The 144,179-nt window shown below is 40.4% G+C and overlaps 1 protein-coding gene across 3 annotated transcripts; it reads right to left on the reverse strand.

The window, feature by feature from the left end:
• Positions 1–25,841: 25,841 nt before the first annotated feature.
• Positions 25,842–97,138, reverse strand: LOC126213391 (putative zinc finger protein 66). 3 transcript variants are annotated; one of them, XM_049941096.1, is made up of 8 exons: positions 97,048–97,138; positions 94,939–95,027; positions 86,185–86,247; positions 77,152–77,244; positions 76,156–76,248; positions 49,957–49,994; positions 28,021–28,989; positions 25,842–27,264 (listed from the first exon to the last, which is right to left on the reverse strand). In XM_049941096.1, exons 2-8 carry the CDS (start codon positions 95,008–95,010, stop codon positions 26,955–26,957), a joined length of 1,638 nt encoding a protein of 545 aa, XP_049797053.1. In that variant the 5' UTR covers positions 95,011–95,027; positions 97,048–97,138; the 3' UTR covers positions 25,842–26,954. The 3 variants fall into 3 exon arrangements, with proteins under 3 accessions (XP_049797053.1, XP_049797051.1, XP_049797052.1); XM_049941094.1 differs by having other exon boundaries at positions 27,769–28,989; XM_049941095.1 differs by lacking the exon at positions 77,152–77,244 and having other exon boundaries at positions 27,769–28,989.
• Between the last annotated feature and the right edge of the window lie 47,041 nt (positions 97,139–144,179).

Consider the following 144,179-nt stretch of genomic DNA (forward strand, 5'->3'; position numbering starts at 1 on the left):
TCAGCATCACCCGACTTAATTTGACTACATTCCATTATCCTCGTTTTGCTTTTGTTGATGTTCATCTTATATCCTCCTTTCAAGACATTGTCCATTCCGTTCAACTGCTCTTCCAAGTCCTTTGCTGTCTCTGACAGAATTACAATGTCATCGGCGAACCTCAAAGTTTTTACTTCTTCTCCATGAATTTTAATACCTACTCCAAATTTTTCTTTTGTTTCCTTTACTGCTTGCTCAATATACAGATTGAATAACATCGGGGAGAGGCTACAACCCTGTCTCACTCCTTTCCCAACCACTGCTTCCCTTTCATGCCCCTCGACTCTTATAACTGCCATCTGGTTTCTGTACAAATTGTAAATAGCCTTTTGCTCCCTGTATTTTACCCCTGCCACCTTCAGAATTTGAAAGAGAGTATTCCAGTCAACATTGTCAAAAGCTTTCTCTAAGTCTACAAATGCCAGAAACGTAGGTTTGCCTTTTCTTAATCTTTCTTCCAAGATAAGTCGTAAGGTCAGTATTGCCTCACGTGTTCCAACATTTCTACGGAATCCAAACTGATCTTCTCCGAGGTCGGCTTCTACCAGTTTTTCCATTCGTCTGTAAAGAATTCGCGTTAGTATTTTGCAGCTGTGACTTATTAAACTGATAGTTCGGTAATTTTCACATCTGTCAACACCTGCTTTCTTTGGGATTGGAATTATTATATTCTTCTTGAAGTCTGAGGGTATTTCGCCTGTCTCATACATCGTGCTCACCAGATGGTAGAGTTTTGTCATGACTGGCTCTCCCGAGGCCATCAGTAGTTCTAGTGGAATGTTGTCTACTCCCGGGGCCTTGTTTCGACTCAGGTCTTTCAGTGCTCTGTCAAACTCTTCACGCAGTATCTTATCTCCCATTTCGTCTTCATCTACATCCTCTTCCATTTCCATAATATTGACCTCAAGTACATCTCCCTTGTATAAACCTTCTATATACTCCTTCCACCTTTCTGCCTTCCCTTCTTTGCTTAGAACTGGGTTTCCATCAGAGCTCTTGATATTCATACATGTGGTTCTCTTCTCTCCAAAGGTCTCTTTAATTTTCCTGTAGGCAGTATCTATCTTACCCCTAGTGAGACAAGCCTCTACATCCTTACATTTGTCCGCTAGCCATCCCTGCTTAGCCATTTTGCACTTCCTGTCGATTTCATTTTTGAGACGTTTGTATTCCTTTTTGCCTGCTTCATTTACTGCATTTTTATATTTTCTCCTTTCATCAATTAAATTCAATATTTCTTCTGTTACCCAAGGATTTCTATTAACCCTCGTCTTTTTACCTACTTGATCGTCTGCTGCCTTCACCACTTCATCCCTCAGAGCTACCCATTCTTCTTCTACTGTATTTCTTTCCCCCAGTCCTGTCAATTGTTCCCTTATGCTCTCCCTGAAACTCTCTACAACCTCTGGTTCTTTCAGTTTATCCAGGTCCCATCTCCTTAAATTCCCACCTTTTTGCAGTTTCTTCAGTTTCAATCTGCAGTTCATAACCAATAGATTGTGGTCAGAATCCACATCTGCCCCAGGAAATGTCTTACAATTTAAAACCTGGTTCCTAAATCTCTGTCTTACCATTATATAATCTATCTGAAACCTGTCAGTATCTCCAGGCTTCTTCCATGTATACAGCCTCCTTTCATGATTCTTGAACCAAGTGTTAGCTATGATTAAGTTATGCTCTGTGCAAAATTCTACAAGGCGGCTTCCTCTTTCATTCCTTCCCCCCAATCCATATTCACCTACTATGTTTCCTTCTCTCCCTTTTCCTACTGACGAATTCCAGTCACCCATGACTATTAAATTTTCGTCTCCCTTCACTACCTGAATAATTTCTTTTATCTCGTCATACATTTCATCTATTTCTTCATCATCTGCAGAGCTAGTTGGCATATAAACTTGTACTACTGTAGTAGGCATGGGCTTTGTGTCTATCTTGGCCACAATAATGCGTTCACTATGCTGTTTGTAGTAGCTAACCCGCACTCCTATTTTTTTATTCATTATTAAACCTACTCCTGCATTACCCCTATTTGATTTTGTATTTATAACCCTGTAATCACCTGACCAAAAGTCTTGTTCCTCCTGCCACCGAACTTCACTAATTCCCACTATATCTAACTTTAACCTATCCATTTCCCTTTTCAAATTTTCTAACCTACCTGCCCGATTAAGTGATCTGACATTCCACGCTCCGATCCGTAGAACGCCAGTTTTCTTTCTCCTGATAACGACGTCCTCTTGAGTAGTCCCCGCCCGGAGATCCGAATGGGGGACTATTTTACCTCCGGAATATTTTACCCAAGAGGAAGCCATCATCATTTAATCATACAGTAGAGCTGCATGTCCTCGGGAAAAATTACGGCTGTAGTTTCCCCTTGCTTTCAGCCATTCGCAGTACCAGCACAGCAAGGCCGTTTTGCTTAATGTTACAAGGCCAGATCAGTCAATCATCCAGACTGTTGCCCCTGCAACTACTGAAAAGGCTGCTGCCCCTCTTCAGGAACCACATGTTTGTCTGGCCTCTCAACAGATACCCCTCCGTTGTGGTTGCACCTACGGTACGGCTATCTGTATCGCTGAGGCACGCAAGCCTCCCCACCAACGGCAAGGTCCATGGTTCATGGGGGGGAAAAATACTCTATAAAAATAGAAAATTATACACTATAATCAAATAGTTATTTTACCAGTTAGTCACTTCACATTATATCTTATACACATATAAGGTACCCCGTTCACTTTATGTCATCTAGGTATCATCTTCTTAAACAGTACCATCATTTTATATCTTCTTCTAGAATGTTATTCTGTTAGTTTTACCTCATGCTTAGAAGTCACTGTTTACTGTAACTTCTTAAATTAGTCATAACCGTGCAGTCACAATCGGTCACTTAAATACTAATATGATAGGATAGTTTAAGAGGTTATAAATAGATTACAGAATTGTCGAAGATTTGAAGGGAATTCAGTGTAGGAAAACTTATTGTGGAAGTAGCACTGCACCCAACTCAGGAACTGACGGTTGTCACTCCGCCCATTAACACAGAATGTTAACGTCCCTGGGGAATACACCAATTTATATCTTTAACAATATATTTTCCTTTTCCATCTCCAGTTGTATGATTCACTAAAAATAAGGTTTTTGGGTGGATTACCCATTGTACTCGGTAAGGTCCCACATACTTTTGAAAAAATTTATGCGTTTCTTTCTTCAAGGTAGAGCTCTGAAGATGTTGTTTTACTAAGACTAGATCATGTACCTTATATTGAGGTTCTATGACCTTCTAGTTATGTTTGCTTACTCGTTGTTGCACTCTCTTAATTAAGTTCTTAGCAACTATCATTTTATTCAGTTGGCCATCAGTAGTAGGTTGTTCGGACCACGTAAATATTTAATAAGTGATTCACCTATAAAGAGTTTACCTATTACTTCTAATAGTGTTAGATCAGTTGATAAATACGTCAGCTGAACAAATTAATATACTTACCTGTCAGAAGTTAGTGTTACAGGAATAGTGTGAAGAATTGGTGCAAAGGGATTAAACTGAGCACAAAGCCTGTCGGACAGCTGCAAGTTTTTCAGGAACCCCTACAGCTAGTTCTGCAGCATCTGTAGGAATCATTCCAAACAGCTCTTCTGCCATCTCTTTTATACCTACATTTTTGGGAAAGCCGAATGGAGGTGTTACCACTTTCTTACAGAATGTTCGCGATCCGGGCATTTTTGGACTTGGCTGAATGGAATTTTACTAAACACAGTTAGGTTAAAGTTGTCAGATGACACATGTAAGTACGTTTAATATGTTGATGCATTATAAAATGCAATACAATCTGAAGCAATTCAGTTCAATTCAATTCAGTTTATTACTACGATTCTTAGAACTGTTTTCTGGAAACTCGAAGCAGGTCGTACATATTGGTTAATAATGGTGACATACAATGTTTCATACTATATATGTAGTAGTAAATCATGTTAACAGCAACCAACGGTAATATTAAAGTAGAACTGAAACAGAATATTTGAAAAATAAGAATTAATTTTAAAAAAAAACGTAAAATAAGGGAAATTAATTCAGCATCTTAAGAACCTCAGGTTTGCCAACTATCTACAGCTACTCCTACTTTTAAACCTATTGTTGATACACTATTGTACGTCACCCACATTGGTATGTGCATGCTTTGACAATCCTAAAGTCAATGTATACCTGTGTGGGTGGTCACTTAATTACATGTGTATGTGCCTATTATTATCTATAACTGAGAAAATGCTTTTGTGAACTGTTGACATTATTTTGATACTCAGAGCGTCCACTTGATCTTGTAGACTGAAAGTTAAACAGTTGCCTTTTGGATATCTAATGTGAAATCACTGACTTTAGACCTAAAATTTTGGTCACTTGCAATTGTTTGCAGAGTGCAGTCTAATTGTCTGCAATCTCTCTCTACCTGGAAAAGGGGACATCTGAGAATGACATGATCACCATAATCTTCCCCTCCACATTCACAGATTCGTGTGTTACTTCAACCCACATGGTGCAGATGTTTTAGATATGGAGTGTGCCCTCGACCTCGTGCACCATACCTCGTCGCGAAATTTGAATCTGTTCCTGATGCTTGACAACATGCGTTAAACACTCCTTGCAGTGCTCCTAGCGTCCCAATCAGACTGCTATTCATCTAACTTCCAGGCTCATAAATGTCTTTCATCACTAATATGCATTTCTGTGATCTCATACACATGATCATATAGCTCACACTCTAACCAAAACAGCGCTGCCCTGTAACATACCACGATAGGTCATCAGGCATATCCCGACTATCACCAATTAACCCTCTACAGGTGTAGTGCGAAAGTCACAGTGAGCTGCAGAAGTATGCTCCACAGAATTCGTCACCGTATTGTTTTGTTGCTGACTAGTCTAAGATGTTGTGTCAAGATGCTGGCAGTGAAGTCCATAATGGTGTCGAAATTAGCTTCGTGATATGACCACACCACACGAAATGCTAGTTTATAGTCAGCACACGCAATATTATGCATAATTTTGGCCGCTTTCTGAGTAACAAATTTATAGTGTTCTAGACAGTTTTTCTCGACTAGAAGAAAGCCTAAATATCTCCTAGCAGAGCTGCATTTTGCAGGTATTCTGTCAAGCCTCAGGGAAGGATTCCTACTAAGAGAAAACCTTCCCTTCAGATGTATGTATGTGGTTTTTTTATGAACAGCTGTAGTCAGTTTGTTACTCTTGCACCAACGCTGCATCTCAGCCAGCCCATCGCTCGCCTTTGCCTTAAGTCTCGCCCTGGGGTCTGCAGACACACCTACTAGGATGTCACCTGCGTATGTGACAACACCTTCAATAGCATTTGCCCCAGATGTAACAGGGTTCAATACTAAGATCCCAAACTAGTGGACCACTTATGTAACTTTAAGGACAGTCCTTGGTAATCTTTTTAATTACCTTTCTCTGAAGCCCTGGCATACGATTTAGCAGAGCACTATTCCGACAAATAAGAAGTCAGCTACTACAGAGACCTTTTATCCACGTTAAGGCACAAGCTGAATGAAGATTTTGTTGATCAAATACGAGCTGTGTCAGGTGGAACGTATGTGTTATGGTGGGATGTCACATGTAATGACGTGTTAATTGAGGTACCTAGAGCCAGAACAATTGACGTCTTCATTCGTGAAATAGATCTGCAGATATGTAGTGAAGTAAAGGTGGCTTCACATATTCACTGCATGAGGCAGTAAGACTGACACATTTTTGCAAGAAGGCTGCAAGGTTCATCTCTACTCTGTCGCAAAGCAATAAGCTGCGCCACGTTTTTGTAAACGATACGAATTCCAAACGCTGATACGTAACTAGGGGATCAGGCCCCACCATCCATCTTCCACGTAACGTGGGTAATGTATCCAGACCAAGACAGAAGTGTAAATGAGGTGACTTACATAATTTTAGAGGTCAATATCAGAGGAAGAGCTGCCAAAGTGTCAGTAGATACAGAGGCTCAAATTAGAGCATTATTTGTTTGTCTTAATGATAAGAGTGCACTTAAATCGTTGCGCAGTAACACTAGTGGATTAAGAGAAGAAGTAATACTGCCCGCAGGAAAATGTTTTGTAAACCTGCAGGTGGATGGCAAGAATTATGGCTTGCTAGGTAAGTTGGGAGAACACGCAGAAGGGATTTCAGTGTCATTCTACAGAAGGATATCCTACATCAGTACTGGGTGGTGGTAGATTATGGGACGCATATTGTTAGATTCAGTGAGGCAACTATTTCGGCGAAATTCGCGACCCTCAATCGCTAGCAATTTGTGGAATGAGGCCTCTTCCACAACCTACAACAGAACCACATGCATGGGCATTTGAAACTTACACAACTGGTAACAATCAGCGGTGGCTCAGGACAGACTTCACAATCCAAATGTTGCCTAGATTAGACTTTCTCGTTGATACACTCGGTCTAAACAATGTTCTCTGCAGGTTGTTGATTCGTGTGAGAAGAAGTGCAAATAAAATAGAGACACTGGTACAGAAGTTTTGTGCTCCGGTATTTATTAATGATTTTCGGTAAGGAGATATAGAGACTACACCTGGAACAATACTTGCTAGTGCTAAGGAAGTTGCAGAGGAAGAATTTCAGTGTGAAAATAAGTGTAAGAGCAAAAAGCAGCTGACAGTAGGAGAATTTGCACAGTAGCGATATTGCTTAAAAATCAGGCCTATGAGAAGTTTGCACATTTGCCAGTGTAAGTGAAATCTTTTGTACTCGGTATTAAAGGAATATGCTTGGTTGTTCGAGTAACAGCAGTATAGGTCAGTCACTGACGTTGTACAACACGAAATTCAAACTTAAGACATTAGGCCAGTTGCTTAGAAACTGGACAGGCTCAGAACTGGACAGATTCCTATTTTATCTACAATCTGTTGTTCAGGATGTTACACAACAGCTGGCTGCAGGGATAAATCATTCCTCTGTGAACCGCTGCTTGGTCCCTATCTTTGTGGTACCGAAATAGGCAATCAGTAGAGAGAAAGCCTATCGCCTATGCATTAACGTACAAGCAGTAAACAGTGTAACTGCCACTGATACCTACCCTCTACCCCATATCGATGAAACATCGGACAGTTTGGGAAACTGTACGTATTTTACTACCTTTTACATGTATACTACTTATCACCAAATTCTGATTGCACCAGAATACCTAAAAAACCGCATTTGTGGTTCCATGTGGGTTGTTTGAGTTTTTACACATGTCTTTCAGCCTTAGAAATGCGCCTGTCACTTTCCAAAGATTCGATGACTTGTTAATAAGATGATTGAAGCCTGCAACATCTTTTGTGTATTTGGATGACATGATATTTTCAAGGAGTACTGAGGAATATTTGGTGAGACTGAGGTACGTTTTATCAAGGTTACAGCATATACATTTGAATTTAAAAGTTGTTTTTCTGCACAATCAAAGATTAAGTACCTGGGACATATTATCAGTTCAGATGAGGTTAAGACAGATCCACAGCTAACCAAAGCAGTTGAGACTCTTCCAGGCCCACTAACGCTAAGGAAATGCAACTTTTCTTGCCTCCACTAATTACTATCGTCTTTAGTAAAGGATTTTGCAATGACAGCCAAACGATTAACTATGTTGTTAAAGTAAGGTGCAGTGCTTGAGCGGACAGAAGGATATGAATAGGCTATGAGGAAACTTAAATATGATTTGACAGGTTCACATTATTAATATACTGATTCTGAAAAGCCTTTTATCCTTTGAACAGACACCTCGAATATGCTATAAGTGCTGTTCTTTGTCAGGAATAATTGCTAGCACTTAAATTCGGAGTCAACTATTGCAGATGTTATTTCTACAGAAGAAAATTCGCTGTGGTCTCTGATTATACTGCTCTTTTGTAGAGGCGCAGTTTAAATGACCCCAGTAGTCATTTGACTCGTTGGGCATTAAAACTATCAAAACAGGATTATGACACATGCCACAAACCAGGCTGTTCACACATGAATGCTGATGCACTGAGCCATAAGGTCAAAATGATTCATACTGACATTGTTTTAATAGAAAAATTGAGAGATGTACAATGTCACTGGTACAATTCTCTCCCACATTTTGTCACAGTTGATTATATTGTATGCCACATAAATCCCCCTGAGCAACAGAGTCATAATTGCAGAAAGAGTTGCAAGAATGTATAATAGCTCAGTATTATGACAGTTTGAAGGTGTGTCATAAAGGACAAAAAGCCATGAATGCCAGAATAGACACCCAGTATTGATGAGAAGGTAGACAGACTGATGTTCAGAAGTATATACAAAACTACAAGCCTTGTGGTCAGAGGTCAGTCCCGCCATGGACTTAAATTGCCTTGCAAACACTTATAGACGCTACAGACATTACAAACCCATTTCAGAATGTTGCCTTAGACATTGTCAGACCGTTCCCACAGACCACACAGATTTATTAATATATCCTATCTACCACTGATCTAGATATCTAATTCTAGTACAAGTTGCAGGTATGACAACAGTAATGAGTGCCTTTGTCAATACTTAAGTTTTATCATTCGGAAGCCCTGATGATATTTTGACTGAACAGAGGACTAATTTCATGTACACTCTGTTTCTACAAGTTTATAAATTACTACGAACCCAAAAATAGAGAAACACTCCATATCATCCAAAAGCTAATAGCCAGCTCCAATGTGTTCATCAAACAGCAGTTCGGATTTTGTCTTACTACATAAACCACTCAATGACTGGGACAGGTAGGTCGCCTATGTAAATTCTGCATAAAATAGTCATATACATGAACCAACTACGTATACATCCTATGAGGAAGTATATGGACGGCCTATGAGCTCCCCATTTGAACATGATAAACTCCCATCTATCGTGTATCTGGCAGAAGTTGTCACCTAAAGGCTACCTGGAAGCAGATAAAGCAAAATAAATATAAGCTACCCAGAAACAAGATGAACGAAGTAACAAAGGGGCTGTGCTTTCTCAGTGTAAACTTGAGTAGCTACTTTTGATTTGTAACCCCATGATTAAGAAAGAAAAGACTAAGAAATTCATGTCTCAATACGAAATTCCTTATTCCATTACACGAGTGACTTCTGTTTCTGCAGATATTCATTTTCTAACCATACAGTGGTAGTACATTCTGACTGGTTACAGCTGTACCATGGTCAAGCTCTGCCACCCTCTGAGGTGTCACTTAGTTCAGCTCAAAATTATTTATGACAAGGCACATGTACTATCATGCAGAAATGAAGGAAAAAAGGACAAGTTGCTGTCAGCTCATCCTCTGTATGCCTTGAGAAATTAGCACCCATATGCCTCGAGGTCATGGGATTGAGGTATCGTTTGTTCGAACGGGTTTTATGTGGTATTTTATTCTGTGTAGGAGTGATTTCACTATAGGAAAAAATTTATTTTATTGATGCTGTTGTGAGTAATAATTCTGTCATTCAGTCAGTCATGTTGACTGGCTACTGCAAACGAATTGTGCTAGACTGTAGAACCAGTCTCCAGTTGAGGCTAGTTGGCCAGTTTTCTTTTGCAGTTTTTTTATGCAAGATGCTGCAAAAATTGCTTTCTAAAATACGAGTGTGCCTTGCTGTATTTTAAGTTACTGTATATTAACAGGAAAGTATGTAAATGATTAAAGTGTGACCAGAAGTAATTGCTTATACAGTGGACAAGAGTTTATAGAGATCAGTTGTTTTATAATAATAAAGTAGCAGTAAAAGAGAATGTGAGGGGCTACTATTCAACATCATCCGGAGATTACTATGTTAGCCAGTAAAGCTGTAAACCTTCCTATGAGTGAGAACCATACTGTGGTGATACATGAAATAACTGTTAGTTTTGCATTATGTGCAATAAAGACTTTATGTCATGTGAAATGGACTTTTTACGAAAGCATTTACACTATTGAAAACGAGGTTTACTCAGTACTACATTGTTATAAGATGAGAATTACAGTTTTGAGGTAGAACAATGTTTTACTTAACCAACTCATAAGCAGCATTGAAGTGAAATAGATAATTGGACACGTTAGGTAACGAAGTCTCTTTCCAGTAGCTGATATTGATCGAATGGTTTCTTTACAGCAATACATATTTTTCTTTTGCCGAGTTTCGTACGAAAAACACATACAACAACTTTTCACTTATTATCAGATGTCATGCTATTTCCACCTTACTATCAAAATTTACTTTAGAATTCACAGTCCTATTGTCCACAATAGGCAAGTAAACTTCTTAATTTAATACATGAAGAGACAAGAGATAAGTGCATTCATTTATTTAACAGTTAAGAACCAAATCTGCAACAACCAGGCGACCTCTGTATCAAGTGCTTCGAGTTAACACTAAAGACTAATTCATGCAATGAGTAACCTACAGAGATCATGCAGATTTTAGGCGAGTGTGTCACCTACAGAGATCATGTACTTGACACACTCGCCTAAAATCTGCAAACCACAGCTATGAAATTACCCAAGACTCTCGCAGTATACACTAGTGGGAAGTTATAATGTACACTGCTGGCCACCGTAAATGCAACACCCTGAAGGAAGCATCCGAATCAAGTGAAATTTACACCATGGGTTTGCAGCGATGAGATATGCAACTGATTAGAATTTCAGCGCAGACGCACATCACGCGCGCCTGTGGCGCCACCTCATAGCGCCATTTAAGGCTTGGCGATTTCGACGAGTGTACGTTCGGCACGTGTGTTTACCTTGTGGTTGTTTCACAAGACGATCACTTATGCCTCGTAGACAACAGCGAACATCGTTTGATCAAGTATCCGAGTTCGACAGAGGAAGGATAGTGGCTTACCGAGATTGTGGATTATCATACAGAGAAATCGCTAGTCGTGTTGGACGAAACCAAACAACTGTAATGCCGATATGTGACCGTTGGATGCAGGAGGGTACGACGGACCGACGTGGTCGATCGCATTCACCTCGGTGCACCACTGCACGTGCTGATAGGCAAATTATGCGCATGGCAGTGACGGATCACTCAGTGACATCCCGAACCATAGCACAGCACATTGCGTCTGTAACGCATCATCCAGTGTCTGCGCGTACCATTCGACGCCGTTTATAGCAGAGTGGTCTGTCCGCAAGACGTCCATTGCTTCGTCTACCATTGACGCAGAACCACAGACGTCTCCGTCGTCAATGGTGTGATGACAGACGGATGTGGATGGCAGAATGGAATGACGTTATCCTTACTGACGAGGCACACTTCTGTCTGCAGCACCACGATGGTCGGATTCGAGTGTGGAGACACCGTGGAGGGAGGATGCTGGACAGCTGCATTATGCACCGCCACACTGGTCTTGCACCGGGTATGATGGTATGGGGCAGTATTGGATATTACTCTCGCACGCCTCTAGTACGCATTGCCGGTACTTTAAATAGCCGGCGCTACATATCCGAGGTGCTGGGGCCAGTTGTCCTTCCTTACCTTCAGGGCTCGGCCACAGCCATATTTCAACAGGATAATGCGCGACCACACGTGGCACGCATTGTCCAAAGGTTCTTCGTCAATAACCAGATTGAATTGCTTCCGTGGCCGGCTCGCTCTCCGGATCTTTCGCTGATAGAAAACATGTGGTCCATGGTTGCTCAACGAGTGACCCAGATTACATCCCCAGCTGCCACACCAGATGATCTTTGGCAACGTATGGAAGTTGCTTGGGCTGCTGTACCCCAAGAACACATCCAACGTCTCTTTGACTCAATGCCGAGACGTGTGGCAACGGTGATCTCCAACAATGGCGGCTACTCTGGCTACTGATTCTGGCAGGAACCACATGTCACAGACGTCTGTAAACGTAATCAGTTGATACTTGGTCAACATGTTATCTACAAAAAAAATTTTGTTGTGCTACCTCTTGTCTTTCTTGGTGTTGCATTCACGGTGGCCAGCAGTGTATAAGACAGTATTATCTCGAAGTTATGTCAGCGTTTTGTAAACAAAGAATAACTCACACTGCAAGATATTACTAGCAGTCAGGCCAACACATGCATATAGAGTAGCATAAGTTACTGTTTGGCAGGACTTTTGCACATCAGATGATCTATATTCTTTGTATGTGAAAGATAACACAACAAAAATAAGTCCTAGCCTCCGTAATTTGTGGTAGAATGTATAGTACCTCATGTGGATTGATCTGGTGAAACAAGCTATTTATGGTTACGAATTTTGCCATATGCCATTATAGAAAATGTATTACGCCTTCAAAAAACTATGCTTTTCTCGATTCTCCACCTAATTTAAAATAGACTTCAGACGTGAAATCCTGAACATCACAGGTATGTGCATTGTCAGAAGACACTGCTACATGTCGAGACCATAGATCCAGCATGACAAAAATATAGGGTATCAAAGGTAGGTCAGGAGAACGAAAGCATAGATAAGTTGAATTATATACTACTTCTGTATCACAAATGACTTAACTTTATTACCAAACAATGTACCTGAAAGGCACTAAAGGCACAGAAGGTGTCAAATGTAGTTTCAGAGCAATGGTTTGTGAAAGGTAATGTGTAATTATGCCCCATTCTATATGAAGTTAAGAGACAAACAATTTTCAAACAACAGTAGCATCTTCACTGTCATATGGATGAATAAGAATTACTTACAGTTCTGCAAAGAAGGGTAAATGCATTGATTGCTGTAATTACACAGTGATGGACTAACTGCTTTTGTCACTGTGACAGTTACTCTGAAAGCATGTCATTCAAAATGGTTCAAATGGCTCTGAGCACTATGTGAGTATCTGACGTCGTCATTCCCCTAGAACTTACAACTACTTAAACCTAACTAACCTAAGGACATCACACACAGCTATGCCCAATGCAGGATTCGAACCTCCGACCATAGCAGTCGTGCGGTTCCGTACTGAGATGCCTAGAACCGCTCGACCACAGCGGCCGGCTGTTCTACATTACTCGTCGCCATTGTGCAAAAGCGGACCACAGATATTATCTACATCCTCCATGGAATAAAATGTGGCATTCAGCAGTACAAAATCACATCTATCAAGCAATTCTGGCTGATGTACCTGGCACCACACCAATTTCAGCCTTGCTTACTCCTTCAATAAGAAATATGAATAATGAAGTCTTTTTCCGATGTGGCCGCCACCAATGTTATCAGTTACACTCATACCCTAATTAAATACTCACTAACCCACAATTTTGTGCATCTGTCCCTCTGGTGATGTGTTTTACCTGCCAGTTAGGCTCTGCTATTTTGATGACCTGAATGCAAACTCATCTGATGACTACCATTCCATTTATGGGAAGATTTAGAATGCTTCATGCAATCTATTCAACTGCTCTGTGCTTCTTCATCTGTCACTAACCAAAAGAGCAGAGGATATGCATACATTACTGATACAGGTTGCTTTTGTGACCCTTTCATATCCACTGATACGTACCACATTATGCATTCACATGTAGTACACTATAAGTAACTATACAATTGGACACACCCCAGCGCCTTACACACCTACAAAGTTAGTATACTACTTGTCAGCACTGCATCACTGAGAAAAACTTTAAATGCTTCGACTCTTTTAACTCATTTACTTACCTCACTTATCTACAGGCGTTTCTGCTCAGTTCACATTCCTTTACTATATTTAGCTTTGACATAGTTTTATAGCAGCAGAATAAAATTCTATGGCTTCATGACACAAATCGTGTATGGCAGCAGCACACTCTTTTCGATTCCCATCACTCATAAGTTCATTACACCTTGATAGGCTGATGAGATGACGAAAAAGTTTGATTCATCTAGAAATAATGTCCTGCCATTCCTTTTACTTCCCTTTATGATTAAGTTGCAGTAACTGTAGTGCATGATGTCACCTCTTTTCCTGTTAATGTATTTCTGTTTTCCAGTTCATATTGTCATCATGTTCTGAGATCTGTTTTTATCACCTAATTTAATTAGGATGGTCCCCCAACAGTCACAAGGCTACAGTCATAGCCATCATGAGTTTGGACACTTGATCATGATTCCCTTCCTAGTTCACCTCCCATTCTCATTACACCACCCGTCATATTTTAATTCATTACAATTATAAATGTAACCAATACCCTCAATTTCAATTTCGTTACAGATAATTGAAGCTGGTTTGGCCATTTTCCTAACAGCTAAGCCCTCTATTCTTTCCCATAGTTCACCAAGGAAGTTATCACTTCTGGGTATGTCTACTGGCTCCCATTTTGACATTCTAGTCCTAAATCTAACATCTCCATATTCATTCCAGTTTACATAATGGACACTTCCAAAATGTGATTTCATTCTCATTAATTTTCAAAAAAGTGGTCATAGAAACCCACATTTATTTTCCCAACAAAGTATAGAATTAGCACAACTACAGTAAATCATACACATTAGCCAACTGTTGACGTAATTCTGCAATATTCCAGGCTATAACGTCTTCTGTTCTTTCTAAAAGCACGCCAAAAACAACTGGCTGTGAATTCAGTCCCCTCAACATTCAGCCCTACTCACTATAAATCATCAGTATTTTTTCGAAAGAATAGTAATCTTTTAATCAATTGCAAAGTTTCAAGACAACTAGCACCTTTGAACACACTATAAATACTGCTGATCAATCATCTTGATTGCGAAGCCATCGAACCTTGGTACCCTGTTGGTATTGTCTCTACATGAGTGCTATCTCTTCCAGACAATGTGTCCTACCATCTCTGTCTTTTCACACTGATTTAATTCTCCTTCACTGCATTACAAACACTGTTCATCCCGTGAAAAAACAGTCACAGTACCACTCCGCAATGCTATGCAAGTTTGGTTTAATGGAAGTGCAGCTGTGTCGAAAACAAATTTGGTACCCCTGATCAGACTGATGATGATCGCTGTGATAAAGCTCCCCAGCGAGCTTCGTTCTTTGTTACGCAGTATCATGAAATCCTATTATCCCGGCATGTGCAGCTCAATCACATTGAAGACAACTTTTGGTTACCAACTGACAAATCCGTAATTTAGCCGCTGTGCTAATACTGAAATACTAAGAACTTTAAAATGCGATCCAGCGTAACTTAATAACTGTACACAGGGAACTGTGCAACCTGACTGCTACTTTGGAAGTGACCAAAGCCTTACAGATTTTGTTGTATAACACCCACGCAACAGTTGCATGTTAACACTGTGCACACTACCATTCAGCCAAGACTGCAACAGAGCCTTAGCCCCAACTTCGTGCCAGCTGAAACCTTCCAGCAAACCATAACTACTAATTCATTTCATGCATCAGTACACATGCAAATGATCTACTCCATGTAGGAATCAACCTTGCTGTATTATTGCACTGCTGCTATTGTACAACTGTCATGATCTACAGGTGTTTTAAATGCGCAGATATCCCTGCCCATAAATAGCACCAGTCGCAAATTTGAGTGTTATCACCTCTTTTGATGTTGCCTGTGTAGCTGCCTATGAACACAATGTCTGGCAAATTGGCATCCTGATTGTTTGCAAGGGTTGTCCATCACACTGCCATGTAGTTCGAGTTTCAACTGTGTAATCACACCAATTATTACAAGCGACCTACCTTATTACTCTGCACTAGTGACGTGCATTGTGAAATTGCATTGCTTTTAGAGGAAACCAAATAATTCCCTTGCTCTCACATTGTTGTTGCAATGCACAAATCTTTATTTATGTCCACTGGGAACAGATTATTGTATTTGGTAGCAGTTCTCTGCTGTGACCATGCATTTACACTCCAGATTTACCGAGTTTCTCTATTGGTAGACTTTTAGTCAACGTTCTTATTATGATGTATCACACCCACCATTAGGTTATCTGCTCATTTAACTTACACACACAACAGCTTTGAACTTTTTACGCTAATTTGCCTGAAACACCTTTTGTGGTGGCACCCAACCGACAGCCTGCCTACACTACAAAAAAAAAAAAAAAAAATCAAAGGTTCGCCTTCTGCAAGCCACTGATGAATACTAGCTTGGGAAAATTGCAAGTTGCCATTGACCACGGCATTTCACACATCACTGATCGGAGTAAGCTGGAATACCTACATAGAGTGCCAGGCACCACACTTGCTAGGTGGTAGGTTTAAATCGGCCGCGGTCCATTAGTACATGTCGGACTAGCGTGTCGCCACCGGCAGTGATCGCAGACCGAGCGCCACCACACGGCAGGTCTCGAGAGACGGACTAGCACTCGCCCCAGTTGTACGGACGACGTAGCTAGCGATGCACACTGACGAAGCCTCGCTCATTTGCAGAGCAACAGTTAGAATAGCCTTCAGCTAAGTCAATGGCTACGACCTAGCAAGGCGCCATTAGTAACATTGCATGTATCTAAAGAGTCTCACTTGTATCGCCACAATTTCCAGATGTACCACAAGGATGGATTAAAGTTAAGTATTCAAAAAGCTACGTACTTTTCTTTATAGCATTCATTATGTATCCTGTTTCAGACCTCACGCCATCCTGCTTTAGCTTAGCGCGTGCCTTTCGGCTTCCTCTCATTGTGTCTAGGCTGTCTTGTCTAGACACAACATATTATATCTCCGGATTTATTTACTTGTATTCAATAATTCATCTATGGTATAGAAAAAGTTGTCAAGGAGTTATGATTTCAATTTGTTTTTGAAACTGTTACTGCTCTCTGTCAGATATTTTATTTCATCTGGTAATTTATCAAAAAGTTTTATAGCAGCATATTTTACCCCTTTCTGTGCCAAAGATAGGTTAAGTAAAGGATAGTGTAGGTCTTTCTTTTTTCTGGTATTGTAATCATGAATGTCGCTGTTGATTTTAAACTGGTCCATGTTGTCGAGAATAAAATTTCATTACTGAGTAAATGTACTGTGAAGCAGTGTAAGAATTCCTAACCTTTTAAACACTTCCCTGCAAGATGCGCAATTATTAACCCCACGCATTATTCTAACTACTTTCTTTTGAGCAGTGAATACCTTTTGCCTAAGTGTTGAGTTCCCCAAAATTTTATTTCGTACGACATCAGAGGTGAAGTATGCAAAGTATGTTGGCTTACTAATTTCTACATCCTCAAAATTGGCAATTATTCTGATTGCAAAAAAGTGCTGAACCTAATCGCTTTCGGAGATCCAAAACATGAATTTTCCAATTAAGATTCTCATCTATATGTACACCCAAAAACTTAATATGCTCTACCCTGGCTACAGACTTCTTTTGATATTTTATGTTTATTGAAGAAATTATACTTGTTGCAGCAGACAATTGGATGTACTGTGTATTTTCAAAGTTCAGAAGTAGCCCATTCGCAGAAAACCAATTAATAATTTTTCCAAAGACCTTATTTGTGTCATTTTCTATTGGACATTCCTTCACTGGATTAATAATTATGTTTGTATCATCAGCAGTGTCAGTTCAGCATCTTGTTTCACATAAGAAGGGAGGTCATTCACATATATCAAGACCAGGAGGGGACCCCATTATCAAACCTTGTGGAACACCTAATGTAATTTCACTCCAGTTAGATGAAGTGGCAAACTCCTTCGGATCACTAGAAGCATACAAAGAGACTTTTTTCTTCCTGTTCTCCTGTTCTGTAGTTATGACTTAATTTCTCTAACATAATGTCATGATTCACACAATCAAGTCACAGAATATTCCTACTGGTGAGATTTTACTATTTAGATATTTAAGGAACAGCATTTCTGAAATCCTAACTGTGATTTACTAAGTATCCCATTACTGTTGAGATGGCTAACCACTCTTGAGTACATTACTTTCTCAAAGATTTTTGAAAATGCTGTAAGGAAGAATACTGGTCGGTAATTATTGACATCTGTGGTTTCCCCCTTTTAGTAGAGCGGCCTGACAATCGCATATTTTAACATGCCTGGAAAAATACCCTGAGTCGGTGATGCATTACATATGTGACTCAAAACATCAGCTGTAATTGCTCCAAATTGTTTTAATAACTTGTTAGAGATGTCGTCTACTCCAACAGAACATCTATTTTTCAAAGATTTAATAATTTTCCTTATTTCACAAGAGGTTGTTAGATGAAACTTAATCTGACTAAAATTATTCAAAACTGACTCTTCCATGTGCTGCCTGGCTTCTTCTTTTGAACTATTCTCACTAATTTTTTCTCCTACGCTTAAGAAGTGATTGTTAAATACATTGGCTACCTGTGTACTGTTGATTAAGATGGTCTCATTCTCTTTAACAGTAATACTACCTACCCCGGTGGTTACTTTTGCTTTCTCCCTTGTAACAACATTCCATATTGATTTTATTTTATAGCTAGAGTTGTTAATTTCTTCTCTAACATATATATTTCTTGATTTCCTTACATTTTTTCTCAGTGTGTTACAATAATTTTTATGGTGTAAATCTACTTTTGGATCTTTACTAGTTCCTGCTGTCTCATACAGTTTTCTTTTTCTTTCTGAAGACACATTAATACCTGCAATAATTCAAGGTTTCTCTGAAAAGTTTGTGGTGTTACATTGAGCAATTTTCTTTGGAAAACAATGTTCAAAAAGGGATATAAATTTATCAGGAAATATGCTCCCTTTATCATTAGCATTTGGCTCATTATATACATCTTCCAAGTTTACATTTCCTAAGCTTTCTTTGAGGTGATCTATAGATACACTTTTACTTAATGGTTTCTGAAGTGTACACCTCTACATCTACATGACTACTCTGCAATTCACATTTAAGTGCTTGGCAGAGGGTTCATCGAACCACAATCATACTATCTCTCTACCATTCCACTCTCAAACAATGTGCGGGAAAAACGAACACCTAAAACTTTCTGTTCAAGCTCCAATTTCTCTTATTTTATTTTGATGATCATTCCTACCTATGTAGGTTGGGCTCAACAAAATATTTTCGCATTCGGAAGAGAAAGTTGGTGACTGAAATTTCGTAAATAGATCTCGCCGCGACGAAAAACGTCTTTGCTTTAATGACTTCCATCCCAACTCGCGTATCATATCTGCCACACTCTCTCCCCTATTATGTGATAATACAAAACTAACTGCCCTTTTTTGCACCCTTTCGATGTCCTCTGTCAATCCCACTTGGTAAGGATCCCACACCGCGCAGCAATATTCTAGCAGAGGACAAAAGAGTGTAGTGTAAGCTGTCTCTTTAGTGCACTTGTTGCATCTTCTACGTGTCCTGCCAATGAAACGCAACCTCTGGCTCGCCTTCCCCACAATATTATCTATGTGGTCTTTCCAACTTAAGTTGTTCGTGATTTTGACACCCAGGTACTTAGTTGAATTGACAGCCTTGCGAATTGTACTATTTATCGAGTAATCGAATTCCAACGGATTTCTTTTGGAACTCATGTTATGTTTTATAAGTTAATCAATTGTGCATCATGGTCAGATAATCCATTTACCACAGTGAAAGCATGTGTTTGTTCTATATCCTCTTTTATTTATTTATTTATTTATTATCATCCCAATGATCACATTTGTGATATAGGATTTGTCAGGATACATTTTAACAACTATATAATATCTTTACAAAATTTGTATCTGTGCTGAATTCATATTAATCTATCTTATGTTTAATACAATATACAACTAATAAGTGTTTTTATAACATAATTTATTATGCACTGATGTAATTTCATTTGTCACATTAACTTAAACATATATTTTATACAGTTGCGCAGAGATATTCGCTTCTGCTGTAATAGCATTTGTCAAGCATGTGGTTCTTTAGAACAGTTTTAAATTTATCCTCATTTTTCAGCTCTTTGATATGTTTTGGTAGTGCATTAAAAAGTTTGATTCCTTGATTACATACATGTTTCTGGCTTCGGGTCCTTGTTACAGCTTGTATGTGGAGATCTTTACATTGCCGTGTATCGTAATTATGGAAGTCTGTATTGGTTTTCATTTTGTCCTGATTTCTTTTGATCACCAACAGACATTTCAGAATGTATAATGATGGAATTGTTAAAATTTTCAATGCTTTATAAAGGGGCTTACAATGTGTTTGAGGTGGGCTGTGGGTCATTATCCAAATAGCACGTTTTTGTAATTTGAAAATCTCATTTAGACGACAATTTGTTTTTCCCCAGAAAACTATCCCATTGGATGGAATGGACTGAAAATAGCCAAAATATACTAATCTGGTACAGTCATTACTACACTCTTGAAATTATTCTAAGCACAAAACATGCTGAATTTAGTTTTAGTGCTAAGTTCACCACATGGTCCTTCCAATTAATCTTCTCATCAATGTGCATACCCAGGAATTTTGCACACTGTACTCTTTCAAGTTGTTCGCCCTCTATGGTGGGATTTAGGTCGTCCTGTTCACTTATTTTTCCATATTGCACATTAAACTAGTATCATCAGCAAATAACATGATTCTAGCTTTTCTCTCTGACACCTGAATATCATTAATGTAAATGAGGAACAGCAAGGGGCCTAATACACTTCCTTGGGATACTCCTACTGTGACCTCCCTCGGATCTGACCTTAGTTTAATTTTTTGATTAATATTTAGTGCTGTAATTTCAACCACCTGCATCCTCTTTTCCAGATAAGACTCAAACCACTTTTTTACCGGTCCTCTGATACCTATAGCTTCAAGCTTTTTCAAAAGTATACTGTGGTCAACAGTGTCAAAGGCTTTTGACAAATCTAGATTTATCCCAACTACACTATTCCCCTCCTCCAATTTAGTGATTATTTCTTTTGTGTATTCTAGTACAGCTGTTTCGGTACTTCTCCAAGCTTGAAATCCATGCTGATTACCGTTTATCAGGTTGTGCATATTAAGATAATGTGTGACTCTATATTTCATTAGTATTTCTAAAACTTTAGAGAAAGTTGAGAGGAGTGAGACAGGTTTGTAGTTTTCTATTTTAAGTTTATCACCCTTTTTTAACAGGGGAATGACTTTAGAAATTTTCAGTTTTTGTGGAAACACACCCTCAGCCATTGACAAGTTTGCTATGTGCGCTAATGGTTTCGCTATCTGATTAGCTGTTTTCTTTACTAATATTATTGGCACCTCATCTACTCCAGCTGACATCTAGGACTTCAGACTTTTAATCACTTTTAAAACTCTTGCTGTACAAATACATTATCTATTAGAGTACTATGTCCTGAGCTATACGTGTAGGGAAAGTGATCAGTGCTTCTAAGTTATATGTTGTTAACTACACTTCTAGTTCAATTTTCCTATCAGAATCGCTTACAAAGTTAACACTGAAATCACCACAGATTAGTAACTTCTTCTTTTTGTACGACAGACAGCATAATGGGGAGTCAAACTTTTTTATGAATAGCTCCCAATCTCCTAATGGAGACCTGTACACTGTTGCTAGCATCAACACAACATTATCGAACGGAAGTTCACATGCACAAACCTCAAAGTGCTGCTCAACACAAAATTTGCTTACTTCAACAGTTCTGTATTTATACCCTTGTTTTATGAAAATGGCAACTCTTCCTTTATCCATACTATATCTACAAGTGTAAGATGCTAAATTATACCCATTTATACTGACATTTTCCGTCCCCAAAGTTACATGGTGCTCAGACAAAGTATATCAATCTCATTCTTATTTTTGAGATCATCTAAACACATTATCAGCTCATCTACTTTTTTTTATTCCTCTGATATTTTGGTGAAGTAAGTTGATACCACCCTTCGCTTTATCCCTATTTGCTGTGCATGAAGTTTCTTCTCTTCTATTTTCCTTGGTTGTTGTCTGCCTGGAAATTGGCTTTAACCTAAAAAAAACTGTCTGCCTAGTCCCAATAACCACAGGGATCGCCTCCTTGTGTGACTGTGGCCCCCCTTACAGTATCTGCTAATAGAGAAGCTAACTTATCTTCCCCCTTCCTAATAAGGTGCAGGCCATCTGTAGTGTAACCCCACCTACCAATAACATCAACTGGAACAACAGTCATGTGAGACTGCCAGTGCCTGGCGCATCCCATTCAGTTTAGTTTTAACACTCCATACACAGGGCTGATCATGGCACTGAAAGATCTCCAAAAACCCAACATTCGTGTGCCCAGTTTCTGCTCCTATTTTATCCAGGTCACTCCTAATATTACATCTTTGATTCATAGCCAGGCTGTTTACTGCTCCCCCAACTATAATTACCTGACCTTCCTTCTCAAAGTCCTTGCACAGCTGACCTAAGTTTTCTGTCATCTCGCTAAGGCTAGCACTTGGTTTCACAAAACTTGTGACCTGGTACTCTGTCCCTAATTTCTCCTGAAGCTGTTGGCCCACACCCCTCCCATGACTGCTACCGATAAGCAGAATTTTTCTTTTCCTATTCTGGTTTGATCCCGACCTGTCTTTTTTCCTTTAAGCTAATATCCTGCTTCAACCTACATTCAACTAAATCTGAATAAGGCCCTTCCTCCACTACTTCAGATAGGATGCCAAACTGATTTGCTAAGTGAATTTTATAAATTTTATCAATTGTTTCCCTTTTTCGCCCTTTGCTATCTACCTTTTCCTAGCGCCCAGAGTCCTTTTCCTCCCTTAGCTTACATAATTCCAAATTCGCGATTTCTAATTAAGCCTAAGCGACTATTGGCCTTTACAAAATACTTCCTTTTCGATGTAATTACGTTTAGAAAAGCGAAACCTTCAATAGATAGATTAGATAAGCAGTAAATGCACTAGTCTAAAATGTAATATTAACTAAATTAGCTCTTATTTCAATATTAATCGCTTAACTTAGCGAGAGCTTTGTACACGCACATCCGCCCGGCTACAGGGCTGTCAACCTAAGTACATGAAATAACATTTCATAAAACAATGGAAGTGTTACAGTTTTCTTAATGAGATTAATTTATTACGGATATATACTCAGTTTGTAATGTACCCTTCAATAACTTTGTGATTTTAACTTTTATACTACAAACTGCAGAGATTATAGGAAAAGTAATGAATCATTAATATTATTGAGCTAGACCTTTTGTATGGAAATAACCAGGCAGCCTTCGATGATGCACCCATTTGATGCAGTGTTACAGCTTTTCATGATCTGCGAGGCTAGACCTTCACAACTAGTAACAACATTTGCTGGCCCCAATGCCGTCATTCCGAACCACAATACTCCATCACTGCCCACTGTCATCACCATTGCACCAGCTTAGCCACTGCCCAGCTGATGTATCTTGGCAGACCTCATACTGTCCCTGATGACTCAGTACATGGTCGGCACACCTGTTGCCTTGGCACCACCACCACACCACCGTATCAGCGCATCATTCAGTTGGCTGCGTATATTTCTACAATAGCCAAAATTATTTCTACAATAGCCAAAATTGGCCAATCCAAACTCTAAATTATTGTACTATTACTTGTCGCTTCTTAAATACTTTGGAGTTTTCTATTCCTGTCCACTTTTTTTACTGCATTTTGGAAATTATTTGTTTCCCCTATTAGAATGTTGCATCCCTTGGCAAGAACCACCGGTCCAAAGGAGCATTTTCTAACATTAAACTACTACTTTTGTAATTTTGAAATAATTAGCCGGCTGGTATGGAGGGGGAGTGAAGTGTGCATGGTAGATTGATGGACCGAGTGGGGAACACTTTATGAAATACGTTTCACTGCAGAGCTGTGGTTAGGCAGGGTCTGGTTCTGTATCAGTTACCACTGTATATGCCTTGTTCACATTCATACCATTCTGATGGTGAGGATGCTGATGGGGAGACACTTCCAAGAAGCATCGCTAGTGAGGGAAACGACCTAGACAACCATCCAGCAACCAATCAGACCACTGTTAATTGTCACATGGGGCCATACAGCATAGCTGGGATCAATTTGGCTCACTATTGGCAACCAGCTTTCAGTCTGATCAGAGGTGTGCTTCTACCCCATTCTCCAGCACTATGACCTCAGTCTGTCAGTGGCCTTAGAAGTTAAGTTCTGATGTAAACACCAGTCAGTTGTTTTAAAGTACTCTCTATTTTCTTTAAACAATATGCTTGATTACCCTGTGCTCCTGGATCCACAACCTACAACTGACTTGTCCTTGCCAATTCTTATACAATAGTTTATTCTGTAGTTATTAGCTTAGGTTATTATTTTAATAGATGCAGTTACACTTTTAATTTATGGGTATGTACTGTGTTTATGTAGACTCAGTTCTTTGGGTGGTTTTCCACACAACCACTGAATGTGCTTATTTTCTGCTTACATCTCGTGTACCAGAGAAACACCATATGACCCATCCATAGCTGATGCCTATAGATATTCAGGCCATATTGTGTACCTTTCTTAACATGTTACTACAAATTTTACAGTTTCTTAGAGATTCATAATATGTATAGTCGTCACACTTTGTAGTACATTTTCAGATTCATCTGAATATAAGGCTATTGTCCAGAAACCCAGTTTTTCTTTCCTTTTATTGGAAAATAATATTTTATACAAATTTAATATTTAATACAAATGTATATGGATGTTGGCTATTATGAATAACGTATACAGCAGTTGTGGATGTACTATCATGAGAAAGATGGGATACAATGTAATCACATCACTACAAAGTGTCACAGCTAAAGTGTAGCAACACAGAACAGTGCCAATCAATTACAACTATCTCCCATTGTTACACATATAATGGAACATACTAAACCACTTTCAACAATAACAAATAGGTAGAAAATTAAAAACGATCGTTCTGAAATTAAAAATGAAGCGTAAGTACAGATTTCCTAAAACCTCATGTAAATTTACACAAATTAAGAAAAATACCCACAATGGAAACATCTCGGAATATAACAAGAAATATTTGGTGCTCACGTTCTGAGCTCTCCCAAGTGTTGTTCTTGTGTATACAAATAACTGGAATCAAATCATAACACGTAATGTTTGTTTACCTATTTCATTTTTTTGTAGAACTTACACAGTATTAAATGCTGAACAAATAATTAAGAGCTTTGGTGCATAACACTTATCTACATTATCTCTGAATCATGTGCAGAGCTGTGTGAAACAAAAATATTTCACAAAAAAATACAGCTATTGTGCACTGGTGTAAATGGCAACCAAGCATGACGAATTTCTTAGATTACACAGTTTCGCATCTGACCAATTTACGTGAAAATGTACTGATGGGCAAAAATGTCATGAACACTGCCAATGAGGAGAATGAACGCCACATGTGTGCACATGATGCAATAAGCAGATTACAAGTATATAAGCAGACTAGAGATTTACAAGGAATTGTTCTACCAGTTAGATGGGTTGCAAACATGTAAATCCAATGACATAAGTGACCTTAGCAAACGTGAAGTTAAAATGGCATGGCAGTTGGAAACTAACAGCTCAAAAGTGTTGAAGCTGGTTGGCTGGATCTATGATACTGTTGTGAACATCTGTGGAAGTGGCTGAAAGGTGATAAATCCATAACCTTATGAAATGATGTAATAAATATACACTTCAACACCAATCATGGAAGTCAGATGCTTTCCTGCTCTGTAAAGCTGGACATGAGGCAATATGTGGCTTATCTAATGAGGGATAACAATGCTAGAGCAGCCATACACGTTTTTGAACAGACAATTCAATGTACATGTACATTGTTGAACATGGGGCTCTACAACATATGGTCACTGTATGTTTCCATATCGATCCACTAAAATGTTCAATTGCGACTGCAGTGGGCATGGGATCACTGAGGCTGGAATGAAGGTCATTGCAAATGTCAACTATCAGGATGGGTGACATTTCCTGTTACACCAGGTCAGTTGTACATCCAGATATGCTATATAGGTGAATGGCACCAGATGGAGGGCGCATTATGCTATGGGGCAGTCACTTTGGTTCCTTTGGGACATTTGGTAGTAATAGAAGCATCATGATAGTTGCAGACTATGTGACCTTTATTGCAACTGCATTCCTGGTGAGCTCTCCCATGCTGAAGGCATCTTTCAGCAGGATAATTGTCCATGTCACACGTGCAGAATGACTCCACATTGGTCTGAGTAGCATGGTAACTAACACCGATATCTGGACCACACCATTTAGCTGATCTCAACGTGTGGAATACAACTGGTGCAACATAAACCCAGAAACATGTAAATGATATGTCAAGCACTGTGTTCCAAAGGTGGACAAACATGCTATTAAGCAGGTTGCTATATTTGTTGTTACGCGTACTTATGCAGGATTAGTACTAACAGAACATAAATGTACACACTATTAATGACACAGCAAATCTCTTGAGAAAACATGTCCGAGTAAAACAATTATTATAATTGCGTTTCTCCAGTTTTGAGGTTACCATTCTGAATGAAGCAAGTGCCATGAATATATTTTTACTGTCACTGTTTCCAAAATACAGAGATACAAGTACTACATGATGACTTTGTTTGGAATAATAAACAGCAAGTCATAACATTTCCTTGAATATTGCATAGTACTTACGATTACTGACAAATGTAAGGATTTATCACAATTCACAATCTTCTTGTCTCAAGATCGATGGGAAAAAGCAGCAGTGCTAATGACAAAAACACATTTGATTCATGTTTCTGGAGTATTTAAGATTACCATTGCTTGACATGTAAAGCGGCAGATGCGGATTTATATATTGTCACATTTTTTCACAGTCCTACCACATTTTAATTTTATTTCACAGGTAATACAATTTACTGTCCCCCTGCCACTTTTATTGTTTTATAGGCCTTGAGAGCACCAACCAGGAAAATCTATTTGTCGTAATTTCTTTTTGATGTGAAGTAGTACATGTGTCTTGAGAGTTCCCACCTGAATGAAACTTTTGTCACATCACATTTGTGAGGTCTCCTCCTAATGTGTTCTGAAGTATGTGTCTTGAGATCACCTGATCTAGCAAATGATTAGCCACAAATCTCAATTGTGCGGTTTCTTTAATGTGTGAATTAATATGTGACTCTCGAGATGACCTGACTGGGCAAAAGATTTCCCACATATCTCACATTTGTAAGGTTTCTTTCCAGTGTGGATTATTGTGTGTATCTTGAGTGAACCTGATGTGGCAAACGATTTGCCACAAATATCGCATTTGTGGGTTTTCTTTCCAGTGTGAATTAATACATGTGTCTTGAGATTTCCTGACCTAGCAAAAGATTTCCCACAAATCTCACATTTGTGGGGTTTCTTTCCAGTGTGAATTAATACATGTTTCTTGAGATCACCTGACCTAGCAAAAGATTTCCCACAAATCTCACATTTGTGAGGTTTCTTTCCAGTGTCAATTAATGTGTGTGTCTTGAGATCATCTGACCTAGCAAAAGATTTCCCACAAATCTCACATTTGTGGGGTTTCTTTCCAGTGTGAATTAATACATGTTTCTTGAGATCACCTGTCCTAGCAAAAGATTTCCCACAAATCTCACATTTGTGAGGTTTCTTTCCAGTGTGAATTAATGTGTGTGTCTTGAGATCATCTGACCTAGCAAAAGATTTCCCACAAATCTCACATTTGTGGGGTTTCTTTCCAGTGTGAATTAATACATGTTTCTTGAGATCACCTGACCTAGCAAAAGATTTCCCACAAATCTCACATTTGTGAGGTTTCTTTCCAGTGTGAATTAATGTGTGTGTCTTGAGATCATCTGACGTAGCAAGAGATTTCCCACAAATCTCACATTTGTGAGGTTTCTTACCAGTGTGAATTAATGTGTGTCTCTTGACATCATCTGACCTAGCAAAAGATTTCCCACAAATCTCACATTTGTGGGGTTTCTTTCCAGTGTGAATTAATACATGTTTCTTGAGATCACCTGACCTAGCAAAAGATTTCCCACAAATCTCACATTTGTGAGGTTTCTTTCCAGTGTGAATTAATGTGTGTGTCTTGAGATCATCTGACGTAGCAAGAGATTTCCCACAAATCTCACATTTGTGAGGTTTCTTACCAGTGTGAATTAATGTGTGTCTCTTGAGATCATCTGACCTAGCAAAAGATTTCCCACAAATCTCACATTTGTGGGGTTTCTTTCCAGTGTGAATTAATACATGTTTCTTGAGATCACCTGACCTAGCAAAAGATTTCCCACAAATCTCACATGTATGAGGTTTAATTCCAGTGTGAATTAATGTGTGTATCTTGAGATTGCTTGACAAGGCAAAACATTTCCCACAAATCTCACACTTGTGAGGTTTCTTTCCAGTGTGAAGTAATACATGTTTCTTGAGACCACATGAGATCGTGAAAGATTTCCCACAAATCTCACATTTGTGCGGTTTCTTTCCGGTGTGAATTAATATGTGAGCCTTTAGATTACCTGACCGGGCAAACCATTTGTCACAAATATCACATTTGTGAAGTCTTTTCCCGGTATGAATGGAACTTTTTTTCTCTCTATCATTTGTCATGTGTGTGTTACACACGTCGTTAGAGGGCTTCTTTGACACTTTCCAAGTTTCCTTACATGAAGACTGCTCACTGTGCTGTGTGACAGAAACTTCTGGCTCGCTATCCAACAAGGTACTGCTTTGATGCTCATCACTATGGCCATATCTTTCATCACTATCAGCAGTTAAAAATTGACAATTCTCACTCATTCTCATATGCTTTTTCAAGCCAACATTACTGACAAATACCTCACCACACCACTTACAAACATACAAATGTGGTTTCGTTCCATCATTGTGCATAAACACATGCATTATGAGCCTGTATTTTGAAGGAAAGCTCTGTTGGCAGAAATTACAGCTATATACATGTAATTCCTTTTCCCTCGTACTGCAATCATATTGGGTGGCAACCGAGCATTCCTTATCAATAGTCACATCTTCTGTATTGGTACTGAACCCATGTGTTGACTTCTCCATGTCTATCACCAACTCTTCCTGGACCAGTCTACGGTGACAAGTTTCCTCACATGATATGCGGCAGCTCCCACCAGTAGTCTGAGTAAATCTGAAGAGTGAGGAGGATAATGTTAATTAAGATATACAACAAAGAAACAATATTTGAGTGACCATAAATTCAGTACTATAGGCCACAAATCATAAAAGTGAATAAGAAATTACATATTCAGTAACTGTTACTGACGTAAAATTACAATATTACAGCAGAAGCTAAAGACCGATGAGGTAAAAATGGTTTAAAACGAAAATAACCAGATGGAATTCAATAATGATTAATCTGAATCACAGCCTACTTGATCTGAAATTTTTAGATGAGAATTAAAATACTTCACTTTCACGTTACAATCTTTTTAAAATACAGTGCTAATAGTTAGTAATCTACACCAATTAAAGGTATCAAAAAATATATCGGTTACAAGTTTTAATTCAAAATTCGTAAGTTCATGGTATTTCAGATTTATTTAAGAGAAATAATTTTTAAATATTACTCTTCTATTATCTTAGCTCTGTAAGTGCATTCTCTTTGTTTCGTCAACACTTTCACCATTAGAAACGATAGATTTATTTCACCTAGTAAACATTTTTTTTGTTTGATTCCCAATAGGTCAATAACTAGTGCAAGCATCAATATTTTGATTAGGTATCTAGAATGGATGTTGATCAGCTGGATAATAACGGTTCATGAACAAGAATCAATGTCACATCAATCAAGGGAAAAATTTGCATACTGATGAATGAATGTGAATGACACACTTGCAGATGGTTTTAATCTAAAACTGTTTTTGGCACTGCAACTTATATGAAGCCTTCCACAAATGGAAATACTGTCTGAACAGATGGAAATGGATGCAAATTTTCCAGTACACTTGGAGTGAGCCTTTTTGAAAATTTTTACATCTTCCCAACATCTTGTCACCTAGCATTGCAGAAAACTGTTGACTGAACGATACATATAAATGGCCACATCATCACCCATCAAACAATGAAGGCTAACACTACATATTGAGTGGCGGTGATAACAGCTGATGCATGAGCTACACCTGTAGTATCTGGGTTTCATTATTATACCTGCAGTTAAACCGTTTCCCACAGAACAGAAACGTGTGATGCATTTCAGGTCCCCAGTATGTACATGGTGTTGGACATGAAAGATTAAAAAATACTGAGGGCCTGCATGCTTCAGTGGTTTCCTTGTATTCTGATTGTGACATCTGAATTTTTTTGCAATGTGTTTGATGTATAGTTTTGTTTGGTATGGTATCTGACAAAATTCGAGTGTTTTTAACTACTAACTGCGATCACACGTTTTTTTTTTTCAAAGTAACTGGTATTATAATGAAGTGTCAGATTCCTGAACTTAACAAAATAGATGACAAGGGGTTATTTTTAAGAAATACAGTGCGAAATTGTGATTTAGTGAGTTTCAGTGCGCGATGTGCCAGCCTCATGGCAAACAGCTGATGAAGGCCAGCCAGCGTGTTATGCAGGTGACACAGTTTTGTAACGAGCGTCAGTATGTATGTACATATGCAGCAGCCATCAGAACACAGCATTAGCAGAATTACGCAGGTGCGTGCCGCGTGTGGCGAAGTTGCGTTAGCCAACTCATCAAGAACCCTCTAACGAACACGCCGCTGTGTAACCGGCGGATTCAGCAGTGGTCTACACTATTTAAGGACATCAGAGGTGGGCGTCGGCATTCGGTTCGACCGATTGGGCGTTTGGTTGCTGTTAAGACGTCATCAGTGATGCTGTCCATGTCGCTGTCCCTGAGGACCGGCCGCCAGGGGGCGTTGCCCGCTGCTGCACCGGCGACTCCCGGCGTCATCACGAGCCACCGCGTCTGCGAACTGGGCCGTGCCTCGTGCTGCTAATCTCCTGCCTGCACAACTGCTGACCAAGCACAGTGTCGCATTCCCCGGACTGCAAGCATCAGCACGTCTCCACCACAACACAAGCAGTGGGGCTGAGCTACCGGAAAATGTATTGGAAGAACCAAAATAAAGAGGGAGATTGTTAAAAACAGCCACCTTCTTCTACCCAGCCACGCCCTACAACCCTGACCATGTCACCCGCTCCAGTCATCCTATAACAAGTGGTGTCAGTCAGGCAACCTGCGCATCACACACTCCTGTTACAATTGGTGACAGTAGTGGTCTTCTCCCTGTATTTGCACGAAATTGTGGGTGGTAATCGACGAGGGTATGTGGCATTTGAGAAGGGCAACAATGGATCAGCAACTCCTGCAACATGACAAGTGCCAATTTTTCGTTTGGTGGTTTGTCTGAACCTGTAGCATAGTCCGTCTTCACTTATTGTTCTTCTTTCTGGGCTTACTGTAGTCTTGATTCGATAGCTGGTAGTGATGGAGCAGTCTGTGTCAGCCGAGGTGGCTATTCAGCAGCTAATTGAGTGAGTGTCGGAATTAGAGATAGAGCTTGCTCGGTCTAAAGAGGCGAGCAAAGAATGGTTTCCTGTTAATGCAGTAATTCTTGACACTAACGCTGCATCTTTGGTCACCCCTTTCTCAGGAAAAGCTGGGGAGGATTTTTTTTTTTTTTTTTTTTTTGAGAACCATAGCACGGCCGTTAAACTGGGAAACTGGGGTGCAAAAATGCTTTTGCATGTGGCTAAGTTGAAAGTAACTGGGGATGCCAGAGTGTACGTTACATGCCATGAAGCATTAAGGGATGCTCGGACATTTGAAGTATTCAAAAAAGGGTTGCTGGAAAGATATCAGAGGAAAAATACGTCTAGATATTATCGGGAACAATTGAATAGAATGTATCAAAGGAATGGGGACCCAATAGAAGCCTTTGTAGATCGAATTCGAAAAATTAATGTTAATACCTATGAGCTAACGGATTCTGATAGGGTTAATGAAGCCATTCTCCAGGAAGCTGAGCAGAGGTCACTAGACGCATTTTTGCAGAGAATACAACCTGAAACCTTCCACAAGATTAGGATGGAATTCCCTAAGACTTTCAAAGAGGCAGTCGGAATCGCTGTGGCGTTAGAGGAAGTTGAAGCAGTAACAAAGACGCAGGACAGGAAAGCAGTGTTTAATGCAGAAATAAAATGTTTTGGATGTGACCGGATGGGACACAGACGCGTTTGCAAGAAAGTGCAGTGCAGGAAATGCAGATGTTGGGGTCATATGGAGCGTAATTGCAATGGGTCCTGGCAGAAACATGATAGGAAACCGCAAGGTGGGCCTCACCCCCCTCAGTTAAATGGGGCATGGGGTGGTGTGTCCACTGTGCAACACCCCCGGTAAGAATTAATGCTAGTGCAGAATCAGTGGCTGACTTTTTTTCTGACCGGCTTGGGGAGGGGCAGACCATGCAAATTTTTATTGGATACCGGGTCTCAGGTATCTGTGGCGAGTAGAAATGTACTCGGTAAAGAAGTATTAAAACCACCATGCTGGGCGTTAAGTGGCGTGGGTGGGGGACAGGTGAAGTCACTCTGATCAGCGGTGTTAAACTTCCGAGCGGAAATGAGGAACTTCCAGGTGAAGGTAGAAGTTCTTCCACCTGTTGGCAGCAGCCACGATGTCATACTCTTATTGGATTTCCTGGTTGCGCATCATGCAAAAGTTAACCTGGAACGGCGTACAGTAGAACTGGATGGAATACAATTTTGCCTAGGTTCTGAAGCCAAAAAACCATTACTGTCGAAGGAAACGCCCAGACGTCGGGTGGGCCACCTAAACTGCGTAAAAGGTCCCTTAGGGTTAATTCGCAGGATACTATACCGAAGGGTACAGGGAAAATAATCTGGGCAGATGTTGGAGCTAGTGTGCCGGTAAATTCGTTGTGTGTCGTTGAACTTTTGAGATTGAGCCACTGGATAAAATGAAGTGTTTTACACGCCGTAGCATGACCTCTGTGTGGGAGATAGAAGGCAAAAGGTTGAGACTGTCAGTATTGATAATTTTGGCCTTAAAAAGGTGCAGTTAGCATGGGGTACTGTAATACCGAATCTGAAGATAATAGGTGAAGTTGAACTGGATAAGGATTTTGCAGCAGATTAGACAATGCCGGGAGAGTGTCAGCTGGTCCGCACTGAGGGATAAAGTAGCACATTTAGAAGCGCAAAACAGAGAACTCATGGAGAACCTTTCGACAGAATATAAAGAGTTATTTAATTCTCATGGTCCACTGCCCGTCACACCGTTAGTTCAGCATTACATCTCCACTGGGAATGAAGCACCTGTGTAAACGTCCGTATAGTGTTCCAAAAAGTTTACAGCCTTTCACAGAAGACTTTATTAATCAACAGCTTAGGGATGGGATAATAGAAACCAGTACTAGTCCCTGGTCCGCTTCTGTCGTAATAGTGGGTAAAAAATCACCTGATGGGGGGCAAGGCATATCATTGTGGTTATAGTTTCACCGAGTCAAAAAACTGTATCGGATGCATACCCAATGCCTAATATCACAAACTCTGGATAATTTGGGTCAGTGTCGGTACTTCACGACCTTGGATCTTCGAAGCGGGTACCACCAGTTGGTAGTCGCCCCGAAAGACCGACCGAAAACAGCTTTTTCAACACCTACAGGTAATTTTCGTTGTCGGCGATTTCCTTTCGGACTCAAAAATGCTCCGGCAACCTTCCAACGGTTACTACATAGCGTGTGACGAGGGCTGAAACCTAATCAGTGTATGGTATATTTGGACGACATAATTGTTTTCTCAAAGGACGTGCAAGAACATGTGCGCTGTTTGCGCGAAGTTTTCGATCGTCTGAAAGCAGTGCAGTTAACTCTTCATATGGAAAAATGTCATTTTTTTGTTGCAAGAAGGCCGTTATTTAGATCATATTATAGGACAGGAGGCTGTCCACACGGACCCAAAACTTGTAGAGGTGGTAATGAATTTTCCGACACCTACAAAAGTAAAGGAGTTGCAGTCTTATTTAGGTCTCACCAATTTTTACGGGAGGTATATTCCAAAATTTCCAGAAATTGCAAGGCCCCTCACGCAGTTGTTGAAGAAAGGAGCAAAATTTCGCTGGTCAGCAGCATGCGGAGAGGCTTTTCAAAAGTTAAAAAGGATGTTAACATCTAGTCCAGTTTTGGCTTTTCCAGACTTTAGTAAAAAGTTTATATTATCTTGTGACTAGCAATTTTGCTTTGGGTATAGTATTATCTCAGGAAATAGATGGGCAGGAGCACCCGATAGCATATGCTTCCAGACATTTAAACAATGCAGAAAAAAATTACTCAACAACTGAGGAGTTATTGGAATTAATTTTCGGAATAACCTATTTCCGGTGTTATTTGTATGGACGACGTTTCAAGATGATTACTGACCATGCAGCACACATGGTTTCATATATATGAAAGTGAAGTAACTGAACATTAAGAATGAACAAAAAAAATCCAAGTAATATGCAAGTAAGGTTTCAAAGAAATATTTTCGTATGTTTCTCAAAGTACTACAAATAAAAATTTTTAATTACAATTTTTTTACTGTGCCGATCTTTCTGGGAAACTTCAAGGATAAATAAATTTTGATGTTAATTATTTATCAATTGTTTGAGAGACCTCCATGTAGGCATTGTGTAGGTACTGGGTACTTGTGTCATATCCTTAAAATTTACTGCACAGCATTTCGTGTGGCAGGTACATTGATAAACTATTCATCTACATCTACGTGATTACTCTGCTATTTACAATGAAGTGCCTGGCAGAGGGTTCAATGAACCACCTTCAAACTGTCTCTACCATTCCACTCTCGAACAGCACACAGGAAATACGAGCACTTAAATTTTTCTGTGCGAGCCCTGATTTCTCTTATTTTGTCGTGATGATCATTTCTCCCTATTTAAGTGGGTGCCAACAGAATGTTTTCGCAATCGGAGAAGAAAACTGGTGATTGAAATTTCATGAGAAGATCCTATCGCAACGAAAAACGCCTTTGTTTTAATGATTGCCACTCCAATTCATGTACCATGTCTGTGACACTATGTCCCCTATTTCGCGATAATACAAAACGGGCTGCCCTTCTTTGTACTTTTTCAATGACATCCGTCAGTCCCACCTGATGCGGGTCCCACACTGCACAGTAATACTCCAGAACAGGGTGGACAAGTGTGGTGTAAGCTGTCTCTTTAGTAGACCTGTTGCACCTTCTAAGTGTTTTGCCAATGAATTGCAGTCTTTGGTTTGCTCTAACCACAATATTATCTGTGTGATCGTTCCAATTTAGGTTACTTGTAATCCCTAAGTATTTAGTTGAATTTAATGCCTTCAGATTAGTGTGACTTATCACATAATTGTAATGTAGCTCATCTCTTTTAGGACTCTTGTGAATAACTTCAGACTTACTTATTCAGCGTCAATTGCCACTTTTTGCACCATTGTATCTTATCTAAATCATTTTGCAAGTCGTTTTGATCATCTGATAACTTTACAAGACGGTAAATGACAGCATCATCTGCAAACAATTTAAGACGGATACTCAAATTGTCTCCTATGTTGTTAATATAGATCAAGAACAATAGAGGGCCTATAACACTTTCTTGGTGAACGCCAGATATTACTTCTGTTTTACTCAATGACTTTCCATCTATTACTACGAACTGTGACCTTTATGAAATGAAATCACGAATCCAGGCGCACAACTGAGGCGATATTCTGTAGGCACACAGTTTGGTTAGAAGACGCCTCTGAGGAACAGTGTCGAAAGCCTTCTGGAAATCTAAAAATATGGAATCAATTTGACATCCCTTGTCGATAACACTTTTTACTTCATGAGTATAAAGAGCTAGTTGTGTTTCACAAGAACGATATTTTCTGAAACCGTGCTGACTGACTGTCAATAAATCGTTTTTCTTGAAGGTACTTCATAATTTTTGAATACAGTACATGTTCCAAAACCCTACTGCAAATCGACGTTAGTGATATAGGCCTGTAATTCAGCGGATTACTCCTACTTCCCTTTTTGGGTATTGGTATGATTTGAGCAATTTTCCAGTCTTTAGGTACATATCTTTCTGTGAGCTAGTGGTTGTATATAATTGCTAAATATGGAGCTATTTTATCAGCATACCCTGAGAGGAACCTGACTGATATACAATATGTACCGGAGGCCTTGCCTTTATTAAGTTATTTAAGCTGCTTCGTTACTCCGAGGATATCTACTTCTATGTTTCTCACCTTGGCAGTTGTTCTTGATTGGAATTCAGGAACATTTACTTCGTCTTCTTTGGTGAAAGAGTTTCGGAAAACTGTGTTTAATAACTCTGCTTTAGTGGCACTGTCATCAGTGACTTCACCGTTCTTATCGCGCAGTGAAGGTATTGATTGCGTCTTGCCACTGGTGTGCTTTATGTATGACCAGAATCTCTTTGGGTTTTCTGCCAGATTTCGAGACAGAATTTCGTTGTGGAAATTATTGAAAGCATCTCGCATTGAAGTACGCGCCATATTTCTAACTTCTGTAAAACTTTGCCAATCTTGAGGATTTTGCATTCTTTTAACTTTGGGATGCTGTTTTCATTGCTTCTGCAACAACGATCTCACCCACATAGTGTACCATGGGTGGTCAGTACCATCACTTATTATTTTATGTGGTATATATCTCTCAATTTCTGTCGATACTATCTCGTTGAAAACATTCCACAACTTTTCTAAACTTATGTGATCAGATCAGGGTTGGAGACTGTCTTTTAAAAAGGCTTAGGAGCATTTTTATCAGCTTTTTTTAAATAGATATACGTTGCATTTCTTTTTGATGGTTGCAGTAATGATGGAAGTGAACATGTATTTTATCAACACACATACTACAGCCTGGACAGTAACACTGCTTATGGTTTACACCACATCTGTTAAAGATTTTGGCATGATAGCTATTACCTCTATTTTATTCCTTCCTTTGTTCTCTCAGTTCTCCAACTAAAGAGCTGTCAGTATGAACAAAAACAGTCTCTTATATTCGATCTATCTACACCGGTAACCTTCTACCCAACAACTAGTTGGGTTGGGGGATCAATGGGACTTCGCAACCTTTACTCAGTCTTTCGGCCGAGGCTGGTTGCGAAGTGCCATTACATACAGCCTAGTATTACGATGGGGTCGCCACTCCCAAAGACTAGCCCCTCCCCACCTCTGGGACATAATTAGTGTACCCAAACTGTTTTCACCTAGTGGTATCCATTGTAAAATGCGAATGTTTGCAAGCTGTGTAACTGAGGCAGAATATGGGGACCAGCCTGGCATTCACCTAGCAGGATGTAGAAAACCACCTAAAAACCACATCCACCCTGTTTTCATAACAAGAAGTCGATCCTAGGTGTTTTAAGTGATTATAATTAAACACAGTGTTGCAGGTGCTGTAGTGTGCACTCTATACATTGCAGGATGCTGTAACATTGTAGGATGTATATTAAATGGTGTTCTCACCGAGCATGCTGAAAAATAATTTTTCACTTTCCGCCTCCAGGTGAAAATATGGGCTAAAAGGAAAGAGAATGAGGTATTAGATAGGAAAAGAGAAGAACCATAGTGCAGGTAAAATAACCAAGGTTTAGCCTGAAAGACTAAACAATCTACTTCTAGAATATATAAATTATGGTAACTAAATGGAAACATTGATCGATTACGACTGTTTACAGCTTAAGCTGGTGAAGAGAATGCAGATCACATGAACAAAACATTATCGATCTTACCTAGGCTTCGAAAATTATGCATTGTTGAGTAAGTGTGGAGAGAGTTGTTCATGAGCTTTACAGACCTGCATGCAAAATATATCTGATAATACGAGGAATGGATTATGCATGGCAGGCTGATCGCTTGGATATGCAAAACTACTTACTATCACATAATGGCTGCAAGTACGTTCTCACAGTCACAGACACATACACATTCCAATTTCGCTTGGGCCTTACCTTTGAATGTAAAGACAGGGAAGGAGGTTTGAGAGGTTTCTGAACAATTGTTGCAGACAGGACTAAATCGACTGTCCATCAACCTTGAAGGCATATGATGGAAGTGAATTTTACGATAGACATTTCTAAGCAGAATTCGAGTTATGTGGGATAAATCACTATTCAACATTCTCATATTTGGAAACTAGTATTGTCATATGGTTGAACTGGGCCATCAAAAATGGAATGTGGAAGCAATTTAATCTTCAACGTATGTGCAAATGTTCAACATACAGCCACAAATCATTGACGAGTATAATCCCATTATTCACAATAGAATTAAGAGCAAACCTATTGAAGTCACAAACGAATTACAGGAAAGCTTTGAACCCATTATGTTCCTCATAGAGCGGGTCATAAAATGTCAAAGGAACTGGGCACTGATGAAATGGATTAGTTTCTCATCAGAGCTCAACAGCTGTGTAAACACCCAGAAATTGCTATGTAATTCGAAAAGCAAAGCTCAAACCGTGCAGTAGTGTGAGATGAGTGCTAGGAAACGTATCAAAAAAGTTGGAGGTGGTATTCTCGAGAATCTGCCATCAGAAGTTTGTATCTCTAGATACAATTTCTGTGGAGCTGGAACAAAATTGAAATAGCACCTAGCTAATGGTGACAAGGGTTTTAATGCATTGGACAATGTATACAAAGTGCACACCATCGCCTACACTACAGACAAAGATCACCGTATTGCAGGTATTTCAAGGACCGGATATTCATGTAGCACAACCTATTTCTGAATATGTGGTTGATAAGGCAATGTTTGCTAGAACTTAAATTGGATACTGGACTAACCTTCAACCAATACTGAATGCAGTTCACTGTATTCTAAAGAAGAAGAAAAACCTATGGGATGTTTAAAAAATTGCTGACAGCTGCAAAAGGTACCTTAAGGAAAAAAGAAGAAAGGAAATACCAAAGACATCTGGTGGAATAATTCTGTTTCTGATGCCTCCATTTGCTGGGCTGTCAGCTACTGCTTTCATTAACAAAGAGAGCTGATATATTTCAAGCAGTACACAAAGCCTGAAAAAGCGAAAAGTAATTACAAAGCAGCTAAAAGGCATAATATGACCGTGGAGGCCATCGCTATAGGTAAATGCCTATATTTACAATTCAGGAAATGGCTTTGGTTGTACATAAAAAAGCCCCACAGCAATGGTACTGGAAAAAAGGATTAAAAACACAGATTTGGCAAAACTCGTCAGCAAACTTAAAATCATGAGATTTTACAGTGTCTTTATGAACGGTACGCTGCCTGAGACAATGTGGAAATTCAAGAAACATGGAACTGTCAATTTAGATGTTGCTCGGGGTATGGAGCTCTTGGTGATTTAAGGCCACCTGAAGAACTGTGTTGTCACTTCACCAATAGGAACCAGCTGCTGTACAATGTTCGACGCTCCCCATACTTCAGTTCATACCTTTGAGGATATTTCTGCCTGATATTTTTCCTCAAAATTGCATAAAAACAAGTAGTATGCAAGTCTCCACGTCATTTGAAGCTGCGATGTAATTATGTTCACTCTAATCCTAATTGGTTTAAATCGAAAGCTAGTGATGTACAGCATTGACTGGCTGAAACCACATGAAAGCATAGCTAACATCACTGATTTAATAATACATTGCATCTAGGGAATTGGGAAGTTGTGTCAATACCTCCTGGCACTTGCAACACTGACAATTCATATGTTTACTTGAAATGTTTTGTTAAGGGATTTGAAGTATGGGGTCCACGCAAACGTTCATATGTTTAAATCAGAGATAGAAACAAAATACATTGAGGACTTCAGTCACAAATATTTAATAGGATGGCTACTAGGTTTCTCAGAGGGACAAGTGATGGTGCATAATACTGAAAATTTGAGTTATCAACTGGTGAACCAACTGCCAGTCAGTACATTCGTGTAGAGTGTAATATTGCAACGAATTTTGTACCTTGACGACAGATTGGCCCATACTATTTATGTATTTTTTCCTACAGTGGGTCCTGCGTATAAAAGTGAAGAAAATGAAGTCCACAATGAACATGGGTTGCTACACGAAGCTAAGGTGGCGAAGGGTTCACAACCATCAGGAATGTGGCAGGTACTGTGAAGTTAAGCTGCAAAGAAGAAGCCAAAAGCAAACTCCAAGAGGTACCTGAGATGAATGGCATGACCTGTACTAGCAGGCAGGGGAGTAATCGAATAAGAGGGAATAGGATGAGTGGTGAAAGAGAAATGGCATACCTATCCACTGAGGAAGACGACATGCCAATATGATTAGTTGTGCAGCATCTTCTGCATAGACTCTAAACCGGGCTCGGGTAAAAGCCACCAGTGGTGAAACATACTCCATGATGGTGGAGTGTGTTAAGACAGCAAATGATGGACAGAGGTGCAGAGGAATGAACTGAACACCCACAGTCTAGTTATGAATGGACATGGGACCTTTTTTTTTTTAAATGGAGGAGGGTGGTCTGAACCGCTCCCCTGGAAGTACCACTTAGGAGATGTAGGACACTGAGGAACTGGGTACCATGTACAGCCAGGTAAGAATACATGGGAGGACCAAGGAAGTTTCCTATCAGATATTAGCAACAGGAATTTTCTAGTTTCAATGACTGGAAGAACGAAAGGTGCAAGATGTAAAGATGGTGTAAGAAACTCATTACGCAGCCAAATATTCATAGAAAAGGTTTTGGCAGTGGAAAAGTGAAAACCACTGCCCATGTTTCACGAGAAAAGACGATAGGAACGACACTGAAGACGCCACACAAGGAGACAGGTTGGTGTGGAACTGTAACAGACTACAAAATCCTTGGTGAAAAGGAAGATGCCTATTGGGTAATTCCATAATATAGGCAATGGGGATAGCAAAGACAATGATACCCAGATCGAGCATTCAGGCACCCTGTTTTCCTGGATAAATGTGTGTGACAAAGTCAAACAATATAAACCTTGAGAAAACTTTGTGTTTTCAAAACTTCCTCTAGTAAATGGGGCAGATGGCCTCTAAAGTCCCACATGTACAGACTACAGAGGATACCAGCCCTCCAGCAGATGTATCAGGATGTGTAGAGCACATCTCTGCAAGTGAATCACATCGCTGCATGCTTCAGTCCACCAGGGACCAGGACACGCTACAGTAAACTTGAAGTGCACGGTATGGAACATTCTTCGGCGGTAAGGATAACATTTTGAAGATACTTTACGTGGTCATCACAGCTGTATAAAGGTCGTGAGGGAGGGGTAAAGCCCCCAGTCGGCCTTAGAAAGCTGCCAATTAAATTTGCACTCAGGTGGGGTAGGAATTGGCGCATGGATAGCACACACGAAGTGATCACTTGAGTATGTTAGAGGGAATGGGTCATTCCAGGTTGATATGGCGTGCATTGCTATGCTGTGATCTTGTTTGGAGTGCGTGCTATAATCGATTATAGTTCGCTGTTCTGGTGCTGGTGACACTCCGGTGGTGATTTGCTATTAAGTCGCTGGCGTGTGTTCATGGTGGCTGGTGGAAAGCGAGATGGTAGTCTGTTTCCGGGTATTGCATGGAACGTGAAGTTCGCTCTGCTGACCTGCTGGTGAATAGCGCTAAGGTGGTTGTGCCTCGCAATATGAGCAAAGTGGTCTGGGGCGGAGGCGCCTCGCCACTGTGCTGGCCATGCGGTGGTGATTAATTGGAGTCAGTGTACTTGTTCTGCCTGCCTGTCTGATGTGGAGGTCCGGTGGGGTCCTGTGATACTCTGGCCCGGAGACAACTAGTTGCTAAATTTTAGAGTTGTCTGCCAGGTTAGGGTATGGGCTTGGTTGGTTCTTCGTATTTTCTGCTGGAAGCTCCAGCAGCGGTTTCTGAACTTCATTCTGATGTGGGACGGCGTTGTTGGAAGTTTTTGCTTTGTGTGTGTGTGTGTGTGTGTGTGTGTGTGTGTGTGTGTGTGTGTGTGTGTGTGTGTGTCACGTTACGATATTTGTTGGTACTAATTTACTTGCTCAACTGGAGTATCTTATGGTTATCCTGCTGAGTGGGTCGTTACCCACCCGGTCTGCTCAGTGTAACCTTTGGCGGTGCCTGTATGATCCTTTTTGAAGGAATTCACGTAGGTGGTTCCTGTTACCTGCCCGGGGTTGCATTCACCTATGGTATATTTGGCATTTGATGTGTTAGGTAAAGTCTGCGTAAGAAAAGCAGTTTATCTTGTGTTGATATTATCTGTCGTGTGTTACAGAACATAACCAAGGTGCATAAGTGATGGGCAGATGTGGGAGGCATGTCAAGGAGCTCTCAGCGTTTATTTTGGGGACCGTTTCTAGTGGGAAGCCTCTGAAGTGTTGAGAGCTCACTCATTTGTGATTGCGTTGGGAGTTGCCCTTGCCTTTTGTTCGTATCAAATTATTAATTTGTTTGGAATAAACATGAAAGATCTAGCGACAGATATTGGGAGCGGCGTTGTTTTAGTTGCAGATCGTGCGATCATCTTATTCGGGCCTGTCCGGTGCCGTGGACACCCCGTGATGCTAAATGACGCCAGGGGAAGAGGAGAAAGATTCGGAGATGCAGGAAGATAAATTGGCCGGTTAATTGCCGGGCCATTCGTGTTGTCTCTCGCCCCTCCTCTCCTTACATTTGTGTGAAGATTGGGGATGAACAGATTTGTGCCCTATTGGATACTGTAGTGCCCATTCTATAATAGATACTAACTGGTATTTTGAATTTAATACATCGGCCCGTAGTTCAAATTTGCTTCTTATTGAGGTAAAACGTCGTGCGGCCAATCTACAGTTGTTGCCTATCCTCGGGGAACGTAAGGTTAGCTTATGTGCCAAAAAATTTTCTTGGCCGGTGAAGTTGTCAGTCGCCGAGCGGTTAAATATCCCATTGATCTTGGGATGTGATTTCATATACAAAGCGGGTCTTATTATAGATTGTTCTAGAGGCACATTTCATTTTCAGTTCCGACCTGGAACGAAATTGCCTTCTGTGATTGTAGACAGGGAGGAGGTTGCCAGGTGGTCTCTGTACAGGAACAACTCCCTGTTACGACCCATTTAAACTGTACCTCACTGACGCATTTCAAGCGTTGTTGATGAATTACCCTGAGGTGATGACTGATAAGGTTGGGGTAACTAGTTTGATTCAGTACAAGATCCGACTTATTGACAACACTCCTGTGTAAGACACCGTATAGACTGTCCCCTCTGAAGGTGTGCATTTTGAAAGACAAAATTAATCAAATGTTAGAAATGGGGGTCATTCATTATTCCACATCTCCGTATGCTTCGCCTGTGTTCTTGCTCCCTAAGCCAGGTAAAAGTGATAACCGGGTCATGGTGGATTATTGTCTTCTTAATCAGAAGGTTATATTGGAGTTGGTACCCTTGCCTGATCTCCATAATCTTTTCACCTGGTTTTGCAGCGTGAAAGTATTTACTGTAATAGATCTAAACCAAGCGTATTTTCAAATTCCCCTTAGTGAATCTTCTAAACCCGCCATGGCATTTACCACCGATTGGAGCTTATTTGAGTTTAATAGAGTTCCATTCCGTTTGGCTACAGGTGCCGCTGTTCTTTCAAGGCTTCTGGACAGAGTCTTGGGTGATACAAAGTTTCACTGCGTTGATAATTATTTAGACGATTTGGTAATTTACAGCGTGTCGTTTGAGGAACACCTTACACACGTGCAGTTGGTATCTGAAAGATTGCATAATGCAGGTCTGACGGTTAAGCCTTCCAAAATAAGTTTGTGTAAGACTAGTATTGTCTTCTTGGGGCATGTTGTCTCTGAAAGAGGTGTGAGGTAGATCAGGTACGGACACGAGCTATTAAGGAGTTTCAGTCTCCCTAAGATGAACAAGGTGTTGCCCATTTTGTGGGTATGTGTAATTTTTTTTCTTAAGTTCGTCCCTGATTTTGCCTTGTTAGCGGATCCCCTCAATCAGTTACGAAATAAAAATGCTAAGTTCCATTGGGGCTCAAAGCAACAAACTGCTTTTCTCGCTTTGAAACAGGCCATCGCTAATCCTCCAGTCCTTGCAGTACCCGATTTCAATTCGCAATTTATTGTGCAGACTGATGCCTCCCGGGGAGGAATTACCACCGTATTACTACAAGACCAAGAAGATAGTCAACGGCTATTGCTTATGCATCGCGTTGCTTATCCGATCCAGAACGAAAGTACTCTGTTTATGAGTGCGAGACTTGGTTGGTGGTGTTTGCCCTCGAAAAATTTTCATTTGACCTGGAACATCGCCCGTTTGTACTGGAGACCGACAATCAGGCTCTCAGTACGGTGGGCAGTTCGCATATCTGCCTTTTGATTCGAGGTTAGACACATTTGTGGTGCGGATAATACTGTCGCAGATGCTCTCAGTAGGATGTTCGTGGATGGGGAAACGGAGGAGGGAACTGAGATAGGAGTGGGGGCCTTACTGACGGAGGTTCTGGGGTTATTTTGGGACGTACCCCAGAAACAAATTGATGATCTATATTGTGGACCGTTATATAAGCGTCTTAAAGAAGGTGAAGAGGTACCGGGCCTTCAATTTCGCAATGCTATTTCATGTAAACAGGAAAAGGGTTCTGGGGAGTACAAATTGTGTATCCCTAAGGAGCTAGTAACTATGGTTATTAAATTTTTCCATGACACTGCGTCAGGAGGGCATATGGGATTTAGTAAGACCTTAAACCACGTGTGAGAGCATTTGTACTGGGCGGGTTTGTATACGAACGGTAGGAGTTTTGTTGTGAAATGCAACGAATGCAAGTGAGGCAAACCTGATGTAGGCCCCCGTACTGGATTTCTTCAGTCAGAAAGGGAGTCCAGTCCCATGGAGCGTCTCTATTGATTACATCGCCCCCCTACCTCGAACTAGGAAAGGTAATAAGTACATGTTGGTTGTAGTTGACATATTTTCGCATTATTCCTGGTTGTTGCCGACCAAGGGAGTCGTGGCAGATATTACTGTTCAGCAACTTGTTCGTGTTTTTTTCTTGGTTTGGCCCTCTGAGGATCTTGGTTAGTGATAACACCCCGGCTTTCTTGTCACGGCAATTTAAATATTTTTGTTTCTCTCAAGGGGTAAAACATATAACCACAACACCGTATTATCCCAAGGCCTCCTTTGCTGAACGAGTCAATCTTAACTTGAAAGCCACCTTGTGCATTTTTCATACTTGTTCCCCTAAAAGCTGGGACACGTCATTGCCATAGCTCAATCAGGCGTTTCTCTCAGCGTGTCACGAGTCAACCGGCAGTACGCCTAATGTGTTGATGTTTGGGCAGTCGATAAATTCCCCTGTGTCTAATTTGATGAATATTAATGATTTACTGCCCAGGGAAATTACTCCGGCACGCCTTTGTGAGAACTGGGACACAGCGAGGCGTAACATTCTGCGTGCGCACAATAGACAACCCAAACAGTATAATCGTGGTAGATGCCCCTTTAGAGGGAAGGTGGAGGGGCTTAGTTTTTGTCCGTAACGCATCCTCTTTGGGACATAATTAGATAAAAGGTAAGCAGCAACCTCCTTTCTGTGGGCCCTATTGAATAGAAAGGATTTTAGGGCTGGTTAATCTTTTGGTTAGGCAGTTGAGTTCTCGGAAGTTCTACTGCATCCATATAAGCCAAGTTAAGCTGGCTAGGGAACACGTGTAGGCTTGGCACAGGTGTTGTGTCAGAGGGAGCTCCATTCTGGACATTTTTGCTCCCCCCCCCCCCCAGCCAGCCCGTGGGTTTTGGGGGGAGGAGATTGATATGGTGTGTGACACAATCCTGTGATCTTGTTTAGAGTGCACGCTATAATCGATTATAGTTCGCTGTTCTGGTGCGGGTGGCACTCCGGTAGTGATTTGCTATTATGTCGCTGGCATGTGTTTGTGGTGGCCGGTGGAAAGTGAGAGGGTAGTCAGTTTCCGGGTATTGCACGGAACGTGAAGTTCGCTCTGCTTGACCTGCTGGTGACTAGCGCTAAGGTGGTTGTGCCTCGCATTATGAGCAGAGTGGTCTGGGGCGGAGGCGACTTGCCGCTGTGCTTTATGCAGTGGTGATTAATTGGAGTTAGTGTACTTGTTCTGTCTGCCTGTCTGATGTGGAGGTCCGGTGGGGTCGTATGATACTCTGGCCTGGAGACAACTAGTTGCTAAATTTTGGAGTCGCCTGCCAGGTTAGGGTGCGGGCTCGGTTGGCTCTCCATATTTTCTGCTGGAAGCTCCAGCAGCGGTTTCTGAACTTCATTCTGATGTGGGACGGCGTTGTTGGAAGTTTTTGCTGTGTGTGTGTGTGTGTGTGTGTGTGTGTGTGTGTGTGTGTGTGTGTGTGTGTGTGTGTCACGTTACAATATTTGATGGTACTAATTTACTTGCTAAACTGGAGTATCTTTTGTTTATCCCGCTGAGTGGGTCATTGCCCACCCGGTCTGCTCAGCGTTACCTTTGGTGGTGCCTGTTCATTTCTTTTTGAAGGAATTCATGTAGGTGGTTCCTGTTACCTGCCCGGAGTTGCGTTCACGTATGGTATATTTGGCATTTGATGTGTTAGGTAAAGTCCGCCTAAGAAATGCGGATTTAGACCGTATATGAATAGTGAATTGCTTCTACTTGGTATATATGGTCTTCTGGGACCTGAACAACACCATCGCATCAATTTGGTTTGTGTCACAGCATTAAGTGGTATGTTCTGTATTTTTATCTCACTGTGTTATTATTAACTTGGTGGAATAGTCGCGTTTGGTGTCGTTAAGGCACTTCTAAGACTGTGGTTTGACCATTCATGTGCACTTGGCTTTTATTGTTTTGTTTTATGAAGTGAGAATTGCTTATTAAGATTTGTGTGTGTTGGCTTCTGGCACCTGTTAAGAGCACCGAGATAATGGCACCATGGTTTTGTTCTGTCAGGATGTTATATTGTTATTTGATTTTTTAATTTTATCTTGTGATGATATTATCTGTCGTGTGTTACAGAACATAACCAAGAAGCAGAAGTGATAGGCAGTTGCGGCAGGCATGTCAGGGAGCTCTCAGCATTTATTTCGAGGACCATTTCTAGTGGGAAGGCTTCAAAGTGTTGAGAGCTCGGTCGTCTGTGATTGCGTTGGGAGTTGCCCTTGCCCTTTGGTTGTATCAAATTATTATTTTGTTATTATGTTTATTGGTTGTGTGTTGTGCTTCTTTTATTTTATGGCGCCAAGTGCCATTATCTTTCCCAAAGTTCTTTTATATAAATGATTTTAAACTGTAATGCCAAGTTAACTTATTACTGGATCTTGGTCTGTGGTGTAAAATCTTTTAAAGCGCCATTGCAATTTGTTCTTGCAGAATAAATTTCTCTTATTTTATGGTGCCAAGTTGCCATTATTATTAATGTTTTTTAGTTTATTGCTGCTCTTCATGTTTCCGATTTTATGGTGCCAAGTGTCATTATCATTCTTAAAGGTTTTTGTAAATGATCTTAAGTTGTATTGCCAAGTTAACTTATTATTGGATTTTGTCTCTTGGGTAAACTCTAAAAGCTGTTTGGATATTACTGGGTGGAAATCCTTGGATAGTTGTCCTATAAGAACACACATTCCAAAGATGACAGGCGAGCTGGACAGTGCAGAACGAGAGGTCCAAATGGTAATAAATGTGCATGGAATCTGAAAGGAACGTGGGTGCTCCAGTGGTAAGAGATGATTCAGAAGGTCAGCTAAGAGGGAACCTGTTGGACAGGTTCTCTAAGAGCCCCAAAGCAGATGGTGGGCAGTAAAGTTGCCAAGCAGCAAAAAGGAGTGAGGGAGCTGACAAATGAGCTAGAGTAAGTCCAACTTGGTAACAGCAAATGATGGAGGGGTGTAGATGTTGCAAAGAGAAAAGGTGAAATGAGGAAGGGCAATGCTGACTGCAACAGCTAGCAGCGCATGTTAAATCAGATGGATGGCCAGCATGGCTACCACGTGAGGTGGAGTGCCGTCCTTGGGGGTAAAGGTCACAGAGGACCAGAAGGAAACATGAAAGGTCAAATGGGTTGTGAGGACAAATTTTTTTCTTGGAAGCAGAAAATAAGTGGACACTGCAATTCCAAGAGCAGCTGTAATTCCTCCTTGGATCTAATGCCATGAATGTTCCATTGGAGAAGTCATCATGGGGATTGGGGAGGAGGGAAAAAATTAAGATTAGTCACCTTGTTGGCTACTGAGTGACACCCCTCAAAAATTCACTGCTACAGGGGGAAGAGGCAGCAGAATCCTGTTCCATGAGATCTACAAACATATAGGCACTCTCCCTGGGTCAGTCTGAATTCCATGGCAGAAAATTGGTAGGCAGTGGTCAACAACAAAATGGAGGTCAGCCAGGTAAGGGTACATGTGCCAACACCACTGAAGTGGATCTCCAAGTCAGGGAAGGAGAAGACCATTTGTTTTTGTTTCAGTTCTTAGAACTTTCTAGTTGACAGATGAAGACTTGTTTTTAGCTGTAGAAAGTCTTTGCAGGAGTACTGCTTTTGTCCTTTCAGCCTGACAGTTGTGTAGCAGGTTATTTCACCACCAAAGGTAAAGATTTGATGGCTTGTTGCGTAGCTGTAGGAGGGGACAGGGATGCTATTGTGACCTGTGTGATTTCACTACTGCAACACTGAATTTGAGGTGAGGAGTCTGGGTGAGCATATCCTCCATTACGCATGGCATTGCAAAAGCAATACTGTAAATGCCAGCTGGTAAAATGCACGCATTTTGACTAGCTAAGAACTGCAAGTGACAGGGTGGGGTTTGGTGTCCTTCACTCAGATCTGCTGGATGGTGTGCTCATTAAGACAGCAGAGAGGAGGCAAACAGCTACCCTCATGAGCATCTCTGCCAAAAGTAACACACTTGGCCATGTTTTTACAGGACACCCATTTATTATAATGTTGACACTTGTAGGAACTCAACTGGTTTGGAATGTATGGTTGGACTGTGTTGACTTTATAGCTTGCCTTAATCTTTGAGGCAAAAACTACTCGAGCAAATGGTAGAAAATGAGTGGATGTGGGCATTAACTTTGCATCATTCTTTTTCATAAATGAGAAAAAAATTTCACAGAGCCTCCAACTGCAACACCTTCCAGAATAAGGCACGCATTAACCATAGTAAAGAACTGACCCTCTCCAGTATGTGATACCACAAGGGAACAAGGTGCATTTGGGAGGGCCTTCAAATTTATAGCCTCATTCTGTTTATGTTTATTGACACACACTAAGATGGTGATTGATACATTGCAAAAAAAATCACCCATGATTGCCAACATCTCCAATGGCATGCTCTTTCCAACTGGGAACCCCCCCCCCCCCAGAGGGGGATTCACCTACCGTAAATGATTGTTCACACGTCAGGTCACACCTTCCGAACTCCTGACTGAGGGACCAATTGGCATTTGCGAAGGTAACAGTTCAGGCACTCACCCTTCTGGGCCTGACCTGTATCAGAGGGTACATGAGAACCCTACCCATTGACCTGGAGCTGCCAATTATGCATTACCTTGTCACCTGTAATGTGTCTAATGAATGGGACAGCCTTCAGGAACACACCAGGACGAAGGAGAAATGGAGATAATGAGGATTCACCAGCTAAATCTTCACAACCTTACTGAAACTGGCGCCACCTACTTACGTTTCTTCTTGATGGTGGCCTGTAATGTCACCACTACAAGCTTGTGTGTTACCTGAGCACCACTGTGGCACCGCATTGAAACGGGTGTTCAACACTATATTCATTAATCTGTAAGGCTGGAAATCATCTCCAATTTTTGGATATATAGCCACTCACCCTTTCTTCTTACTTTTTGTACTGCAGTATATCAGATTTTGCCCATCAATAAGAATCTGTTCAATTTGCAGTGATTTTCATGTGACGTTCTGCATTAAACACAATACAGCTGCTGATATGCCGCCTGAACTTTTATTTTCCTGTATGGATATCAGACGTTTGCTCTATTTATCTAGGAATAGTCACATAATGATTGTTGCGAGGAATAGTATTAATGAATAATTACAGTAGTGCATTTTATATCTGAAGTACTCTCACAGTTAATAAACAAAAATTTATATTTCTGAAAAAGTTCTGCAGTGAATTATGAAAACTTACCTTGCACTATCAGATGTGTATCTTGTTGAGGTTCCCACCTGAAATATTTGAAGAAATGGCCAGTGATTTACAACTGATGAGACAGTAAATAAATAGAATTCTATTAACGCCCACCAACATGTGATTAGTACACAATATGCTGTAAGTTAGGCTTGAAAATATCACTAAAGAGGACATGATAAACTGTTGCAGTTAATGAAACAGAATGTTAGTAAGAATTCATTCTCCATTTTCTCACTGTGTTCAGTACTGTAAATAACTACACAAGCCAGTAATTTGTTTGTAGCCATACTTCCTACTAGACACTTCACAAAGGAAAGTGACCAATAACATCTTTAACCTGTCATTCACTTACGCCTTGTGTAAAATTTTCTTTCAATTTCTTTCCATTATCAAAACTGCCATTCAATGGCAGATGAATCAATCATCATAAGTGACACATTTGGGCCTTTGTGCTCTGGGCAGCCTAGACCAACTTGCAGAGGTGAGGAGTGACTTCTAAACCGAACCTTAAGTTCACAACCGGAACTACATACAGGCTTGGACCATTAAGTATACAAACATTAATAAATATTGGCAAACTCAAAATAGTTTCAAACATTGCAAACGCACAACAAGTTAAAATAGCATTACAAAATAACACATTCACAGATGAAGAAATACCACAATCAGAAAACTGTAGATTCTTAACAGAGAACACATGGAAGAAATTCGCTTAACTACTACAGAACTAAGGTCTGCATTCATAAATGGCAATTCTGATGCAAACAGTACCAAATTTTTCATTACCTCCGGAAAATCTCTCTCCCTGCAATAATTCAATATTTAGGTGAGAGGTACACAATAATTAATGCACATGCACCAATAAATCAGGATAACAAGAACAATGCAGAAGGTGAAACAGTCCTCAGAACAATGTTGAGAATAATCTGATGAAGTTCCAGAGGAAAACATACAAATTTTATTAAACTTCTATCCTCAGACTGGTACAGAATGGAGACGAGAACATTTTCTGCCTAAACTGCTATTAAATGTATTTATTCACAACTGGAATTCTGACTTTATGCCATTCTCAAGTGACAGCACACTATGAACTAAGTCAAAGTTATTAAATGTCATGCCTAGTGCTTGGGGAGTGGATATTAAGATGTGCAGTATGATATGACTGTGACAGAAATTAGTACATGAAGTACTACCATTGTCTAGGCATACAGATTACAAAGATTCCCATCTTGTAATGAATATGGAATTTGTAAACAATGTTAACACAAGGAAAGTATTACCTCAAAAGGAATTATAAAGGATTCAGACATCACACTGAGCTACCACTTGAGAATTGTACAGCTGCCAAATTAATTTTGAGTAAGTACATTCCGTAACACTCCTGGGAGAAAATGTTTTCATTTACGAATTAAATCCAGCCCGACTGGATGTAAGAAAAAAGGAAAATTGGCAAGAAAAAGACATTTAGCATACACCACTAAAAAGATATGAGGACAACAATAATATGATTTGAGAAAAATCAGACAGCTTATGTGCCAGTAGCAAAGCACAATTCCAAAAAAATGAAGAATTCTAGAGTCAGAAATAGATATCTGTTGAAATTGACCATTACCACTGAATAATAAAAGTAAGATTCCTGGCCTAGAATAACTGATAACCATGTTCACATAAGATTCAATGAAATTCCATGAAAAGTTCAAGGAGACAACAGCAGAATTCTAAAATACAAGATATATCAGAGATGGCTTAGGGCAGGATGGACCTGTGGAGGCCAAATTGATAAAGGACTGAAGGAGCAAAATACTATTGGAATACATCTGTAAAATTTTAGAAGGCTTTTATTCAAAATTCTTAAAGAATCTGAAATACAGAAGACAACACAGGTCGTCTTAAAAGAACTACAGCCTCATTTGAGATAAGGACAGACTTTAGCCAAGGCAATGTACTAACTCCATTATTCTTTCAGACTATACTAGAAATGTGAATGTTGAACAGATGGAGCAGTTGTCAGAATCTAATAACAGAAGTTGACTACTACTTGGTTAGAAAATTTACAATGTCAAAATTGTTTGTTCAACTTTTGTAGATAATTTAGCAATACTGACAGTGTAGAAAAACCACAGAACAGAGAGAAAGAAAGACAGTAGGAAAAGCATGACTACCCATCTCTTCTGATAAGAAGCAGTGAACCAGTATTGGGTAACAACAGGACTGGGAGGGTCAGGGGAAGACAAATTTAAGGATCTATGAGAAGTCATACAGCCAAATGGTGGGGAAAATGGAACCACAAGAGGAAGACTATGAAAGACGGACTTTGCATTTCAGTTAACAGAAGGCATTTATAGTAAAAATTCATTCTCCAAAATTGCAGAGCCTTCAACTTGCAAGGCAGTCATTTGGCCAGAATACAGATCTGAATCACAAATACTAGCTTTAGAATCAACAAAAGATAGTGAAAATTACGAAAAAGAAAAGATATTAGGAAACAGAACACCAGCACAAACATTTAAATTCAGAAACAATACAGAAATATAGATAAATATGCAGGAAAATAACTGGAGACAAAATTTGGCAAACAAGGCTAATGAGTCTTAGCATACTGAAAAGAAAAACTGCGCAGCAGTACTAAAACCATTAAAAAAGAACTTATTGGCTTACAGGAGTGCACAAAGACCTACAAGAAACTTGTATAAATTAGCAAGATATTTAAAACCAAACCAAATCCAGAAACAGGATTGAGTTAGTAAATTGTCCACAGCATAACAGTTCCAAAAAGACAAGATAGAAACGGGACGTCAGGTGCGTGGAAAGAAAAATGTGTACAGATGAAGGAGTAGCATAAATAAATGTAAAACCTTAGCTGGACTGTAATTGATCAGGAAAAAAAAATTGTTGCACAGTTGTTGTACCTTCTCAGTAAAGCATAGCAATTATGTATGTACTGCAAACAAGTTGCTGCAAGCAGGTCAAAGAGTCTCTGCAAATATGCAGATAACAGTATTTGGAGTCCTCAGAAATATTTTGCAGTGGTGGTGTTATGCTGTTGGTACTGCTTGCATGCAGTCACAATAGAGCAATGCATGCAAGTGTCACTCCATCAAGAGCTGCATGCTGCTGTGGTTATATATCTAGTGAACAAACAAGATCATACAATAACAATATAAGTATATATTCCTTTAGCTTGAAAGTATGTAACTTGCCTTGATGGTATGGTATCCATTAACTACTATGACTGGGGTATTTAATCAGTGATTGTTTACTTGTAGAGAACTAGAAGTATAGCAAAACAACACTTGCTTGATGTGAGACAAGCTGTTTTGCATGTCTTCAAGATTGGGAGGTAGCAGTGTAGTACTTCTAGGGACTATGGCATATCACAACCACAAACAAGTGTGCATAGTCAACGGCAAAAACAGGAAACAAAAGTAACCAATAAGCCAAGGTCAGGTCATCATTGAAGAGCGAGGAGGAAGGACAAAATGGTTCAAATGGCTCTGAGCACTATGGGACTAAACTGCTGAGGTCATCAGTCCCCTAGAACTTAGGGCTACTTAAACCTAACTAACCTAAGGACATCACACACATCCATGCCTGAGGCAGGATTCAAACCTGCGACAGTAGCGTCGTGCGGCTCCAGACTGTAGGACCTAGAACTGCTCGGCCACTCCAGCCGGCAAGGAAGGACAGAATGATTTGTAAGCGATCAGCTGCTGCTCCAAGAGAAACATCTCAACAAATCAGGGATGACCTGAAGCAACATAATGGACTGATTTGATGCACATCTACTGTAAAAAGTCACTAAGTAACAGATGATTTACATGATAAATGATATAAAACCATTCATGAATTTAAAAAAATCAGGACAGGACAGAGTTTGCAAGGAAACCTCAAACTTGGAATGCCAAAGATGAGTCGAAGATTTCATGGAGTGAAAAAAATTAATTTAACATATTTATTTTCTGATGGTTGTTTTTTTTTTGTTTTTTTTTGTTTTTGGTTTTAGGGCGCAAAACTGCTATGGTCATTAGCGCCCAGCCCGTGACTTAGGAAACAGTAAAAAACCGAAATTGAAAACCAGCAGCAATGGGAACAAAGTCATAAAATTGGAGAAACTAAAAGCAGAAGGAATGCTTAAAAATCCACTACAGAAAGGGATTGGTTGTCCCCAAAAAAAGCTTCAAATGACTGACGTCATTTCACTGTCACTAATAAACTGGAGAACGCGGTCGGCTGAGCGCGTGTCATCTGCTAAAATCGACGATAGATCAGGCGATAGCTGTAGACGGGAGCGTAACGGATTAAAATAGGGGCATTCAATTAAAAGGTGTCTTACCGTCCACAGCTGAGAGCAGTGGGGACAGAGTGGGGGAGGATCGCCGCTTAAAAGATGTCGATGGCTAAAAAGGCAGTGCCCTATCCGGAGTCTAGCTAAAATTACCTCCTCCCGACAACGCGTTCGGGAGGAAGAGGTCCAAGCGCAAGGAAGGGCTTTCACTTCCCGCAATTTATTATGGAGAAGTGTTGACAAATGCGCATGCCATAAATGAGCAACTTTGCGACATAAAACGCTCCGTAGATCGGTGAAGGGAATTGACTGAATAGCTGGCCGAGGAAGAGAGACTGCAGCCTTGGCCGCTATATCGGCCGCCTCATTCCCACAGATACCAGCGTGTCCCGGGAGCCAGAGGAACGCCACCGAGACGCCCCCCAGGTGGAGCAAGCGCAGACAGTCCTGAATCCCGTGGACCAGAGGGTGCACAGGGTAAAGAGTTTGGAGACTGAGGAGAGAGCTGAGAGAATCTGAGCAGATCACGTACTGTATCTGCTGATGGCGGCGGATGTAGTGGACAGCCTGGAGAACAGCGTAAAGCTCCGCAGTATAAACCGAACACTGGTCGGGAAGTCGAAAGTGATTTGGGGTGTCGCCAACAATATAGGCACTCCCTACACCTAATGATGTATTTGAGCCGTCGGTGTAAATAAATGTGGCGTCCGTCATTTGTGCACATAGAGCAGCAAATGCCCGACGATAAACAAGTGTAGGGGTACCATCCTTGAGAAATCGACAAAGGTCACAGAACAGGCAGATCCGGGGACGGAGCCAAGGCGGTGCTGTACCCCAAGTTGTCAAGAAGGTTTTAGGAAAGCGGAAGGAAAGAGAATGGAGCAGTTTACGGAAACGGACTCCCGGTGGTAGTAGGGAGGAGGCGTCGAAAAAAAGGTCATGGGCTGGATTAGCAGGCATGGAAGACAGATGGCTAGCATAACGACTCAGAAGGACTGCTCGCCGATTGGACAGCGGAGGTTCAGCAGTCTCAGCATAAAGGCTTTCCACAGGGCTAGTGTAAAAAGCTCCAGACACTAAACGTAATCCATGGTGGTGGATAGCTCCAGACACTGAACGTAATCCACGGTGGTGGATAGAGTCGAGACGCCGAAGAATAGACGGCCGAGCAGAGGAGTAGACTATGCTTCCATAATCCAATTTCGAGTGCACTAAGGACACGGAGGGTGTTAAGCGATCGCAGACAGCGAGCCGAAAGATAGGAAACGTGGGAGGACCAGCACAGTTTTCTGTCAAACATAAGACCCAAGAATTTAGCGACGTCTGAAAACAGAAGGTTGACAGGACCTAGATGTAAGGAGGGCGGAAGAAACTCCTTACGTCGCCAAAAATTAACACAAATGGTCTTACTGGGTGAGAAACGGAAGCCGGTTTCGATGCTCCAAGAGTGGAGGCGATCGAGACATCCTTGAAGACGTCGTTCAAGAAGGCTGGTCCGTTGAGAGCTGTGGTAGATCGCAAAATCGTCCACAAAGAGGGAGCCCGAGACATCAGGAAGGAGACAATCCATAATTGGATTTATGGCGATAGCAAACAGTACAACACTCAGCACGACGCCCTGGGGTACCCCGTTTTCTTGGGAGAAAGTACGGGAGAGAGTAGTGTTCACCCGCACCCTAAATGTGCGCTCTGCCATAAATTCGCGAAGAAAAAGGGGCAGCCGGCCTCGAAAGCCCCAAGAGAACAGTGTGCGGAGGATGCCCGTCCTCCAACAGGTATTGTATGCTCTCTCCAGATCAAAAAATATTGCTACCGTTTGGCGTTTCCGGAGAAAATTGTTCATGATGTAAGTGGAGAGAGCAACAAGATGGTCAACTGCAGAACGATGCTTTCAGAATCCGCATTGGGCTGGTGTTAAAAGACTGCGGGATTCCAGCCACCAAGCTAAACAGTAATTCACCATACGCTCCAAAACCTTACAGACACTACTCGTGCGAGAAATGGGGCGATAGCTAGAGTGGAGATGTTTGTCCTTTCCAGGTTTTGGAACGGGAACGACAATAGCTTCCCGCCATCGTCTGGGAAAGGTACTGTCGGTCCAAATTCGATTATAAAGGCGAAGGAGGTAATGCAGACTATGGGTTGATAAATGCAGCAACATTTGGACATGGATACCATCCGGTCCTGGGGCGGTGGAGCGAGAAGAAGAGAGGGCACGTTGGAGTTCCCGCAAGGAGAAAACAGTATTCTAGCTTTCGTGATTTTGAGAGGAGAAAGCAAGATGTCGCACTTCCGCTGCACGTTTCTTCGGGAGAAACACTGGCAGGTACTTTGAAGAGCTCGAAATCTCAGCAAAGTGCTACCCAATGAGTTAGAAATTGCGACGGGGTCCACTAAGGTATCATGCGCGACAATGAGCCCAGAGGCCGGGGAGAAACTAGGCGCGCCTGAGAACCGTCGAAGCCGACTCCAAACTTCCGAGGAGGGAGTGAAGGTGTTAAATGAGCTAATAAAGAATTTCCAGCTTGCCTTCTTGGTACCGCGGATGACACGACGGCTTCGCGCACAGAACTGCTTATAGCGGATACAGTTGGTCAAAGTAGGATGGTGACGGAAAATGCGAAGAGCATGTCGCCGCTCACGTATTGCGTCACGGCATGCCTCGTTCCACCAAGGAACTGGGGGGCGCCGCGGAAATTCGGAGGTGCATGGTATTGAACGTTCCGCAGCTGTAAGAATAACGTCGGTAATATGTGTGACCTCATCGTCGACGCTGGGAAAGCGACGGTCATCGAATGTCGTTAGAGACGAAAAAAGTGTCCAATCGGCTTGGGCAAACTTCCAGCGTCGCGAGCGCATATATGGCAGTTGAGGCTGCAGTCTAAGGACACATGGAAAGTGGTCACTCGAGTGTGTATCATCAAGGGCGAACCATTCGAAGCGCCGAGCTAGCGGAACAGTACCGACCGCACGGTCCAAATGAGATAAATTTGTCGTGGAGGCAGACAAAAATGTGGGGACCCCAGTGTTGAGGCAAACTAGATCCGCTTGGTGGAAGACGTCTAGCAATAGTGAGCCACGTGGACAAGGATGTGGAGATCCCCAAAGCGGGTGGTGGGCATTGAAGTCCCCAACCAGCAAATAGGGGGGTGGAAGCTGACCAAGAAGATGAAGGAGATCAGCTCGTGCCATTGGTGTGGACGATGGAATGTATACAGTACAAAGAGAGAACGTGTATCCAGAAAGGGAAAGACGGACGGCGACAGCTTGGAAGGAACTGTTTAAGGGGATTGGGTGATAATGGAGAGTATCATGGAGAAGAATCGTGAGTCCTCCATGGGCTGGAGTGCCTTCAACAGAGGGGAGGTCATATCAGACGGACTGAAAATGAGGGAGAACAAAGCGGTCATGGGGACGCAGCTTTGTTTCCTGAAGACAGAAGATGACCCGCGAGTAGGATCATAAGAGGATCGACAATTCATCCCGATTGGCTCGAATGCCGCGGATATTCCAGTGGATAATGGACATAGGGTGAACAGAAAATGGAGGAATGTGACCAAGGTTGCTGTAAAGTCAAAGACTGCTCAGAGCTTGCGACCGACAGCATGGAATGGCATTCAGCCGAATGCAGAAGATCCTGATCCATAGGTTGGTCAGGAGCAGCTCCTGCCACCAGCGATTGGCTGGTTGACCGGCCACCAGCAGTGCGCCTCGGCGACACAGAAGACGGCCGAGGGCGATTTCTGCCAGGTGGTGCTGTAGATGGGACACGCCTTGGCGGAGAAGGAGAGGAACTGTGTTTCTTTGTAGCCTTCTTGGAAGTATGATGTTTAGATGAAGGAGGCACCGATGGTTGTGAAGTTTCGGTACGTAAAAACTCTTCACGAGTATGCTCTTTTTTCGAAGACTTGGCGTCTGACTTTTGGGCTCGAGATTTAGCAGAACCCGACGAAGGGTGAGCCATAGAGTGGGCAGGAGAAAGTGGTGAGGTTGAACGGGCGATCTTTGCGCTGGCCGATCTGACGACCGTGGTACTAAAGGTGAGGTCGCAAGTCTGCGTGGCCGCCTCCTTTGTTGGCTGAGGGGAAGCAAGGACAGTGCTGTATTTTCCTGTCTGAGGCACGGTGGGCTGTCGACTGGCGAATAATTTTCGAGCAGCAAAGGTCGACACCTTTTCCTTCACTCTTATTTCCTGGATGAGCTTTTCGTCCTTAAAAACGGGGCAATCTCGAGAGGAAGCAGCGTGGTCACCCATACAGTTGATGCAGCGAGGGGATGGAGGTGGACAAGCACCCTCATGGGCATCCTTGCCACACGTAACACATTTGGCCGGATTAGAACAGGACTGGCTGGTGTGATTGAACCGCTGACATCCATAGCAACGCGTAGGGTTTGGGACGTAAGGGCGAACGGAAATTATCTCATAGCCTGCTTTGATTTTCGATGGGAGTATAACTTTGTCGAATGTCAAGAACACAGTGCGGATTGGAATGATGTTCGTGTCAACCCTTTTCATAACTCTATGAACAGCCGTTACGCCCTGGTCAGACAGGTAGTGCTGAATTTCTTCGTCAGACAATCCATCGATGGAGCGTGTATAAACGACTCCATGCGAGAAATTTAAGGTACGGTGTGGTTCCACCCGGACAGGGAAGGTGTGGAGCAGAGAAGTACGCAGCAATTTTTGTGCCTGGAGGGCACTGTGTGTTTCTAACAACAGGGTGCCATTCCGTAATCTGGAACAAGACTTTACAGGACCTGCAATTGCGTCGACACCTTTCTGAATAATGAAAGGGTTGACCGTGGAGAAGTCGTGACCTTCGTCAGACCGAGAAACAACAAGGAACTGTGGCAACGATGGAAGAACCGTCTGTGGCTGAGACTCAGTGAACTTACGTTTGTGAGCAGACAGAGTGGAAGGTGAGGAAACCATTGCGGAAGAATCCCCCATGATTACCGGCGTCTCCGATGGGGCGCTCCTCCCTTGTGGGGGCCCTCACTGAGGGCACACCCGCCTTAGGTGATTGTTCACACCTCAGGTCACACCTCCCGACAAACGGACGGAGGGACCAATCGGCACTTTCGGAAGGTATCAGCTCGGGTAATCACCCCTCCCTGGGTCTGCCCGTTACCAGGGGGTACGTACGTGTCCTACCTGTCTACCCGGGGCGGGGAATTACGCGTTACCCCGTCACCGGCTACGCATGGAAGTGCGTGGGTCAGCCTTCAGACACGCACAGGGAGGAAAAAAGAGAAAGGGAAAGGAAAGAAGAGGGGGGGTCTCAAACGCCGCAGCGGAGAAAAGGGCAAGGAGAAGAGGGAAGGAAAAGAGAAGGACAGAGGAAGGACGAGGACTTGCAAGTGTAGAAAGCAAGGAATTTGGAACAGTCCGTCTCCGGACGTAGGCACAAACCATACTCCCAGAGGGGGAGAAAGGGAAGGAAAGAGCCAGAGGTGGGGGGGGGCGAAGATTGGGGACGGGGAAGGATGCGGAAAGGGAAGGTATGCAGCCCGGAAAGGAAGGAGGGCCACATTAGCTCGGGGTCCCGTGCTCACTACGCACGTGTCCACAAAAGAGTTGTGGACCCCCTGGGTGGATTTTCTGATGGTGTCCAGTATACAGGGTGAGTCACTAAGAATTGCCACCAAGAATAACTCTGGAAGTATGGTGGGAGTTGAGAAGTTTGTGGAACAAAAGTTTCATGATACAACAGGGCCCATAATATGACGTTGGTTTTTACTTGCTTCAGAGATATAAAGGTCAACTTTCTTTTTTTAAATGAGATGCTATAGTTTGTTACATATTTACTGATAGCGGCTATAGATACAAATCCAATGATGTGTAACAGTAAGGTCAACAAAGGTCAACAAAGTTCAACAAAGTTCAACAAAGGTGGCATGAACGTCCATTTACAGAAGGTGTTCAAAGTGATGATCATTGGTATGAATGTAGTGGCTGCAATCTTCTTATCATGAAGTGAGTGGTATTCCTTATCACATTGGCACTTATCGAAGCACATCCTCTGGCAATTCTCTCTCACATATCTTCAGGTGTAATTGGAACATCGTTATAAACAATGTCTTTTACAAATACCCACAAGGAATGCTCCAGAGGCATCAAGTCTGGTGAACCAGCTGGCCATGACACATCACCTCCATGTCCAATCCAACGATTTGGGAACTGTCTCTGCAACTCATTTCTAGCCGTCAGCGAAAAATGTGCTGGGCACCCATCGTGTTGATACCACATAATGTTCCTTGTTCCTAAAGATATTTCTTCCAATAACATAGCTAATGTTTCTTGCAGGAATGTGGTGTACTTCTTACTACTAAGACTGACTTCGATGAAATAGGAGCCTATAATTCTGTCCTCCAGAATCCCACACTGTATCATCACTGACCATGGTTTTTGACCATGGTTTTTAATGTGCAACTTGCAGCATCCAATATGGATTTTCAGTTGCCCAATAATGCATGTGATGCAAATTAACACTTCCATGGTTCATGAATGTAGTCTCATCGATAAATAAAATTAAATCAATAAATGTGTCATCCCTCTAAATCTGAAGTTGAGCCATCAGCAGAATTTAAGGTGACACATACAATCCGTACTAGATGATTCTTGGTGAAGAGTGGTATGGTAAGAATGATGTTTATGGCCATGCAGAACACGAAAAACACTACTCTGGCTCATTCAAGATTCCCTTGTGATTTGACACAAACTAGATCAAGGATCTCTAAACACAGTGCAACAGTACCAGCTCACTGAATTTCGTTGGCATTCTCCGTAAATGAGAAGCATATCAACTTGTTCTTCAAAGGAATACATCATTCACATTTGCTTGATTCGATACTAGTCTTACTGTTACTGTTAGTGTTTTACTGCAAAACCATCTAAAGGCTTTTACATGTCAGTGGCATGTTAGATGGATACGCCCTATTTGGCAAATATTTACTATTAGTACGAGATAGGAGAGAGAACTGTAAGAGCAAGTGCTTTGATAAGTGCTGATGTGATATGAAATACCACTCAATCCATGATAAGAAGATTGCAGCACTGCACTGATACCAATAGTCATCACTTCCAACACATTCTATAAATGGACATTCGTGCCATCTTTTTGATCTTTGTCAACCTTCAAAGACCTTATTGTTGCACATCATTGGATTCACCTCAATAGCCGATATCAGCAAATAAGTACCAAACTATAGGATCCTATTAAAAAAAATTAAAAAACAAAGTTGACCATGTCTCTGAGGCAACCCAATATAGCAACACAACACCAATGTCATATTATGGCCCTCCATTGTCCCAGGCAACCTTTGTCCCACAAACTTTTCAGCTACTCTCATATTTTCAGTTATTCTAGGTGACAATAGTTACTCACCCTGTATACATCACAAAAAAGCTAAAGGGGCAATCAGGTACAGATCACTAAGCATGATATTTCACTGTAAAAATACAGCAACCAGCCACTTTTTAATGCGTTTTATTTATGCCAATATGCATTTCGGGTTTGCACCCATCTTCAGCTGGCAAATTACATGGATCTTCAGTTACTACAGTGGTACAATCTCGACAGCAGTTTGGATGCTGCAGCAGGCCTGTGCAAAAGCAACGATTCCAATCATTTACTTTAATTTCGCGAGTTTAAAGTTATGCACTATCAGTTGTTCATTTTACTTACATTCTCCTCTCCTTGTTTTTTCTTGGCTTTTCTTCTTTTTCGCAACAAACAAACACTTTTTATCATGCATTTTACACAGGCGCACTGAGTTATCCGCCATGTTGCTGACTGACAGTTTTTGTTCACATACAAACGGTTTATCTATGGACAGAGTTATATTTTACGAAAGTTTTGAGGTTCTAAGATAAGCTACTGTTTTCCAAACATTGACTTGGGTGATAGAAGTATTCTAAGTACAATGTATACATTTTTTTTTATTTTTTTTTGCAGGATTGAAGATAATAAAGTAACATAACACATTTATACAAAGCAGTACTTCAATACATTTACAATATAACAAAGATAGAATTCAGATTTTTATGTTTTATATTATTACATGCATTTGTTGGGTTTATATTAGATTATGTTATTTCTTGATTGTGCTTAGTAAGTGGTTTGATAAGTAGAGTGTGGAAGTTTTTCAGAAATATTCGGTTTGGCAGCTCTGTTTGGTCGTTAAGTATGTCAGAAGGGGATGCATGTTTATGTGAATAAATTTCGATTTCTTCTAGGAGGTTCATTCTTTTTCCTTTGTTGGCTAGGTGGAGAACTTGTACGTTATGGGATATGTCTGTTACTTGATGTTCTTCTTCTGCTACATGTTGGGCGAATGTGGATTTATTTAAGTTTTTTAAACGAAGAGCATCCATGTGTTCTCGAAACCGTATGCTGAAGTTTCTCCCTGTTTGGCCTATGTATGTATGTATAAAATGGACAAATTGTTACTAAGCATGGTGGTGGAAGTGTCATGGTGTAGGGATGTTACCTGTACAGTCACATTTTACAAAAGAATACGATTCCTTGCAGGAGAGACAATATGTCACATAATTGGATATTTCAGCTGGTCCACAATTTGAAACACACCTCTGTCTATTTTCTAATTCTTTTCAGACCAAAACTGAAAATTTTTGAGTACGTAAGCCGGAGCCTGGGTCTAAATCCATCTGAACACCTCTGATCTGTGCTGAATTGATGTGTTCATGGTAGAAGCTACTTAAACAAGGATCAATTTGCTGGTATCTCACTGGACCCATGGTCTGAACTCCCAATTAACCTGTAACAAAAGCTTGTAGATTCAATGGCAAATTGATGTGCGGCCGTGATCAAAGCCCCTGGGTATGCAACAAATACCAATTTATTCTTCAGATCCCAAAAGAGTTTTATTCTTATATACTTGGACCTACAAATTATTTTTGACTCTAAAGAATTACTTCTCTCTTGATGCAACATAACCTTGTTTAAACATGTACTAAATAGATCACGAATTCATATTTTTGAATTACCTAATGGCAGCTTTTTCTGTTACACACTTACGTTTACATAATTGTAATTAATGCTTTCTATAAAACATTTTTGAGTGATACTGTAATTGGACTGTATTTAGATGCATGGTGAGATGAAAGGAGCAGATAGTAAACAACAGTGGCAGAGTACAAATACTGTTTTGTTCTGCAGATCACTATATGCTATCTGATAACCCTCAGGGCAGCAGCGACAATTCTTAAGTACAGTGTCTGATGTGAGCTCATCAGATCAAATCAAAATGCATTCAAAGAAAACAACTAGCATATTATACAGACTGTAAGGTGCACCTTAAATTTCAAGCAATTTTTAAGGAAAGTACATTTTTATAATTTTTTATTAGATTACAAAGTCCGCATAAAAATTTTACTTTATAACCAAATTGACCTTTAAAATCACTGAAATTCATTATCTGAACCGTCCTCTTTCCTCAGCATCATTGTCCTCTTATATCTAAGATGGTCATCACTATCATTAAGAGCATTATTTATGCTGACCTATTGAAAGATTTAACAATGATATTATCTCTCAGCCTACATCATAACTGCTTTGTTGACTGACACCTGTTTGTTTCTAGATCATTTTAGAACTCCCTTTGTCATGAATTCTTGTTGGGCTTAAACCATCATCCATTTGTTCCAATCCTCTTCCATATGGAATTTAAACACACTGAAGTGCCATGGAAACTGGTATATGCATGCATATTCAAAGATAGAGATATGTAAACAAGCAGAGTATGTCACTGCGGTTGGCAATGCCTATATAAGACAACAAGTACCAGACAGTAGATGTATCAGTTACTGCTGCAACAACAGCACGTAATTCAGATTTAATCAAGTCTGAATGTGGTGTTACAGCCAGAGCATGAGGATAAGACACAGCATTTCTGAGGTAGCAATGAAGTGGGGATCTTCCCATATGACCATTTCATGAGTGTACAGTGAATATTAGGAATTTGTTAAAATATAAAATATCTGACATCACTGTGGCCGGAAAAAGATACTGCACGAAGGAGACAAACAACAAATGAAGAGAATCATTCAGCATTAAGGAAGTGAAATCCCTGTGCAAATTGCTCCAGGTTTTAATGCTGGGCCATCAAAAAGTATCAGTGTGCAAACCATTCAACAAAACATCACTGATACGGCCTTTTGGAGCCAAAGGACCACATTATTGAGTGTATCAGCGATGTCTTGCAACAAGCTCTTCAGAAAAGATTTCCACTCCCTCATACGCTTTCTGAATTATGGTCAGCACTGCAAGATTCATGGTATCAATCCTCCCCCAGCACTACTTCAGACATTAGCCGAGTCCATGCCATGTCGTGTTGTGGCACTTCTGTATGCTCACTGGGGACCTACATATTAGGCAGGTGTACCAAATTATTTGGCTCTTCAGTGTCATGTATTTGTCAAGACATCAAATAGTTGCAATTGTGTAGTAAGCCCTCCTGCAATAACAGCAAGTTCTGTATTTAACTGTCTCAATTTCTCTTTCACCGAATTTTATAAATGACTACTAAAGTGATCTACCACAAGAAGAGAACTCTTCTTCAGTGAAGTGATTTTCCTTTGCTTCAACACACATTTAATCCTTAATTTCATACCAGCCTCATCCATCCAACCTTCGTCACGTATGTTAACAACATCTGGCAGTATTTCATAACGTTTTGACATTGTTCAGCACTTGGAAATGATCACTGGATTAAGTGTAGTGCCATGAACACAAAACGAAAGAACAACAATTTAGTGCATTTTTTCAAGTTCACTGTTTTTATAGTTCCTGTTTTATCACCTTTCACGACAAAAATTTTGTTACTTGGCACATCAAGTCTTTATTCACTATTTCAATTAGTTCCACATTGGTTTTCTTTCAATGTTGTATAATAATGTGGTCGAAATATAATATTCTCTCTTCATACTCTTATGCCATTTTATGAGATGCTTAGGTCTTGGTTCACATGCTAAGTCCATGACGCTTCGTAAACCTGTAGCACCAAACATTTTCAGCCTCAATTTCTGTTAAGTTCCACTGTAGCACTAGCCCACAAGCATTTATTTGAGTAATTTTTGTAGTAATTCCAACACCATTTAGATGGTGTGCTTGAATCCATTTCAATACATCATCATCTAGTTTTGGCCATTTTGTATTCAGTCCTCTATATGCACATTTAGCCTTGCTCATGTTTCTCAGTTCTCCGTTATTAGCCTGCCAATAGCAAGTGGTTTTTTTCTGTTGCTGGAGGACTGAAATGCTGCTCAGTTGATCTGTTTCCACGTTGTTCAGCATTTGCTATTACTTTCTATTTATAGCCTGCATCATATGAATACCTTTTATTTTTTCCGTTGTGAAACTAGCTACTAAAGAAAATATTCTTCTGTTGCCAATAACACAAATCACTTTCAATTCAAGTTCGCTGGCACTGTAGACTGCCATGACACATCACAGGCTAGGCAGTGCTCTGGGTTTGTGATTGCTGGGCATGTGGGAGACACTGTTAGCAAGCTTGTGAATCCCTGTAACATGTTCGTTACACTGGTGCATTTCTGTTGCCAATTGAATCCAATGTTACTAGATAGAAATAGATTTCCTGCAACATTGAATATATGGCCATTTTTAAGGCAACTGGGAATTTTGACTGAAACACTGGACTTGCTATATTAAATTGGAGTATAACACACCTCAATTTTGGAGGTAATTTTTTGAAGAAACAAATCAATTTTATAAACCGTAATATATGGTATCAAGTCTTTGTAAGCACCACTGGAAATTAATTTGAACAAATAATTAAGGTAACTGAAAATTTGTCATGCATTCAAACTTTCAAATACTACACGTGAGATAGTAATGTGAATCTACCATCAAATGCACAGGATTGATTGACACTTAACATTTTCCATTTAACATTGAAACACAAACATCTATACATTTAATATTTTGCTCTGGTGAACTATGTTCCTCCTAAGCCATGAGAATTGCACATAACCTGCTATCCACTGGGAATATTTGCCTGTGAGGAAAGGCAGACAACTGTGAGGCAGTATTTAAATTCACATTCATATAACTTTTGCAGTTGTATCTTTGAGCAATTTTAGGACTTTCCCAAGGTCAGTGCTATGACGGCAAGTAGAATTTTTGTCACACATTTAAACATAATCATAAACTCATTGACAAACAAAAGATGAATGCGGCCAAAATTAGTGAGGGACAGCAATAAACAAAGGATGCAACAAATCAAATATTCTAACTCTGCTGACTGTTCTCTCAAAAAATCAGATGCATAGCCAACTGCTAATTTTTCACTTTCCAGCTATAAATTATTATTCACAAATATTATATAGAAAAACGCTAAAATTGAATTCAACAGTACTATTTCAAACTGTGCAGCCAAACTTCAGGAGTTAAATAGAGCCCTGTATAGTTTTTCATTAATTAATTTTATAAACACTGATTACAATAATGCTAAATAGTACTACATGTAAGCCAAAACTGCCACAAGCATAAACAATACATCAAACTGTACAGTGAATACATAGATTGACTGGAACTCAACTGGATCCAGGGTATCTACAATTTGATTAGAACTACTCAATTAATTTGACCAGAGCTAAATTTACTCCACAATTCCATACACCAAAAGACAGCACATTTTACACTACACCCTTATCCTTATCAAATGTGTATTAGACACTTTTTTGACAAATTAACTATTACGCAGTGTGATCAAGATGTGTCAAGTTCAATTGGTTGTAATTCAAACTTGGTAAGTGCTACGTAGTAACCTAAAGCACCATGTAAATGAGCAGGAAATTACGATCTCATCTGATATGACACATTTGTCTGTATAGAAATATTTCCTTGTATTTACTTACTGTAACAGTTGCATATGATGGCAGTTAATCATGTTTTCGCTGATATTTAATGTAATATTTATCTCAGAATGTTTCGTAAGGTTCTAAAGTGACCAGCATGGGAAGGTCCTTATCTCAACCCAGGCTTCACAAAATCCTCACTAGAGTACCAACTAATCCAGGAGGTACATTGAGGAAGGAGGGTGGGGAATATACAAAGACAGCACATGAGACACTGGAACGGCTCCTCAAAACTCATTTTCCTCAATATGCTCTGGCAGATAACATAGACCAGAATGCAACCCCTGAAAGACAATGGCTCTCATGCACTCTAAGAGAGGACTGGGAATCGGCCAAGGAGTGTGTCAATTTCAGTAAAATCCAGTGGGTGGTGGGAACATTCCTACCATTCAAGTTACCTTCCCCAGACAGAATGTTTCCAGTTCTCTTGAAACAAGCATGAGAGAATCTTATAAGAGTCCTGTGCAGGTTATTCAGGGTTAGCCTAGCAGTGAGAGTTATTCCCAATGCCTGGAGGGCAGTGAAGGTTGTCTTTATTCCAAAGCCAGGGAGAATTGATCATACAAAGGCCAAGGATATGAGACCAATCAGTCTGGTTAATGTACATGTTGGGGAGAGGAGGCTAACTAGGGCTCCTCTACATTCAAACCAACACACATATCAACCAGGTAAATCAAGTGGGACAGCTCTCCATCTATTTGTTGGAAGGGTGGAGAAAGCACTTTGCTTTCAAGAAATAGCCCTCTGCATCTTCCCGGGCATCAACGGGACTTTTAGTAACACAACCTTCAATTCCATGGTTAGGTCCACAGAGGTGCATCCTAGTGACAACTATATGTAGATGGACTAGGGCCATGCTTAGTGGAAGGAGGGTAGGGGCCAACTGATGAATGAAAAAATGGTAATTAACACCACTAGAGGTTGTCCACAAGTAGTAGTTTTGTCCACTTTATTGTGGAATCTAGTGGTGACCGAACTCATTGAGAAACTAAATTCCAGACAATACTTTTGCCACGGATACACAGATGACCTTGTCATAGTAATACCTGGCAAATTTGCTGACACGGTTAGGGATATTGCACAAGGTGCACTGGACATTGTGAAAGATTGGTGCATTAAATAGGACCTAAACATTAATCCTAACAAGACTGTTGTGGTACCAATCATGAAGAAGCATATCCAACACTAAAGCTGGAATCTAAAGCTTTTCGATAAAACTCTATCTGTGAAGGGGATAGTGAAATATCTAGGGGTAATCTTAGATGAGAAACTAACATCGACCCCTCACATTAAAAGCATCTGCACCAAGGCGAATTTTACTCTAGTAAGTACCAGAAGGCCTTGTGGCAAAAACCGGGGCCTAAGATCCTGAAGTATGCAGTGGACACACGCAACAGCGGCTAGACTTAGAATCTCCTATGGGGCTGTAGTGTCGTGGAAGAAGGTCCAACAGCAGGTTGCAGCTAAGGAGTTTGCGAATGCGCAGATACTGGCACGCTTTGCCACAACAGGCAGAATTAATAGCACACCAACAGCTGGGATGCAAGCCATGCTGGACATGCTTCCACTAGATCTTTGGGTTAAGATGAAGGCAGCAGCTGGTGCATACAGACTCAAAACTAGTAAAAACTGGATCGCGTTGGGATATCCAGACACACACACACTAAAATAGTGAGGCAAATATAGAAATGGCTTGGGAAATGCTGCCCGACTATGTAACAACTCCCAACTGTTTCAACAAGCCTTACAATACAATAATTGAAAGCAGGGAGCAGTGGGAAAACAGTTCGACACCATACAGGGGCGTTGTCTAGTTCACTGATGGGTTGAAATCAGACCAAGGCGCTGGGGCGGGGTATACAGGGTTCAGCCAAGACTGGAGGGCTTCATCTCTCTAGGAAAACTGGCCTCGGTATTCCAAGCTGAAATTACTGGAATCGAGGTGTATTTGGAGGAGAATATATATAGGTGCTACAAGGACCGTAGCATCTACATCTATTCAAACAGCAAGGTAGCCCTGAAATTATTGGGAGCTCCTGCAGTACAATAGAAGATTATTGCATAATGTCACAGGGCTCTGGTGGAGTTAGGGGATGCAATAGCGGAAACTTAATATGGGTCCTTGGTCACTCAGGAATCAGTGGCAATAAACAAGCTGACAGATTGGCCAGGATGGGGGCAAAGACACCATTTAGTGGACCGGTACCTGTCCTGATAATCACCAATGCTGTGATCAAACTAGAACTATGGAACTGGCTTAGAAGCAGCACATAGAATACTGGACGAAGGTTTATAAGCAAAAACATGGTAAGGTGATGATTCCAAAGCTGTGCTTTAAAAGATGCTCTGTAACCCTGGGCCTGAGGAGGAAAGAGATTAAACTCATGGTTGGACTGATGATCAGTCATGGGAATTTAAAAAAACACCTACATACAATGGGTATAACGGAAGAAGACCGTAAATGTAGCATCTATGATGGGAGTGAAGAAACTGCATCACACCTAATCTTCCAATGCATGATATTGGAGAGCAAAAAGAGACAGAATTTTCAGTGCAACTAGAAGTGAAGAAATTGTGTCTAACAAACAACTGGTAGAGAGACTCCTTGCACTATCTAAGGGCACTGGTTGTTTTTACTAGATATACAGGGAGCAATACTGCACAATAAACTGTTTTAGTGCGAGGTTAGACCAAAGCTGTCTTAGCTTCTCTGCCAAAATCAAATTAAATCCATCATCCTTAGTGAATTGGTGTTCAGGTATTTTTGACAAATTAACTATTATGCAGTGTGATCAAGATGGGTCCATGGTATGGTTTCTGGAGGTTTTAAATAAGCAGTGCTGCTGTACCTCATAGTCTTTGGTAATGTATGTGTGTTTCTCACATAGTCTGGGCCGGTGAGCTGTTACTGTTAAGTCTCCATAGGTTTTGACAGAAGTTGAATGGAAGTCTCTGGGCAGCCAACCAGTTGTGCCATTTCAGCTCTCTAAAACTGTATGGATGATAAGATTTTGAGCAATACGTGAGGATTTTGATGTTTTCTCACTACATTCAATTGTTGTATGTTTTTGTGACTGACGAACTTTCACTCTATGCAACTGATAGTTCTGTTTTGTACTTAGCTTTGATTGACAGTGACAGACCATCACTGATGATTAACACTCAGTTGGAACGTAGATTTTAGTTCTGATTTCACATTAGTTTATGTAACTGGGGAATCTGTCAAATATTCATAATTATTCACATAGTTGAACTGCATTATCTTCAATCTGAAGTGTTCAACCTTGCTATGTGAGCCTATATAATTCAATTTAATGATTTTAAATATGGCCATTTCTATTTTTGTGTCTTAAATTGACAGTACACACCATTCAACTTAACTTTGCCACTGTGTTTACATTTCCTTATTTAGTTTTCACTGCATTTAAATTCAGTTTAAACAACATGTTTAAGTATACATTAGCTATTGCAATATATGCCTAACTTAATACTTTTAGATGTTGCTTGACTAACAAAATCTATTGTAGGCAGCTGGTGGTTTTAACAGGGTAGATACTCAGTGGTAGATGGCATTGACCCGTGCATGGGACTGCAGAGATACATTCCGAAATCAGCTCTGTTCACTACCCTGAAACTCAATACATGATAGGACCAATTTCAAAGCATTAACATTACACATCTTGATTGAATTTTCACACTAAGGAATCAGCTCACAGTGTCAGTAGCTGGACTGAAATCACTATCAGTTGCCCTATTGGCACACAAACACTATAACAGACAACAAAAGGCCAAATATTCAATTTTCTCTTTCAAATCTATTTCATCGTGGAATATTGTAATGGAGTTCCTCCTTTCAGTACTGGCATCAACATCAAAATGACAGATTTTGAGATGATCAATTTCTGTTGACCACTTAATAAGAAAAAAGGCACCTGGGCAATATGAGATGACTGTACAACACTACTCATATTACACTAAACTTGTTCCTTCTCTAACAGCAGCATATCAAACATCTCTCAGCCCATGGAAGTTTCCTAGTGGTTGGAAGAAGGTACCAATCAATCATATTCTAAATTAGTGTCACCTGATAGATGCACATAGTCATAGCAAAATGAAGCATGTGCATGAATAATGCTGTATGGCACATTTCCAAGTTTTTAGGAAATCGACACAAACTGTTAATAATAAAGTAATAGCAGATATTTATTGTTTGCAGATGCAGACTGTTGAAAATAGTTGGTTGGGCTTTTTAAAATTGCACTAAGAATAGGTTTTAGAAAATACATAACTATTAAAATGGAAAAACAGCGTATAGCAACTGATATAAAGCATTATTGTATATCACACTCTACTATTACTATAAGGTTGCCTCGAGTCTCAAAGTTTTACGTAAAAAATATTATAACAAGATACAAACTAATATTTATAGTAAACTGATTACTTTGGTCTTAAAAAAGTAATAGAACATGAGTTTGTTATCAAGTTGAGACCCAAAGCTGGCATATTACACTTAGTTGGCACACTGGATGTTTTCATAAAATGCCTGGATTTTGATTCCCCGTATTTCGTCACATCCAATAGATTGCCTTTCTTCTCCTTACAAGTTTCAGTACCCCACTGTAGAGCAACCAAAAATCAAAATGCTACAGAATGTCTTTTTCTTCATGTTTAAAACCATGTTTCACAATACAATGTCTTTCACATGGATGAAACATGCTTATGCCTTGAGGATCATCACTGCATAGCTTCAACCAGAGCACAGCAGTAATTTTCAAACTAGGTGGCATTTTGAGAACCAGCTCAATGGATCCAATGCCCTTGGAGTCTTCCATGATCTCCTAAATGGTAAACTTTGAAGGTTCTACAGAGGCCTAAGCAATGACATGCTTCCATTCTAAAGGAGCCATAACTTTTGACACTTTCTTTCCTCAATCACTGCGAAGTTCCTGTCATAAGGCAACTATGACTCTAACATAAGAACTTTTTATGTATTTCTACACAGTACTTGCAGTTGACCGGACAGAAATATAGTGCTAAAATTCTCCACTTATTGTTCTGCCCAACATGGTGGTCAGACCATGTAATTAGTTTGTGTCCCATACGTTCTTCAAGCATCACAAATTTAATCAGAAAGGAAACTATTTTGGCTGAACCAAACCTGGCACCAGATCCATCCCCTAAATTTACTGTGTTAGTTAAGTACCAAAGTCATGAACCATTAAATTATATGACAGCAGTTGTTTCTGGCAGAATGCCACGGAATGTGCCAATGTATGACAAAGTAGAACGTCCACACATGTAACATATATATTTTTGTTCCTTTGTAGCCATTTCTGTGTTGTTTTTTTAGCAGTTTGTATGCTCAGTTTGCTTTTGCATGACAACTGACTAAGTTCTATGTTGTGCATTTGTATCTCATCTGAAGCTGCGATCATAAAGAATCATTAATTTCTGCATAAATTGAGATTGTGGTACAGATATTCTTTCGAAGATTTATTCTTACTTTGAGAAACTCAAACTGAGTTCTTGAATCAGAGACCTGTCATTTGATAGGACATGTGGCCTACACAAATATTTTCCTCAACCATCTTCAGGAGTGGTCACTCCACTTTACAGTTTATGTTGAAGAGTGAGTTTTCATTGCTGGGTGATGCAAAATATGTCAAGCAATGTTTTGTGACACACTTCTTTTGACTGGACTTCATACTTTAAAGTAGCTTGTTTCAATGAAGTACTGTCTGTCTTGCCTTCCTTTTGTCTGACTGGCACACCTATTTACATGGAGTTTATCGAGTAAATTGAATTTTCATTGTGCATCAAGGCATGGTATTCTTTGTACAGTCTTAATTTACATATTTATGCCCTAGAAACCTCCTTTTTAACACACTTCTATATTGCACACATGGTCTTGAATCATTCTGTCAATATAACTACCCAATATTCAACTGAATTATCATACTCCACATTCTCTTTCAATATATAGCAGTGTGTATTCTACTTTTTCATCACTGATAAAGACAGAACCGCAGTTAGTTTTATTCATGGTATTAGAATTATGTGGCAAATTTCAATGTCAGATCAACAACAAGTAATGGAAAATCTGGGAAGGAATGTAACAATATTATAAAGAGCAAAGTTGATTGGTTGGTTTTGAGTATAAAGGGACCAAACTACAGGGTCATCAGTCCCTTTTTCACTGACGGAAGCAAGACTCAAGGTACAAAAGAACTCAGCACCACACCTAAAACGAAAATGAATGGAATGAACAAATAATGTGGGAAACACAAACCACAAAGAAAAGCAGAAGAGGGTGTTAAGACCATAGAGCATATAGTCTGCACTGGCTGATCACAATAATAAAAGAGGATGAGCCAACCACTCTGCAACAAATTAAAACGTCCACCTCAAAAAGACAATGCGAGATGAGCACATGTAGGGAAAAGATGAGCACAAAGACAAACAAATGCAAAGGAAATGTGACAGAGTTACAATGGAGGGAAGGTGGCGACCTCAGCTCTGGATAGAGATGGGGCGTGAACGTTATTCATTTGTTCATTCTTTGATTTACACATTGCATTCCATAAATGAAGATGTGGATGGATGTGGGACGAGCCAGCCTGCAAATCTTAAGGCAGAAGCTCCCACAGGAATTTACCTCTGAAGTATAGTGACAACCAGCTGTTTGTGACAAGTGCTAATCTACTCACATGGCTAATTATGAGAACTGTTAATAGATTATTTTGTATGTATGTATACGTACATTTACTACTATGAAAAATATCATTGTTGCTCCTACTACATTGGTCAGCCACTTATTTTACCTAGTATCTCCACAAACTTCTGTACTCCGCTATCCACTTAATGGTGCATCGTGAAGGGTACCCCATAACCCTGCTGGTCATTTCCGTTCCCATTCCACTCACAAATACAAGTGAAAAAGACTGTATATGTGCCTCTCAATCAGCCTTGACTTCTCAAATTTCACCTTCATAGTCTTTATGTGCTGTGTATGTTGGAAACAACAAAATCGTTCAGTAGTTTGCTTCAAATGGCAGTTCTCTAAATTTTCTCAATAGTGTTTCTCAAAGGAACATCACCTTCCCTCTGGGAATTCTCATTTGAGTTCCTGAAGCATCTCCGTTACACTTGTGTGTTGTTTGAACCTACAAGTAACAGATGTAGCAGACTGGCACTGAATTGCTTCTACAACAAAGTACTACTTTATCTTGCTAGCTTGCTCTAGCTTCTCATGCAATTACCTAATAAAATTCCCAATTCCACAATTAATACAGAATCTTGTTGGCCATGTGCCACTATCAAAATTGTCAGCCCTATTTTTCTGTGACATTATTAAGTCCTTGCATTTTATGCTCCTGTGACCACAAAGGTTGCATGTCACTCTAGCTGACAGAGCTAAAATATTCACTGCACAACTACATGTATTACTCAGGATCATTGTTATGGTCACACATCCTATTCGTAGATTTCTCAGGTGTCCACCACTCTTTAATCTAAGTTAAATATTTTCAAAGTAACAAGTGGGGTACACATCAGTGATTTCAGTGTCAACCACATGACATGGTTTTCCAGACCACACAACCAGCAACACACTGTTCTGAACACTTGCTATGGGAGCAGCACTCCATGCAGTGGACACTATCCCTGAACCTCTGGCCCTGGTGCCATGGAGACATCTCTATCGATCTGTGATCTCTTGGGCTGCATACAAAGGTCAGTATGGCCTTTTGTATTTTCATGGTAAATGGTCACCAACTACAATCCAGCCACTTTGACAAGTACAGCTATGCCCTAGGACACCCTACAGATCGCTCTTTTAGCCAAACTACCCATATGCACATCCCTTACTACTATGCGTGGCTTTCTCATTTCTGTAAAACCCTTCTTGTGGAACAACAATACTACTGTTTCACTTACTGTCCTGTCTACTTGTGACGCCAATGCATCCCTTTCATTTGTTTAAAATGGCATAACATGAGTCCCTGTGACATTTAAGTCTTGGCCTGTTAGCTGTGAATCAGCTACACTCCTTTATATACTCTCTGAGCTGTCCGTAGCATGATAGTTTGGATCCTCGACCTGTATGCTTGTGTAATCACCACACATTCCAGTGTCTGACGAAGCCAACGTTTCAGTGCCTGAAAAATCCTTTATAACTTCCGAAAGTTTGTTTATTAACAATGAGATCAAGAGTGAGCCAGTACCTAACCTTCAGCAATTGTGTGTTGAATGTTCCCAAATCTTTGTCTAATTTCATTCCTGTGACATGTTTATCAATGTGAGCATCTCCTTCCCTTAGCAACGTCATAAAGCATACTTAAAAACATTATCTTTTTTCTTTAGATCTGCCAGGATTCTAATGGTGAGGTCATACATGGCTTCAGCTATGTACAATCATTCACCAAAAGCCATATACAGAGGTTTTCTATTACTGAAAATTTTATAATTAATACAACAGGTACCACAGAAGCTGCCACAATATGTGCCAACGTATTGGGGCTGATCTAGAACACACAAATTTCATCTCTGTTTTTCAAATCCCAAAATTTTTTTAGGAAAACTCAAGAATAACTGATTCACACAAAAGATAAGACAGCCAACGTTCTTTTGAATTCTATTTATCAGAAGTTGTTGGAAGGAGGAATATTTCTCAAATGACCTACACTATTGGAACTTACACTTCATCTAAATGTAAATTTCGTGACCATCACAGACAACCATCATACAACATTATATCAACAAAGGCTACAGAGAACAGGATTGTACCAGCCACTAGTCCCGTTCCACTTCTATTTAAAACAGTGAGAATGTAAGAGGTGATATGACAGTCAAGTGCAGGAGTACAAGAATACTCTACAATTATGAACAGCAACAAATTCCAGAAGACTGACAATCTGTGACAATTCCACTGCAATACAACTTTTATTCTACACACTTACCAAAAGACTTATTATTTGACTACAAACAATACATCAGAGATGTAAATACTTACAGTATTCTCAGTTATATTCATTTCCAAATTTAATTCAGGATCCTCCTTGATGAAATCAGTGGCCCAAGATATTCCCAAAGGATCTTCAACAGACTGAAAGAAGAAAACAATCTGTGAATTATAACTACTTGCTATCTTCTCTGTGTATATGACAGCTCTCAATATTCCTTTCTCATGAGTATCATCCAACTATGTAGAGGTTCTTATCAATTGGGAAGAGTGTGTCAGAATGCATCCAAATCAGTTCTATGGGCCCTGATTTTGCTATCAGCCATTGTGCAGTATTTATTTGGCATACTGTCACTTTCTATTCCTGTCACATAATCCACTCTGATTTTAGAGGCACTATCGCCTACTCTATCGGATGGTCATACTCCCATATACAAATTTGATATATGTGTGCGGCAACATTTCAAAATTAAACTCAGATAATATAGAGATGCAAATAATCTTCCAGCTGTAAACCCATAAACAGGAGGACATTTTGGTCATTAATCAAATGAATATGGCATCATATCAAAATTGGCCAAATTTAATGTTATTTACACAGCTTCTTGCCACATTTTTTTTTCTTTAGGGAACAATGCAAATTTGTCATGTGTACTGGAGGGAAATCATAAGGAGTTACACACACCCAATGCAGGATTTCAGTAATGATGTAAATACTACAGTGAATAGTGACTAGTAACTCTAGAATATACACCCATCACATGTCTTAGTTTCACATCTGTTACAGCACTGTGACACCGACATGTAACAAGATTAACAATTACTTCCAAGAGGAAGTCTTCCTTGCTCTGTTGACACCAAATATGTACTTAAGGCATTCATTACATAGAATCATTACCAAAACTTCATGCAAGGGTAATGGTCCGTACAGATATGCTTGCTACAAGTGCTGTTAAAATACTATTGGTAATAACCTACAGATAACACATCTAACTAGAGTTTCTTACTACACTTCCTACACATTACAGTGCTTGTGTGAAAACTTACATTATACTCAGATCCAGCAGCATGTTGTTTCAGTTCGGGATCTTGCTTTACCCAAACACTAGGGTCATCAGCCCTTAATGGGTCTACAAGAAACTGAAAAACGAAGAAAGTGAAGTATCAGGACATCTGTGTCTTGTTCCTACATGGCACTGTCATAGGGATGGAGGGAGGTGGGGGAAGAGGGAGGGAGGGAGGGAGGGAGGGAGGGAGGGAGGGAGGGAGGGAGGGAGGGAGGGAGGGAGGGAGGGAGGGAGGGAGGGGGAAATAGAGAGGGAGGGGGGAAGTTTCTTATGAATGTGTTTACACTAAGTGACATGCGCATAGCATATCCAGTCAGCAAAATCTTAAAAGACCCTATCTTGGACGTTGCAAATGGCAAAAGCAAAATTTGATTCGATGCTCAAGTGTACAACAGCATGAGAGCTAATGCTGACAGCCACTTTGCTTGTTTTGTTGAAGAGGCAAAGGGAGTTATTGAAGAGTTAAACGTGGAGATGAGTGTTCCTTGTCTTACAGGCAGACAAAGACACAAGGAAAACTGCAATCATAATGATGCTATGACATATTGGAAAGTAACTTTTTATTCCAACACTGGACCATGTTACGACTGGCATGATAGAGCGTTTTGCTGAAGAAAATATTTATCATTTAAAATTCAACATCCTTTTGCCATCACAACTACTGGAACATGATGGTAATGATCTGGTGCACAAACTAAATCAGTGCTTAACTGAACTACTGTATTTTGAAGAAGACTCACACTTTGTGATTAAAAAGAGACTAATGGGACAGACTCTTCAATACAAGCAATGAGCATAAATGCCCTTAATGATTGTGATTTTTGTTATGCAAGGATTCTCTCTCTGTCCTAGATCTGACTATCCTACTTTGCACACACTGTACAAAATATTTGTCTATTGCTACAGTAGAAATAAGTTTTTCAACAGTGTGGTGTACAAAGACATGGCCGAGGACGACAGTGAAGGAGGGTTGACTTAATGGCTTACCTCAGTTGGACACTCACCCTGGCATTGCTTGTCCTGCTGACAATGTAATTAACCAATTTGTCAGGAAGAATAGGTGCATAGAATTCATCATTTAAGGTACAGAACCACAATTCTAACTTTTTTAACATCATAAGACAGCATTGTCTTGTATATGTGTATAATCAGTTTAAATAAAACTTTCTTACACTTTCCATATGACTTTATTACCTTTTATTACAGTAAAAGTAAAGGTAGCTCAAGATATCTGTAGTGAACCCTCCTTGAGGTTTTTCTGTATCCACCACTGTCTGATCTGGTGCAAGTGCCATTGGCCAGCTGTGAACTGTGGCTCGTGTGCAACAACAAAATCTGTTGGTTGGGTTCACAGGACATCCTAGGCTCACTTTTTGACTGTTGGCTGAAGAGGCAATGAACATTTGTTAGTGAGGCAAGAGAACACCTTTGTAGAGTCAAGCTGTGGATGAACTACCTAATTTGGAGCTGAGTTTATGACTCAGATCAGACCTTTTATTAGTTTTGTGATCTCCACTACATATTCTCTGGAAAATGGTAGGGTCCCTGTGTAGCAGCAATGAGTACATTTCAGAGATGTAATCTCGCATTTACAAAGTGTAATGCATAGATTCATGCAGTATATTACACAGTTGTCTTTTGTTTGTTTTGAATGGCCAGCAACTGCTTGTCTCAGAGGCTCAAACTGCAGTATGTGACACCAGCAGAGCACTGTAAGGGATGCATAATTGCCGACTGAAAGTTAAGCATATTTTATTCAAACCAGTAGAAGATATCAGGTATCGGTAGTCAATCACTTAATGCTCCTAGTATGCATTGTTGCTCCTTTCAGATGCAGTGATGAAGCAGCACAATGAGTGAGTGTTGACCATAATAGCACAGTGAGAGCAGTAATATCACACTGGCTGAATGTTTGTCCCCATTCTTGTTGGTTGATCCCAGCAAGCAAAATTATACCATATTGTGACAATTGTTTTGACTAAGAAATGATCACAAATATTGAAAGCCGATATTACACATTCATGTCCACAACGCTGGCCAAATGATTGCAGTAAGGAAAACATGTTCAGATTGTTGGAACAGGATGTGACGATACATCAACATATCTGAAAGAATGGACACCACATATATAATTAAGGTGATGTCAGCCAATGATCCTTTCAGTGTAGATGCACACCACACTACCTCTTACAGGAACCAGTGAGACACCATGTGTAAGGAGGATCATGAGCATGAGCACTGTATCAGTGGTGAGTAAGTTCAGAATTTGGGTATGACAGGAAGCATGCTAGAGTAGACCATGCAGATGTGATGACCACTGTGTCCAGATGGCATAGTTGTCACTGCAACTGCCCAGTCCGCATGAGACTCGGGTTCAATTCCTGGTCCAGCACAAATTTTCAATCCTCCCCATTGATGTAAATTAATGCCCACAGACAACTAATGTCTCTACTTCCTTTGTCCCTGGCTCATTGTGGCTGCAGGATCAAAATACTGCCGGTCCCCTTGGACATGTCCAAAAGAACAGACAACACATGCATATTTGACATGTTGGGAATAGATATGAATAAAAGTTTATTTTGCAGTGATAGTGACTCCGTCCATTTATGTTTAACCAAAAATATGTAACTTTACTTCGGGCTAACTTTCATGACCTTTTTTAGTCAACAAACTCTGCTCCTTGAATGTAGCATTATTGAGCAGCCAAATTCTGCCTGAAATAACAGCCATAACACTAAAAATCAATTAACATGTATGCATTGGGTTACTGATACTTGAAACAGAGATGAAGCCGGTACATTATTTGACTGCTAAAAATACCATAATTTAATCAGGGTTGTTTCAGAATCACGTTACATATAACGGGCTTATTTCAATAGAGGTACAAGTCCATTTTTGTTCATCTTCAGATACAGAGTCCTAAAGTTAAATGAGAGCTGAAAAATCTGCAGTTGAGATACCACAAATATTCAAGCATATGGCTTCTTGCTAGACATGAACCTTTCTTTCTGTTTGTTTGGATCATTAATTTCAGAAGCATTATAGGCAGAAAAGTGGGTGTAATGGACTTTTACCACTATTGAAATAAGCCCTTCATATGTAGATATCTCTCTCTCTCTCTCTCTCTCTCTCTCTCTCTCTCTCTCTCTCTCTCTCTCTCTCTCTCTCTGTGTGTGTGTGTGTTTTATTGTTAATTCTTGAATAGTAGTACTGGAATGGGTATAACGTGTGCACGCTGTGTGCGGATGGAGGAGCTGGCCTCCGTTCACCAACAGCTGAAGATGCTTTTTGCCACGTTCAGCAGCATTCAGGCTGCTGCCTATTGTAGTAGTGGGGGCCGAGAATCTGGCTCATCACATAGAATGCCTAAGGTGCCACCTATTTTGTCCAATGGCTCTGCTGTCAAGACACCTTGTGGTGTACCCAATGTGGCTGAGTTGTCCACACCAAATAGTGAGAGATGGGTCATAACAGTTAGCCCTGTTTGAGGCACAGAGTGAATGTAGAGGCTGCCTCACCCATTGACCCTGTGAGTGGACTGGCAGGTGTTCATTCATCAGGGTCCAGACAGCCCCAAGTGAAGAGAAGTTTTTTAGTTAATGAGGAGCTCCAACATCAAATGCATTATGGAGCTCCTTAGGAAAATGGCATCCAGGACTGGAAATGAATCCTATGTGTATTGAATGTGTCTGCCTGGGAGCCCCATCCAAGATGTGGAAAATGTCCTGCCTGTGCCAACCAAACACACAGGGTGTGGCTGTCTACAAGTTGTGGCTCATGTTTGGGTTCTGCAGCCATCTTCATTTTGTATTGGGAGGTAGCACAAATGACAAAGAGCCCCTGTGTCACACATGAGTGCATGCAGCACACACAGTTTGTATCAGCATTCCCAGAATTGATTCAAGTCCTTTGGTTTGGCGTGAGTGGAGGGTCTCAACCAAAGGCTTCATCGATTCTCTGACTGTCTGAACTCCAGATCGCTGGAAATGCGTTATGAGGTGGAGAATTGTAGGAATACTTCGTGGGTCAGTGGTGCACTACACAAAGCAAGCTTTTTTTTAGGCTAGGCAGTAGTTTGAGGTCCTCTGATGAATGCACACTAGTCAGACCTCATACAAAGTAATGACCATACTACCATCAACATGTTAACAGTAAATTCTTGATGTATTTGTAGTCCCTGAATTTAATGCCCTCCAGAAAGTTGTCATGATCAAAATACTCTTGGAACTGAAAGCTGGTTGAAACCTGAAGTACAAACCCTTCAAATATTTAGCAAGGCAAGGAATGTACACTCAAGAGACAAGTGAGACACCACTGAGATGGGAGTGCCAGAAGAGTTGAGGGGAGAGGAACGAAAAGAATGGATATGGATAAAATTTATGCAATAAATGAAAGCACATGCTATTGGTGATAACTCCTCAACCACTAGTGAAAGTAGGATTCTCAGATTCAATAATATTTTTATATTTCCAACATATAACTATACTTAAAATACATTTTGCGACAAATAGATAGGCAGTTATGGAAACATTCAGTTTCATTCCACAGGTTGTGTGTGTTAGCTATGACTGACTGACTGACTGTGACTGACTGTGACTGACTGTGACTGACTGTGACTGACTGTGACTGACTGTGACTGACTGTGACTGACTGTGACTGACTGTGACTGACTGTGACTGACTGTGACTGACTGTGACTGACTGTGACTGACTGTGACTGACTGTGACTGACTGTGACTGACTGTGACTGACTGTGACTGACTGTGACTGACTGTGACTGACTGTGACTGACTGTGACTGACTGTGACTGACTGTGACTGACTGTGACTGACTGTGACTGACTGTGACTGACTGTGACTGACTGTGACTGACTGTGACTGACTGTGACTGACTGTGACTGACTGTGACTGACTGTGACTGACTGTGACTGACTGTGACTGACTGTGACTGACTGTGACTGACTGTGACTGACTGTGACTGACTGTGACTGACTGTGACTGACTGTGACTGACTGTGACTGACTGACATAATCACAAGAGAAGGTATCTGTATAGTTTACATGTGGTAATGGCAGGTACTTCACACCTATCTATTTGTACCATTGAGTTATAATGCATCTTACTGCTTGCATGTAATTTAAGGCATAAGGTAACGATTAACTGCATGGCACAAGTGCTGAGTCATTGAAAGGCACATCAACTTAGCTAGCTTTCCCACAGATACTACTTCAGAACTATGGTCTCATTTTACAGGCTGACTACATTGTGGCAACACTGTGAAAAAGCAGAGTAAACAGTTTCACATGACCGATAATTATGGGATCCATTTCCATTCTTGCAGATGAATTGATTTTTTTCAAGAGCCATCATAAAGGATCACAAAATCATTCAAGAAGACTTTTGCACCAACTTGGTATGTCTGTAGATTTGCACGTATTTTCTGTGACTTTTCTTACAAACTGGAATGATCTTTGACTTTTTCTATACATGTGACAAACCACTGTTCCATAAATGAACAATTTGGATGACAGAAAGGTGTCTGTTCAGCACTGTTTTTTGTGTAACTGAACCTGCTAACTACACTTTATGGCCATGTGACCTCTGATGTGTTCAGCATCTACTTTTGGAGTGCATTCCATATGGAATTATAAGGATTATAGCTCTGGACTTTACTGCTAAATGCTTCTGCCTTTTTCTAGTACTTGGTGGCTCAATGGGTAATTGTGACACTACAAATCCAAAGATCCTTGATCACTGAACGGCAGGTACTTCTTAACTAGTTGGGTAAATCAGTTCAGAGGTGGAAAGAGGGTAACAGCAAATGGTAGTCAGCAGGACTGTGTGTAACAGAGAACTCCAGTGTTCAAAATCTTCAGGCTGATGACAGCTTTACCTCTAGTTTAATTTTATGTTTTCCTTTCTGTCATGTATTCTCTTCATGACACAAGCAGATGACCGATCCTTGGCTCTGTCATATACTCCAGTTAACAACGTATTAGCCTTACAAAGGGGCTTTCCAAACTTATACAGCTTGAGAATGCATTTCACATGGAATCTGCAGCTTTATTAGCTTCTTTCTGGCTGCTGTGCATGTATGTCTGGAAGAAAGTTTGCAAGCCACCAAACGGTGCATCGTTGATGGTATCTTGTACCACAGTTTTCCCAATACAAAAAAGTTTATCATTTCCCATCCTACCATAACCTCGCTGTTGTGCGCCCTAAAACACTAATAATCATCATCATCATCCCATCCTACCACCATCCTTATGTGCTTGTTCCACTTCATATCACTTTGCGATGTTATGGTTCAAATGGCTTTGAGCACTATGGGACTTAACTTCTGAGGTCATCAGTCCCCTAGAACTTAAAACTACTTAAACCTGACTAATCTAAGGACATCACACACATCCATGCCCGATGCAGGATTTGAACCTGTGACCGTAGCGGTCGCGCGGTTCCAGACTGTAGTGCCTAGAACAGCTTCTCCGCTCCGGCCGGCCCCTGTAATGTTATGCCTAAACATTTTATTGACCAGACTGTCAATCTGTGGAGTACCAATGTTGTATTCTAACATTATGGGATTGTTTTTCCTACTCATCCGCATTCACTTGAATATTTCTACATCTGCCATTCATCACACCAAATAAAAAGTTTGTCCAAGTCATCTTGTATCCTCGTAGTCACTCAGTGATGACCCTTCCCCACACACAGTGCCGTTAGCAAACAGACACAGAATGCTGTTCATCAGATCATTTCATATATAGATATGGCACTATTCTCTGTGGCACTATTGATGATACTCATGTCTCTGAGAAACAGTCACTGTTGAGGTCAAAGTACTGGCCTCTGTTACTCGAGAAGTCTATGCACCATTCACATCTCAGGGAACCTATTCCCCATGCTGATACCTCTATTTACAGTATGCAGTGATGCACTGTTCAAATGCTTTCCTGAAATGTAGGAATATGGAATCTAGCCTGTTGCCCGTCATCCATGGTTCACAGTATGTTATTTGATAGAAGACCAAGATGAGTATTGCACAAAATCAATGCTGATTTGTGGATAAAAACTTTTCTGTCTCAAAGAAATTAATTATATTTGAACTGAGGATATGTTCAGGAACTCTGGAGCAAGTAAGCGTTATGATATTGTTCTGTAATTTTGCAGGTACATTCTTTTACCATTCTTATATACAGAAGCCACCTGAACTTTTTCCCAGCTGCCTGAGTCTTTGCACTTGGAGAGAGATTTGCAATAAACGCAAGCTAAGTATGAGGCCAATGCTGTAGAGTACTCACTGGACAAAAGATTTGTGATTCTGTTTAGACATGGCAACTATTTTGTTTTCAACTCTTCCAGTTGCTTCTCTACTTCAGGGATCCTATTACTACGTTCCCAAACAGGAGTCTGTATGGGAGTGAAAGAACAATATGTTTGTATGATCCTCCTGCACAAACTTAAAAACTCAATACAGAGAAGGGTTAGTGATCATCATCTGCTTTCCTCCAAAGCCACACCAGACTGGTCACTGACTGCCTGGATAGAAGTCTTTGACCCGAAATGTCTCATGTTCCCTGTAAAATCTGTTGTTCATGTTTGATGGTGGTAGTTGTATGCTTCACACATAGATCTTTTTACAGACAGAAGAATTTCCATTAGCACTTGCCTGTCACCACTGTGCATACTTTTTTGAACTGAGTGTACAGCAGTCTGCTTCCTCAGTCTTTTCTGAATTCTGACATTAAATCATAGTGGGTCTTTTCTGCCTGTAGTCCAGTTACTCACCACATACTTATTCAGTGTGTGTTTTACAGTAAATGACATTCTCATTGTTTAAATGGGATGCTAACAACTACTTACCGGCTCTTTCTAGCAAATCTATTCTCCTAGCATTCTTAAAGGATTCATTAACTTCATTTACCATCCAGAATGAAATTTTCACTCTGCAGCGGAGTGTGCGCTGATATGAAACTTCCTGGCAGATTAAAACTGTTTGCTGGACCGAGACTCGAACCCGGGACCTTTGCCTTTCGCGAGCAGGTGCTCTACCATCTGAGCTACCCAAGCACAACTCACACCCTGTCCTCACAGCTTTACTTCTGCCAGTACTTCATCTCCTACCTTCCAAACTTTACAAAAGTGAACCTTGCAGAAGTAAACCTGTGAGGACAGGTCGTGCTTAGGTAGCTCAGATGGTAGAGCACTAGCCCGTGAAAGGCAAAGGTCCTGAGTTCAAGTCTCAGTGCAGCACACAGTTTTAATCTGCCAGGAAGTTTCATTTATGATTGTTGCTGTGCTGGCATCATGATCACTATCCCCTCTATGTACTGACACCATTTGTAAGGACAACCCTGTTAATAGTTACAGTGTCTAAACTATTTCAATTTTGCGTGGGCTGTTAAACTAGCAGCTTACGACAGCTTTTAGAAAACTGTTCAAAAGTACTTCACAAGACTGCCTGTCCATACCAATTGCAATGTATACACAGACATCTTAGTCTTTACTCAGTAGGATCGGATCACCTACTTTTTCTACACTACTTTGTGTAGATTTTTCTTGAATGATTCTGTAACTGTCACAGCAGTGTCACGTGGCGAATAAATACATCCAATGCAGGAGTTCACATACACGGAACCATTAAGGGAACTGCTCATTAAAACAGGAATTCATAGCTTAAGTCTTGGTACCAATCATCATAACTTCATCAATGCAATCTCATTTAATTCTTATTTGTGCTTATAATGTAAAGAAGCAATTATACAAACTCACAAGCTGAACTTCACCTGCTGAAAGATAATGTTTAAATCCAGATGGGTAAAGTGTAACAAAATATTCTATTTTACCTGTTTCCTCAGTTCCAACCTGGGGCATACTGTAATACTGTAACTCTTTTCCTCTTTACCCTAAAGTAAAAACAGGACTGCTAAACAATACACGCAAGCAATTGATTACCATCTCATTATTTTCACCACAGCTCAGCAATGAGGCATGTAGTCATATAAATTCTAAAATTACCTCTTTATTCTCACCCTCCTCCAACTCTTCTTTTACATTCATGCTGCATGGGTAAACTTGGGCCTGTGGCAAAAATAACAAACTGTAATAAGTACATTTAAGCAGTCATAGTCCTCCCACATTATATAAAATGTATCACACAGATAAACCCCAACTGTCATACTACTTTATAACTAAATAATAGTTATGGTTAAGTGTTCTCTTTTGAGTTCAAAACACTGACTGATCAGTTCACTATGCTATACTTCAATGGGAGGCAGCAAAAAATTGCAAGGCTGATTAATGACAATGCCTTTGAAAATTCATTATGATCTTCAGCTTGAGCCTTCTCCCTATGCTATTGTTTTCAATCATATTTTCTAGCTTCATTATCTACATATGCATATAATGGTTCTGTATTCAAATAAAAATAACACGGCTCCTACCTGAAACAATGATATCAATGTTGTTCAAAAAAATCGTTATTGTTCATATCAAATTACAATACAGCTTACACCAACAGTGTGGGGGTGCAGAAACTGGACTGTCAAGTGCCACATCTCTCGTACTACTTTTATTATCAGAATCATAAAACGTCTAGAACAATTACATCAAAACGTTTTGTTGCACTGAATGCTTATTTATGATAAAATTATTAAACACACACACACACACACACACACACACACACACACACACCCTACCTTGACACACTATGTAATACTATTCTAACTTCATGAATTCCTTTTGATGGGACAAGCACGTTTCTAACAGTACAAAAAGAGAGAGTAGGCTACAGGCTACGCCAGTCCTATTCTGTGAATCTGAACTATGGGTTTTACTTGCTGATCTTAAAAGAAGACAAATTTTTGGAAAGATTATTTATGGAGCAGCACCAGCATACCAAGACTGAAAAACCCATAATGTCAAAGTGCTGGAATGAGAACAAATGAAACAGTGATAGCATAGGAAGAAAATCATTAAACTGATATTGGGATCTGTTGAGGATGTTAGATAATTAGCAACCAAATAATAATTTTTGATTGGAAATCGCCTTACAGATAGAAACAAAGTAGACAACTTAACTTTAAGAAAGAGCATAGCGACAAAATAATGAAGCAAAATGGTGTATGCAAAGAAGATGCCCTGAAGAGAGACGCTAGACAGAAGATAGAAAGAATACAGCAACATGTTATTAATTGATCTTTATATTAATTAACTGCCTACAATAATACTAATATACTAGTACAAATAATGATCATTATGATTTTATTATTATTACTATCTGAGCCATGGTGGGCTACCTCTTTGAATTCCCATCCTGCACTTGGTGATGTCACTTCTTTTGCTTGGAACTCGTGGCGTCATGGGGCACAGTAGAGCCATGCAGGGTATGTAAACAGTATTTGCCATTCAGCCACAATTGACAGAATGGAGTGACTAGTAGCCCTTTCAAAGTTCTGTCAAGTCAATAGTTGCAGGCACAGGTGTTAACAAAAGACAGAACATTGGTGTGATCTTGGCTATCTGTATTTGCTATTGGTTCTCCTCTGTGGAAGTCACATTACGCAACAAGCTTTCTCATCTGAAAAACTGCCTGATTTGAGTTGTGTTGCATGACTTAATACCTTGTGGCGTTGCCTTCGAAGGGGTTAGGGTAGTGTCTAGCAACCAGACAAGCTTGTTATTGCTATTCAATTCCCCGCAATCAGCAGTGGATTCGATGATTTGGCAATCCTGAACACTGCTTTAAGTCTGACCATGTTTAGCCTTGGACGAGGTTTTTGATGAGAATCATCTGACGAGGAGAATGACAGTGGAATTTAGATGCTCCTTAGTCTGCTCCAGTTTTCTACTGTTGTGGTACACTGATTGTTTTGGACTTGGACTCAGGGCATGCTTATCATTCTGTGGCTGTTAATATTGCCTCTGTACATCAGCCTCATGGAATTCACCACTGCCAGCTACTGATGGGCTGCCTTCACTCAAGTTACATAAATCACTATTTAAAATTTCTACTAAAATTTTGTACATTTTGATTTTTTGGGGGTTTGTTGGGTCGAGTGCATTTGTTGTATATACCATCTAGCACTGTTAGAATGGTCACATGCTGATCATCTCTATGTGAATCACACATCACATTCAGATGTCATCCAGACTTGTGAAAATATAGCCTGTTGGTAAATAACAGGCACATTTGAGGCTCACAGGCTGGAACAAGCAAAAGTGTGTAAAACCATCAAGTGTTACTGAGCTATGAATGTTTTTTGTGTTTGTTCAGTGGCTATTTGTGAGCTGGAGAGTGAAAGAAATTTATTCCGTCTCAGGGCTAGTTACTGCTTACTACATTTAATTGTTCAACTGTTTGTTATTTGAAAGTTGTCATGGAGTGACCTTTTAACACCTGTTATTTATTTACTGCTACAAGTTGGTTCTGACTACTAATTACAGGTTCTCCTATTTAAAGGGCGTTCTTGAGCTGCTATGCATGCACATTCACATACTGAACCACTTACACATCTTCTACGGTATACCTTAATAGAATTTTCACTGTGTCTGAAGCCAGGTTTATCAATCTGTGCACACTCATTCTCTTATTAATTACTTAACTGCTCACTGGGGCAAGATTTAAAGAGACTTGCTGTGTCTGTCTGCAAGAAGGCAGCTCTAGAAATCAGTGCACCTGTTTACTTTATTAAATTATCTAGACGCACTTGGAGGTGTATTTTAAGAATTTCCTTTTTCTATTGGTCCCGAGGCACTGTCTTCCAGTGTAGCTATTCAGTTTTAATCTTTGAGATGAGTTATGCTTCTATGTTGTCTTGAAGAGCCATCTGTTTCCAAATAATTATTTATCCATTTGTTGAAGCATTTTCTGAGTTGCGGTTTGTGAAGATGGAAATTTTGAATCTAAAATCTAAGAACTGGTGTCAAACACAGCCTTTGTCTTAAATAAATACATTTTAATAAACAATGGAGACTCATGTGAACCCCAATCCATCCAGTCCTTTCACGTAATTTCACCTTTTCCTGCTGGATGTTGCAGAATTACCTAAGTTGAAACAAGGCCCTAGGAGTAGACAACATCCATTAAAACTACTGATAGCCTTGGGACAGCCAGCCTTGAAAAAACTCTGCCATTTGATCAGCAAAATGTCTGAGACAGGCAAAATACCCCCCAGAGGTCAAGAAGCAACCCCAAAGAAAGCAAATGTTGACAGGCGTGAAAATTACCAATCTATTAGTTTAATAAGTCACAGCTGTAGTTGGGAAGGGAGTGAGACAGGGTTTTAGCCTATCCCTGGTGTCACTCAGTCTGTATATTGAGCAAGCAATAAAGGAGCCAAATGAAAAATTTTGAGTAGGAATTAAAATCCACGGAGAAGAAATAGACTTTGAGGTTTGCCGATGACATTGTAATTCTGTCAGAGACAGCAAAGGGCCTCGAAGATCAGTTGAACAGAATGGACAGTGCATTCTAAGAGGGATATAAGATGAACATCATCAAAAGCAAAATGAGGATAATGGAATGTAGTCTAATTAAATTGAGTGATAATGACAGAATTACATTATGAATAAGACAATTAAGGTAGTAGATAAGTTTTGCTATTTGGGGAGCAAAATAACTGATGACGGTCGAAGTAGAGAGAATATAAAATGTATACTGGCAATGCCAAGGAAAGCATTTCTGAAGAAGAGAAATTTGTTCATATAGAGTATACATTTAAGTGTCAGGAAGTCTTCTCTGAAAGTATTTGTATTGAGTGTATCCATGTACGGAAGTGAAACATGGACGATAAGTAGTTTAGACGAGAAGAGAACAGTTCGGAAGTGAAACATGGACAATAAGTAGTTTAGACGAGAAGAGAACAGAAGTATTCAAAACGCGGTGCTACAGAAGAATGCTGAAGATTACATGGGTAGATTGTGTAACTAATGAGAAGATACTGAATAGAAATGGGGAGAAGAGGAATTTGTGGACCAACTTAACAAGAAGGGACTGGTTGGTAGGACACGCTCTGAGCCATCAAGGGATCATCAATTTAGTATTGGAAGGAAGCATGGAGGGTGAAAATCATAGAGGGAGACCAAGGCATGGATATACTAAACAGATTCAGGAGGATGTGGGTTGCAGTAGTTACTCGGGGATTAAGAAGCTTGCACAGGATAGAGCAGCATGGAGAGCTGCATCAATCCAGTCTCGTCACTGAAGAGCACAACAACAACAGAAGGGGTGGATGTGGTTTGCAACCAGTTTACAATACTCCTTTTGTGACGTAGTGCCTCGCACGAGCTCCACTGGACCCATGGGTGCCCACATGGTTGTTTCCCGGAGTATAACGAAGGCCCCGACAGTGCAAGAGTCAACGGGCTGTTCCCCTTGTGGGTGACGGAAATGCACCCTCCCAAAGGCATGATGAAGGTATCAGGATTCTTCAGACCACGCAGTGCTCTGCCATTGTGCCAACATCCGGCGCCAATAGTTACATGCCTATTTCAGTTGTTGTCGATGTCATGGCGTGGGTCATCAGCTGCACAGGCTCATCATTAGGAGTGTTTGGAGCATTGTGCATTCAGGCACAATTGTACTCTGCCCAGCATTAATGTCTGATGTTAGTTACAACACAGTTTGTTGCCTGTCTTGTTTTACCAAACTGCCCAGCCTATGATGTCTACCATCTGTCATGAGGGGTACGTGCCCAACCCCATAATGCCTGGCCATGGTCTCACCTTTGTTTTGCCATGTGTTGAAGACAACTGCCACAGTACTACTCAAACACCTGACAAGCTGTGCAGCTTCCAAAATGCTCATACCAAGTCTTCAGCCCATCAAAATCTGCTCTCGGTCAAACTCTGGTTGTGTGCATTCCCTATTTTACAACAAGACAAGATGCTCACTGATACTCCATGCAACATGCGTGTGTCTGACTATAAGACATGGTGAGATGCTATTGCCTGGATGAGTTTATACTGATAGCAGATCAGTGGTCATAATGTTTTGGCTGCTGTGTATATGGATTTAGTATTATGACTTCCAAATGGATGCTGGGCAATGCCAAGGGAACCATTCTGCAACATTTGAGGCAATTGTCAAATGCATCAATTTATTATAAGGGTGTGCCAGAAAATAATGCCTCCAAAATTTTGATTCTGTTCTTAATATCAGTTGTCATGCATATTACACTGTTGATGTTACCACTTTGCTGACACAATATGGAGCACCCTCCTGTTGCAGTGTTTAACATGTGTGTTATTTAACTGTGTCAGCACGTGAGAAAACCCTCAGACAACATAGCACCAATTCAAATAGTTCATCCACATGTGGAGCACCCTCTCTTTCAGCATGACAATGCCAGACCATACATAACTTTTTTTGCACCTGCAACAGGCCGACAACTTTGATTCATAATTATTGATCATCCTCCATATGGTCCCGGTTTGACCCAATGAATTTTCAACTGTTTCCAAAACTTAAAGAACACCTTCAAGGACTTAACTCTGATAGTGATGAATTAGTGTGAGCAGAGGTGAAGCTGTGGGTCTGCCAATGAAGTCAAACATTCTACTTTGATAACACCAACAACCCGGTGTCTCACTGGGAGAAAGGTGTTCAGTGCCACGGTGACTATGTTTGAAATAAATATATACACTTGAAGAATAAAGATGTAAAATGCTAATAAAATTTGTATTAATTAAAAGGCTTCAATCATTTCCAAATAAAAATTTTGTGCCATGACTTTCCAGCATGTGCTTATGCCCAAAATATACACCAATTAAAAATTAAGGTTTAATTAATTTGGCAAGGAAGGTGGCTTTCAACTGATATAATGTCTACATTTATCTGTTAAGGTCATAGGGAAGTTCAGTCCATCAACTAACACAGCACAGTGTATGAGAAGACTTCTTGTAGGTAAAAGTTGACATTATGGGCACCATTTGGATTTCTTGGTTAACATTAGGCTGTGCTACTGGTCAATTTTTTACCACATCCTCTACTTGGCTTTCACATTTCTGGGCTTTGTCAGTTCACAGCCACACTGCCACCTGTGAACATAGGCTAGGCCTTGAGCTGCACTATGAATCAGTCTCCCTCCACAACCAATATTTCAAGGGGGGAGTGGGTCTAGCACCACATTTTAACCTTGTAGCCTTTGAATAGTTCTCCAGTTTAGGTCCAAGGTCAATGACTCTTAAAATTGATTTTCATTAGATGACTTGTGTTGTGCATACATATTCTGTATGCCAAACCATCATTACGTCAGGGGTGAAAGCCAAGGCTTTAACTATGTTGGGTCTAACCACTCTTTTACTGTATTTCATAAAATTTACTAAATTTACTTTCCTACCGATTCCTCACTGTGATGGTTTAGAATTCGTGTTGTGATACAGCGTGTCAAATGAATTGCAAGCTGATCACATAGTTTGTACGAACTATAATGAAGCACTCACATATATTCAAATGCAAATGCTGCATTAATGCTATCACAGTACTTCTGCAGTTGCACCTAAGATGTATGCTGAAGCAGACTTTTTCAGCACAGACAGTACACAAGTAGTTTGTGTGATTGTGTCAGTACCCTCAATTCTGGTTGGCAGAATAAAAATATAAGTGGCACCATGTGAATTTGTTTCCCTGCTGATAGCTGAATACCTTACAAACAGTTGCACTGCATCAGATTTTAAGTGACATGTATATGTAAGATTATTTACACCAGTAACTTTAACACTGTGGCCATTTCACAAATGATATGAGTAACAATGTGCAGCAAACGCAGAAAGTGGTTATGAACAAATCTGTCAATATTTGATGTGTAACCCCATGGCTCCATCAAAACTTTGCTGCCAACATACAAATTCATTCTGCTGTGTAACAATTTATGCTTCCATGTGATATATGTCTGAAATTTAACTTTACTGCTGACAGTTCTACTTACATATTGTTCACATATTCAAAGCCAACAAAATGTATTTCTCAGATTAGTGACCATGCGAGTGTCACTTCAAAATTATTTACAAATTAATGTATTTTGGAAATACAGAAGTGTCCGATTCCACCCGTCTGCTTTGACCCATGATGTCAAAACTACGACTTCAATATGGCGCCTATGATGCCATTATGTAAACATGACCACGAACACGAATATACATTGAAAAACCAACACACACACACATTCCACAAAAAAACCTTATTAGACTAACGTGACAAGCGTGGGAAATTGGGGGTTTTTGGGTGGGGACAAAGTAAATATAAACAAATTTCGAAACACACCACCATACCAAATCACACAAAACGACAAAAAAACCGACAAAACAAAACTCCCCAAATTATCCTCTGGAACCTGACACTTCCCTTGACCTATATAGATCAACTGCAGCTCCCAATCCCACAAATTGGAATCTAACACTTCCCTTGACCTATATAGCTCAATATCAGCTCTTGATCCCACAAATAACACTTCCCTTGACCTATATAGCTTAACAGCAACTCTCGATACCAGAACACCCACAGCAACCACAGATTGGAATCTAACACTTCCCTTGACCAATATAGGTTAACAGATACTAGTGATACCAAATCATAAATCCACGTCCACAATCATAACTACCTCAAAAAACACAACAAACCAAGAAAATTGGAATAAAACACTTCCTTTGACCTGTTATCCTTACGATAGCTCCCTGGTCTGAGACGCCGGAACTTTAGTTAGCCTCATTTCTTCACGACACACTGAACACTTCACAACATCATCCAAAACTCTGAATAGTTGAAGAAATTTTATTAGAGACAACGCACTGTCCCCCATCATCGCCGACAACTGAAAACTGTTGACACCTTGTCGGTCATATCCATTCCTACCAAAGACATAAAAAAGGCCATTTACCAAAATTCGCACACGATGAACAGAAAAAAACTACAATAACATCGACATAACAAGACCAAAATTGTTAACTCACTGAAAAATATTCCGCTGAAAGCACAGTCACTACCGATACCACACACGTGCAATGCTACCACGCAAATGAACCCCATACGCCACGTAACACGCTACCCATAAACACACTACCAGAAAGAGCCAATGACCACAACAATACACCACCTATAAACGTGCCACACACGCAAACTAAACCAAAAACATCACCTAACACACAACACGTAAACACACAAGAGAGCACCACCGATCACATCAAAACAATAACTACAAACACGCCACTCTCATAAGCTAAATTCCACTAAGTCGTGATGTCACACACCACAACAGCCTTACGTCATGGGTCAAAGCCGACAGGTGGGATCGGATGCTTCATTCACCCCTTTATTTTACACCAATAAATAAATTACAATTCTCATTCCGTATCACGATACACTGCAATAATTCGTTAACTGCAGCCATACCATTTACAAATTAAATGGCACTCCTAACATTCACTATAGTCACAGTTATTCTTAAGTTGTCATTTAAAAGAAGCATATCAGAGCAGAATATACCAATCCTATGGCAACCACTTTATCAGTATAATTGGGTTGTGCATTAAAAAAGTTTTCCATGTTTACTGAACATTAAATTGAAACCCTTGCTCAACTCTATGAGAGGTTCAATACAAGGTTTACTTCAATGCTCTGTGCAAAATGTCATATTTAAGACTGGAAGTTCATCAGTTTAGAAAACAGAATTATTCATGTTTCCAGCTGTATGACATCATTGTATGTATTCACACATAATACTGCACACAGAAATTAATGAAACACTTATGAAATACAAGTAAGCCACTTACCATGAAGCATAACTCAGTTTGTACTTCATCTGTTCCCTCTTTTTTTATCCACATAGTTGGCTCCTGGTCCATCGCTTCAGTTCTACAGTCTGAAAAGAAAAAGCAATCAGATAAGAAAAGTTTTACTCAGTTTCTGTTACCATGAGGTATAGCTCAAAGGCAGTATTTTCATTCATATATTGCGTGCAGTAAATGGCTGATTACACAGGAAACAGATTCAAAGTGGCCGAGGAAAAGTGTGTTCAGTTACATAAACTCATTTACATTTCTAAGGTCATGAAGAGTGAGAACAATCATAAAGTAACACGCACTGGAAACTGAGCATTTAAAGTTGCTACTGCTCCTTTGTAACACTGGCTCATGGATACTGTCTTGTAGTGACAATTATGGTAGATGTGCAATTTTTGCGTGCATGCATTAACTTCAGCATTACAAACAATCAAAGCAGTCAATAGATTGCAGTGATATTACTTAACACCAAATATTTCATTTTACACTTGGTTCATTGTGTTAATTTCAGTGTGATAGGGACATGATGAAAATCCGGACGTACGGATTGTTTATCAGTGAATATGCATTTCCAACATAGGCATTACCTTGAAACTTCATCTGTATTCTTTCACGGAAGTATGCTCAATTTAGTACAGTAAGCATCATCATTTTAGAATCTTTACCTGCTATTTAAGAAAACCATATACCTGTACCCTAGACTGCACACTGCAACACGTAAGTTCTCATTCTTGATTACCATCAAGATTAAACATTGGTTAGCATTTTCTAACAAAACTGATATACTGAAAGACTTCATACTAACTGTAACTGTGGTGAATGAGCTATTGAGTTCTGATGACATGTAATGCTTTATGTTAGACAAATTACAGTTAATCTGTACCTTGTATTTCGCCAGTTCGTAAATAATGTTAGAGTATTCTTATACAGAACTCCATTAAAACCCACACACTACAACAAACTGGTATTTGCACATGATTAGACGAATACTAACGACACGAGTAACCAAAGCACAGTGAAAACTAACAAAGGGTCGACAGAAGCGTCCGATCCCACGCGTCGGCTTTGGCCCGCGACCTAAGGGTGTTGTCGTGTGTGACGTCATGACGCCGCGGAGTTTGGTTTGAGTGTGGCTGTCTCCAGTTCTGTTTTATCATATTTTATTTACTTTTCTGATCTGTTCGTTCTATCCCGTGAGATTTTTTTTTAAAGACAAAAAACACTAATCAGCTACTGAAGCATCTTTATCTTCTATGGGTTGCAGGGGTTACGACCTCTGGGGAGGTGGGTGGGTATTCATGCATGGCTGTCTTCACTTACACGTTGTAGCTACGCAAGGCGTCTAAATTTGTTTGCCCCTCGCCCAAAACACCCCCATTTCCTGCGCTTGTCCCGTTAGTGTCATTAGGCTTCTTGTGGAGAGTGAGTGTGTTTGTTTTTGTTTCCGCCATATTTGTGACGTCATGGGTCAAAGCAGACGGGCGGGATCGGACGCTTCTGTATTTCCGAAAAATGTTTACGTCAGCCCTAAAATCTGGAGCCGCTAAATGTCTACATCACAATAAATTAACATCACAATCATTATTACAGGTAAGTAAGTCAACATAACCGCACTAACATTGCGAATGGTTGAACTTCACTGTCCGCCTTTTCTCATCAGATGTTGGCGGAGATTACTGCATAGACAAACTGCTTCTGACAACACGTCACAATCTCAGCCGTTTCTTTTACGAAGATAAAGGTAGCGATTTTACAGGCCACACCGAAAACAACAAGTACAAATAACTCATGTATGTGGCTGTTATGAAGATAACCTTAAAAAATTACAACATTCACGCACCATCACCAAGTACACCATAGGTGATGTGATCACTATTAAATACAGAACAAAATCTCATTCTTATGTACCCATAAAAAAAAATAAAAAAGAACAGCAGCCTCAAACATAGCTATGACAGCGTCATCACAACATATCGCGAACTATTACACTCGTCAGATGCAACTGTTATTGTGATAGACTGAAGTGCAGTGTTAATTTACTTCCCGAAACAATTTTCTTCGTTCATTCTTGTTTACGGTATATAAGCGCTCATAAATTACCTTGAGAATGTCACACACATTTTCCCGCCAAAGCACGACGTTGCAGCTGACTGCACAGTGCACAGTACACAACACATTGAAACCAGCTACACCAAAGATCTTGCAGCAAAACAAACCACTTTGCCGTGGGCTATGAGATAAGCAGTATGTAAAAAAAAGGGAAGATAAAATGCAAAATTAAATTCCATAGAATACCTACTCTACCCCTTTGGTAATTCCTTATCGCTATTTTAGTTCAACAACTAGGTAACTTAAAATAGCTGTTATTGAAGAAATGCGTTTGAAAATTTCTGGGAATCCTAAATCTTCACTGTACCATGTGGGAAGCACTGATCTGAACAGTTTTCCTTTGTTACAGTCACGACGGGCATGTACAAGGAGCTTGACAATGAGATCTAGTTGATTTTTCTTGTTTGAGTTATGAGCCCTTAACTCTTCGTCAAAGTTTTCTTTAAATCACATACCAAATAGAAGTTCTTTTATGACATTATCATCCGAAGAAGAAAGGAAGATTAGATTTAACGTTCCATCTACACAAAGGCCATTAGAGACAATGCACATGCTCGGATTGTGTTAAGGATGGGGAAGGAAATCGGCTGCGCCGTTTCAAACGAAACATCACAACTTCTGCTTGGAGTGATTTAGGCAAGTCACGGAAAACCTAAAACTCTATGGTCAGATACTGGTTTGAAACATAGTTCTCCCAATTGCGAGTCCAGTGTGTTAACCACTGCATCACCTCACTCGGTCTAAGCTATCTAACTGGTTTCCTGTTCACATCTTCTTTCGTAACAGCAACATAGCAAATCACATGATACTGTCAATTAATAATTTTCTCACCGGTTGTTTCACGAACAATAAAAGGTTTGCCACCCCCTTCTTCTCGCATATTCATCATAGTATTCCTGTCAACAGGCCAATCCACTTTTACCAACTTTTTTAAAATTCTGTAGTGACTGCCAAATGCAATGAGATAAATTCCATTTCACTGTGACGAAATGACATGAATTTTAAATCAATGAATTCTAGGTTTTATTCCAGTGTTTGTGCACATCAGTAATGTCACCTTTATTGGCTGTCTACAATAGCTCTGAACTTTCTTACCATCAGTCAGTTTTAATTGCTTCAAATTAAAATTTGCTCATTTTTGTGCCTCTTCATCTGATTCATCACCAGATGTTAGTTGATATTCCAAAATGGAAGGGGAGATATCCGATGGCGAATATGAGGCATGATTGTTGTCACTGGTGAGGAAAATATAAGGAAAGTGACTGATATAGGTGATTTCCCATTCAGCAAACATGAAGAATCAAAGCTACTTACAGGAGAACAGAAACATATTCTAGGGTATTGTGTGATCTATATTTCAAACTTTCCTTACTCTTCAGCTTAACAAAAATTTAAAAAAAAATGTTTCCACTCTGTGTCCATAGAAAATGAAGGAAACAGGGAAGAGAAATAAAGCGTTGAAATTTGATTCAAAAACTACAGTATTTCAGAAAAATATTGTTATACATACAAGCAAGAGACTACAAATTCTATAGAACAAATTCCATCATATTTTTCCTCTGGAACTCATAACTAACAAATTAGTTCTAGAAGAGAGTTCTGAAACCAAACAAATGCCTCTGATTTTTTTACTCTTTATGGCATAAACGGACAAAACCATAAAGAATGGGCAAAAATAATCACCAAAGGTTGTTGCCAATATAAACAGTGTTACCATCACACACAGACCACATAAATATTTCCCTGTATGAAGCTAAGGCATTACAGTTGTATAGTTCAAGATATCTGCCTCCGGCATTACTGTTATCCTATCATTCGCAGTTCTTATTAAGGAACACCTGGGCAATTCAAGACAGCTATTTGTAGCAGAGAAATGCTCACTGATATTATATTTGCATATTTGTTGAAGTGAGTATTGTGATCCAACAGTAAATCCAGAGAGATACCTAGCTGTAGCACAGGGAAAAGTAATAGTGACGACTCAAAGGTGGAAAAGATCGAGTAACCTAGTTATCGTACTAATGTGACGACATTTTTTAGCAGTTGTAAAGATTGGTTGAAATACTATGAATAACTGTATGGCAGCTAAAGATACAATGCCCAGACTAGTAAAAATAATCTCAATCAAAGCAGCCAGAAATATTAGAAAATGTCAATAGAAAAATAGTACCAAAAATTATGAACAAAATAGAGTCCATAACCTCCATCTAGTTTAACGTGTGTTAAGGTATGATTTCCCAGCTTAACATTTTCTCTGGAAGCATGTATCAAATTTTAAAGAATTTCAAGTAAAGCAAGCTTGATCCCATTTTAGCAACGTTATCCTCATTCAAAAAATCTTTCACCCGGAATTTAAATGCATATCAGCTTGAAACAAAACGCAGTTTTGAGAATTTTCGGAAGTTGCAAATGCTATGTGTAGGATATTTCGCAGTAAATCGGCGTTTGTGTTTATAAGAACGGTTTTTCATTCTGATGGGATCTGATGTCAGTTCAAATTCAGCTTTAAATATCTGAAAGAACTAATAAATTTTCTGTTGCTATTTAATTGTAACAATTGTGACCAAAAAACGAAAATCAATTTACTATGCTGGAATTAAGAAATCTTAAAATTCTAATAGTTGTGCAGTAATGAAAATATCTATGAGCCTATACTCAATGTTCTCTAAAATTATTGTCACTCCTTGGTAAGGGAAGTAATTGCTGAAATATAGAATCAGATTCATTTAACAAAGTTTAACTGAATTTTGGCACTTAACAAAAAATTTGTTTAAATTTCATACTTGCAAAATGATAGCTCATAGAACATGTTAAAACAGTGTCTATTCATTAATTAATTAGTATCAAAACCCAATAATAGAAAGTTGCAACATCAGCTACATCTAAACTGACTTACCTAATTTCTTTTTCTTGTCAAGGCTATACGTATCCTCCTTTCGTAGTGTTTAAAAAAGTACTCATGTCCAAGCTCAGTGCAAAATACATATCACAAAGCTCCTCATTCTAGTTTCAGTATAGTTTACAGATAACATGAAGTTTCTTTTTTTTGAGAGATGTATGTGCCAATTATACACCAAATCGATGATGATTGTAGTGTCTACTAATTTAGTGACAAAACTTACCTGCTGATACAGGACACAATGTAATAAAAATCACTGTTTAGATGGCATATGTCTTTTTTTGTTGTATGACAACAGACAGACATATACATATGAATGTAAACACTGGATGAAAGTGCACTTACAAAGGCAGCTGTCAACTGCAAATCTAAAAGCACATTCGGAATTTTCTATGACCTCTAAGGAAAGTTAGCTGGCATTTTATTCTGTTAGGTTACAATTTAGTCCCTCAGTCACAATCTTTGGCCAAATCGGAAACAGGACAAACGAGTAGATTACTGCAATGTTCAACATATACCTCAGGTTGCAGTACACATCAGTTTTTTATTCCAGCCATACTTCCATCTTGAACTTCATTGGCTTTGTAGCTCACAACTGAACTGTTACTTTCCAACATTTCAAGGTCTTCAGCTACTAGTACTCTGCAGATCAGTCCGTCAGCACACCTACATTTTATTCCATTCACATTTGTTGGCTTCGCCAACTCACAGTAAAGTGGTCAAACTCCAGCCCTAACCTAGGCCACAGGCTTCACTACAAGTCAGTGTGTCACTAAATCTACATTTTTCCATTTATCAAACAACTACAGAAATCAGTAACCTACCCTAAAATTCATAATAACCAGACACATAAAAGCTATTTTACGCTCTCCATATTAAAAATAATATAATCAACTCATTTCACTTACTGAAAGAAATAATTATGTTAAGTGATTCTTATTGGCTTCCATATACTGCCATCCAATTGCCTGTGACCAGCATCAATAAATTTCCATTAGCACACAATGCAAGTGCCACCAACCCTGTATGTGTACTCTAGCCAAATTCTGTTATGGAATATTAATCTTAATCACCTGTTACCAATCAGGTGCATGTTAGGTAATGGTAACAAATGATTTATCTCACCCGACTGTTATTACATGTAATTTACTTATTGTTACCACAAGTCGGTATTCATACTACTACATCTACATCTACATTTATACTCCGCAAGCCACCCAACGGTGTGTGGTGGAGGGCACTTTACGTGCCACTGTCATTACCTCCCTTTCCTGTTCCAGTCGCGTATGGTTCGCGGGAAGAACGACTGCCGGAAAGCCTCCATGCGCGCTCGAATCTCTCTAATTTTACATTCGTGATCTTCTCCCGAGGTATAAGTAGTGGGAAGCAATATATTCGATACCTCATCCAGAAACGCACCCTCTCGAAACATGGACAGCACGCTACACCGTGATGCAGAGCGCCTCTCTTGCAGAGTCAGCCACTTGAGTTTGCTAAACATCTCCGTAACGCTATCGCGCTTACCAAATAACCCTGTGACGAAACGCGCCGCTCTTCTTTGGATCTTCTCTATCTCCTCCATCAACCCGATCTGGTCCGGATCCCGCACTGATGAGCAATACTCAAGTATAGGTCGAAAGAGTGTTTTGTAAGCCACCTCCTTTGTTGATGGACTACATTTTGTAAGGACTCTCCCAATGAATCTGAACCTGGTACCCACCTTACCAACAATTAATTTTATATGATCATTACACTTCAAATCGTTCTGCATGCATATTCCCAGATATTTTACAGAAGTAACTGCTACCAGTGTTTGTTCCGCTATCATATAGTCATACAATAAAGGATCCTTCTTTATATGTATTCACAATACATTACATTTGTTTATGTTAAGGGTCAGTTGCCACTCACTGTACCAAGTGCGTATCCGCTCCAGATCTTCTTGCATTTCGCTACAGTTTTCTAATGCTGCAACTTCTCTGTATACTACAGCATCATCCGCGAAAAGCCGCATGGAACTTCCGACACTATCTACTAGGTCATTCTTATATATTGTGAAAAGCAATGGTCCCATAACACTCCCCTGTGGCACACCAGAGGTTACTTTAACGTCTGTAGACGTCTCTCCATTGAGAACAACATGCTGAGTTCTGTTTGCTAAAAACTCTTCAATCCAGCCACACAGCTGGTCTGATATTCCGTAGGCTCTTAATTTGTTTATCAGGCGACAGTGCAGAACTGTATCGAACGCCTTCCGGAAGTCAAGGAAAATAGCATCTACCTGGGAGCCTGTATCTAATATTTTCTGGTCTCATCAACAAACAAAGCGAGTTTGGTCTCACACGATCGCTGTTTCCAGAATCCATGTTGATTCCTACAGAGTACATTCTGGGTTTCCAGAAACGACATGATACGCGAGCAAAAAACATGTTCTAAAATTCTACAACAGATCGACGTCAGAGATATAGGTCTATAGTTTTGCGCATCTGCTCGACGACCCTTCTTGAAGACTGGGACCACCTGTGCTGTTTTCCCATAACTTGGAACCTTCCGTTCCTCTAGAGACTTGCGGTACACGGCTGTTGGAAGGGGGGCAAGTTCTTTCGTGTACTGTGTGTAGAATCGAATTGGTATACCATCAGATCCAGTGGACTTTCCTCTGTTGAGTGATTCCAGTTGCTTTTCTATTCCTTGGACACTTGTTTCGATGGCGGTCATTTTTTTTATTTGTGCAAGGATTTAGAGAAGGAACTGCACTGCGGTCCTCCTCTGTGAAACAACTTTGGAAAAAGGTGTTCAGTATTGCAGCTTTACGCGTGTCATCCTCTGTTTCAATGCCATCATCATCCCGGAGTGTCTGGATATGTTGTTTCGAGCTGTTTACTGATTTAACGCAAGACCTGAACTTCCTAGGATTTTCTGTCAAGTTGGTACAGAGATATTTTAACCATAATGAACATCACAAATATAAAAATTCTAAACAAAATCCAAAATTTATTCACATCCTGCAAATATGCATCCATCATTAACATATACCAACAAGAGCTGATAGTTTGCTGCACACATGACAGAGATGCAACATGCCCAAAAAATACTGGATATCAACCTTGAGACACATCTAGTCCCACAAGTGCCCCCCTCCCCCTCCCCTCCCCTCCACCTCCTTCTGTAGCAGATCAGATCTTTAAAAAGTATGGAAATTTGTGTGCAACTTGATGACCTATGCTTTTGCAAACAGTTGTTGGGACAGTGTAGCATGTAGGGTGTCCTCAGTAGAGTATGCACATTGGTGTATTGGTGTTGCTGCCATCTGTGGTTCGATGAAATAGCTTGTCGCTTTTTGTGACAAACGAGATTGGTGCTAAGTTGATAGCTGGTCTCTTGGTAACAGGTAAGCCGTTTTTGCCCTTTCGAGTGACACTGTTTATGGATTATCATTGTTTACTGTATGCAGTTTATGCAGATAACAAGCCCACCACTTTGGTTTTTACAAGGCCTAAAGAAACCTTTCCCTGATGTGGTTTTGGCAGTTAGAATTATTAGTCAATTTTCCACAGATGGGAGACATGTTTAAGGGATTGAAAACATGATGACCAACTATCTTTCGAGGTCAATGGAATTTTCTATACCATTGATTGGGCGAATATGTGTCAGAATAAGCAGTCAACATGCAGACAGGGGAGCTTATGTGAGTGGAGACACGGGAATTCAGCTCAAAAGAATTGTAATTTAAGGTAGTCAAAAACTTCATTGTAGTGCAGTACATCTCAACTACCTTCCACACCTTATCATACCTACTGCTGTCTTTTGCAAGCAAGTGTTCATCAAACACTCACTGTGGATCTAATACCACAGTTAAACTTGTCAAGGACAGCTACATTTGGCCATGTACTAGGAAATGCTGTTGATCATGCACTAGTTCATGTGTTTCACTTCAGGCAGCAAAAGCTATCACTATGTACATTGGCCAATAGGTCATTTTTCTGATTCCACGGTGCGTTTTTCCTATGTACACATGGAATCTATGTGCCTACTACCTCCAGCAGAAGGGCTCTGGTAAGTTCTCAAGGCAACTGAGAGGTACACCTGTTGGGCTGATATGTCTCCAATTATCTACATTTCAGTTGATGAACCAGCCAAGACTTTTCTTTGTACATGACTCACTTGGTTTGGCTGCCTGGTATACATTACAATGGACCACAGACAACAGTTCAAGTCACCATCATTCCACAAACTGGATATGTTATGAAAATCTTGTGGCACAGACTGTATTTCTCCTAAGTATGCTCTCATCAGGTAGAAAAAAATGTTATTATCAGATTAATATCTGCCACGTCCTGATTTACAGGACTAGACAATTAAGCTCATTTTTGGTTTATGATGGGGTGCTGAAAGCATTATCTACCTCTGTCACAGAATGTCTTGTCATATTTGAACTCTCTTAAAGTGACCAAATGCCACATCACCTACAAATTCTGTCAAAGTAGCAGCACAGAGGAGTTGTAAATATCAAGTTAATACTACATATCACTTTATAAATTCGGTACTGTAGCTAAATTTAATATGATCTTCTCTCCCTGTGTAGTTGGGAGATTGAAATTCCGTTAACAAATTTCACCACAAAGAAAAATTGATTGACTAATTAATAAAATTGATCATGACCGTCCCTTTGCACAGTGAGTAATTTTTTTTCCTGCAGTCGGATTACACTCGTTAGGTAACCATTACAGATGCTCCTGTGGAGTCTCCGGAGGCTCCCCACAGGCTAGGTAGTTACTTCCTCTGATACCAAAATGGGTGCTAACAGTCTTAAAATAGTCGAAGATATCCAACTCTAACTCTAGTCTGCTCTCGGTTGCCTTGTCATGTTGGTGGAAGTAAGTCACTTAGAATTCTGGTATGCCACTCCCAAACCATTCCTGCTGAGACCTGTTGGTGTATGGGTGCAGGGAGATGTTTCACTCCCCTCACCACTCCCGCATCGCCTCAACCCCAATCACCACCCTTCCACTGGGTTTCATGTGAACAGCTGTCACTCCCACAAGTGAGTCCTGGACTCCTGCCCTCGTATTGGGTCTATTGCTCCGGCCCTACAACCTACTACTCACTGTGTCAGGCAGCTGATTCCACACCTGCAAAGTTGTCCTACCTTTCTCAGAAGGAGTGGGAGCTTAAATGCCACTGGGGTAAATACCACAATGCTCAAAAATATGCTCCCCTCACCTCTTCTGCAAACGAAAACGTTCTGAGATGTGTTTTCGAAATGGGAATCCACACAGGGAATGTGATGTTCTTGTCAAGAAAAATTATCGAGAATCATCACCTGAAGCTGACTGCAGAAGAAATCTACTGCTGCCAACATACATTCTGCTTGGACCACAAAGATAAGAAAAATTAGCGCTCATACAGAGACGTGTACGTAGACCACGTTTTTCTCCCTCTCTCTGTTTGTGACTGGAATAGGTAAAGAAATGAGCAGTAACGGTACATAGTATCCTTAGCCTTGGCTTGTGATGTATGAATATAGATATATATATGTAAATTTAATATACATATTAAAATGTTAGTTCATCCCTTTACAGGCACACAAAACATTAAGGAAGAACGTCGTCTCCAATTTATCGAGAAAACAAAGACTGAACTTCTGCTGCTGATTGTCTCTCTGTAGAAATGTTCATATTAGCCCCTAATTTTCTCATTGCAGTCACGTCTCGAGATGTATGTGAAAGGTTGTAATGTGTTTCGTCAGATTATCGGTTACCTGTGATATCCTCACGAATCCACTCATCTTCGATGACAGGATTTGGATACACCTGATTTCGAGAGTAAGAAGTGTCCTCCGCCAAGTTGCAGACACCTGCTGTTTGTCTCGCAATCTCATCATATTCTACGAGCTCTATTCCCTTTGTTAGAAGGCTGTCTAGTCTTGCATCCATCACTGACTAGAGAGTGAGCTACCACATCTAAAAAAATTACACACTAACGTACAGGAGGAAATTCACAACCAAGCACAGTATGCATGGACCACACAAAGAAATTCAGCTGTCTACACATATCCCCTTGTACATGTCCTAATTCCTTTATGGTATTCTTATGATTACCACATCAGAAATACGACAGTGTAATGGTGTCTGAATCTTTGTTGATGGCACAGTGTATCTCACTCTCTCTCTCTCTCTCTTTCTCTTTCTCTCTCTCTCTCTCCCACTCTGTCCTCATTACATTTGTAAGATCCACTGGAGCAAAACTACAAACCACAAAAATTTCATGATCGCGACCTGGTAGAAAACTGAGTAACATTTTACTGTATCTCTCTCCTGTAATATCAGAAACAAATACCATATCCTTGTTGACATCGACCATATAAATGTATTGGCCCACTGGACCAGGTGGCCAGTGATCGAAGTCATTTCCACGGATCTGAATAAAGTTTTGTCGCCTGTACTGGAGGAAGGCCACAGCCCACAGATTATCAATCATAAGGAGAGTGTTCTTGTGTTGTTGTTTCATATGCAATTTGATACACTGTTTTTGTTCTAAGACACTGAAGCAGTTTATGACTACAGCTATATACACAGCCACATATGTTGTTTTTCTACCATAACTTTGGGGTCCATGTGAGGTTCGATCCAACTCTAACACGTTTTGATCCATTGGCTCTCACACAAAAGAATAGACAACGCATGATGTAAATTATGCTGCTACCACAATATATGGAATGGTTGGAATAACAGATAGAGGTGGTGTTTCTTAATGACAAAAATGTTGAATATACTACAATATATGGAAATCGGAAGATTTTGTGGTGTGGCACAATGTTTCCAAACAGCTGTCCAAAGGTGATAACATCTACATATAATCTCATCTTCTACAGCGATTACGTATTCTCCATCAATTTCGAAAGTGTACCACGTTTTCCTTAATTTCAACACATTTTATCCAGTTACACAAGGTCCAAACCACTACCTTCGACGAGTTGTCAAGTCAACAGAATATCTCATCACGTCACTGTCGCGGTGTTATCAGCCAATGACATTGCAGCATGGTTCTCAATTTCTGTATCATTGCAAAACCAACTCCGTCATTAATCTGCGAGGCCCATATACAAATGGATATATCATGGGAGTCCTATTACGCTGCCTACAACACATGACACAAATACTGTTTCTTAGTGTAGGATATAGCAATCAGCAGAGAGAAGGTGCGAAAACTACCTTCCTTAGGCAAAACACTTCATAAATTCGGTGAGATTTAATGAAGATTTGCCATATAACTCTATGTGGATGGGATTCACAAAGTATTCTCGCATTTGTAGGACAAAGTCCGAGAATGAAAGAGCTCCCTGCATTGTCTTTGACCAACCCTTTCTGCAACACAGTTGCCGATTTAATTTGCAACTGGCCATATGTAGGAGGGTACTACACCCACTACATTCAACATCTCATGAAGGAACAGAGTGAGCTCGAGCTGAGTATGTGACTGCTGCTCAACGAAGAGTGTTCCACATCAACCTTACTCTCAGCACCCATCCAAGTCCACAGGATCTCTCTGGATGTGTGCATGTCAAGGAGGTGAGCACTCCTTATCAGTGTATAGTAGATATGAGGGTGCTATGTTGATGTAACAGATGGTTAACAAGAAATGTGTGGCTTATGAATGATGGAGCTCCAAACGAATGGAGTTTGAAAAATTTTACATAAATCAGCTGTGATATAAATTCTGGACTATTGTTCTAGTGTCTGGAGTGAGTACTAAGAAGGTATTGGCAAGATAAAAATGATTGTAGAACATAAACACTCGTAAGGCTATACAGTTGTGCACTTAAACACACTATAAAGTTAAATCCATGTGGTTTTCTGAAATATTAGTCGTGCAGAATGCAATGCTCTCAATGCTCTACTGCAGGACATACATGTCCAACATCAGACATACATCCACCCTGCCAGTTTTCTATTCCACTTTCTACGTTGACCGACTTTAAGATGATAAAACTACTTCCTTATATAACAAAGAAAAACATAGATTTTTGTGATACATGCGCAATATAGCCTTCCAAAGTGCATAGCGTCCACTGTTCACAACCGATTACAGTTCAGAAATTATGCTATGCTGGCATCAGTCCTATAAAATGATCGCCAGCAATGGAAAATGCATCTTATGAGGAATTAAACAAATACATAGCAACGGTATGTGACATGTGAAATTATGGACCAATATGCTTTACCTCTGTGAACAGGACAACTGTCATGCAAATGCACACACAGGATTAGCAGTATCTCACAATGCTATGTCAGTGACTTAGAATCAAAGAAGTTATGAAAGTCATGACTCGATTCATGTCCAAAATGTGACATTAAAATGATGTACTTCATATGCATCTTCATTCATCTGAAGGAGGGGTCCAAAATAGGATTTCCATCGGTTTGGTGGACATGCTGCACTAACTCCATGTACAGAACACTGTCTCTTCCTGACAAGGATTCAGACACACAAATACACACACACACACACACACACACACACACACACACACACACACACCTGTCAGGCAAATGTATACACAGGCTCTGCAGTACCTAAAAAAGGACCTGTCAGTAGCAATGAAACAGCGACTTCATTCATGTTCAAATTTGACCAGCACCTTCGTTCATGTAAAAGAGGATGCTGAAATAGGTTTTCCATCTTTTTGGTGGACATGATTCGTCACACATGCGTTGGAAGTTCTCTGTTGGCTGTGGTATGGAGAGGTTTGCTGTTAACGATTGCAGGTAGCATTCTAACTCACACCCCAACAACAGTCTAGAAAATCATCCATGATGGCAGCCAACTTGCAGGTACTCCTACCACTTCAGTAGACATACTGTATAATGTCACTGAAAAAAACCATGCAGCAACTGTTGTGTAAGGTAGAGAACACAGATAAGCACATTGTAAATGATGCTCGTTAGAGTTTAAAACACTTAGGCAGTATTGTACAGGGTCAAACATGCAATCCATTCAGTAGTTACATAATGCAGCCCCAAACTTGGTAGTACACTACTCATTGCCTGAGAAGGATGTAGAAGAGTTTCGTAGTCACATGCCTAGATTTTAGAAAAATATGTAAGATAGGTAAGATAAGTTTGTGGTCATACCTGGGCTTGTGATCTGACATATATAAATTTGTGAGGTCATACCTGGGCTTGTGATCTGACATATATAAATTTGTTACACTACATTTCTATGTCATCCGCATTAAACAGTCTATTCGAGCTGTCTTATTATAGTCGATCATCACTGTTTCCCTGGGTCACAATGCTTCCATTTCGATTTTTTTCTCATATCTATTTTGATGTCACACACTCATTCCCATGAATAAGAACTTGCCAGCAGTAAACAGACAAGTAAGTACTCTCTCATTCTCCCCCAATTTTCCCGTATTTTGTCGTATCTCCCCTGAGTTTATATGGCTGGCCGCAGTGGTCTCGCGGTTCTAGGCGCGCAGTCCGGAACCGCGCGACTGCTACGGTCGCAGGTTCGAATCCTGCCTTGGGCATGGATGTGTGTGATGTCCTTAGGTTAGTTAGGTTTAACTAGTTCTAAGTTCTAGGGGACTGATGACCTAAGATGTTAAGTCCCATAGTGCTCAGAGCCATTTGAACCATTTTTTTGAGTTTATATGTACTTTCCCTCAATTTTCGTACTTTTTACCGTTTTCAGGTCTTTTTCTGCACATTTCTTCTATTTGCATATGCTTATATTGCTCACCAGGTGTGGTTTGATTTTATACATGTAATATACACTAACCTTCTAAAAAAATCATACGAATTTCCCTCTTTCTGATGATTTACATGCATCCAATTCCGATGGAATGAGCATGAAAGTAATCGAACTACATAGTCGTTTTGTAGCTATGTGTGACTCTACGAGTGCAGGGTGTGAAGCATATAGTGAAAACTCGAAGTCTGGAAACATTCTAATGTCTCACACCGATGCATCATAGAATGTGTCAGCAGACTCGTGTAGTGCTGCAGTTGATGGGAAACAGTTATGCATGCTGACTTGATTCCGACTGCAACTTGCAGGTAGCAACAACAAAGAGAGAAGTAGTGTACACAGGTCCATGGGAGCGACTTCTGTCACTTGTCGCCTGCTCCAGTGGAAAAATACATATATATTTAATGAGATCACCACATTGTTGATGTTGATATGCAGAAACTATTTGTTTCCGATGTATCGGGAGAAAGAGATGCTGTAAAATGTTGTTGTGTTCTCTACCAAGTTACATTCGTGTAGTTTGTATAGTTCGTCATCTTACTCCACTGAATATTACAAAAATAAGGAGGAAAAACAGAGTGTGTGAGAGAGAAAGGCGATGGGAGACACTGTGCTGTCAACAGTACACTGTTGTATTTCTTGTATGTTAATCACAGTTTTTCTATACCTTACAGTTACGACTTCTTATAGTGTTATTGTTTTCATTATTCCTTTTCCTGGTTCACTCTCCTGATGTGTCTCAATGCAGACATTAGTTATGTGTTTTATACATGGAACAGAAAATACTTATAACCACAAACATGAAATTGTAACAATTATATACACAATATGAAAGACAATTTCAGGTTGTGAACTATTTTTATGTTAAAATGAAAAGCAATGGCGGCAACGTTAAGAGAGACTGGAGCCTCTTTCATTAAATGACTAAATTAATTCGGAACTTTTACAAAGGTTAATGCAATGTCTTCTGAAAGTAGCAACGGCCACGGCTTTGGCTTGGAGAGGAAATCTTTTGGTAAAATTTATTACTGACTGTGAATTGAAATATGCATCCTTGCAGAAATTAGTGTTATACTGATTATCGGACTGTGTGATATTAAAATGATTGAAGGTTCTATTGTATTTCACAAACAAAAGACTACGGCGCATGAAATATAATAACCGAAAGAAAAGCTTCCATATTTGAAAAAACACAAAAAATTGTGAATCTATAAACGGAGGAAAGACGTAAAAATGAAATACGATTAAACTTTAACAGTATATTTTAAGGAAATAAAAGTCAATTTACACTATTTCACACAGCATAATATTGAAAACAAAAGATCTTCTACATGAAATGAGAGATATTCAAACGCATGCGCTTGGTATTCTGATTTCTAATAACAGTTCAGATAATTAAGCACCAATCTAAGAAAGATCTCCTACAACCAATTCTTCGAATCCACTGAATTAACTACGTTACAGAATCAAACTAACCGAGAGAGACAAACACAATGGCAAAGCGGAAAGAACAAAAGAGCAGTGGGAAAAAAAGATAACATCGCCCTTGTTTGATGACTGTTTATACCATGGAGGTATATTATACCTCCATGGTTTATACTACTTAGACGTTATGATCTTTGTATGAATATCGATGTATCTTCTAGAGGTATCTGGCATAGTTACATTACTTTGGGTAAATTTCTTGTAAACGTTGGGGGCGTTGTAAAATGCCCCATAAATGTTGAGATGATACTGCTTTGACTGTTGGAGATCAATATTTAACTAATGTCGCTTCATTTACTGTTTTCATAGTACAGTTTTACATGTTACATGGATACCACTTCTTTCATTTGTGAAAAAGGGTGATAATTTGAGTACATTTACATTTACACTTTATTTAACATGTTACAAGACAGTACAAATATTACAGAAATTCATAGGCATTTTGTCATGTTACATTCTGAAGAAGTCCATAAAACTTTCATGTCAATCAGGATTATTACATAGAACGTTCAGTTTTTAAACTGTTCTTTCGTGTAAGAGTCTCTTATCATACAGCTTTTTCATTTTAAGGTCACATTATGTGAGTTTCTCATAAACGTTCTTTCTCACAAATCAAAATCGTAAGTCTTTATAAAACTGACTACGATTAAGAATTATCACATGTTTACAATGTCAAACAGAATGGTTTGTAGTTGCGATGATATATGTTCCAATTGATTGCCAGAACGATGGTTCTTGCTGGTAGACAGCAGATGATGCCATGACCCTCAGGTACAGACAGAAACATTGGAAGACATGCCAGGATTTGCAACTGGTTACTGGATACACGTTGATAGGTCTTGTTCTTTCGCAGGACAAGCATCTAGGGTATGGGGTACATGGAATACAACAGATTAAGCACTAATATACAAGCATATAACTGTGCGGCTTGGCTGAAAGAGGATGTATTAGTACATGTATTGTCCTATGGATGGATATAATGATTGTATATTCTGTTTGTGGTGATAGTTTACAGTTTGCTCTGCCCATTTATTTCTTTCGTTTGAGTTTTGTTTGCTGTGGTGAAGTTAAGGTACCGTACCTGTAGTGTTGTCCACGTTGTCGTTTATTTTCGATTTCATCATGATTGTTACTTGTTTGCAATGAGCATTGCAGTTTATTTATTGGCATATTACGCTATCACTATTAGCATATCTTGAATTGCTGCTAGTACTGAGCAATCACATGGCTCGCTTTCCACCTCAACAATCCAGAGCTTCATGTGGAACATTGTGAGGTGTGGTTTGCATTGCTCTCTGTGTACACTCGGTTCGTAGCAGTGTGAGTTTCCTAGAATGGCTACTTGGCTTTACCTAAGAGTTTTTTTCATTTTTATTTATTTACATGTCAAGTTCCATAGGACCAAATTGAGGAGCAAGGTCATGGAACATGTCAGCACATGAAATTACAATATAAAAGTATGAAAAAAGTCGTGCCATAACTTTCAGTAAACGCAATCAACAATGCAACAAGAATCAACTTAATTTTTGAAGGATCTCCTCGACAGAGTAGAAGGAGTGACCCATGAGGAAACTCTTCAGTCTCGATTTGAAAACGTGTGGATTACTGCTAACATTTTTGAGTTCTTGTGGTAGCTTATAGAAAATGGATGCAGAAGTGTAAAGGATACTGCACCTGCACACATGACTGTACTCTTCACTGAAGTTAAGCGTCAACGTTATTCCACATTTTGCAACACTAGTATTTTCACTTTTCTCACAGACGAGTTCTGTTGCACAGCTTTGTTTATTTGTACATAAAGTCTTCTTACTATGGCTTTTTCTGGAAGCCTTTAATAGCACTGACTTTGGCATTCGTTTTGTTACTCATTTGCAGTTACATAGTCTTTTGAGTCAATTACGCTGATACTGAAAGAATGCATTTCATCTAACGTCAAAATTAGCTTGTTCGTTTTCTGTGTGGAGAATCATTGGAAACGACACAACCTTATACTACTTGCTTAACATTTACATTGGAACATGGCTTCTCGTGAATGGTAATTATATCAGTTTTTGCAATATCTTTGAAAATTAGCGATGCAAACTGTTCGGTCATTATTTTATGTGTTATGCTGCCATGCTTTGCTTGTATTTGTTTCATTCGTATTTGGCGAACAGTTTGTTTCTTTATTCCAAGCAAAACCCAGTTCAAGGGCCATTTCCAGTCTTGTACCATATTAATGAGATAGCATGCATAAAAACAACTCTAAAATGGGAAACTAATGCCCAAGGACATCAGTAAGTGCCAAAATAAGCATATAGTTCAATTGCAAGATAGAGGACCCAAGCCCCTTGCCTGCTGGCTAAACATTGACGTAGGACATCATCCTATAGAAAATATGTCCTTCAGTATTTATGCACATGAGTACATATACTATTATTCAAAACTTTTATCTCTAGCTTGTACAACATGTACTTCTGATATGAATAGTGCAGCTATTTACAATTAATCACATATTTTTGACACAAAGTATAAATTAATAATCTTAAAACAGACACCCTATCTACAATTTCTGTTTAGAAAAGTATACTACAATTTACAATTTATTATGTGAGGTATCTTTATAACACAGGTTTAGGCTTTACAAGTAAAACTGTGTGTTGACACTCATTTTTTAGTGGTCTTTAAATGCATTTCACCTTCTCTTTACAATATCCATATATCTGCTTTGAGACATCTGCTTTCACAACTAACTCTACTATGTGCATAAGATAGAAATGAAATATTTACACAGATATATACAACAGAAATGTTACATTTATAAAATAAATTTCTTGAGATGTTTATGTTTGTATTTTTATTTGGTAGTCAGTTAGCTAGTAAATAGCTTCCTTTATGAGGAATGTCCTCAATTTTGTGTAGACGATTTTACTTCAGCTGCAACTTCTTATTCTTCTTTTTCAACAAGGAGAGTTTGAAAATAGCTTTTAGTAAGTTTCTGTCCCCAATTCAGTAGCTTTGTACCGTACCCTAGTTTTTATCATATTTATGTTTTCTAAGCTGTGCTTAGTGAGCTAACGAAGCTTCATTACATTTTAATTTTTCCTCCCACGCAATTTCTGTTCTAGGCTTTTGTGGAAGGGATTTAATCCATTCATCATTTTCATGTGTCTTTAGCGTAAGTTCTGCAGGTGTAAAAGTGGTGGATGAGTATGGCAAATTGTCAATAATTTCCTTGAAGGGTTCTATATATTCAATCCTCTTGGTCTGTCTATGAGGTCTTTAAGTTCTGATAATCTACTGAATACCATGCATACTTTTCAGTGGGATTCTCTTCCAGGTGGCAGTGGGATACTAAAATTTGCTTCAGGTTTGGTTCTTTCAAAAAGGATTTCTTCTTACAGCTGGTGAAATTACTGACATTGTCAGAAACTATTGATGAAGGCTTTCCTATTCTAGGCATGTAATCATTATCAATCGTTTGATTATAGAAGCAGAGGCAGTGGTTTCCGTAGCATACAATTTCACATGTTTTGTGACTACACCTATAAATGCTACTACATACTTAACACCCCCACGTGACCTTGGCAGGATTTCTTCAAGGGAAGGACGCAAAAATCGACTTCATAGCAGGCAATTGCTTCATTATAGTTGATGGAAAAAATACAATTCTGGATTTGCTCAAACAAAAGCTTCGCCATGGCAGATTCTGCCAGCGAATGAAGTCAAATTTGTCGGCATTGAACCCCCACTGACAAACGGTAGATAAACTGCTCTAGCTTATGTAACCAAGTGTGCTAATGTTGATGACAAGTAGAAAGATCTCGAGACAATATTACCAGGCAAGATTTTACAATCAGATTACTTAAGTGAACAGCAGAGAAATGAGATATGCAATTTCTTGTATAGATATCTACAGGTCTTTGCAGAAAAACCAGCTATAATAAAAGGAACGTATACCACATGCTAGTTAAGCCAGAAGATAGTTTACGATTAGTGCTGAATGCACGAGCGATCAGTAAGATCACATTACCTTTAAAAACAAGGCCAGAAGACCTAGAACAACAAATCAGAAATTTTATCGTGTGCAATATCTATCTTCGATAGATTTACGAAATTCCTGCTGGCAGATCTTTCTGTGCGAAGAGTCAAGAAAATATACAACTTTCATTTACGATGGCAGAAGTTATGAGTTTCATGTACCACCTTTTGGGCTAAAAGTGAGTGCTGGTGTGTTTATCACCGCTGTAGATACGTTATTAGGTCTCGAGTTACTGGATAAAGTAACAGTATACGTAGACGATCTGCTGATAGCCACTGCAACGTAGAACGAGCATATTGAGTTACTTGACACGTACTTTACAAGCTCCAGAATGCGGGTGTCACTGCAGATACGCAGGAATCCAAGTTTGTAATATACAAAATAAAATTCTTACGTCATATCATAACCCCTGAAGGTATAAAACCAGAACCGAGTAGGATTGAGGTATTGAAGAACATGCCACCTCCCTGTACTAAATAACAGCTAAAGGCTTACTTAGGATTAGCTTGTTTCTTTCGTCGTTTAGTCCCGAGTCAGTTACTTAATAGTGAAGCACTATTAAGGCTACTTTGAAAAAACGCACCTCGGTGCTGGACAAGCAGGTGCCAGATTGCATTGGATAAAATGAAATGTGCTCAACTAGTTGCACAAATTCTGCATCACCTGGATATGAGCAGAGATTTCTGTTTGACGACGGATGCGTATTCCCCAGACTTGGTGCTTGCCTTTTCGAGATGGATACTAGTGCCAACAATGTTGACATTAGAGTCATAGGGTTTGCCAGTAGGATTCTATTGCAGTGTGAGAGATCTTACTATGCCACCGAATTTGAGCATTAGCCATAACATGGTCATGAAAGAAATTTAATTACAATGTGAATAGTAAACACGACAAGATGTTTTGTGATCACCAAGCATTGAGCTTCCTCGTGAGATGTAAGTTGCTGCATCAGCGTTTGGCGGGCTAGTCATTGTGTGCTTCAAGAATATGACTTAGAGAGTGTTCTCATTAGCAGAAACGAAAACTTGGTAGTAGACGTGCTATATAGCCAACTGCAAGGATTGCATGAGTATTCAGAACTTGTTGTTGAACAGATTACTGAATTTAAAGTACTGTTGCTCAAAGAACCTACATACTAGAGGTCATACGTGAATATGTGTCGCAATGTGCAGGCCTTACAGAAGGATGACACAGGGTGCAACACAATGTTTGAAGCAATAGCTCAGCGGACCAGTAAGTCCACATTTTACTTCACACAATGGCATTCTGTTCCAACGTCGTGATACAGGAAAAGATGAATGGTGCGTACGTATTCCACTGGAATACCAAGAGCCTTTGGTAAGGTGTACACACTATTCCAGGAGCCACTATGGCATAAACAAATGTAATGAGAAACTGAAACGTTATTGTTATTTTCCCAATATGAAATGGTATATTCTTCAAATACTGAGAAAGTGTATAACACGTCAGAAAGCCAAATCCACGAATGTGTGTACTTGGATAAAATTATGTGCAATATTGGCAACTAAACCACTGGAGACCATGGTATATTACAAACTTGGATTTCTGCGTATCTGCAGTGACACCCGCATTCTGGAGCTTGTGAAGTATGTGTCAAGTAACTCAATATGCTCGTTCTACGTTGCAGTGGCTATCAGCAGATCGTCTACGTATACTGTTACTTTATCCAGTAACTCGAGACCTAATAACGTATCTACAGCGGTGATAAACACACCAGCACTCACTTTTAGCCCAAAAGGTGGTACATGAAACTCATAACTTCTGCCATCGTAAATGAAAGCTGTATATTCGCACAGAAAGATCTGCCAGCAGGAATTTCGTAAATATATCGAAGATAGATATTGCACACGATAAAATTTCTGATTTGTTGTTCTAGGTCTTCTGGCCTTGTTTTTAAAGGTAATGTAATCTTACTGATCGCTCGTGCATTCAGCACTAATCGTAAACTATCTTCTGGCTTAACTTGCATGTGGTATACGTTCCCTTTATTATAGCTGGTTTTTCTGCAAAGACCTGTAGATATCTAAACAAGAAATTGCATATCTCATTTCTCTGCTGTTCACTTAAGTAATCTGATTGTAAAATATTGCCTGGTAATGTTGTCTCGAGATCTTTCTACTTGTCATCAACATTAGCACACTTGGTTACATAAGCTAGAGCAGTTAATCTACCATTTGTCAGTGGGGGTTCAATGCCGACAAATTTGACTTCATCCGCTGGCAGAATCTGCCATGGCGAAGCTTTTGTTTGAGCAAATCCAGAATTGTATTTTTTCCATCAACTATAATGAAGCATTTGCCTGCTATGAAGTCGATTTTTGCGTCCTTCCCTTGAATAAATCCTACAACAATATTACAGTTGGCTGAGAAATCCTCAACCACTAGGAACGTGCAGCAAAAGATACATTTCCTGTCAAGATTTCCAACTCAGCCTGCCAACTAATATTCTTTACCCTGGTGCATATTGCACCAATAATTCTACAATTCTGGGCTGGTAGCCTGGGAGGTGTACTCTTCTCACATAGTTGTTTAAATATACTATAAGAAATAACGTTCGCCATTGCAGCGGTGTCAGTTATTACTGCTGCAGGTACTTTACCTACTTCAGCTTCAAATGCAGACTGCACCACTGTATTATTTTGCTCTCTGCAGTAAGTTTCCTCATAGAACAAGTCATCACGTATATCAGCTCTGTTACTATAACGGATCAGGCTGATCTGTTTTTGAGCATTACCCCTACACTATTCTCAACCACTATCGAAGGGCTCGATGACACCGAAATCAGTTTGTTGGCAGGCTGTTTGAAGGTTGATTACTTTCAGTCACTTCAGTTAGCCTCACAGGTTGGTTTTGTACCCGCCAGTTCACAATATTGTTATTCTGATTACTTTGGTTTGGGTAGTTATTCTGTATCAGATGCTGTTGCCCACTGTTTCATTGTGCATTATACTATTGCCAGTTAGCTTGTTTGTTGTTTGGTCATGTTGGTGCCGTTATGTTGTTACCCTGATTGTCCCTGTGATTGCTATTCCGATAACCCGGATTACACCGATTGTCATACCTTCCTTTCTTTCCGTAGTGCTGTTGGTTTTACCTTCCTGTGCATGGGCACTTCTGTAACCTTGCTGGGGTGTATTTCTGTTGTTTCCATGCCTATTACCGACACCTTACTGTTTTGGTTTGGTATCTGGTTCCCGTTAGCACCATTATTGTAGTGCTTGCCGATTGTCCTCTGTGTGTTCTCATGTAACAAGTCTGTTATAACAACAACAGACATAAACTACTCAATGTCATTTTCAGCAGCATGCAATAGCTTTTGTTTTAAATTTAAAGGTAATTTTGCATTTAAAATTCGAATAACATCTTTTACTGATGTAATCATCGCAGTATCTTCTCTCACTGATATGCTTCTCAAAGTACTTTCGTAGAGTATCCTGTTTACTGTTGTAAACCTCGAGTGAGTACACTTCTTTTCTTAATCTCTCTTAGTGCTCTGGAGGCCAATACTTTGACAGAAACGCTCGAATTGCTCATACGTTTAACATACCTGTGTAATTTCTGATGCCCACAGCGCACCTTCACCTTGTACATCCTAGGCAACAAATTGTATTCCTTGGGTGTCTGTCCCGGATCTGGGGAGTATCCCTCTGAAACTCTTTATGAAAACAACAGGGTGTTGACCTCCTTTCTTTTCTGGGATGTATATCTGAAACTGACAATGCTTGAGCAAACTCTCGCAACAAGACGTTTGTCAAAGCATTTGCCGCCCCCGTATTACACGATGATTATCCTCCATTCGTGTCAGTATTGTACGATGTTTCTCTTTACAACATATACTAGTGTGGAGACAGTAAATGCATATGTGGATTGTTTGTTGCCGTTGCTGCTGGGTTTCTGCCTGCATTACTGGGAATGACTGACAACTCGTAGTTCAATTTGCCTACGTGTTTTTCCACATCATGCTTCCACTTAGGAAGATCACGTTTTAGCATAGCTTCAGTTTGTTCTAATTCTGTTTTTACACCAATATTCCTCTTGTTGTGCTGAGATAAGACATCAGCACTAGAATTTTGAGTTACGGTGTGTAATTTGTTCCTAAGTGCCTTGTTAATAAGTTAGTCCTTCTGATCTAACCAGTTCACAAAGTCGCTATTATTTCTTTCACTTCATGCTGTTAGCACTCGGTAACCTGCTTGTCTTTTGTCATGCAGCCAAGTAACAAGCTCTTCATTCTGCTGGCGATTTTGCAAAATAGTCTGTTGTGCAGTACTTTGCAATTCAGACTGCATTTCTTTTAGTTCGCTCAATTCCGAGTTCATCTGTCTTACCAACTCGGATGTGTCTTTACATGCAGTTTGTATCTCAGCAAAATTATCAGTAACAGTTTTTATCTTCGAATTTATTTTTCTTATTTCAGCAGGCTGCTCTTCGCCTAGCTGCCGAAAATCTCCACTTAACTCTTCCTCTAAGCATTCGAAATCAACACTCATCTGGTACTGAATTTGGCCACTTATTCGTTTCTTTTGTTGATTTCCAATTTGCTTAAAATCTTCGTTCATTTTGTCCTGAATAACCGTACTAATTTTTACTGTCTGCTCTAGTGCAACATGTATGAAATTTTCATTCATTTGCACATGTGGGTTTTTTGCAAGTTGTTAGAAACTTTGCTGTATAAGATCCGTTAGTCCCTTATACCACTCGGCAAAAGGACAAGATACAGGAATTGGTAACTTAGTTTTGGCTTCCAAGTGTGCCGGCATATCAGTTTTGCTTTTGGCAGCTCTTGTAGCCTCTGGTTCAACTTCCGGAAGTTGCCGATGGTCGGTATTTAATTCCAATCGTGTGCATTCATCTCGTCCTCAACTGCCGGATCCTCTCCTACATTCCCCATATCCATGAGTTATACAGACCAAAATCGTAAACGCAAAAATACACTTTCCTACAAACACGTATTCTACATCGAAAAATCACTGTCAGATGTGATAATTACCAACAAAGCTAAACAATCTAACCACGCATAGCCATTACGGGAATCCACTAATAAATTCTACCATCTTGTGGCACGCAACTTTCATAGCGAAATATCTAAAAGTTACACGAAATAATTTTATAAATTCACACAGGAAAGCAGTTCAGGCCCATCTATTTTCTAACACGAAATGCAAGATTTAGCCTTGGACTGTTTTTCCATACCTTACAGTAGCCACTTCTTATTGTGTTGTTGCTTTTATTATTCCTTTTTTTGGTTCACTCTCTTGATGTTTCTCAATTGCAGACATTAGTTATGTGTTGCATACATGGGACAGGATATAAATATAAAGATAAACGTGAAATTGTAACAATTATATACGCAATATAAATTCATTTATTATTTACTCCTTGGCAGTCCTCGTTTGAGTTCTTCATTCATCGTCACTGTCTGTTAATTAGGATTTAATTATTTTACTTGCAAATAAAATGACAGACAGTGTCGGGTTGTGAACTATTTTTATATTAAAATGAAAAGCAATGGGGGCAACGTTAAAAGAAACTGGGCCCTCTTTCATTAAACGACTAACTTAATTCAGAACTTTTACAAAAGTTAATGCAATGTCATCTGAAAGTAGCAATGGCACACAGATTTGGCTTGGAGAGCAAATCTTTTGGTAAACTTTGTTACTGGCCGTGAATTGAAATATGTTTCCTTGCGAAGTTAGTATTAAACTGATTATCGGACTTTTTAATATTAAAATGATTGCAGATCTATCGTATTTCACAAACAAAAGACTTGGCGTATGAAGTGTCGCACGAAAACTATAATAACAAAAATAAATGCTTTCGTATTTACTAAAACGCACCAAATTCGAAGTGTGTAAACGAAACAGGTTTATAAATGAAATATGGTTAAGCTTTAACAGTATGTTTTAAGGAAAAAAGAAGTTAACTTACACTATTCGACACAGCCTAATATTTAGAAGAGAAGATCCTCTACATGAAACGTGCGATATTTAAACACACGCACTTGATATTCCGATTTCTAATAGTTCCAGTCTCGAATAATTAGGTAAGAGCCTAAGAAAGATCTGCTACTCCTAATTCATCGAATCCGCAGAATTAATTGTTTAACGCAAATGAAGCTAATCGAGAGAGACAAACACAATGGCAAAATGAAAAGAGCAAAAGATCAGAGCAAAAAAGAAAAGAGAGTGGTGCCCTTGTTTGACAACTACTTATACTAATTATTCATTATCCAGAGGCCTCAGGTGTGTTTACATTACTTTGGTAAACTTCGTCTAAAAGTTGGGGAAGTTACAAGTCCATGTATACTCTGCATGGTTGTGAATTTCTCCCTGTACGTTAGTGTTCTATTTTTCTCATTGTGATAGCCCTCTACCTACTCAGCGACAGGTGGAGGACTAGACAGACTTCTAACTAGAACAATGCTGTTGGAACTTGTTGATATTTCGAGGTAATTAATAGGGGTCTCACTCTCGAAATCAAGTGGATCCAGACGCTATATATCGAAGATTGAAGGATTCCTGAGAATATGGCAGGGTAAGCGATATTGTGAAGGAAGAAGAGTCGAAAGGTGAGCTCAACACCTTTCTTCTAAGTATTGTGTCCAATTACGGTATATTGATAATTTTTATTTATGGACCGTCTGACAGCAACTGAATAAAACACAATTTTAGTGCCATACGCGTTTCGCCTTTATTTTCTGCAAGGCATCATCAGTGGCAGGTTGCGTAGAGAGTTTCTTACATATTACGCTCCTGTTGCATTTTTGGTGTTGTTCTTCTTCCTATGAACGCCAATTTGCTGTTTTTTCCACATTCCACAGCACTATGCACTGAACGCTTGTTTTAATGCAATGTTTGTGTTTTATTCAGTTGCTGTCAGACGGTCCATAAATAAAAATTATCAATATACCGTAATATTACACGCAACTGAGGAAGACAGGACTACAAAAGTTGAAGATGTCAATACAGTTATTGTGGCCAAACTTATTATAATCTCTCTCATACTTCTCGTGAAGTGATTTCAGTGCGAAAATCAGGGGCTAATATAAAGGTTTCTACCCAGAGACAATAAGCAGCTGAAGTTTCATCTTTTGTTTTCTCTCTACGTAAGAGACAAGATTCTTCCTTGAGTTCTGTGAGCCTATAAAAGCATGAACTGACACCTGAATAGGTAGACTAAAGTTACATCTATATCTCTATGCATACCCTACAAGCCATTGCATGGTAAATGGCTAAGGGTACCCTCTACCAGTACTAGTCATTTCCTTTCCTATTCCACTCGCAAACAGAACGAGGCAGACAAAGACTGTCTATATACCTCTGTATGAGCGCTTATTTCTTGTACTTTCTCTTTGTAGTCCGTTCACAAAATGTATGTTGGCGGCAGTATAATCCTTCTGCAGTCAGATTCATATGTTGGTTCTCAATAGTTTCCTTGAGAAGAACATCATATTCCATTCAAGGATTCCCATTTGAGTTCTTGAAGCATCTCCCCACTAATTTGGCAGGAACCAATACGAACACTTCTATAGGATTCTATTCTGAGGGAAACCAAGATCCGCAGACTCGTACACATTAGAGATGTTGCGGTCAGTAGACAGGTATTTTAATACTGTTCACTGGGTCTTTCTTTCCGGGATATTCCGAAAACACGCCTTAGAACGTTTAGATTTGCAGAAGGGATGAAAGGGAGGATATTGTTCAGCATCCTGGTATTCACTCCGGTGACATTCAAGCTACCACTCCTTCTGAGGATGATAGAACAACTTTTGAGAGGTGGATTCATTGACAGCTGCCTGGAATGGTGAGTGGTTGTTGTTGGATGGGAGGGGTAGAGCCCTGACTCGAGGGCAGAGGTTCGCAACCTGATGATGGCATTGGCAGCTGTTCATATGCAACCCAGCGGCAGGACGGGGGGGGGGGGGAGAGGGGGGTGCTGGGGCGACACAGAGGTGGAGTGGAGAGTGAAACATCCTACTCTCCCCAGGTCTTAGAAGGATTAGTTCGGAATCAGTATACCAGAATTCTAAGTGACTTAGTTCCACAAGCGTGACGAGGCAATTTACAGTCAGAAAACAATAATGTTGGATGTCTTCAGGTATTTTACGGCGGTTAGCATGCATTTTGGTATCAGTGGAAATGACTACCTAGGTTGTGGGGAGCCTCCAAGAAGTCACAGAAGCTTCTGTAACGGTTCCCCGACTGCAAGAAAAAGAAATTACTCACCATGCAAAGGCACTCTCATCATCATTTGAATTAATTAGTCCATCAATTTGATATCAATGACTGCCGCGCGGATGGTGAGTGTGAGGAGAGAGTACCACAGATCTCATTCGAGAGTTGAAGTTGTAATGAGGGGTTTTTTGTGTTGCAACGAGACATTTTAAAGGAATTTCAATATCCCACCTACACAGGGAGAGATGCTAATCAGATGAAAATCAGCCATATTACCTAATTTGTAAAGTGATAGTAGTACAAATCTGATATTTACAACTCCTTTGTGCTGCTGTCTTGAGAGACGTCATAGGTAACGCTGTCATGTGGTTACTTTAAGACAGTTCGAAAGTGGGGAGGCATCCTGTGACAGAGGTAGGGCATACTCTTATCACCCTGTCATGAACCAACAGTGAACTTAATGTTCTAGTACTCTGGTGGTGGACATGGAAGATATTAAGCTGGTAATAACATATTTTTCTACCTGGGTAGAAAATGCTTAGAGGAAACGTAACCTATGCCATAATGTTGTACAGGATTTTCGCAACAAATAAGCGATTTGAAAACACGTGTATGGTCCAGTTTCTATCTACAATACACAAGAGAAATTCAAGGTGTATTGACACAACAATATCCCCATTTGAGACTGGTGAAGCGGATTTTTTTAAAACTAAGGAGTCTACGTCTGTTAGTCCATGTCACACATGCTTGTCTAGCATTGTGTCAGAGCAGTGGTAGGAATGGTCACCAGGTGTCAGGGATAGGAAGACGTGGCTTAAGGCCCAAGAGGTCAACTATTCAGTTACACAATATGCACGGTAGATAGCGCTGAACTGCACTGGAGGTGACCCGTCAGTTTTCGTTTTTGTCTTGAGATGCTATGTTCCAATAAGTTTGTAAGGTGGCAGAATAAATGGTCAGATTCGCACCTTACGTGAGACCTTTACAAATCGTAATGAGAAGGTGAAGATGACACTTAACGTAAAATCGACAGTTATGAGAACAATTGCCTATCAATATGTACTGCAAAAAGGAATGACAGTCAGTCAACGGTAATTAACACGTCATTCCTATACTATGCATGTCTTTGAGCGGAAGGTAGAACAGGGAACGCGAGTCGGGTCGCTTCAAGTTTTGAAAAGCCAGCTCGACAACGGCGTAGCGAAGCCGTGCTGCGGGAGTTACGCCGGCAACCACTTTAAAGGGGTGGCAGGAAGGAGGACAGCGACCCCGGGCCAGGTGATTCAAGCTGGAGGGCCGCCTGTAGCGAGGGCATCGGTACAAGAGCAGAGAAGAAGCTTCAGAAAACTGCGTTTCGAAATTCCAACAGGATACGAACAAAAAGCATATTCGTCCAGCAAGTGCGACACATTGGAAGGTCAATGTACTTTAGACGTCTGGAACGGGCACGAAACGTGCGACTCGTGGAAACTCACTAGGAAGGAGGAAACTACTGAAGTTTCGACGCAGGTTGATAGAAGGGACGTAGTGATTGGTAGAGGGTGTTTCTACAAAATTAGAGGAACGCTCCTGTTGGTCGAAAAAAGCCGTGACGTGAAAAAGGAACCCAAGTGGAGGGAGGCAGTTCTGCCACGAGTAACACAACAGAGAAATTTTGGAGTAGGGCTCTGAACTGGTGTCAAGTGCAGAACGGAGCGCTTAACACTCCATAGGATGGAGAAAAGAAATTGGTGTGGACACTGCGTTCACAGCGGCTGCACTCCAGCTAAAATTTGCTGTAGCAACATTTAGCTCCAACTGTGGAGAAACGAACCAGTCAAATTACTTAAGTGTTCTTGCAAGAACTGAGAGCGCACTATAATATGCACGCTGCTCCAACCACGCGCGTGTATATCGCCATATAATAAGACTAGGGCTGAGTACATGTTTTCTCGCATAACGAGAAACATAGGGAAAGTTTCTCCTGTAAAGTTCAGCAAAGGCCAGATTAGTTTTGTAGGAACTTCAGTGGGAGAGAGAGGCCATGCAGACAGCAGCACGTCGCAGCTTAAGGTAAATACTCCGTACAGAGGTGTAAACTTTGTTGGTTCACCATCTTGCGTCCACTGTAAACTCGAGCGGCCTTGGGTAATCTTGCGCTCAAATTGGTCGCTTGACTAACCATCCACCGTAGACTTGCTTGTCATCCTAAATAGTTCCGAACTTTGAACCGGAATTGGAGAATTTTCGTAGTGTTCACCAACATCATGAAGTATGTGTAGGAGCAATTTTGTAAAGAAACGTTCCATGAAACTTTCATATTATTGTGCTTAGGATTAATGTAAAGAAACTTCCAAGGAAACCTTCATAATATTGAACTAAAAATTAATGTTCTTCCAGAGAGTTAATATTTAACATTGTTGTGTATAAACATATTTCACTTTTTGATGTTGGCAATATGTGTTATCCATTGCGCTTTTTTTATGTTGGCGAGCTGAAAACTGTGTGAAAAGCTGTAATGTGGTGAGAAATATTGCGGCATTAAACTTATCATATCACCTCACACAGTGTTCTCAATTCTAGAATAAGCAAGCAAGAACAACAAAACCCCGGGACCTTACAAGGTAATGAGCATTACAGTCATAAAAATTTTGTACAATGGATTTCCCATGTTTCTGTTGGCTAAGATAAGACTTGTGACTCGTAAATGGGTTAAATGATGTCGCCACAGGAGTCCTTTATATACACGCAGTGATTTTTAGGCTCATGTATAAAACATTATTACAGCAAAGAAACGCCAAAACTGGCGCCAGATCTGTACACGATTCAATGCCAGCCTCCTTATCAACTCCTCCAAGTACTGGTCCACCTTCCATCACCTTACTGTTTCCCATTCTGCACCCCATTACCCCCTTCTCCATAACGAACACCCCCTTCCCGACAACCTCAGTAAGGCCAACCACTTCACTTTCCAGCTTTCCGAGGTCTCGCCATCCCTGATGATCCCCACTTGCTCCTAGTCTCTGGTACTTGGGGCAGTTTCCCTCCTCTGACATCGACACTCCAGTCACAGCACAAGACATTAAACTTAGTCTCTGGTCCAAACGCAACACAGCTCCTGGTCACGACTGTGTCACCTACTGCCACCTTAGACAAAGCCCCTTTTCGTTCCTGACTGTCCTTGCCCATCTGTATAATGTCGTCCTCCAACAAACAACCTTTTGTCTCCTCTCCCTATCGTCCCATGTGCCTCACCTCTGTCTTCAGTAAGGTCTTTGAATCCATCCTCTCCTGTCGTATTCATCAGCACCGTAATCAACACCCCTTCTTCCCCCTTACCCAGTGTGACTCCCGTCGCTCCTTCTCTGCCAAAGACCAACTCCTTAATACCGTTCACCTTCTCTCCCTTCACCTTAGCTCCCGCCACTCCGACATTTTTGTTCCCCTCGACCTCCACAATGCCTATGACCATGTATGCCATCACAGTCTCCTCTTTAAAGTCCAAAACTAAGCCCCACCTATCAGTTTAGTCCGTCTGGTCGCTTCATTCCTCTTGCGACGTCTTTCCTATGTCATCCTCTACAACACCAACTCCTGTCTCTTTTACCCACTGCAGGCGTCCCCCAGGGCTCTGTCCTCTCCCCTCTATCTCTTGTACATGGCTGATATGCCCAAGCCACCCCCACCTGTCCACCTTCTCCAATATGCTGATGACATCACCTTCCTGGCTCTCCATCCTACCCTTCTACGGTCCCAATGCACCCCCCAAACCCACCTTGACCAGTTCACCACTTGCTGTAACCAGAGGTTCCTTCATCTCAGTCCCTCCAAAACCCAGGCAATATTTATTGGCTGCACCAAACACTCCTTCCGTCTCCATGATTTCTATCTCACCCTTTGTGGTCATCCCATCCAGCTCACCCCCACCCTGAGATACCTTGGCCTCATTCTTGACCATCACCTCACCTTGACCCCTGACCCCTCACCTCCTGACCATCCAGCAGAAAGTCCATTTCCACCTCCACCCCCTGAAACTCCTCTCTGGTCGGACATGGGGATTGCATCCTTCCACCATCCTCCACACCTACAAATCCCTCATCTGTCCTATCATCTGTTATGCCAGCATTGTCTGGATCTCGGTACCCACCCACGTTTACAAGGCCCTCCAAATCCTCGAACACCTTGCACTCCGTCTTGCCTTCTATATCAGCCTTACTTCACCCACACGCCTCCTGTACGACCTCATCCCCTTCCCGTACCTCCTTCTTTTCCTCTAACATCTCTGCATCCTTTACACTGTCTGCACGCTTGATCTCCCCAATCTCTGCTTTCCTCCTCCCTCTCCACCACCCACCCATTGACAGGTCTATATCAATGTATCCCTCCCTCTCTCCACCTCCACACCCTACATCCCTTCATTTCCAGCACCTCCACCTCCCAGATGTTGAAATTCGCTGTGACATATACACTTCTTTCCAACTGTAACCTGGCTTTGTTCCCCCCTCCCCAGTGCCCCCCTTTTCCTCTCCCCTCCTTCTCCCAGAGCGGATTTTCCTCCTCCCTCTGAGTACCTACACCCCATACTCAACTCTTACCTCCCACATCCTTCCCTTCCTGGCCCTCTTTGGCATGCCCCCCGCCCATCTCCCCCCTTTTTCCTCCCTCCCTGCTTTCCTTCTCTCTCACCTCCGTGTACCTGGCGGATCTTCCTTTTTTCTCATCGTCATCAGTGTGCTACATCAGTATTGCATTTGGTGCCGTTCTCCTGTGCTTCGAGAGCTGTGATTTTAATTGTGTGTTGGACTTGTACATAGTGTTACTGTCACTGATTGTTATGTGCTACACAATCTGTTGATACCTTAATGCTCCAGTCATACTTCGCCTTGTGTTCTTTTAATTGTCCCAGTGTGTGGTTTTGTGTGCACTACTTTAAGGTTTTTACCTCCATTTTACAGTCGCACCATTTTTGTCTATATGTTCCATAATGTTCCCCCCTTTTTTATATCTATGCACACCATATTTTCTCCTTTATGTTACATTCAAGTGTCTTCTATTGTATATTCTATGTCTTTTGGCTGAAGAGCAGTGCATATGCTGCTTCCAGCCAGCCCAGATGGGGAATTGAAATACAATATATATATATATATATATATATATATATATATATATATATATATATATATATATATATATATATATATGTTCACTGGAACAGTGGGTCGCTGTTTTAATATTATGTCGCTGTTCTAATGTTATTACCCATCCTTACGTTTCTCCCAGCATGTATTCGCATGTAGATTGGCGGGAGGCTACTGCGATAGGTTGCTATCCTATCATTGTTACCCACCCTTCTCATATACGGCTATTGGTTAGAATGGCTGGAGCAACTCTCTGGTGCTGGGTTAACAGCGAAAATATCTTCCGACATCCTGCAATTATTCACGAAACTGGATAGAGCTATTGTCTAGAGCTAGATCAGTGGCAAAGCCAGTAGAAAAAAATTGGATTTGCTTGCCAATGTTTGAATTTCCAACCAATAGGAATAGGGACATTAGACTGCACCAGTGATCTAGGTCAGCCATCTTGGATTGTGAAGTATTAATTAGTATTTCAAAATGATATGCAAATTAAATTTCTATAAATAATATGTTATTATTAATTATTATTATGTCCTCTGTAATACATTGTAATTAGCATTTGAATTTACTGCCAAATTCGAATTTACCTCGAAATTTTAAATTTCCCATCAAAGATTTGAATTTTCACCGTTTTTTCTAGGTGAAGGGAGGGGAGGGGCAGGGATTTCCCAGAAGGTTGTTGGGGGAAGGGGACACACACTAGCTATGGAAAACCCATGGTGTCATCAGGGAATGGAGGTAATTAGTTGATCAATTTAATTAAATCGAATAATTAATTTGATATCAATTGCCATCAAAGGTGTCCACATACTACCACTTCCAACACTTTTGACTACAAGAAGCGATGTGAAGTCGGACTGAATTCAATATTCACACCGCGTCCACATCAGTTGACTTGCAAAGCCTATCTTCATCTCTGGATAGCTGGCTACATCGATCTCTGAAAGCTTCTTCTTCCTCGAAGAGTAATCCTGGTTATAGGAATTTATCAAACTCACTCTCTACTCTTGAAATAATTAGGTACTCGCAGAATACTTTTGATTCAGTCATGGTATATTTCACTTTCCACAAAGAACAAATTCACTATTTTTCGAATGCAATATTTTAACTCGTGCAGGTCAACTGACTTGCATAGCGTCAGATCTGATTCGAATACATTTACAATGTAGTTGGCTTAATAAACACCAGCACTTATGAACACGTCTTGTTTCTCTCAAGCCCAACACATGAAGTTACTTGAAAGTCTAAATTCAGTAGTTCATTTTTATTTTACAATAATCATAGTCACCAAAACAGCACAGAGTAACACATTATTGCTCCTTGTTCCTTCATCACGGCTGTCAATTTTTGAGTTTCCCGTTCGACTGCCGCGTCTACAGTTTTCTTATGATGAACTTCAAACCTGCACACACAGGTGGTGCGCAGTAAATAGGGTTCCTTTCTCTTACTCACATCTACAATATCGGGTGTACGAGACGGTGAAAGGCTGAGTGTTTCTACAATTTACACCGAAATTCTCGAAGCACTACATATCCCTCCCCTCAGATCGAACACGCGATATCTTATACTTAATCACTATGTACTTTAATATCCCACGTAATTCTAGTTGACGTTTTAACCAGTAGACATTATATTTCTTTTAATAATTGAGGATAGCCTTTTACTTAGCTCTTCTTTTTTCCTCATTCTACTTTGATAATAACAACTTGAGCATTACACCTAATGTTGGAGCCAATTCTTTCATATCTAGGAATCTTGCGGATAACATTTCTGATTTCCAATCGTAACCTCCAGGTGTCATGGACACTTGAGTATTTCATCCTTTATTCTAATTCTTTGTACTATTTTTTCTTTAGCACGTACTAGTTTCATTATTTACAGTAGCTGGTAGTCTGGCTGAACTCAAGACAAATGACAGTATTCTTTTCGAGACTTGTAAACTCACATAAAACACAATAATGCGAGAAATGCATAGAATTCAAACTTATCAGAATAATTCCTATTAAATGTTGTGACTTCCCTAGCATCAGTACCTATACCTTACATGTGGGCTGACCCTATGAGTGCACTTCCTCCTTCCGTTCTGGTAGGTACGCCCCTTTTTAAAACACCCCTATCCTTCAGGCCACAGGTCGTCCTATCTTTATGTAGGCATGCCTGCCCTATATCCTTAGCAAATGCTTATGTACACTATAATTAAATACTCTCTGGAAAAATATAAATCTGTTATACACTTCACATATCCTTGTTTTGATACTTCATCCAATCCTTTAGAGTCCTCCTCCTACACTCCTACACTCTTAATAGACACTATCTTTAGATATAAACCCACTCTTAGTAGATACTATGTCTATCTATACTCCACCTGTTAGTAGATACTATGTCAACTTACATTTTTCAAGTACATTCTCTTCCATTTCCATAATATTGTCCTCAAGTACATCGCCCTTGTATAGACCCTCTATGTACTCCTTCCACCTTTCTGCTTTCCCTTCTTTGGTTAGAACTGGGTTTCCACCTGAGCTTTTGATATTCATACAAGTGGTTCTCGTTTCTCCAAAGATCTCTTTAATTTTCCTGTAGGCAGTATCTATCTTACCCCTAGTGATATGCCTCTACATCCTTACATTTGTCCTCTAGCCATCACTGCTGAGCCAATTTGTACTTCCTGTCGATCTCATTTTTGAGACGTTTGTATTCCTTTTTGCCCGTTTCATTTACTGCGTTTTTATATTTTCTCCATTCATCAATTAAATTCAACATTTATTCGTGTTACCCAAGGATTTATAGCACCCTTGTCTTTCTACCTTCTTGATCGTCTGTTGCCTTTACTATTTCATCTCTCAAAGGTACCCATTGTACTACTACTGTGTTTCTTTCCCCCGTTCTTGTCAATCGTTCCTTAATTCTCTCTCTGAAACTCTCTACAACCTTTGGTTCTTTCAGTTTATCCAGGTACTACATCCTTAAATTCCCACCTTTTTGCAGTTTCTTTAGTTTCAATATTCAGTTCATAACCAACAGATTGTGGTCAGAGCCCACATCAGCCCCTGTAAATGTTTTACAGTTTAAAACCTGGTTCCTGAATCTCAGTCTAATCATTATATAATCTATCTGAGACCTTCCAGTGTCTCCAGGCCTCTTCCATGTATACAACCTTCTTTCATGATTCTTAAACCAAATGTAGCTATGATTAAGTTATGCTCTGTGCAAAATTCTACCAGATAACTTCCTCTTTCATTCCTTACCCCCATTCCATATTCACCTACTACTTTTCCTTCTATTCCTTTTGCTACTATCGAATGGCAGTCACCCATGACTATTAATCTTAGTCTTCTTCACTGTGTGAATAATTTCTTTAATCCCATCATACTTTTTATCAATCTCTTCGTCATCTGCAGAGCTAGTTGGCATATACATTTGTACTATTGTGGTAGGCATGGGCTTCGTGTCTGTCTTTGCTTCAGTACTGTGTTCACTACGCTGTTTGTAGTATCTTATCCACGCTCCTATTTATTTTATTCATTATTAAACCTACTCCTGCATTACCCCTATTTGTTTTTGTATTTATAACTCTGTATTCATCTGACCAGAAGTCTTGTTCCTCCTGCAACCAAACTTTACTAAATCCCACTACATCTAACATTAACCTATCCATTTCCCTTTTTAAATTTTCTAACCTAGCAGCCCATTTAGGGATCTGACATTCCTTGCTCCAATACATAGAACATCAGTTCTTTTTTCTCCTAGTAATGACGTCACCCTGAGTAGTCCCTGCCCAGAGATCCGAATGGGGGACTATTTTACCTCTGGAAAATTTTACCCAAGAGGACGACATCATCATTTAACCATGCAGTAAAATTGCATGCCCTCGGGAAAAATTATGGCTGTAGTTTCCCTTGCTTTGAAACCGTTTGCAGTACCATCACAGCAAGGATGTTTTGGTTAGTGTTACAAGGCCAGATCAGTCAATCATCCAGACTGTTGGTCCTGCAGCTGCTAAAAAAGGCTGCTGCTCCTCTTTAGGAACCACACGTTTGGCCTCTCAACAGATACATCTCCATTGCGGTTGCACCTACAGTATGACTATCTCCCCATCAACAACAATGCCCATGGTATATATATATATATATATATATATATATATATATGTGTGTGTGTGTGTGTGTGTGTGTGTATGTGTGATAGCGAGATGTACACATTTCTCTCCCCCTACACTACTTGGCGGTTCAGCTCTTATATCCATCCAATCAGTAACTTCATTGTTTGCGTATCAGTATTTCTTTGTGTGTAAGCGGAATTGTGTTCGTGTAGTCTGTAACGGTTGTCGGAGAGGTGTGATGTGTGTTTAGTGCTAGTCATGATTTACCTGTTGTCATAAACCATTCTTTTACTTACACTACCCATCCCTTTCAAAATCGATACAAACCCTCCATTCCACTTAACATATCATAAAAGGTATAAAACATTCTATACTAAATAGAAAATTATACACTACTGTATCATATTTGTTTAAATTAGTCACATAATATTCCATTCCGTTTATTCCACTTATGTTGTCTAAATATCACTCCATTTCTTATTCTGTGATTTTCTAGGATTGTCTTTTTCTTGACGGTCATAACCGGTTTTCTACATTCTAAAATTATAGGATAGTTCAAGAGAAACATTGGAATCTCTCCCTACTTGAGGCAGCGAACTAATTTCCGAAACTGGACCTGCAGCAGAGTCTCGTGTATCCTGCCAGTTGTAAGATGTGTGCCCAGCACTGTGTCCCAATCAATGATCAGTTACACCATTTTAATCTATCCACGGAGTGCCATGTCACCGCGAACAGGTTACTGGGTAGTCTTCCTACGTAACAGAACTTGTTCGCCCTTCGCGTCCCGCTGCTGTTGATTTAGTTTACACTTTTCGTTTCAAGATGCGCCAGACAGACGGTCGCTCCCAGACTGTGACTCGCGACCACTTTCTCTGAAGCTGTGAACTTTGCTCTCTCTCCATTCAGATAACGCTTCTTCCAGCGTCGCGCCTAATTGCTTATGCCTCTTGTTCATCAGGATAGAGGTCACGAGCGGTGGGCGATGTGAAAATGAAAAGTAATGAAGTTGGAATGGACCCTGTTTATTCATGTAACGATGCTACGTGGGTGCCTACGTAGGGCTGAGCAGCCCCAAGAGGGGTTGCCGTCAGGAGGTTTGAGGAGAGAGGCAGAGGCTAGAGGAGCGACTACTCGGGGCCGAGGTCTGAAGCTAAGAGGGCGCGGAGCTGTTTCCGAGCCGCCCTCGCCGCTCCCGGCCGCGTCCCCACGTGATCACACGACTAGTCTCTGATTGGTTTGAGTGTGAGTGTGTGTGTCGGCGGTATCAGTGGTGGTGGGTACCCAGACGATGACGATGGACACCGGAGCACAGCACACTGAAACACTCCACCCTCGTGGGGGTGAGAGAATGCGCCCAGGCCCGACAGTCACAAGGGGGCTTTTGTCCCGTAATATTACTTTGAGTTCTTAAATCTAGGATTACAATGGTAATTACCCAAGTGGATGAATGAAAACATTACAAAATGACAATAATTTAAAGAGAAAACAAAATGACTTATATGAGTGTTAAGACTCGACAATTAAATTGGGATTCCATAGATTTTACATAGAAATACAAATCCATTACAAATTTAATTCATTGACCTGACACCTAGACTACAACTTAATTCTAAGGGGGGGGGGGGGGTGTCATGCCTGATCACATGCACCAAGGTTGGCAGGTAGGTTCAGGTGTGATATTCACCTTCAGGTTGTGGGGGTGGTACTACTACTCCATGGTTCAAATGGCTCTGAGCACTATGGGACTCAACGTCTTAGGTCATAAGTCCCCTAGAACTTAGAACTACTTAAACCTAACTAACCTAAGCACACCACACACACCCATGCCCGAGGCAGGATTCGAACCTGCGACCGTAGTAGTCCCGCGGCTCCAGACTGCAGCGCCAGAACCGTGCGGCCACCGCGGCCGGCCGGTGGTACTACTTCTCAGAAGGAAGTGAAACATTTGCAAAACCCTCTTTTACAGAGTATCCAGGATACTATAATCAGAATCATTACAGTGATGATTACCGAACCAGCGCTGGGTCATACAACGGTGGTTAATGGCTCGGTTTGGTGCCAATCAGCAATATGTGAGGCCACTCGGTCAAGAGCAACTTGGTTATGTTCCTGGGTAAGGAGTTGATTGATCGATTGGAGTAGGTCTGAATCATTGGTATTCGGTAAATTCTTTAGCTTCTCATGGTAATGGAGTTTAAAAGAGAGTTCAGGAAGGTATAAGGTAAATGTGGGAATGGTGACATGAAAGGTGGAGTGAAATTCAGCTGATATCCTCATAGAAGCAGCGTATACGTCACATCTTGAACTATTATACACTAGGCCACTATTATTCAGTGTTACCCCGTACGATTCGGTTTCTGACATTGAACGGTGGCACACCAGGGTGGCGGTGACGGTCTGTGGAAGAGCGAATAGAAAACTGTTGCCAACAGGTTGAATTATTGGTTGACGAAGTGAGACTAGAACACGAGGACATGGAGGTGTAGTAGTTTCAGCTAGAAACAGTGACATCTCGCAGTCAGTAGTGTTAGAGTGTAAAAGTTGCGTGGAGCATAGGTAATGTGTTGTATGGGTGCAACTGGACAGTTCAGCGCGAGAGAGAGTGGCGTGGGTTTGTCGATCCCGACTAACTATTAAAAATTCTAGAGTCTGCCAAACAACATGGTGGTAAAGGGTGGCCCAAGAGACTGGAAAAGTGTATATTTGATAGCACTCGTATTCGCAATTTGCGCACGTGATTGGCAACCTCATTCGCATCCGAATACCATCCGAATTACTGGTAAGTCGGACCTCCAACGCAGCAAAGTAAAAGGGGAGGTTGCTTTCCCGCACGGCTTAAAGCATTTGTTTAGGTGCCAAATTTTGCGACGACACATTGTGTAGGATGTGTAAGAAGGGCTCTGAAGGTAACAGGTGTGGACTGAGTTTTCCTTGCAGTCTGGGTTGAATGGTCGAGTGTAACATGTGTACGTGTAACTGTGCTGTGTGTATATTAAATAAAAGAATCTGCATGGTCTTCACAATGTCCAATGTGATAGTCAGATTACGTAATCCCGAGCGAAGATGAGTCCACTCTTGGTTAAAGGATTGTTCAAGTGCACCATAGTGTCGTGTTAATCTGTCGGCTACAACTTGTATTTGTCTAGTTGTGGCTAACAGGTTATTCTCAAGATGGGTCAGGCGCACCTGTTGATGTAACAACACTTCGTGACTAACTTGTTTCCGAAAGCGCTTGCTGTGTGTCCAAATCCCAGCGTTTTGCGTCTGTTTCGTCAGGAGTCCCCAAGACAGTTTATAATAATGTACCTCCAACGGACAACCAGACTCGTTTGAAACGAGGCCGTGGTACTGCATCCCTAATACTTTTCAACTGACTTCGAAGGGTTGAAATAATTCTAGTCACTTCCCACAAAGATCGGAGAAACTCATGTTCCTTCGTCTGCGTCAAAAAGGTTTCATATTTTGACAATTGCTGAGCTGTATCATATAAAGCACGGTCTTCCTCTTCTAATAATGTTAAGTTGACATCAGCTAACACAGCAGCATAATGTGGAGTATGCACCAGATTATGACGACGTCCAAAAAGCACGCCAGATGTGGAAGGGTAGACGTGAAATGGAGGCGCCATAACGGCAACGACGACAACCATTGAAATTAACATGCTTCCCATTGCGGATGATAAATTGACAGCCATTTGAACGGAGGTTGCTTTCAGCTTCCAATGTTGATAACTGTCGACTGCGAGAGAAAGTATTAGTGACCATACAAGTAAAAATTTCTTGGCTTACTTGATGAGTAATTCAGAGATGACAGAGGGGGTACAACGTTGTAGCAATAGTTATCTGGCAAGTAGCGACGATGGACCAGTTCAGTCACGCTTGCTGATGAAGAAGGCCGCGAAGTAGAATCACGGCAGGCAGCCAACAGTTTGGCAGCCGTGGGGGTAGCAAGGCGGCAAGACAATGGTGTGATTCAACACTGAGTATCCGCTGATCAATCACGCGTCAGCAAAAAAGACGCTGAACGCGGAAGCAGTACTACGCAGCGCAGACTAAGCGTAACTCGCTGGAAAAATGTTTCAACCTGCTATGGGATGAAGGCCAAGTGTCGTTAATTTGAGATTTTGTGCGAAGAAAGTTTTTTTTTTTTTTAATGAATAAAATGAGAAGGAATCCTGTGATCGCGGTGTAAACCTGCACAGCCTAGGCACCTCCCACGCATTGGCCACTACGCAGGAGCACCCACCCCGCTAAGGCTCGACACGGCGAGACAGGTGAAGTAATTCATAAATTTCAGAAATAATATTGAGTGGTTTTTCAGCTGTAGAAAATTCGAATGAGGGTAGGACAACTCAAGTTAACTCAATAATCATACGATTTTACTTACAGAAGTGGTCAATAGAGAGATTAACTGTACTGAAGTCGGAAATGAATGTTAGCGAGAGCGAGTCTGTTGCTCGTGAATACAGAGGCTGGGCGTGAAGCTGTGGAGGCGGCGCAGCGCAGCTTTATCAGCGCTGAGCCGGCAGAGTGCTGAGCTCGGATAACAGCGTCGGAGAGCGCTAGAGGCTCTGCGTCCGAGACTAAGGCATTGTAAGTGCAGCTTAAAAGTAACAGTTTATTGCAAAGCAATAGTAAACGAATAGCTGTCACAAAGACGTTTGATTCCATTTTAACAGAACAACTTAAGTGTTCAACAGGTAAATTGATTACGTTGTTGATTAAAAGAAACTGCTGCTGAACATAACGTACATACGTACGTACTTCCTTTTCCCCTTTCGAAGAGCGGAGGGCATAAACGATAAAAGCCTTGTTCGTGTACTTAGTATATGACAATAGAGGTCTGGTAACATCAACAAGTTACACCAAGGTAGTGTGAATATGAACAATGTGAGTGTGTTGTAAGTGTGTTACTGTGCGTATGAAGTGTTGTGTAAATGTGTGACTAATGATAGCTGATGGCAGATACGAATTGAAGGCCAATAGGTGCTATCAGAGATACTTCCAGTCGAGAAAACAATGGAAATTAAAAGGAAATACCGAATATGAAACTAAAATGACTATAACCATAAAGTGTACTAAGCATGAATCATAACTATTAATTGATAGTAACAAAAGATGACATTGAGATAATAATAATTGACAAGAAATAAAATATAGGGAATATTTCCCGAACATCCAAATCGGATACGAAATCCGGCAGGGGATGTTGTTTTTTAGTCGGTTGACGAAGTGCATAAGGGACTACGTCTGTAGAATCCGACAGAGTGTGTGTGTATAGCAACAGTGGCGTTGTATAAAATGTAATAAAAGAGCGTCCGGGGCTCAGTTCATTTGTGTTTGAGTGCCAAAGGCGTAGTGTGCCCGAAAATTGTCTCACGGTAACTGAGGATTTGGTGACGTGTAAGTACAAGTTCGCGGTGCGAATGAGCTACCTGCGAGTGACTCGACTAATAAATTCAGCAGTGCATTAGTGCAATCTGCAGACTTGAATTGATAATTACATAATTTGCAGGGCAATGGAGCAACCTGCGGACAGTACTAAGGCAACCTGTCTAACAATTAATGGGTAGGCAGTGCATTGGAGCTATCTGCGATACCGTGGTTCAGCGGGCCTAAGGGCGTCCGTCTGACTTAATAAGGAATTAGTGCAGGCACATGGGTCTCCCGCGACACATGGAATAAAGGTATCAGCGGCGTACTAGGAAAACGTCGACTGTTCAAGTAATAAAAATAGCTCTGAAGCTACAATAGCATGAATGCATAAATAGCGTCACTTTTTGTGCGAGCAGTACATAACAATACATAAAATGAAAATCATGAACTATAAATCACTAGCGCTAGCATGATGAGATAATTAAACACAATGAGATATACTGACAGGAAAATAAAAACACAATGATGTATAATAATAACGCTGTAAGTATCCAGAACGCTCAACGTTAACATGTAACACTGGCCACCTGGGGCTGGCTGCTAGGCTGCGTGTGTGTTTGTTTTAAAACTGACGATAACAAATTGGACTGGAAGGATAACTGGGCACAGTTCCCGTAGCGCTTACATCACCAGCTAATAAGAGGCAAAGTACGTATCTCACAATGGAACATCGGCCGGTACTTTGGGGGGAAGGCTGCAACAAGGGAGAAGCGATATCTCGGTATGAACGGATGGTAAGATTAAAAGACCGGTACTGTCGGAAGAGGGTACCTACCATGTGGTAGGGGCCTCCTCATTCGCAGAAGAAGGAAAACAGGATAGAATAATGACCATGGAGGTAGAGTAAAATAAAAGGGGAGGGCAAAAAATAACTGTGTGGCAACCAAGGAACAATCGCCCACCGATATACTGCAGCCCGGACGATTGGTCGTTTGTGCCTCGTCAGAAGCGTGAAAAACCCGTGGCATTGCATTGGCTTGCCCATATCTGGCCTTGTCCAACGAAGATAACGTTAAATGTCCTCATAGTTCGATGTGTAAGAGGGTTAGGGCTGTAGTTTGTAGCTTATACAGTGAATCAAAGCAGTAGTGAAACTTCACTTATAGGATTGGCAGACTAAGGTATGCAGAATAATGTAAATCGTTAAGAACTTCATGTAATTTATCCAGCTAATGTGAAACAAAACAAGGAAAAGAATTAAACAATGTATCACATCTACTTAATATTTATGTTAAGATTTATTGGGATGTTTGAATGAATTTTGTTTGCCGTGTCTTCCGGCTGCATGAAAGAAACCAGCTTGGAGCTGTTAGCGAGCGCGCAGCGCACGCGTAGGTGCGGAGTAGGCACCGGCACGTCTGCGGTTATGTGAGACGGCGTGTAGCCGCGAGAGACCGGCCGCTACTGTAGCGACAAATATCACGCGCTTAGCGTGTACAAGAAACAACGATGAATTCGAAATTGCTAATAATCTAGAATAAGAGTTTTAAAAAAGTTGTTAGTTATATAAAATGATGTTAAGTGCATTGTAGTCTGCCATACGCGGAGGATAGGTCAGTAATTTGCGGTTTGTTTTTGTAACTACTCGGACGTGCCGCGTGTCGAGATGCTGGAGGCGGCAGCGCACGTGGTGATAAGATACGTCATCGCGCGGAGCGCTGTTACTGGCTGAGAAACAATGATGGCCGCTGGCCAGTTATTGGCAAGGAGAGGGATCAGCGCTGAAGAGGGGAGGGGAGGCGACAGCTGATGTGTTGCCCCGCCAACAGCTGGTCCCGTAAACAAATCGTACGGGGCGTATGCATTTCAAGTCCTGGCTTTTTCTGTTCCGATTACTTCCGGTTAGCTACAGGAAATACATAACTACGACATATAGTACAATACACTAGACGTCAACGTAACAAGTATTAAGAAAAACTCGGAGTAAACACACTCCACATGTACTGGTTTGCCAAATAGATGGCAATAGATGACATTGAAGAAAATTATTCGGAGTTAGCAGCCGCGGTACTGCCAGCACCAAGTGTAATGGTTGCATTTTAATCTATCCACAGAGTGCCATGTCGCCGCCCAGATTACTGGGTACTCTTCCTACGTAACAGAACTTGTCCGCCCTTCGCGTGCCGCTGCTGTTGATTTAGTTTAGACTTCCCGTTTCAAGATGCGCCACACAGACGGTCGCTCCCAGCCCGTGACTCGCAACCGCTTTCTCTGAAGCCTGCTTCTCTCTCTCCATTCAGATAACACTTGTTCCAGCGTCGCGCCTAATTGCTTATGCCTCTTGTTACCTCATTCCACGAATGGTGCTTTGTTTTCAGAAGGACTAAATACAAAAATAGTACAACGTATTATTTTAAGTTGCTGAAAGTTACACTTAGTTGGGAGCGAACTCGAACAAGAAGATTCAGATCATTTATTTTTCTTCTGAGACCAAAAATGTTGCGTTTAGTGTTGGAAACACAGACGAAAAAAAGGATTTATTTATTTCCATTCTTTTCACAAGTAAATCAAAGATATATTTGTGGTACGTATTTCGCTCGATAACGAATGCAATATGATGTTTACTACACGCCGCCTGAGTGCGTGATACGATACTCCCTGGTGCTGTGTGGAGGCGGATTTGAGATCGCAGTCGCCTGTCTCTCTGACGTGGCAGTCTTGTCCGTTCGCAGATATTTTATTTTACCTTGTTTCATTCCAATGTGATATGGCTTTCCGTCCTCGCTCATTAGAACAGATATCTATGTACGAGTGTTCTGTTTTGTCTCATGAAAATACGTGATTCGCGCCGAACCAGGGATGTGAAAAGACATATTCGGTTAGTACCTAGCGTTCGGAAGACGTGAACTGCGAAAGGAGTTACGGAGGACGCAGTGTAGCCGTTGGCCGGCAGATGGCAGTGTGCGACTTGCAGTGCTCAACAGTGATAAAGCAGCAAGATGAAAGAAAGGAATAAATAGTTCAAAAACGGAATAATACATGTACTGGACACCATTCTGTCACACAACCATGAACGACATTGTATAAAGTAATGGAAATAGGAATTCAATAGCTTTTTGTACACATTTATAAATATAGAACGGAGGAGAAATGTGTAGAGAGAAATACATTTTTTTGTATACCTTCCCGTTCTGGAAAAGGAACTATATTTTAATATTCTCTTTACTTGTGCCAAAGAGAATATGAAACGTACTTTAACACTCCTACATATGGCTACGAAATGTGTTTTTCATAAAACGATTCTGAATCATCATCTAAACACTTTCATATCGCTTAAAGGACATCATAGTCGCCGTTGACTGTATAAAATATTTATTGTTACTATTGCAATTTCGGCCTTATGGCCATTTTCAAGTAACACTGCGAAAGTTACATTCTGTCAGAATATAAAACTATCTGCCATGAGTACAAGTTAATCAAACTTTCATATCGATTCTCCAAGTGCAGTGTCAGATGCCGGATTTCCTTCTGTATTTTAAAAGTAAGGATCGATACCATAGCAATCCATCGTTTTGCTGTTTTGAAGCACATTTGATTTTATCGATGAATAAGCACTGAACTCGAATGCGGTTAGCACACTTTTCACGTCATGTCAGGCGTCCTTACCGGTACTCGATGGCAAACCTCGCTCAAGCAGCTCTGTTTAAATTCTTCCAGTTTTCCACATACGTTACACTTACATAATTTTGTGACTTCCAAACAGGTCGCGACTTATCTTCCGATACTTCTCGAACGAAAACACGTATTACACGGGTTCGTGAAATCATGTTCGGTTTCGCATAATGACACTGTATTCACTCTGTACACATGTAATCGCACCTTCAGATCGCAGTAACGAAGAATTTATCTTTCCGTTATTTCTCCGTCTCTTGCAGCCTACAGAGCTTTGTCGCTGCCCCTGCTAGCGCTCCGGAATGTCGGCAGTTTAATTCTCTCTCGGGTAATGGCGCTTTTCTGACGTAAATGAAAACGGGAGAAAATGATAATAAATGTGCCGACAGCAGTCAGACTTTACATTTAGCACGGTAATAAGCGATTAAACTTGTGAATAATAAATTAGGTCGGTGGGCCACACGTTAACTGTGACTAAGCTACATAAAGCCAGATTTGGCGTTGTCTCTTCACAGACAAACTCCCAAAAGTAACCTTTTTCCAAATGAAATTACGTATCGTATTCTTTACTGGAAAACGATACTAGCTTCCGCTAACCGCTTGTGGCGTCGTGTTTGCATAACACTTGCACTTTCCTATATTCATTATGTATGCACTCTCTCCACGTATAAAAACAGTTCAATAACTGTCGCTATAATGACGGCAGAGACATAAAAAATGTCACCTTCTGGCTTCATAGTTAACACGTCTGCATTCACACACGTCATGTGACGGTCGACCATCGGTTTCTTCACGTGCAGTGATAACGACTTACTGTCGTGCAACATCGGCTAAAACTCGTACGCAGACGTGATAAAGCGAATCGCAAAAGTCGTCGTACATCCCAACAGAAAGTAGGTACCGTATTCGTCACTGAAAAATGATATAACCGACAGTATTTCCCATAATCGATCACTCTCCGAAGCTAAATGTTGCGTCGACTCATGGTAATTAAATTTCTCCTCAATTCTCAGGTTTTCAGTTATTCAGAAAAACGTAAACTAACAATTTACAAAATGCCGCGAAAACAGGTGTGGGCCGAACATTCCGTTACAGCTCGGGACGGCGTTTCTCGCAGCGACATTTTTGTCACACATGCTCTCGGCATTCTTATAGGGTTGAATTGGAGTAACAAATTAAGATTCAAACGAATCCCTCCACCGACTCTTTCTGGACAGCTGCCTAGAGCCGTGCTGCGAAAGAAGGTGTCGATGTCTGCGACGCTGCTTCCCTCGTGCTTTAAATGTAAACAAGTCTTGGAAACCCTCCGTGTTCTCTCAAAGCTAAGGCAAAAACCAAATGGAAGTTACTGCTGTACATTCTGATCTCTACAGCCTGTCTTTAGACAAAACTGATGTCTCTTAGTTTTACGTGAATACATGTAAAGTAACTAATTTTGCCTAAAACGCTACAGCGAAAATCTAAATTTATTACTGCTTTTTAGCGTCACTCGAGCTAAGCATATTCAAGTGTTGCGATACCTCCACTGTTGTCACATGTGCTTCTGGGCGTCGGTAAGCAAATGTATCATTAACGGCATTGAAAGCTCATCGCTGTTAAACTAGCATCGAGTTACTCATGAAAGTTTACTTGTGTTCTAAACGACAGAGCTCGCTCTGTTATTGGCCTTACTAAGAAAATACATTTAGCACTCGAAAAGATCCGTCGTTTTAGGAAGTTAATGAACTTAAAGAGTGTACTTTTCGTCTGGCTCTAGCTTTAATACACTTGAAAAACACTCAAAGGTTGACATGTAGCCCTTCTTTTAGAACACTGTGGTGTACGTATTCTTTTTCTATAGCATTATGCATGTTTCTTCAAACTGATGCTTGTCACGTTTTCCTTATTATGGCATCTTCCATTGCAAAATGGCGCTGTGGCTCTTTACAGATTCTCGCCACATATTAGAAGAGAGTTGCAACTGTCGTGGCGACAATGGAAGAGGGCAAGTTGTTACTGTTTTATGTCGCATTGTCAGGTGCGCCGTCTGCTCTCCACAGCTGTACCAGAACTTGCCAGTCCAGATGTTCCTCGGTCTGCTTGACCCCATTCCGTAAACTAAACACGCCTGTGACCGTTAGTGCTGCCCTTCTCTGTACAAGTGCAGTACGCTCCCGTCTGGTACGGGTCCCACACACACGTGAGCAATACTCTGGCATCGAACGCAGGAGTGAGTGGGGAGCAGACTCCCCCCACCCTGCCAGTCCCCCACCTGCCTCACCCGCGACTCAGCCTGTGTGGTCACTCCGTCTCGTATCCCTGCAAATTGCTACAGCTCACACATTGCAATTGTAAATAATTTATACGTAGTCATATGACATTTGGGATGTGCGTGATTTCACGTTCCTATACAGTTAGACAGCGTTTCCACTTGACACCACTTTGGAATCTAATCAGGAGCTTAGTGAGTGTCACAGATGCATCTTTCCGACCGTAGTTCATCAACGAATCATCACAGCTGTC

This window comes from Schistocerca nitens, chromosome 11 (assembly GCF_023898315.1).
Source record: "Schistocerca nitens isolate TAMUIC-IGC-003100 chromosome 11, iqSchNite1.1, whole genome shotgun sequence".
Lineage (NCBI taxonomy): Eukaryota > Metazoa > Arthropoda > Insecta > Orthoptera > Acrididae > Schistocerca > Schistocerca nitens.

Coding starts and splice junctions, on each gene's coding strand:
- LOC126213391 (XM_049941094.1), bottom strand. CDS start 95,010: ATGGACCAGGAGCCAACTATGTGGATAAAAAAAGAGGGAACAGATGAA. Junction 76,249..77,151: donor CTGCTGGATCTGAGTATAAT/GTAAGTTTTCAC, acceptor TTCTTCTTTCAG/TCTGTTGAAGATCCTTTGGG. Junction 49,995..76,155: donor TGAATATAACTGAGAATACT/GTAAGTATTTAC, acceptor CAAATATTTCAG/GTGGGAACCTCAACAAGATA.